This window comes from Ascaphus truei, chromosome 1 (genome assembly GCF_040206685.1).
Source record: "Ascaphus truei isolate aAscTru1 chromosome 1, aAscTru1.hap1, whole genome shotgun sequence".
Classification (NCBI taxonomy): domain Eukaryota; kingdom Metazoa; phylum Chordata; class Amphibia; order Anura; family Ascaphidae; genus Ascaphus; species Ascaphus truei.
The window spans coordinates 245,807,565-245,951,743 of NC_134483.1; positions in this window are offsets into that span (position 1 = coordinate 245,807,565).

Here is a 144,179-nt window from a genome sequence, read left to right on the forward strand (position 1 = left end):
GTGTGTTTTAGTGCAGGGGGTATAGCTGTGTAGTGTTAGAGGGTGCAGGTAAGAAAGTAGTTCATGTGAGTTGAGAAGTGGCGAAGAAAGGTTAGATGGAGATATATGAATAGAGTTGGAAACATGAGGCTGGTAGAAAGAAGTGCATAATTTGAAAACAAGTGAGGTCATAGCAAATATGAATAGTAAAGGCTGCATCACAGCAATAGTTAAGTGCTGAGGTGTGCAGTCTGGGATAGATATTCAATCATTGAACACACACATGGACCAAGTGGTGCAGCACTTTTTTAATTTATCTGATCTTTCTGTATCACAGTGCACTTTTCTTTTAAAATAAAACAGTTTTACTCACGCATAATTATTTTCTTTTTGATTCACAGTTTTATTTAAAGACCAAAGGCACAGCTATGGGGACTTCATTTGCACCCTTATATGCTAACTTATTCATGAGTTTCTGGGAAATTAAACACATTTATAGTTACTGTACACTAATCACTTTCCAGATCATATTATTTATTATAAACGTTATATAAATGATCTAATTTTTATTTGGGAAGGTGATAACACTTCACTACTCACGTTTATTCAGACACTAAATACTAATACTAAATACTAATAATCTTAATTTACATTTCACTAATAAGCACAATATGCACCATATTAATTATTTATTTAGATGTCACCCTGTACATTGACATGGAAGTTCACATTCAAACAGACATATTTAGAAAGGTTCATTCAAGAAACTCTTTTCTAAAAGCTCAAAGCAGTTATTCTAGGTCCCTAATTAAGGGCATTCCAAAAGGGCAGATTATTAGTTTAAAAAGACTATGTTCTGACCGAGAAGCCTTTCATACTGTAACTACTGATTTAACTTAGCAGTTTATTGCTAGATGTTACAACCCACAAGACATTAAAGAAGTATTTTTATATGCTGACACTCTGAGTAGGGAAGATCTTGGACAGCATAAGACTAGATGCAGTAAACCTAGTTCCAAATTTCAGAATACAAAAATCGATGGCATGGTTTGTCCAATGTTTATTACAACTTATAGTAGACAAGCACAGAAAATACGGGCCATCATGGAAAAACATTTGAACACTCTTTCCCTAGACAAAAACATAGGAAACACAATTCAGGGGGGTCCTGGATTTGTCTTTATAAAAGCAAGAACATTGGCATCAAATTTATTGCCAAGCCTTTTTGATTCCAATGGACCAATAATCTACGGGGTATACCAAAAGGTTTTTTTTGCTTGTGGTCGATGCCTAATGTGTCAATATGCCACTTCATGTAAAAAAAATTTCCACTCTAAATTTGATTATCCTATCAAAACCTTCATAAATTGCCATACGAGTTATGTGGTTTACATTTTGAGATGTAGTTGTCAAAGAGGTATGCGGGTCGTACCATTAGGCCGTTAAGATCCAGAATCATTGAACATGTAAGTTTACATGCACACACAACCTACCCCTTCCCTGTCCCGGCTCCGACTAACTAACGTGTCCCAGAGTGCAAAATGTATATAATTCCTGCAGGGGGAATACTACAGCCCTATTGGCTCTGCTGGCTCAGCTAACAGCCCCTGTGGCTGCTGGGAATTGTAGTACCCCATGCAAAGCCTATAAGCAATGGCTGCCGCTCTGCCTGAGCTACTGCGCATGCGCAAGCCTCTCTCCCTACTGGCCTCCATACCTGGCTACTCTGTCCATATGCAGCTTTAAAGATGGTGGGCCCCGCTAGCCAGGTGCACCGCGGAACCTCTGAAACACCTGAGCGCTCTCTGCTCACTGCCCTCACCTGTCTGGCCGCCGGGTTTGCCGCCGACTCCGGCGGCACCCGCGCCAATCCCTGCAGCGGAGGTAAGGAGGGGGGTTTAGGGGGAACCCTGCTACATTTGTAAAGCATGTAAAAATGTACAATTCTGCTTCATACCATCATTTATAAAAAAAGAAAAGGTAAGCATCAGTGCTGCTACGCTCTCCCTCTAGCTGCCCACTGAGACTTGCCGCCCCTAGGCGGCGCCTCACCTACTTACAGGCTAAGGACGGGCCTCTTTCTACTCTTCCTAGGAATACATCTATTATACCTCTTTTATTTCTGTTTGTACTGCTAGTATTTTCTCTAAATCACTGTTTAATACCCTTTTCCATATTCGTAAGATGTTCCTTGTACTGAGGGAATTTATTTGAAATTTTCCATATCAAATTTCCAAACTACAGTTATACAATTTCCACTGAACAAAATTGGTTTACACTGAAAATTATTTATCTGAGAAGGGTTTGAAGATTTAAAAATATTTTTTTTAAGTAATGTTTCTAGGTAAAATTATGTTAACTAATGCATGTCCACATTTCTCATTTTGATTAGCTAAAGAGATACAACATAGATATTTCCCCTTTTCACATAATGTAGGATTATCTAGGTTGTAACTAAGGGGCCTGTTCACTAAACAGTGATAAAATCAGTGCATTTTCACATGACTATGGGGCCTATGTTAGTAGCCTTCATAAAAAAAATTGCAATGCTGTTTAATTCCGCCAGTTTTTTTTTTAGCATTGCTATCACTGTATTTAGAAAGCTTCGTTTTCCAGTGATAGCAAAATTCCCAAAATGGGCGAGTAGCCAGCGATGTAATGATTGCCTCTCTCAAAAGGCCAAATCCAGTGATTTGTTTTAGCTGCAGAGAGAGAGCCGCCTCTCCCTGCACAGATCTCACCCAAAATGAATGTTTTTTAATAAAAAATGTAATACTAGTGTAGATGAGCAGGGAGTCTCTGGAGCAGAACCGTGTTGATTTTAGGTCTGGGAACCCCCGGCTTCCCGAGATGCAGGCCCCGTTATGGGGTGCCGGTATCTCCTATGCATTTTATTCCCATGGTCACGTGACGTGAGACATTAAAATGCATAGGAGATACCAGCACCCCATAACGGGGCCTGTATCTTTGGAACCTGGGGGTCCCCGGACCTGAAATCAAGGCAGTTCAGCTCCAGAGATCCCCTGCTCATCTATACTAGTATTAAAAATGTATATTAAAACAGCATAATTACCTTAGCGGCTAGCCGCTAAGGCAATGAAGGGTTTAAACATCAATAGCCTATTTTTGGGGGCAGAGGGGGTTGATGAAGGGGTAGTACTCCCAGAGTGGGTGGTTAGGCCTGCCTGGAAGGTTGTGAGAGGCACTAATCCCTTCACTACCATAACGGTGGGAACCGCTTTGGTAATAAAGGGGTTAACAAGTCCTGCTACCCCCCCAGTAGGCCTAAACACTCACAGTTGGGGCTACTACCCCCTTCACCCAATACTCTACCCCCAAGAAACAATAATAAACACAACAACCCTAATACCCACCTCCTCTCCCCCCAACAAACCCCCACAACACATACAGTAAATTAATGGGCAAAATAACTATTATCCAGCTAATAGCTCAATTACCCATTATAAAATAAAACATTAGCCAGCCAGCATAAATAAAGTAAATACACCTTTCTACTTACCCCTGCTATTATGAAGGGCATCCTCATCAGCATTTTGCAGGTCCATGTCCTCTGATGCCAGCAAGAATACAAGAAAATATATAATCTAATGGCCCCTAAATCCTTAATCACCTTAGCGGTTAATAACCACTATAGTAATTAAGGGGTTTACCTACCCTCCACCGCTACCCACCCGGGAGGCTTAACCACCACTACACCCATCCTCTACCCATTGATTGGTATAGTGGTATATCATACCCATATAATATGGGCATATGGGTACACCCTCTGATTCAGGGATCACAGGAAGCTCTCAAACAAATCCAGGATCCACAACAGCCACGGCCCTCAGGTAAAGTCCAAAGTCCTTTTCTTCTTTCTTTTCTTCTTTCTTTTCTTCTTCTGTATCTTCATCAGTTAATTGTAATATAATTGGGGGTCTTCATTCTATAAAAAACAAAATGTCACATGGTTATCCCAGCCAATCAGATGGCATGGGAACCATTTCTCACTGAAATGTGACGTCACAGGCCATATAAAAGCCTGTGCAGTCTCATTTGAAGGCATGGAGCTGAAGGGGCAATACCTCCCCCCAATGGATGTGTGATGCCAGTACAGATGTAGATGAAGATGATGAAGATAAAGAAGAAAGAAGACGCCCGATTGCATTACAAGTAACAGATGGAAAAAAAGAAAGAAGAAAAGAAAGAATAAAAGGACATTTCCTCAGGGCTGTGGCTGTTGTGGATCCTTGATTTGTTCGAGAGCTTCCATAGACCACTGGAATCAGAGGGTGAAGACATCTAAAGGTAAGACAAAACATTGAATGTATGTTTTTTGGCAGTTTTTTTTCATTGTATTTTAATTTATTTTGAATTTTTTAATTGCCCATTGATTGTCAATATATTTATGTGTGCCCCTTTAGGGCTATACATACATAAAGTGACAAGCAATGCTTTTTTGGGCAAATGCTTGCTTTTATTTCTTTTAAATGTATTTTTGGTTCTTTGCTTTTAAATATTTATGCTATTTATTTTGTGTTTTGATATTGAGTTATGTTTTTTTTGTGTGTTTTAAATTGTTTATTTCTGTTTTTTTGGTGTTTGCTTTTTAATTGTGGTTTATTTTTGGTCTTTTGATTTTTAATAATGGTGTTTATTTGGAGTTTTCTTTTTTTTTTTTGATTTTTTTTGGGTGTTTTAATTTGTCATTTTGGTGTTTATTTGGTAGTTGCTTTATTGATTTATGGTAATTTTGTTGTGTTTACTTGTTTATTGTTGTTTATTTGGTGATTGTTTTTATTAAATTGGATATTGTTTGTTGTTTATTTTTTAGGTTGACCATTGACTCCCATAGTGTTAAATCATGCCAATATTATATGGACATATATACTACTGTGCCAATTGATTTATTGGCATTTCCAATGTGTTGACTTTTCAATGTAATGTGTTTGATTTTGGGCCTTGTTTTTTTTTTTTTTTAGCTCCCCCATTTATTGCTATAGGGCAAAGTATGCCCATATTATACGGCATGTTTTAACACTGTGTCAATCAATGGGTAGCAGGGGTGGAGGGTGGGGTGGTGCCCCCAAGTAGGGTGACTGGGTAGCGGGGGTGGGTGGGTTAACCCCTTAATTACTATAGTGGTTAAGGTGATTAATGGGTTAGGGGCTATTAGATTGTATTTTTTATTGTATTCTTGCTGTCAACAGAGGACAAGGACATTAATGAGATAGAGGATGGACTTCATTCTGGCATGCTGGCAGGGGTAAGTGCAAGTTTTATTTACGGGATAAACCTGGTGGGGCTGGGGGGGAGGGGGAGATGGAAACTTCTGCTCAGCTGGATGCCATATGGATAATAGATGTAAAGGTAATGGTGCTGTGCTGAGAATTGTAATAATCGTAAACACCCAAGAGAAAGAACTCAGCTAGGTAGCACTCAATAACCTATGATAAGTAATGTGATAATTGTAAAAATGATTCTTTAATGATGATACTTAATTAAAATAAGGTAGTGCACAAGAAGAACAAACTAATATAGAACATAGGACCGTGCCAAATGCCAAAATAGTGGAGTCAAATGGGTGGTGCTAAACGTAGCGTCACCCTAAACTAGGGGAATACCTAAGATATGCAAGTTCACAAATGTCATGATATGTTATATCACTCAATAAAAGTGTGAACACACATTATTTTATCCACATTTAGGATCTTAACTACCAGGTATTAGTTACTGGTTGGGCGTGGATGTAACTCTAAAATGAGATCATTCCCACTGTGGAGTTTTAACTCGTTCTGCTCTTTAATTATTCTTTGACCAAAGTTTGTCAGTAGGCAGAAGTTAAGCGTCACCTTCTTCGTTGAAAGCTTACTAATGCTTTGATTGCAGCCCATTAGCTGTGTTTATAAGCATATGGGAAAGATTTTACTGTACTTGGTGGATACAAATGTTGCAGCTTTGTTATGCTGCTACCATTGAACCAATATATGTGGATACAAGTGTTGCAGTTTGTTTTGCTGCTGTGAAAAGGTGTGAACAGTTTGGGTGCTTGATACTTGATTGCAGTTAACACCTAGGTACGGCTTGGTCAATTTAACATAAACATATTAAAAATCTTGATAAGTATTATCGGATAAAGTGCTGGATATGTGCCCAAACCGAAATGTCTGTTTATGGTAGCCACTGCTCTGGACACTCCCAGCGTGAGATCACCTGAAGGCATTACATTTATCTTTCAGAATGAGGTCTGTAATCTCGGCACATGTTAATCAACAGGTATGGTAAAGTAAATACCTGTATTGGTGTGCTGGCTGCTAGGGCATCTATCCATCAATCCATCTATCAATCTATCAATCTATCTATCTATCTATTGTGACATAGTCCAAAGATGTTAGGCAGCTTTCTGCCCCATTTTAGAGCAGAAAGTGCAGGAATAGCTAAAAATGATCCGTTCCACAGCTTCACATTAACTCAGGCAGCTGGATGGAAAATCCAGACCACAGATTACAATGGCTCTAGTTCTCCCTCACCTGCTCTTCTAATCACATGCACAGGTATTTAGAGCAGAGAGGTTTTGCATTTCACTCTCTCTCCTTGGAGCCTGGGGGCTGGGGGTGTCGCTACTCTCCTGCATCCAGTATCGAGGTTGACGGCCTCTCCACGTATCACAGTACCAGAGGATTTGCCTGGACACCCCAAACAGATAAGATAAACAAATGGTTACTGCTGTTGCTAAAAGACTGTGCTGTATCTTGTGACCCTAAATGAGAGAGCATTGTTTTAAGCTGGGGAACCAGTTTAGTTGGCCAGCAGCTGTTAGAGAGACTGATTTTGATGTGTAGTTAGATCCCTGAAAGGGATAGGATTTTGTTTATATAATTTGGTTTCTTTTTACTTGAAATAACAGTGTGGGAAATACTGTAACAATGAAATGAGTGAACTGCTGAATGAAAGTATCTGAGTACCTCTAACCTACACATGTTAAAGCTGCAGTACCTTACTTGGATGAAAATAAAGCAGGCAGAAGCCTGAGTTAAGCAGCTTAATACTTTGCATGATCCTGTTTTTGTATTAAATAACCCTAGAAGACTGTGTCGGGAAGAACCCAGACAGACGTCAGCACTACAAAAGGGGGCGTTTGTCACATATGGTGGAGAATGCAGGCAGACACTAAAGTCTGTGGGTTTGCAAATAAATGCGGGGGTTTAAAATAGCCGCCCAGCTGAAGTAAAATACAGAGGCTATGAGTGAAGTCTGTTCCACTGTGTATATCAGTTGTGCTTCTAGCATACACAGAGAATGTGCGAAGTGTGGATGCAATAGCACCCTGAACCCAAACAGAAAACCAAAATGTTTTGCTGAAGAAAAAAAAAAAAAAAATTTTTTGCATCTAGCAAGTGCTGTTTGTAAAGCTAATGCCTTTTGCTGAAGTGAGTGAATTTGCAGCTAGCAAGTGCTGTATGTAAGTTGCTGAAGTTTATTTATTTATTTATTTATTTATAAAATATTTTACCAGGAAGTAATACATTGAGAGTTACCTCTCGTTTTCAAGTATGTCCTGGGCACAGAGTAAAACAAATAATACATGGTTACAAATACAGTTACATAAATGAACAAGGTATACATTTATATACAAGACATTGCATGCACAGTTAAAGAAAATATATATTATGAGCGTATGAAACAGTTACAGACCAGATTAAAGTGTGAGACAGCCTTAGATTTGAAAGAACTTAAGCTGGTGGTGGATATGAGAGTCTCTGGTAGGTTGTTCCAGTTTTGGGGTGCACGGAAGGAGAAGGAGGAACGTCCGGATACTTTGTTGAGTCTTGGGACCATGAATAGTCTTTTGGAGTCTGATCTCAGGTGATAGGTACTGCATGTGGTAGGGGTGAGGAGCTTGTTCAGGTAGCTGGGTAGCTTGCCCAGAAAGTATTTGAGGGTGAGACAGGAAAGGTGAACTTTGCGCCTAGACTCTAGTGATGACCAATCTAGTTCTTTGAGCATTTCGCAGTGATGTGTGTTGTAGTTGCATTGGAGAACAAAACGACAAATTGAATTGTAGAGGGTGTCAAGTTTGCTAAGGTGGGTTTGAGGAGCCGAGCCATATACTATGTCTCCATAGTCAATAATTGGCATTAGCATCTGCTGTGCAATACGCTTTCTGACCAGGAGACTTAGGGAGGATTTGTTCCTGTAAAGTACCCCTAGTTTGGCATAGGTCTTGGTTGTCAGGGTATCAATGTGCATCCCGAATGTTAAGTGGGAGTCAAACCATAAGCCCAGGTATTTAAAACTAGTGACAGGTGTTAGGGTGGTTTTAGCGTTGGTTCTAATCAGGAGCTCAGTCACTGGAAGCTTTACAAATGTAGTCTTGGTCCCAAATACCATTGTTACAGTCTTGTCAGTGTTTAAAAACAGTTTGTTTTGGGAAATCCAGTTTTCGAGTCTCAAAAAGTCAGACTGAAGTATGTGTTGAAGGTCAGAGAGGCTATGGCTGTGTGCATACAGGATTGTGTCATCTGCATACATGTGTATTGAGGCTTCCTTACAAGCTGTGGGAAGATCATTAATGAACACTGAGAAGAGTTGGGGCCCCAGAACAGAGCCTTGCGGGACACCACAGGTGATATCCAGGGGGTTGGAGTTAGAGCCTGAGATGGACACATGTTGGGATCTTCCTGATAGGTAGGACTGAAACCAGTTTAAAGCATGTTTCCCTATTCCAGAGCTCTGGAGTTTGTTAAGCAGGATAGCATGATCAACTGTGTCAAAAGCCTTTGCAAAATCTAGGAATACTGCACCAGTGAGTTGTCCCCGTTCCATTCCACACTGGATTTCATTGCAAACTTTTAGCAGGGTAGTTACGGTGGAGTGTTTGGGACGAAACCCAGACTGGAATTGGCTAGGGAAATTTGTCTTGGTGTAGAACTCGCTTAATTGGGAGTGGACACATTTTTCCATAACTTTGGATAGAATTGGGAGAAGTGAGATTGGCCTGTAGTTTGAGACAGTGTTTTTGTCCCCACTTTTGAAGATTGGGACAACTCTGGCAGTTTTCCAGGTCTTAGGGATATGGCCTGCAGACAGGATAGAGTTGACTATGGACGCAATTGGTTTGGCAATGGCTGGGGCACCAAGTCGTAGGAACCTAGATTGTAGTAAGTCGGGTCCACATTGGCTGCTTAGTTTTAGTTTGAGGAGCGCTTGTGTAATCTCCTCTTCAGATACTGGGCTAAATTGAAAATTGTGGGCAGTGTTGGGAGGGGGTGGGACTATAGGGGTACTCCCAGGATGAGATTCAGGTTTGGGGTTTGTGCTGCGTTTCGCTAATAAGTTAGTGGCACACCCCACAAAGTAATCATTGAATGCATTTGCAATGTCAGTGGGGTTTGTCAGAGTAATATCCCCCTTAGTGATATTACTTGGTTGTTGATGGTTAGGAGGCTGGAATATATTGTTGATAACCTTCCAGAAATTAGCTGGGTTTGATGTATTCTGGAGGAGATTGTCAGAGTAATATTGTGCTTTTGCATGCCTTGTTTGCCTTGTGCACACGTTCCGCAGGCATCTGTAGTGATTGAGATCCTTGGTAGTGCCAGTTACTTTGTAGCTTTTCCACAAGGCATCCCTGAACTGGTAGAGTGCTATAAGGTCAGGTGTAACCCATGGAAGGTGGGCCCCCCGTACCCTTATTTTGCGTAGTGGAGCATGGGTATCGCAGAGTTTTAAGAACTCGGATTGGAAATAGTCGAGCGCAGAATCAGGGTCGGGAATTAAATCGATTCTGTGCCATGGGCAGTTGGTAAGGTCATCCAGAAACTGTTGTGGGTTAAAGTTTTTAAATGTTCTAGTGAGGAGAACTTTGGGGCTTGAATGGGGCGGTTTAATTTTCCTTACACAGTACACTATTGCATGGTCACTGAAAATGTCAGGAAGGATGCCAGAGGATTGGATTCTGCTGGGGTTTGAGGAGAGAATCCAGTCTAGCAAGGAATGGTTATGCGACTTCAGGTTTATTCGTGTGGGTTGGGAAATGAGTTGCGATAGGTTAAGTGACTTGAGTTGTATCTGGATTTTGTGGTTTTTAGGGTCAAGCCAATTGAAGTTGAAATCCCCAAGGACTAGCAGCTCACTCTTCTCATTCAGAGAGGAAATGGAGGCAAGAAATTGGGTGATATCAGTCAGGGATTGTAGAAGGGCTTTAGGGGGGCGGTAGATGCCAGCAAGCAAGATGGGCTTAGAAAAGGGGAGGCAGATTTTGCCAACTAGAGTTTCAAAAGAGGGTGGACTTGGTGGGCAATGTAGCAGTGTAAATTGTAAGGTGTCTGCAATATAAAATAACACCCCTCCTCCTCTCTTTGACCTATCTCTCCTAAAAATGGAGTATCCCTGAATGGCGATATTTGCATCAGGGGTTTTAGAGGATAGCCATGTTTCTGTAAGAACGATGGCTTTGGGTTTATGCATAAGGCACCATGCCCTTAGTTCGTCTAGTTTGGGCAGCAGGCTCCGGATGTTTATATGGGCGACAGATAGCCCTTTTTGGAATTTAAAGGTGGAATTCTCAGGGGCATGGGACAGAGCTGAAATGGGAGGACCTGGGTTAGTTTCAATATCACCTGCTAGAGAGAGTAATAGTATGAGAAGAAATTTGGGTAGTTGTTTACAAGTTGTAGATTTGTGGTGTTTTCCATTAGAGTGAGCAGTGGTTGGTGTGCTGGTTTTTAGAGTTCTCCACCAACATTCAGTAGATAGTGCAAGGCTTTTGAGTAGTCCAGGGTGTATGGTGATGTTGGGTGCGGGCCAGGATGGAGGAGTTTGTAGTGGATAGAGGGAGTAACATCTCCATGAGGCCAGGAGAAAGAAAAAAATTAGAAGACATAGCAGGTTCATGATGCCAGAGGTAGGCAGTGTTGCATGGAGCTGTTATGAGCAGAGTGAGTGTGTGCAGACTAAACAGCAGGGGTGAACCTGTACCTTGTCATGTGTTTTGCTGCATTGCAATGCTAGGGTCAAATCAGGGTTTCAGTGTTTTGTGCAGTCAGTTTTGGGAGAGGCTGCAGTGAAAGAAGTTGTAAAGGGGTGGGGGGTTAAAGTATGCAGGTTAACAAGCATGGGATCATAGTGTGATCTGAATAGCTTACCATTTGTAAGTGAGTGAAGTGTGAAGTGAGTGAAATTGCAGCTAGCAATTGTCCCTGCCGGGTTTCTAAAATGGCCGACGTGAAATGTTTGTTGTGTAATGTACGTAACCATACAAAACAGTGTCCCTTCAGGCCATACTATGATCACGACCCTGGAGGAGAGCCGTACCCACAGATGAATTTAGTATGCTGGGCCTGTCGTGAAGTAGGTCACATGGAAGATGTGTGCCCCAAAATTTTCAAAGACAAACAGCTGCAAAAGCAAGCAACGCCCTGTGAGTGCAAGCAAGATGTGGAAGCTGATAACAGTGAGTGTGTGCCCAGGACCACTGATATCTCTGGAGCTAATAAAGCAAAAAGAAAGAAAACTGTTCCTCAAGTCACAGGGGAAGTGACCGAGCCACTTGAACCTGCACTGTCAGGACATGCGTCAGAAAGGCGCCGAGATGAGCAACAGCCCATAGGGCCTGGCGCAATCGTCCCAGGAATGACGACACGCCTAGAGATGACAAAGGCTACTGCTACCATCATAGGCAGAGAGCCAAGCGAATCAAAGAAAACAAGAACTGGCTGGAAACTATGCTATGAGATGTCCCAGAAAGATGTGCAAAACTTTATCACAGAGTTGGGGGTTTCTCGGCAAGAGGCTAGCGCGCTTAAAGCAGAGCTGGAACTCTCACGCCATGAGGTCTACGCTCGCAGCACAGAGCTGTGTACATTGAAGGAAACCTATGAGAATACCCTGAGTAATTTAGAGACTGTAAAAAGAGAGAATGTAAGTCTGACACAGAAAAATTCAGACTTGACTGACCAGATCAGTGAAGGTGATGAGAAACTTCACCAAGCAGAAAAAGTGGAGAAGCAATTGATCCAGGAAAAGTTAGAAATGCAGGAAGCACTGCAGAATACAGAATCAGCGGCGATCCAGGCGACACAATCTGCAGAGCTCCAAAAAATGGAGGCGCTGATGCAAACCCAGAGCAAGCACCAGAAAGAGGTGAAGACCCTGAGGGAGGTCTGGCACGATCAGGTTGGAGAGCTGCAGAAGCAGATGGCTGAGCGCGAGATACAGTGCGCCAAGAGAGAGGAGGTGTCCGTCCGTCAGGTGGTTTGCCTGACACTGCGCTATAAAAGCGAGATGGCCGATATCTACAAGCAGCTGGACCACACGGCAAATGAGGGGGCCCGGCTGCAGCTGGAGCTGGACAAGACCCGGAAGGAGCACCTGCAGCTGCAGGTCAAGAATAGAGAAAATGAAACAGAGTTAAACCTCGCTCTGAAACAGATGACGGACATGGGAGAAGCGGCTAAAGTGGTTCAGTCGGGCTATCAATCCTACCTCCTAACCAAGCAAGCGGTACGTTCCTATACGTGTATCTTCAATGTTGTTGCAATATTACGATTTGCTATAAAGATGAAGTTGGAGAAAGAGATTCCAAGGCTAAAAGAGACACGGTCACAAAAGGAGACCAGGGAAAGTAAACTCAATGCCCTCACTGATGACAAAGAGGAAGGAGAAAGAATTGACTTTGATTGTGCTGCTGTTATTCCAGAAACAGATAGGCACCCTCCTGAGAATATACTCCCTGATCTGGAATTCAAAAATCCAGATCCTCAATTTCATTTACGTTGTCCAGAAGATTATCAAACTAGTGGACACACCCAGGACAACACAGAAGATGTTTTAGCCAAGTGGGTGGCAGTTCCTGAAAACACAAACTTGTTGACAGATCCTGATGCCATGGTTAATATGGACTACGTTTGTACAGAGGCAACTAGGTCTCCAAAACCCAAAGGCCTGGTAATGGCCACAAAAGGGAAATCAAAGATTGAAAAGAAAAAACAACGAAGGTTAACATGGCGCCTGAATAGTTCCATATCTCACCAATCTGGACCACACTGTGGAGCCAAGGAGAATCTGGTCCAAGGGTCTCATCAGAAGCTAAAGAAACAGTCCAGTCATTTGCAGGTTGCAGCGGGCTATGAAATAAAGTCAAAGGATGCAATAGACTGGAAGTCAAAAAAAAAAAAAAAAAAAATGTTTGGGGGAACTGACCGATTTATTTTTTTTATTACACGTGTGGACTATGTCACGGACACTTAACTATGCAAATAAGCATTTTGTCAATATTACAATGTTATATTGGTTCTCTGTGTTGAAAATGTAGCTAAACTACAAATTAATATACAGGGTTGATGGCCCTTAAGATTACAAGGCTGTAGTATAAGAGAAAAAATATTGGTAGCTTACAATATGGAAAAAAAAAAAATGCCCTTTTCGGTTGGTAAATTTATAATGAAGTTCATATTCGTATCATGTGAATACTTAATGTTGTACTGAGGAGTTAGCTCAAGTATTTCAGGTAGGACGCTCACCCCAGTGAGGTCCATGGCCGCTCACCCCAGTAGGTGTGAGCTGGGAGGGGGATATGTGACATAGTCCAAAGATGTTAGGCAGCTTTCTGCCCCATTTTAGAGCAGAAAGTGCAGGAATAGCTAAAAATGATCCGTTCCACAGCTTCACATTAACTCAGGCAGCTGGATGGAAAATCCAGACCACAGATTACCATGGCTCTAGTTCTCCCTCACCTGCTCTTCTAATCACATGCACAGGTATTTAGAGCAGAGAGGTTTTGCATTTCACTCTCTCTCCTTGGAGCCTGGGGGCTGGGGGTGTCGCTACTCTCCTGCATCCAGTATCGAGGTTGACGGCCTCTCCACGTATCACAGTACCAGAGGATTTGCCTGGACACCCCAAACAGATAAGATAAACAAATGGTTACTGCTGTTGCTAAAAGACTGTGCTGTATCTTGTGACCCTAAATGAGAGAGCATTGTTTTAAGCTGGGGAACCAGTTTAGTTGGCCAGCAGCTGTTAGAGAGACTGATTTTGATGTGTAGTTAGATCCCTGAAAGGGATAGGATTTTGTTTATATAATTTGGTTTCTTTTTACTTGAAATAACAGTGTGGGAAATACTGTAACAATGAAATGAGTGAACTGCTGAATGAAAGTATCTGAGTACCTCTAACCTACACATGTTAAAGCTGCAGTACCTTACTTGGATGAAAATAAAGCAGGCAGAAGCCTGAGTTAAGCAGCTTAATACTTTGCATGATCCTGTTTTTGTATTAAATAACCCTAGAAGACTGTGTCGGGAAGAACCCAGACAGACGTCAGCACTACAAAAGGGGGGCGTTTGTCACACTATCTATCTATCTATCTATCTATCTATCTATCTATCTATCTATCTATCTATCTATCTATCTATCTATGAGGTGTTTGTTACCACTAACAACAAATCACAACCTTAATCTTTAAAGTACTAGCGGGAGCTCAGAGTGATACTGCCAGTAGACAAGTCAGCCTCAGCCTCGGTACCACCCATTTAACTGCACTATTTTGGCATTTGGCACGGTCCTATGTTATATATTAGTGTAACGCTCGGCCTGCCCTCAAGCCAGACGAGACCCCAGGACTGAGGTGGAAAGGAGAAATACCACATACCTAACAGTAAACGGGGGCATGGCCGGAGTATGGAAGTAGCGTAGCTGGTCCAGGGAACAAAAATAGAAAGAGTTCAGTACTTGCCAACTCCAGCGTAGAAGGGTAAAGTCCGTAAGCCAATGGTCAAGGTGTAGGGAGAGCAGCGTGGTAGAGTGTCCGTAAGCCTGGGTCGTGGAGCGGAGAGAGCAGCGTAGTAGGGGTCCGAAAGCCGAGTCCAAGGGATATAGAAGACTGCAAGGTAGAGAGTCCAAAGCCAAATCCAAGGGGGTCCAGAGAGCAGCGTGATCGAAGTCCAAAGCCAAAGGTCAAAATCCAGGGAGGTCAGCAGAGAATCCAGGGACAGGAAGAGGGACTGCAACACAAGAGAGCCAAGCAGAAGCAGACAGCACCAAGGTACAGAAGCTATGCAGAGCAATGTGGTAATGGTGAGGGGAGACTAAATAGTGGTCTGGGACCTACACTGGCGACACACTTTATTCGAGCTCGGCTAGTCCCACTAATTCGGGTATACCCGGGTGTATTGAGGTTTGTGACTGTTTTCTGCCCGAGTGCATTGAGGTATTTTCCAGGCAGGGATTGAAGCATTTTATTCCCCCTGGCTGCAATACTGCACAGTATATATATATATTGCATTACAATTCATGAATTTATGCCATCTGGTAGACACGCGAAGCATTGCAGCCTATTAAATCCTAATCATTATCATTTAACAGATCAGCCGCCCGTCAGCCAGGCATGAACCCAGGCTGGGAAGGCAAACGCAACGGGGCTTGTCAGAGGTGAGGAGCGGCGCATTCCAGGTATCTGCCAGGTACATACTGGGTATTTGCTCGAATAAAGTGTGTCGGTGCAGTATCAGGGGAAAGGGAGGAGCGGAGGTGTGGCCCAAGGGAAGCCCTGATAGGGGAGAAGAGCCTGGGGGTGGACCTGGTGGAGCAGGGCCAGGAAAGCGCGCCGATGCGCTTGCCGCACTGGAGGAGGCGGGGTTAGGCTCCTGGCGCCAGAAAAGGGAAGCCTGGGTCCGCGCGCGCCCGTATGGGTGACACGCGCGACCCTGAAGTGCGGGAGCAGCCGCGGGGGAGACACCGAGGACCGGGGAACGCCGCCGGGGACCAGAGGCAGCGGGAAGAAGAGGTAAGGAGGCGCTGGTAGCGGGAGTCCCAGCAGCACGGGTCCTTACAATTAGTTTGTTCTTCTTGTGCACTACATTATTTTAATTAAGTATCATAATTAAAGAATTATTTTTAAATGTATCACATTACTTATCATAGGTTATTGAGTGCTAACTAGATTAGTTATTTCTCTTGGGTGTTTACAAGTTTTATTTACTAGTGTTTCATGCTGTTGGTTGATGTTTTATTTTAAAAGTGCAAATCCACTGTTATCCATATCTGGATAATAGTACTTTTGCCCATTACTGTACTGTATGAGTTGGGGAGGGGGTCTTCTTTTTTTTCTGGCACAGAATTGGTACTGCAGCCCATTGGGGACCCCCAGACTCCCTCAGTACCACCCGAGGATCCCTGTACCCCCTGGGCCCCTGACACGTGGGGACCCCTGTGGGGACCCCGGACACCCACAGGGGCCACCTGGAGACCCCCAACTACAAAGACCCAACAGAAGCCACCCCTTCCGGCACACGTCGGTGATGACCTATTCGGAGGGGCGGCGGGGGGCCTAAGGTATCCGACAAGGGATGCGAAAGCCAGGGGCTTGCAGAGGGGTCGCCAGCAGAGGAGGTGATTTTCAATATCTCTGGATACACACTTCCACCAGCAGAACGCAGTATCCTGAATAAGGGGTTAATCTTTGTGCCGGCGCACACCATAGATCCCTTAGACTGGGAGGTGGATTTATATCATCTCAATAGACGTTTACGCTTGAGGGATTTTTTCTCCAAAGACATTGCTGACACCCGAACAACGACCTAAGGTGATAATTCCACACGGCAGTTTCGTCCAACCAGTACCTTTGTGTAACGATCGGGTGAATCACGTTTCCCAGCGTGTCCCCGTCACTTCTGTTCCCATGACTTCCAATCACCCCTCTTTCCTGCGTTCTCACTCTCTCCCTTCCTTCTCTCGCGGTCGCTCCTCCGCGGCGTGGTTTGCGTGCCCTGACGCGCGTTCGGGTCATGTGCGCGGCTTCTGCACTGCGTGCGCACGTTCCCGGCCACTCGCTACACTCCGCGTTACCAGCATCCCTCGGCGTACGCTTGTCCCCCTAGCCCTTACATTACCTGGCTCCTCCGCCTCTCCTTCCCTTCCGCCTCCGGTGCCAAATGTCCTCCCGGCGGTGCGTCCCTCGCGCCCTGTTACACGAATGGTGCATGCGCATAACACATTTACAGAAGGCGTGCGCACCCGCCCCCGGTATTTGCCACCCCTAAACTCTAGCTCCGCCCCCCCGTGGCTTACAAGCTATTTCCCTTGATTATTTCCCTGTCTCCTCCCCTGTTCTCTCAGACCTATCCCTGCAAATTCTCACTCAGACCTCTGCTCCACCTCTCAGACCTCTGCTCCCTCTCCTTTTTGGATTCCCTTGGTTTGAACTTGTGTACTGCTTTGGATTTGACTACTCTACCTTCTCCTGCCCTTGAACTCTGGCTTACGGACATCACTATGCTGCTTTCTCCAACCCTTGAACTCTGGCTTACGGACATCACTACGCTGCTCTCCAACCCTTGAACTCTGGCACACGGACATTACTCTCCGATCTCTGGCACCCCGGACTCCGCAAGTATACGTTAACCCTTTCTTACCAGGCCTGGCAACGCATTACCACACTCCGGGCATGCCCACACTGCTGTGGGTGCGTGTTATACCCTTACCCACCTCAGTACTGGGGACTGGCCAGGTCTGCGGGCATACAGGCGTTACACTTTGACCCACAGGTCCACAACTCCAACATCGCCACCTTCATCAATCTGGTGGAGGCAGACACCAAGTGACGTGTCAAGAATTACAAACAAAGTTTCTCGAATCTCACACCTGAGGAACAACAGACCCTCAAATCACTATGTGATAATAAAAACATTATCATAAGAGCCACAGATAAGGGAGAAGGCATTGTGGTCATGGACTACGGACAATACCGCACTGAGGTTATGAGACAGCTTGATGTGACTCAACATTACATGTTGTTGAATGGAGATCCCTCACGCGGCTATAAGAGAGAGATTGATTCAGTGATACAACTGGGAATAGACAATAGATGGATTACAGAGGATACGGGGAAATTTCTTCAACAACAATTTCCAATTACCCCGGTCCTTTATATACTACCCAAGGTGCATAAATCACTCACCTTGCCACCTGGAAGACCTATTATCTCGGCCAGGGACTCACTGTGTCACCCCCTCTCCCAGTATGTTGATTTCTACCTTCTGCCAATGGTCATTAACAGTGGTTGACAAATCACCAAAAAATCTACTCGCCACACAAAAAAATCTACATGCCACCTAGTACCAAACGTGTGCTCATTGGGCCAATATTTACTCGCCCGGGGGTTAAATCCACTCGCCCGGGGCGAGCAAATTTATAGGTTTGTCGAACACTGGTCATTAAGATGTTCAGCTACATCAAGGACACCACAGATTTTATTAATAAATTGTTGGCAGTGAGGGTGGACCATGATGTTTTGCTCGTAACAATGGATGTTTCAAGCCTGTATATGAATATTGCCCATACAGAGGGGATGGAGGCCATTGCAGATCATTTAAAGAATTGTGATGACTATACTGGACCACCTGTGGAATTCCTCCTCCTTCTGATAGACATTGTGTTACACAAACACTTCTTCAAGTTTGAAACAAAATTCTATCTCCAACTAATGGGCACAGCGATGGGGTCCAATATAGCCCCATCGTATGCAAACCTCTACATGGACCAATATGAGCAAACACACATTCTTGGTGATTCACCCCATACTACTCATTATTAAATATATGAGATACATTGATGACATCTTTATGTTGTGGGGTGGCACAGAGGCGGTACTTTTCCAGTTCTTGGACTAATTTAATAAAATCCCCTCGAATATTCGTTTCACCATGACCCACTCAGCCAGTGAAGTGGTCTTTTTGGACACTATAGTCTACAGAGAGGCAGACAGACTATTGACCAAGATTCATCAGAAGTTAACGGACAAAAACAATCTGCTTCTGGCCAATAACCACCACCCCTCATCACTGATGAAGGGGTTACCATATTCCCAGTTTATGAGGGTACGGAGGGTGACCAGCAATGTTGAAGATTGCGAGACAGCACTGCTCAACATGGCGCGTAGATTCCAGGGCCGCGGCTATGCGAAAGGAGAGATCATCCCCGCGCTTAAGAAGGCCAGACTGATTCCTCGTGAGCAGTTGCTCACATCTACTATTAAATCACAGGATACAGAAAGGTTTCCTGTTGCTAGTACTTATACTGTAGCACAGCCTCGGGACTGATCAAATCAAGCGTGCAAAGACACTGGCATATATTCGCCAATGACAAAAAGATTGGTGCGCAAGTCAACAAACCCCCATTGTTCTGTTATAGATGAGGACGCAATATTGGTGATTTCCTCTTGCAGTCAGACCCTATGACGAAATACGCTAATAGTACCACTTGGCTTACCAGGACCCCAGGAGTCTACAAATGTCACGGGTGCACTAATTGCCAGCATATGATCTTGGGCAAACATTATGCGCACCCACACAGTGGCAAGGCTATCAAGATAAAGGACTTCATGAATTGTGAGAGTCGCTTTGTGGTTTATTTTATTCGCTGCCCTTGTGGTATATACTACGTGGGCAAGACCACTCGGATGTTGAAGGTGTGGATCTGTCTCCATAGATCGGCCATCAGAAAGGCATTATCGGAAGTGGGTGACAGTGATGACCAAAAACTACAACCGGTTGCAAGACATTTTAAGAAATTCAAACACAACCTTGCGACAATGAGATGCATGCCCATCATGCAAGCTCATGTGTCACCACGGGGTGGAGATAGGGGAAGACTCTTATTACAGCTGGAAGCAAGACTAATTTTTGAGCTCAATACAATGGCCCCAAAGGGTCTCAATGAGGATTTCAAGCTTGGGTGCTTTCTTTAATAACAGTGTGTTACTTATTTGGGCGGGCTGAGTGCCCTCGGCTGTATGTGTTTCTTTCCCCATTCCCTACTTCCCTCCTTCCTCATTCCTTCCCTACTTGACTTATCCTTCCCTCCCCCTCTATGTTCTCGCATTTCCTTCCCTCCCTCTCTTCCTCCTGTTATGAATGTGTCTTTCACTGTCAGTGTTTTACCATGTGTACATAGCTTTTTGTTGCCATCTCCTTCCCTTGGTTTTGATTAACTCAGGGTCCTTGTAACCATTTTGTAGATCTAGTGGCCTGATGATCATATAGTGTTGTAATAATGTTCTTTTTTTAATGCCTGCAGCGATAAGGAATTCTGCTCTGCTTTTATTTCTCCTTATCCTTTTTTTTCACGTTTGTTTCTCACTTTCTGTCATTTCATACATAGTACTCATGGAGATCCCCCTGATGTCCAGTTATTACTGCACCTTATTTCTATATAAGTGTTCCCACTGATGTGCAGTCATATACTATACCCACCATCATGATTGCCAGGTTGTGAGGGATCGATCGCGTATCTCCCCACTGTGTGAGATGCCGCGCAGCATACTTAAGTGGTGATGGGGCCGCGCATGTGCGTATCGCTAAGCCGTTGAGTCCTCTTCGATGGACCACGGTGTCACGGTCTCCAGCAGCACGGCACCATGGTTACGGAGGACGCTTTCTTCCCTCGCAGTGGCGGCCTGATGGTACTGCATTCACAACTCAGTGGTGAAATCTGCATACACAACTCTGATCCTTGTGGATCATGTGGCTGTGTTGATGACAGGCATAGTGCGACATCAGCGACTTTGGGTCTGATCATGGGACTTGATGCACGGGCAATCAGCTACTCTGGTTGAGTCATTTTGGTGGGGATATGGGGGTATTTAAGGGATCCACTGGCCATTAGTCGCAAGCACCACCCTGAGGAAGGTCCCACAGGGACCGAAACATTGTTCATATTTGTGCTATGTTTATTTTTGAATACAAGTTTTCTTACTTACCTTTGAGTGCTGTCTTGTGTCTGCTCCTTCTGGAGTGGATTCTCATTCTCTCTCTCTCTCATTCTCTCTCTCTCTCTCTCTCTCTCATTCTCTCTCTTCCATGGTGAAACATACCCAGCTTCATAATTGCAAAGCCAATACAACCAGCTTCACACTGATGAGACCCAAATGTTTGAAATAGCTGTCTGTGTGTAGGTTTTCTGGCTATGCATTTTAACCCAGGCTGTGCTGAAAAGCTCTTTAATGCAGCGCGCGCACACTCACTGACTTTTCTGTCCTCCTGCGGGAGGAGCTCCCGCCCCCAGCTCAGGCCGCGCGCACCTCCCTGCGCGGTGCACATGCCTGATGCGTGTGCACCGCTCACAAGCCACGCGTCAAGCTCATCAGCTGTGGCACATTCCCTAACCTATCCCTGCCTCCATTCCTTCTTTGGCTGAGCATAGCTTTGTGTGACCTGCGTTACCCACGGTCGTGCCTGCTTTAGTGCTTTTTATTCTGTCTCTTCTAGTGAACTCCTGTGTACCGAACCGGCTTGACTGTGGACCCGCTCTGGATTTCGATTTTTGGCTTGCCCTCTGACCTCCCAAACTCTCCAACCCTCCACCTCGGCTTACGGATTCCTACCTACCTCCCGGCTCCAAACCCAAGGCTCTCGGCACGACTATTCTACTGGAACTTCCCAATTATCCGGTGAGTATCTGAACTTTTACCATTTCTCCCGTGCAGTTCCGGACACCTACTATCCACCTTCCAGGCGTGTCCCCGCAGCTGTGGGTGCAAGTATTACCCTTTTCACCTCAGTTCCGGGGTCCCTCCTTGTCCGTGGTGAGCGCAGCGTGACACCTAGAATCCCTTGCTGCAGTGGAAGCACTATATGATAGGTGATAATGGGGAAAAGCAGGGTTGCAGACCTGTCTAAGGCATGTGAATGTGCACACAAGTGATTATATATATATATATATTATATTTATTATGACTAAGGCACTGATGAGATAACATATTTAGAACTATAGAACTACATATCTTAGGTCCCTGACTGGTGGGAATAGTTTGGGCTAGAATATAAGAGGAAAGTTCTAATTGTTGTGGTTCGGAATAACCAGGAGGGCAAGCTAGATGACACGAGACCCTGACCACAAAAGGACAGGACACAGGTTATAGGAGTGCTGGGAACTTGTTCAGAAAAATGACCCAGTGCTGTCACAAGAGCAAGAGGGAACACCCCCCTGATCCTTACCTCTAAACAGGTCATCCTTTTGACACCTTTATTGACTGATACCTCCTCACACACAGTGGAAATTAGGCACGTCTAATGATTGAAACAGGAGAAATGTGTTCTGATTTTGATAAGCAGCCCCACCCGACAGCTTTTCCTAGGCCCATGACTGAAGTCTGCACCTACAGTATGCTCATGTGTGGATCTGAGGGATTGAGTGTGCTGTCGTTGGCTATACTTGTGGAGCCTGACTGAGGTACAGTTGAAAGTGGCCTCACCAGCGACCTGAAAGTCTTCAGTGCATTGGAGGGGGACTCCACGGTCAGCCTGCCTGCTTCCTCTGCTAGACCCTGAACAGCTGTCCCAGCTCTCAAGCCCCTGACTCTTAAGTGTTATTGTTATGTACAGAATGATTCTGATGAGTGTCTCCAAGGATTGATTCTGCTGTGATTCTGATGTATTATGATTGATTCTAATGTAGGATGATTGTTTCTGAGGAATGATTCTGATGTATGAGTGGTTCTGATTTATGATGCATAATGAGAAAAAGTGATTTTGATGTCTGATTCTGATGACTGACTCCAATGTATGATGAAGGATTTGTCATACACAAAGAATATTCAAATGATTGAAATTAGCATATATACCAGATATCTCAGGTCGGTTCCATTTTAGTGCACAGGTAATTCTCCACATACTGTATTGTGTCAAGGTGTGTTTGGGAAGACATACAAGTAACTTGGGACTCTCTCTCCCTTTTCTCTCGCCCCACTAACATTTTTTTTGCCTTGATTTAATGAAGATTAGAGTATCTGAGATGATGTTTCCAACTTTTAAGAATGTGTCTTAAATTGGTATGTCCTTAGCCAAGGTGTGTTGGCTTCTGATGTAAAAAAACAATTATAAATACGTGCAAATTGAACTTTACAGGGGGCAACAAAATAATTATATGCACAATCTGGATCAAATACAGGCCAAAAATGATTAGTATAACTGCAATACTACACAAAACAAAATTGCTTGCGGTCATTCCTTCTGAAATTACTGTATTTGATGTTGCTAATGCACAGTTGCTTTTGTAAGATACTTTTTAAATCTATTTTCTACAATTTAAACATGTTTTATTTTATTTAATGATCAATTAATTTATAACATTAAGCAATTTTTTTCTAAAACGGCAAATTTCACGAATGTCAAGGGAGCAATTGATTTCACCTTGTAGAATTCAATCTCAAGCACAGGAGCAATTGTTTCAAGATAGAAAAAAATATAATAATTCCATAAATGTGGAATGCTAATTATATATGTAACGGGTATTCCCCCACCCAATCGCAAATAGGGTCTCCTTCTTTCTTTTCTTCTTTCTTTTCTTCTTCTGTATCTTCATCAGTTAATTGTAATATAATTGGGGGTCTTCATTCTATAAAAAACAAAATGTCACATGGTTATCCCAGATAGCATGGGAACCATTTCTCACTGAAATGTGACGTCACAGGCCATATAAAAGCCTGTGCAGTCTCATTTGAAGGCATGGAGCTGAAGGGGCAATACCTCCCCCCAATGGATGTGTGATGCCAGTACAGATGTAGATGAAGATGATGAAGATAAAGAAGAAAGAAGACCCCCGATTGCATTACAAGTAACAGATGGAAAAAAAGATGGAAAAAAAGAAAGAAGAAAAGAAAGAATAAAAGGACATTTCCTCAGGGCTGTGGCTGTTGTGGATCCTTGATTTGTTCGAGAGCTTCCATAGACCACTGGAATCAGATGGTGAAGACATCTAAAGGTAAGACAAAACATTGAATGTATGTTTTTTGGCAGTTTTTTTTCATTGTATTTTAATTTATTTTGAATTTTTTAATTGCCCATTGATTGTCAATATATTTATGTGTGCCCCTTTAGGGCTATACATACATAAAGTGACAAGCAATGCTTTTTTGGGCAAATGCTTGCTTTTATTTCTTTTAAATGTATTTTTGGTTCTTTGCTTTTAAATATTTATGCTATTTATTTTGTGTTTTGATATTGAGTTATGTTTTTTTTGTGTGTTTTAAATTGTTTATTTCTGTTTTTTTGGTGTTTGCTTTTTAATTGTGGTTTATTTTTGGTCTTTTGATTTTTAATAATGGTGTTTATTTGGAGTTTTCTTTTTTTTTTTTGATTTTTTTTGGGTGTTTTAATTTGTCATTTTGGTGTTTATTTGGTAGTTGCTTTATTGATTTATGGTAATTTTGTTGTGTTTACTTGTTTATTGTTGTTTATTTGGTGATTGTTTTTATTAAATTGGATATTGTTGGTTGTTTATTTTTTAGGTTGACCATTGACTCCCATAGTGTTAAATCATGCCAATATTATATGGACATATATACTACTGTGCCAATTGATTTATTGGCATTTCCAATGTGTTGACTTTTCAATGTAATGTGTTTGATTTTGGGCCTTGTTTTTTTTTTTTTTTAGCTCCCCCATTTATTGCTATAGGGCAAAGTATGCCCATATTATACGGCATGTTTTAACACTGTGTCAATCAATGGGTAGCAGGGGTGGAGGGTGGGGTGGTGCCCCCAAGTAGGGTGACTGGGTAGCGGGGGTGGGTGGGTTAACCCCTTAATTACTATAGTGGTTAAGGTGATTAATGGGTTAGGGGCTATTAGATTGTATTTTTTATTGTATTCTTGCTGTCAACAGAGGACAAGGACATTAATGAGATAGAGGACGGACTTCATTCTGGCATGCTGGCAGGGTTAAGTGCAAGTTTTATTTACGGGATAAACCTGGTGGGGCTGGGGGGGGAGGGGGAGATGGAAACTTCTGCTCAGCTGGATGCCATATGGATAATAGATGTAAAGGTAATGGTGCTGTGCTGAGAATTGTAATAATCGTAAACACCCAAGAGAAAGAACTCAGCTAGGTAGCACTCAATAACCTATGATAAGTAATGTGATAATTGTAAAAATGATTCTTTAATGATGATACTTAATTAAAATAAGGTAGTGCACAAGAAGAACAAACTAATATAGAACATAGGACCGTGCCAAATGCCAAAATAGTGGAGTCAAATGGGTGGTGCTAAACGTAGCGTCACCCTAAACTAGGGGAATACCTAAGATATGCAAGTTCACAAATGTCATGATATGTTATATCACTCAATAAAAGTGTGAACACACATTATTTTATCCACATTTAGGATCTTAACTACCAGGTATTAGTTACTGGTTGGGCGTGGATGTAACTCTAAAATGAGATCATTCCCACTGTGAAGTTTTAACTCGTTCTGCTCTTTAATTATTCTTTGACCAAAGTTTGTCAGTAGGCAGAAGTTAAGCGTCACCTTCTTCGTTGAAAGCTTACTAATGCTTTGATTGCAGCCCATTAGCTGTGTTTATAAGCATATGGGAAAGATTTTACTGTACTTGGTGGATACAAATGTTGCAGCTTTGTTATGCTGCTACCATTGAACCAATATATGTGGATACAAGTGTTGCAGTTTGTTTTGCTGCTGTGAAAAGGTGTGAACAGTTTGGGTGCTTGATACTTGATTGCAGTTAACACCTAGGTACGGCTTGGTCAATTTAACATAAACATATTAAAAATCTTGATAAGTATTATCGGATAAAGTGCTGGATATGTGCCCAAACCGAAATGTCTGTTTATGGTAGCCACTGCTCTGGACACTCCCAGCATGAGATCACCTGAAGGCATTAAATTTATCTTTCAGAATGAGGTCTGTAATCTCGGCACATGTTAATCAACAGGTATGGTAAAGTAAATACCTGTATTGGTGTGCTGGCTGCTAGGGCATCTATCCATCAATCCATCTATCAATCAATCTATCTATCTATCTATCTATCTATCTATCTATCTATGAGGTGTTTGTTACCACTAACAACAAATCACAACCTTAATCTTTAAAGTACTAGCGGGAGCTCAGAGTGATACTGCCAGTAGACAAGTCAGCCTCAGCCTCGGTACCACCCATTTAACTGCACTATTTTGGCATTTGGCACGGGACTATGTTATATATTAGTGTAACGCTCGGCCTGCCCTCAAGCCAGACGAGACCCCAGGACTGAGGTGGAAAGGAGAAATACCACATACCTAACAGTAAACGGGGGCATGGCCGGAGTATGGAAGTAGCGTAGCTGGTCCAGGGAACAAAAATAGAAAGAGTTCAGTACTTGCCAACTCCAGCGTAGAAGGGTAAAGTCCGTAAGCCAATGGTCAAGGTGTAGGGAGAGCAGCGTGGTAGAGTGTCCGTAAGCCTGGGTCGTGGAGCGGAGAGAGCAGCGTAGTAGGGGTCCGAAAGCCGAGTCCAAGGGATATAGAAGACTGCAAGGTAGAGAGTCCAAAGCCAAATCCAAGGGGGTCCAGAGAGCAGCGTGATCGAAGTCCAAAGCCAAAGGTCAAAATCCAGGGAGGTCAGCAGAGAATCCAGGGACAGGAAGAGGGACTGCAACACAAGAGAGCCAAGCAGAAGCAGACAGCACCAAGGTACAGAAGCTATGCAGAGCAATGTGGTAATGGTGAGGGGAGACTAAATAGTGGTCTGGGACCTACACTGGCGACACACTTTATTCGAGCTCGGCTAGTCCCACTAATTCGGGTATACCCGGGTGTATTGAGGTTTGTGACTGTTTTCTGCCCGAGTGCATTGAGGTATTTTCCAGGCAGGGATTGAAGCATTTTATTCCCCCTGGCTGCAATACTGCACAGTATATATATATATTGCATTACAATTCATGAATTTATGCCATCTGGTAGACACGCGAAGCATTGCAGCCTATTAAATCCTAATCATTATCATTTAACAGATCAGCCGCCCGTCAGCCAGGCATGAACCCAGGCTGGGAAGGCAAACGCAACGGGGCTTGTCAGAGGTGAGGAGCGGCGCATTCCAGGTATCTGCCAGGTACATACTGGGTATTTGCTCGAATAAAGTGTGTCGGTGCAGTATCAGGGGAAAGGGAGGAGCGGAGGTGTGGCCCAAGGGAAGCCCTGATAGGGGAGAAGAGCCTGGGGGTGGACCTGGTGGAGCAGGGCCAGGAAAGCGCGCCGATGCGCTTGCCGCACTGGAGGAGGCGGGGTTAGGCTCCTGGCGCCAGAAAAGGGAAGCCTGGGTCCGCGCGCGCCCGTATGGGTGACACGCGCGACCCTGAAGTGCGGGAGCAGCCGCGGGGGAGACACCGAGGACCGGGGAACGCCGCCGGGGACCAGAGGCAGCGGGAAGAAGAGGTAAGGAGGCGCTGGTAGCGGGAGTCCCAGCAGCACGGGTCCTTACAATTAGTTTGTTCTTCTTGTGCACTACATTATTTTAATTAAGTATCATAATTAAAGAATTATTTTTAAATGTATCACATTACTTATCATAGGTTATTGAGTGCTAACTAGATTAGTTATTTCTCTTGGGTGTTTACAAGTTTTATTTACTAGTGTTTCATGCTGTTGGTTGATGTTTTATTTTAAAAGTGCAAATCCACTGTTATCCATATCTGGATAATAGTACTTTTGCCCATTACTGTACTGTATGAGTTGGGGAGGGGGTCTTCTTTTTTTTCTGGCACAGAATTGGTACTGCAGCCCATTGGGGACCCCCAGACTCCCTCAGTACCACCCGAGGATCCCTGTACCCCCTGGGCCCCTGACACGTGGGGACCCCTGTGGGGACCCCGGACACCCACAGGGGCCACCTGGAGACCCCCAACTACAAAGACCCAACAGAAGCCACCCCTTCCGGCACACGTCGGTGATGACCTATTCGGAGGGGCGGCGGGGGGCCTAAGGTATCCGACAAGGGATGCGAAAGCCAGGGGCTTGCAGAGGGGTCGCCAGCAGAGGAGGTGATTTTCAATATCTCTGGATACACACTTCCACCAGCAGAACGCAGTATCCTGAATAAGGGGTTAATCTTTGTGCCGGCGCACACCATAGATCCCTTAGACTGGGAGGTGGATTTATATCATCTCAATAGACGTTTACGCTTGAGGGATTTTTTCTCCAAAGACATTGCTGACACCCGAACAACGACCTAAGGTGATAATTCCACACGGCAGTTTCGTCCAACCAGTACCTTTGTGTAACGATCGGGTGAATCACGTTTCCCAGCGTGTCCCCGTCACTTCTGTTCCCATGACTTCCAATCACCCCTCTTTCCTGCGTTCTCACTCTCTCCCTTCCTTCTCTCGCGGTCGCTCCTCCGCGGCGTGGTTTGCGTGCCCTGACGCGCGTTCGGGTCATGTGCGCGGCTTCTGCACTGCGTGCGCACGTTCCCGGCCACTCGCTACACTCCGCGTTACCAGCATCCCTCGGCGTACGCTTGTCCCCCTAGCCCTTACATTACCTGGCTCCTCCGCCTCTCCTTCCCTTCCGCCTCCGGTGCCAAATGTCCTCCCGGCGGTGCGTCCCTCGCGCCCTGTTACACGAATGGTGCATGCGCATAACACATTTACAGAAGGCGTGCGCACCCGCCCCCGGTATTTGCCACCCCTAAACTCTAGCTCCGCCCCCCGTGGCTTACAAGCTATTTCCCTTGATTATTTCCCTGTCTCCTCCCCTGTTCTCTCAGACCTATCCCTGCAAATTCTCACTCAGACCTCTGCTCCACCTCTCAGACCTCTGCTCCCTCTCCTTTTTGGATTCCCTTGGTTTGAACTTGTGTACTGCTTTGGATTTGACTACTCTACCTTCTCCTGCCCTTGAACTCTGGCTTACGGACATCACTATGCTGCTTTCTCCAACCCTTGAACTCTGGCTTACGGACATCACTACGCTGCTCTCCAACCCTTGAACTCTGGCACACGGACATTACTCTCCGATCTCTGGCACCCCGGACTCCGCAAGTATACGTTAACCCTTTCTTACCAGGCCTGGCAACGCATTACCACACTCCGGGCATGCCCACACTGCTGTGGGTGCGTGTTATACCCTTACCCACCTCAGTACTGGGGACTGGCCAGGTCTGCGGGCATACAGGCGTTACACTTTGACCCACAGGTCCACAACTCCAACATCGCCACCTTCATCAATCTGGTGGAGGCAGACACCAAGTGACGTGTCAAGAATTACAAACAAAGTTTCTCGAATCTCACACCTGAGGAACAACAGACCCTCAAATCACTACGTGATAATAAAAACATTATCATAAGAGCCGCAGATAAGGGAGAAGGCATTGTGGTCATGGACTACGGACAATACCGCACTGAGGTTATGAGACAGCTTGATGTGACTCAACATTACATGTTGTTGAATGGAGATCCCTCACGCGGCTATAAGAGAGAGATTGATTCAGTGATACAACTGGGAATAGACAATAGATGGATTACAGAGGATACGGGGAAATTTCTTCAACAACAATTTCCAATTACCCCGGTCCTTTATATACTACCCAAGGTGCATAAATCACTCACCTTGCCACCTGGAAGACCTATTATCTCGGCCAGGGACTCACTGTGTCACCCCCTCTCCCAGTATGTTGATTTCTACCTTCTGCCAATGGTCATTAACAGTGGTTGACAAATCACCAAAAAATCTACTCGCCACACAAAAAAATCTACATGCCACCTAGTACCAAACGTGTGCTGATTGGGCCAATATTTACTCACCCGGGGGTTAAATCCACTCGCCCGGGGCGAGCAAATTTATAGGTTTGTCGAACACTGGTCATTAAGATGTTCAGCTACATCAAGGACACCACAGATTTTATTAATAAATTGTTGGCAGTGAGGGTGGACCATGATGTTTTGCTCGTAACAATGGATGTTTCAAGCCTGTATATGAATATTGCCCATACAGAGGGGATGGAGGCCATTGCAGATCATTTAAAGAATTGTGATGACTATACTGGACCACCTGTGGAATTCCTCCTCCTTCTGATAGACATTGTGTTACACAAACACTTCTTCAAGTTTGAAACAAAATTCTATCTCCAACTAATGGGCACAGCGATGGGGTCCAATATAGCCCCATCGTATGCAAACCTCTACATGGACCAATATGAGCAAACACACATTCTTGGTGATTCACCCCATACTACTCATTATTAAATATATGAGATACATTGATGACATCTTTATGTTGTGGGGTGGCACAGAGGCGGTACTTTTCCAGTTCTTGGACTAATTTAATAAAATCCCCTCGAATATTCGTTTCACCATGACCCACTCAGCCAGTGAAGTGGTCTTTTTGGACACTATAGTCTACAGAGAGGCAGACAGACTATTGACCAAGATTCATCAGAAGTTAACGGACAAAAACAATCTGCTTCTGGCCAATAACCACCACCCCTCATCACTGATGAAGGGGTTACCATATTCCCAGTTTATGAGGGTACGGAGGGTGACCAGCAATGTTGAAGATTGCGAGACAGCACTGCTCAACATGGCGCGTAGATTCCAGGGCCGCGGCTATGCGAAAGGAGAGATCATCCCCGCGCTTAAGAAGGCCAGACTGATTCCTCGTGAGCAGTTGCTCACATCTACTATTAAATCACAGGATACAGAAAGGTTTCCTGTTGCTAGTACTTATACTGTAGCACAGCCTCGGGACTGATCAAATCAAGCGTGCAAAGACACTGGCATATATTCGCCAATGACAAAAAGATTGGTGCGCAAGTCAACAAACCCCCATTGTTCTGTTATAGATGAGGACGCAATATTGGTGATTTCCTCTTGCAGTCAGACCCTATGACGAAATACGCTAATAGTACCACTTGGCTTACCAGGACCCCAGGAGTCTACAAATGTCACGGGTGCACTAATTGCCAGCATATGATCTTGGGCAAACATTATGCGCACCCACACAGTGGCAAGGCTATCAAGATAAAGGACTTCATGAATTGTGAGAGTCGCTTTGTGGTTTATTTTATTCGCTGCCCTTGTGGTATATACTACGTGGGCAAGACCACTCGGATGTTGAAGGTGTGGATCTGTCTCCATAGATCGGCCATCAGAAAGGCATTATCGGAAGTGGGTGACAGTGATGACCAAAAACTACAACCGGTTGCAAGACATTTTAAGAAATTCAAACACAACCTTGCGACAATGAGATGCATGCCCATCATGCAAGCTCATGTGTCACCACGGGGTGGAGATAGGGGAAGACTCTTATTACAGCTGGAAGCAAGACTAATTTTTGAGCTCAATACAATGGCCCCAAAGGGTCTCAATGAGGATTTCAAGCTTGGGTGCTTTCTTTAATAACAGTGTGTTACTTATTTGGGCGGGCTGAGTGCCCTCGGCTGTATGTGTTTCTTTCCCCATTCCCTACTTCCCTCCTTCCTCATTCCTTCCCTACTTGACTTATCCTTCCCTCCCCCTCTATGTTCTCGCATTTCCTTCCCTCCCTCTCTTCCTCCTGTTATGAATGTGTCTTTCACTGTCAGTGTTTTACCATGTGTACATAGCTTTTTGTTGCCATCTCCTTCCCTTGGTTTTGATTAACTCAGGGTCCTTGTAACCATTTTGTAGATCTAGTGGCCTGATGATCATATAGTGTTGTAATAATGTTCTTTTTTTAATGCCTGCAGCGATAAGGAATTCTGCTCTGCTTTTATTTCTCCTTATCCTTTTTTTTCACGTTTGTTTCTCACTTTCTGTCATTTCATACATAGTACTCATGGAGATCCCCCTGATGTCCAGTTATTACTGCACCTTATTTCTATATAAGTGTTCCCACTGATGTGCAGTCATATACTATACCCACCATCATGATTGCCAGGTTGTGAGGGATCGATCGCGTATCTCCCCACTGTGTGAGATGCCGCGCAGCATACTTAAGTGGTGATGGGGCCGCGCATGTGCGTATCGCTAAGCCGTTGAGTCCTCTTCGATGGACCACGGTGTCACGGTCTCCAGCAGCACGGCACCATGGTTACGGAGGACGCTTTCTTCCCTCGCAGTGGCGGCCTGATGGTACTGCATTCACAACTCAGTGGTGAAATCTGCATACACAACTCTGATCCTTGTGGATCATGTGGCTGTGTTGATGACAGGCATAGTGCGACATCAGCGACTTTGGGTCAGATCATGGGACTTGATGCACGGGCAATCAGCTACTCTGGTTGAGTCATTTTGGTGGGGATATGGGGGTATTTAAGGGATCCACTGGCCATTAGTCGCAAGCACCACCCTGAGGAAGGTCCCACAGGGACCGAAACATTGTTCATATTTGTGCTATGTTTATTTTTGAATACAAGTTTTCTTACTTACCTTTGAGTGCTGTCTTGTGTCTGCTCCTTCTGGAGTGGATTCTCATTCTCTCTCTCTCTCATTCTCTCTCTCTCTCTCTCTCTCTCTCATTCTCTCTCTTCCATGGTGAAACATACCCAGCTTCATAATTGCAAAGCCAATACAACCAGCTTCACACTGATGAGACCCAAATGTTTGAAATAGCTGTCTGTGTGTAGGTTTTCTGGCTATGCATTTTAACCCAGGCTGTGCTGAAAAGCTCTTTAATGCAGCGCGCGCACACTCACTGACTTTTCTGTCCTCCTGCGGGAGGAGCTCCCGCCCCCAGCTCAGGCCGCGCGCACCTCCCTGCGCGGTGCACATGCCTGATGCGTGTGCACCGCTCACAAGCCACGCGTCAAGCTCATCAGCTGTGGCACATTCCCTAACCTATCCCTGCCTCCATTCCTTCTTTGGCTGAGCATAGCTTTGTGTGACCTGCGTTACCCACGGTCGTGCCTGCTTTAGTGCTTTTTATTCTGTCTCTTCTAGTGAACTCCTGTGTACCGAACCGGCTTGACTGTGGACCCGCTCTGGATTTCGATTTTTGGCTTGCCCTCTGACCTCCCAAACTCTCCAACCCTCCACCTCGGCTTACGGATTCCTACCTACCTCCCGGCTCCAAACCCAAGGCTCTCGGCACGACTATTCTACTGGAACTTCCCAATTATCCGGTGAGTATCTGAACTTTTACCATTTCTCCCGTGCAGTTCCGGACACCTACTATCCACCTTCCAGGCGTGTCCCCGCAGCTGTGGGTGCAAGTATTACCCTTTTCACCTCAGTTCCGGGGTCCCTCCTTGTCCGTGGTGAGCGCAGCGTGACACCTAGAATCCCTTGCTGCAGTGGAAGCACTATATGATAGGTGATAATGGGGAAAAGCAGGGTTGCAGACCTGTCTAAGGCATGTGAATGTGCACACAAGTGATTATATATATATATATATTATATTTATTATGACTAAGGCACTGATGAGATAACATATTTAGAACTATAGAACTACATATCTTAGGTCCCTGACTGGTGGGAATAGTTTGGGCTAGAATATAAGAGGAAAGTTCTAATTGTTGTGGTTCGGAATAACCAGGAGGGCAAGCTAGATGACACGAGACCCTGACCACAAAAGGACAGGACACAGGTTATAGGAGTGCTGGGAACTTGTTGAGAAAAATGACCCAGTGCTGTCACAAGAGCAAGAGGGAACACCCCCCTGATCCTTACCTCTAAACAGGTCATCCTTTTGACACCTTTATTGACTGATACCTCCTCACACACAGTGGAAATTAGGCACGTCTAATGATTGAAACAGGAGAAATGTGTTCTGATTTTGATAAGCAGCCCCACCCGACAGCTTTTCCTAGGCCCATGACTGAAGTCTGCACCTACAGTATGCTCATGTGTGGATCTGAGGGATTGAGTGTGCTGTCGTTGGCTATACTTGTGGAGCCTGACTGAGGTACAGTTGAAAGTGGCCTCACCAGCGACCTGAAAGTCTTCAGTGCATTGGAGGGGGACTCCACGGCCAGCCTGCCTGCTTCCTCTGCTAGACCCTGAACAGCTGTCCCAGCTCTCAAGCCCCTGACTCTTAAGTGTTATTGTTATGTACAGAATGATTCTGATGAGTGTCTCCAAGGATTGATTCTGCTGTGATTCTGATGTATTATGATTGATTCTAATGTAGGATGATTGTTTCTGAGGAATGATTCTGATGTATGAGTGGTTCTGATTTATGATGCATAATGAGAAAAAGTGATTTTGATGTCTGATTCTGATGACTGACTCCAATGTATGATGAAGGATTTGTCATACACAAAGAATATTCAAATGATTGAAATTAGCATATATACCAGATATCTCAGGTCGGTTCCATTTTAGTGCACAGGTAATTCTCCACATACTGTATTGTGTCAAGGTGTGTTTGGGAAGACATACAAGTAACTTGGGACTCTCTCTCCCTTTTCTCTCGCCCCACTAACATTTTTTTTGCCTTGATTTAATGAAGATTAGAGTATCTGAGATGATGTTTCCAACTTTTAAGAATGTGTCTTAAATTGGTATGTCCTTAGCCAAGGTGTGTTGGCTTCTGATGTAAAACAACAATTATAAATATGTGCAAATTGAACTTTACAGGGGGCAACAAAATAATAATTATATGCACAATCTGGATCAAATACAGGCCAAAAATGATTAGTATAACTGCAATACTACACAAAACAAAATTGCTTGCGGTCATTCCTTCTGAAATTACTGTATTTGATGTTGCTAATGCACAGTTGCTTTTGTAAGATACTTTTTAAATCTATTTTCTACAATTTAAACATGTTTTATTTTATTTAATGATCAATTAATTTATAACATTAAGCAATTTTTTTCTAAAACGGCAAATTTCACGAATGTCAAGGGAGCAATTGATTTCACCTTGTAGAATTCAATCTCAAGCACAGGAGCAATTGTTTCAAGATAGAAAAAAATATAATAATTCCATAAATGTGGAATGCTAATTATATATGTAACGGGTATTCCCCCACCCAATCGCAAATAGGGTCTCCTAGGGGAAATGCTACTCTGGTTACAAGGCATAATAGTGTGGCGCACCTGCTGGCTTACATGACTCCTGAGTCTCCCGCTTGATGGTATTATGGGGAAGGTCAGGACAGGCTTCTGGAGACATACCCAGTACGTACTTACGGTGACAGTGCCTCCATCTATTGCAGGCCCAAGGATATGGGGTGGAATCCCTGGAATAGAACGTCTCACTCAGGGATGAGAGATTCCAGTCTCACAACCGCTTCTTTATAATCAGGAACACTTTATTTCCTCTGCAGCATACACAGTCACAGCAGTACTTCTCAGGATAACCCTGGCCTTTCACTCCCAGTCAGGGCCCTGGAAGCAGGCCCAGCTCTTCCACTACCCCCTATTAGAGTAGTGGGAATAGTCTAACAGCCTCTCCCAGAGGGAGGGCCTCAAGCCTGCCAGGTCCCTGATGGCTCGGTTAGGTAAGACTCAGCTCATCTCAGGGTAGGAGCAACTGACTCAATACAGGAAATGCAGATCATTAAGACAGATACAACAAGAGCCCGCTCCTGTCCCATATTGGACACAGGCCTGACTGCACTGCTTTCTCTGCCTCACTGATCTGCAGTGAGTGGGGAGAACCTATCTTAACTCCTGGCAAACCTGCCCTTACCAGGGATTATTGCACAGAAGGAGGACAGAATAATAGCCCCAAACCTACCAGGGCTATACTCTCCCTCTGGTGGAATCCAATGGTCCCCACTTGGACCTAAATTTGTGGGTCCATCCTGCATGTGAACAACCTATACAAAACAAAATAACATGACGTATTATTCACCATAATACAGTGTTATTACATTTGCAGTTATACACCCTCCTTAGATGGTGACACAAAAGAACTAAGACTACTCCCAACGTGGAGAATCCGCTACTAACAGTAATGCCTGGGGTCAGGTTCCTTTACTACCCTACCCTCAGGATATGTATTCACTTATACTAGCTATACCCTCTTAGGGTGACCTGCGCACAGCATGGTCCACTGGGTTTGAAGCAGAAGTACCATAACACTCTGGGTGGCATACTAGACACCTACAATCATCCCATAATTTAGACATGGGTGCTAATGGTCAGAGAGGATCATGCCCATACACTTTCTTAAGGCATCTCCTGTAGATGTAAGGCTCCCTTTCTTCATTATACCAATTCTCATCTGATACTTCAGGATCCCAGTCCTCAAGGGAGCTATTAGTATCCCAATTTCCTCGTCTGATCTTTCCTCATCAGAACTATATCCCCTGTCCTCATCAGTGGAACCCATTTCAAACTCAATTCCCCCCTCTACTGAGTGGTGAAAATAAAATGATGACTTTTGGTGATTTCTGACAACTCTGTCAGACACTGGAGGCACATAGGTTTTTCCCGAGCAACAGGCACAATATGAACAACATCATTACCCAAATCCCCAGAGTCCTGAACCAAACCCACCCAGTCCTTGTAATCAGTGAATGGCATGGGGACCCCCTGTTCACCCAGTGGCCCGTGGTGACTGTATCTGGAATCCGAACAAGATGGGACAGGGACAGGGGCAATGGCAAGGGTAATGGGGCCAGAGACTGGGGCATAGGAAGCAACAGTGTCCGGGGCAAAGTCCTTGGCTTCAGCTAGGCCACGGCTTACCGCAGGGGACATGGGCTGCTTGGACGCAGCCACGACAGGCCAGCGTTTCCCTTGGTCTACCACCCTGTAAATGTAGTGATCCTTTTCTCGCCTGGAGAGGGCGCTACTCACCGGAGCGGTCACAGCACAGTCCCAGTCCGCTCCGGAGGTCGCTTTGTAAGTGACGTCATCCTCTCGCGAGGTCGTGTCATCTTGTGTCAGGTCCCGCACAGGAAGTACGTCATCCGCAGGACAGGGTACCGGGAGCTCGACGCTGTCCTTCATGCGGAAGTAGGCGCTGGGATGAGCCTCGTCTCCGGACTCCTCCGACACACTGGGAGTCCCCACGGCCGTGGGACTGCTATGCAGCTCCGGCCGCACCAGCGCCTGCTGTCGGGAGACATCTGGGCTCACCCGCTCCACATCACAGGTAAGTGGCTCTTTTCTTGCAGCACCGCTGTAGGGGTCCGCCGGTAGGCGCATAACCCCCGCTGAACTGCTATCATGCTCGTCGTCCGATGAGGCAGGTAGGGACATCTCCGCAGGGGAATGACATTGGGGCCCCTTGCAGTCACTGTCGGCAATCGGCATGAAGCGGTCCCGCTTCTGCGCCACCAGCGATAGCGATCCCCATCCTCCCTGGGCAGTCACTATCTCTTCCTTGGGTTCCACCATCATGAGTTCCGCCTCTGGAACCGGGGTGCACGGACACCCTGGAACGTTTGTTGGGGCGCACGGGCCCTCCGCATGGGTTGCATCGACATGGCCCACATCGCATAGCAGAACCACTAGGTCATCAGGCTTTGCTGACACCAGAGGACCGGCTCTGGCCTCGTCAGGTTCGATCACCTCACCCGGTAGCATTTGGGTTGCGGTCTCTGGAACCGGTTCGGGCCTTGTCTCAGTCGTTGGGGCTTGGTACACCCCAATGGTAGGCATTAGCGGGCTAGACACAAGATGGCTTGCCCCATTCACAAAGAAAATAGCCCCCCAAACAAGGTCGTCTCCCAGGCATACACAGTCAGGGCCCAAACACCGCAAGCTGGTGATCCCATCAGTGAGTACATCCAGGAAATCTTCTGGCAGCAAGTAATAGGCATATCGTCTGCTCTTACTTTATGTATACACGGGCACAAAAGAAAGGGGTAGCTCACTCCTCTGGCCCGCCATGTTCCATCAGTCTGAGGTTGCGGCAGCTCGCATCCAGCTCCTCCTTCAGTTTGGGTAAAGCTCTGGGATTGTCTCTCATTGTGCCCCCTCCCTCTGGTGGAGATTAGAGGAGGGGCACTCGGTAGTAAGGCGTGACTCTGGCTTTCACTGTGACCCCTCCCTCTGGTGGAGATTAGAGGAGGGTCACTGGGTGTTACCTCATGATGTGGACTCTTCGCTGAGCCAGTCACAGGGCAGGGGGCCGCGGCTCCTGCTATCGCGCCACTTCCTGCACATAGGCGGGGCTCTAGTTTTCGCACCAGACCCGGCCAAATCTCTGCAAATACTCTGCTCACAGTCTTTTTGCACGCAGCACGTGCACCATCCAGACTCGGCGGGAACCACCATTTTAGCTTCTTTGCTTCTTCGCATATAGCAGCCGCCATCTTAGGTGAACCCACAATTTTCACTGTAGCACAACCCTCACTGTTTGGCAGGGAACTCGCTCTCTTGTGAACACTGCAATACATGTAGCCTCTGGCAAGTGGTAAACTCGGCATACCCCAGGCTAGGCTAGGCTAGGCTCTTTCTTTGTATACTGCACACGATGACAGTCCATACACGTGCTCTGCGGTTCATAGTCTGGCTACTGGCTAGTAGTACTCTGGGCTCTTCCCTGTGCAGTAGTCGTGTCTGCCCCTCTTGGCTGCCAGTATCGTGGATCCTATCCAGGGGTCCCTCTTAACAGCGTTAACCAGACCACCCCCTAGGCATCCTCAGGTTTGACTAGAACAGCAATAGCCTTGTCTCCAGACCTATTCACCCTTTAGGGCAGTCTAGGGCGTGCTTTGCGAGGTTTTTCGTTCTCCTGACTACCCCTAGACTTCCCCCTTTCTGCAGCACTTGTTCTGCATGCCTACTTTCAATCTTTTTGTTTTGCGTCGCTGAAAGCCTGTCCTGATTATCTCAGCAGTGAATCCAATTGTAACGGTATTCCCACACCCAATCGCAAATAGGGTCTCCTAGGGGAAATGCTACTCTGGTTACAAGGCATAATAGTGTGGCGCACCTGCTGGCTTACAGGACTCCTGAGTCTCCCGCTTGATGGTATTATGGGGAAGGTCAGGACAGGCTTCTGGGGACATACTCAGTACGTACTCACGGTGACAGTGCCTCCATCTATTGCAGAGGGAGGGCCTCAAGCCTGCCAGGTCCCTGACAGCTCGGTTAGGTAAGACTCAGCTTCTCTCAGGGTAGGAGCAACTGACTCAATACAGGAAATGCAGATCATTAAGACAGATATAACAAGAGCCCGCCCCTGTCCCTTATTGGACACAGGCCTGACTGCACTGCTTTCTCTGCCTCACTGATCTGCAGTGAGTGGGGAGAACCCATCTTAACTCCTGGCAAACCTGCCCTTACAGGTATTATTGCACAGAAGGAGGACAGAATAATAGCCCCAAACCTACCAGGGCTATATATACATATCATAACAAGTGTTATTGCCCCATTAACAAGATCAATACAACTTCTTTCATTTAAAATATTTATGTTTATATGGCAATTAAGAGAAAAAACAAGATCTAATGCATTGGCTCATACAGTAGGTAAATACTGCAGCATATTACTTCAATAATATGAAAAATAATACAGTAACCTCTCTTTTCACATACTACTTTATAAAATTGCAATATTATCTTTACATTAAATGCTTTTAACCCTTTTTTTTACATTTATTAAGAGATTTTTTTTGCAGAACATACAAAAACATTTCTAACAGATCACTACCTTGGAACAAAAGATTAAAAGGAAAGGGTGTGTGGCTGGGCAGAGCAAAGAAGACGCATACCAACCCAGCGCCGTCCTGGGATATACTGTATGTATGTCTTTATTTACATAGCACCCACAGCTGTACTTAGTGCTTTGCAAGAGACAATACAGTACAAGGAATACAACAAGGGTAGAATAAGTGCCACAAACAAGATCAGACAATAGGAAAAGCAATCCCTGCCCCTGAGAGTTTACAATCTAAGAGGTATGATGGGAGATTTGCAGAGACAGCAGGTGAGGGAATAAGTGCTGTAGATGGCAGTGCTTTGCCACAGTGGTAGGAATGACTGTGAGTGCGGACGAAGCAATGAGTCTAGGCTATTGAAATTATTAATTTAAGAGGTGAGTGTTAAGGTTTGTCTTAAAGGTGGGCAGAGAAGGTGATTGGCGTATACTGAGTGTGAGGGAGTTCCACAGTTAAGGAGTAGTGAGGAAAAAATGATTAAGGTGAGAGAGAGGATTAGGGGTGATAGGGATGGAAAGGAGACAGTTTTGGGTAGAACGCAGGTGACAAGCAAGGGGCATAGAGAGAGATCAAAGCTGATACTGTATGTAAGGAGGAGCAGATCAGTGGAGAGTCTTGATGGTAAAGAAGAGAACTTTGGGGGTGACCCGAAACATGATTGGAAGCCATGAGAGGGATTTAGGGAGGAGGTGAGCAGAGACTATTTTGAGAGAAAGTTAAATTATTCTAGCAGCAGGATTTTGGATAGATTGCAAAGGAGAAAGTTGAGGCAGGGAGATCTGTTAACAGTATGTTACATAATCCAGATGGGATAGGAAAGAGCATGCATTAAAGCTGTACTGTAACTTGACACAGGAAAGGATGGATCTTGGCAATTTTACACAGGAAGAAGCAACATGTTTTAGCTGTGCCATGAAATTGGATGGAGAAGGAGAGGGAAGAATCAAATGTCACTACTAAATAAAGTGCTTTGATGATAGGATAAATGGTAGAGCAGTTTACGGTGATGGAAAAGGAAGATATTGGGCCATTCATGAGTATATAGCCAGAAGGTAATCAGAGACTTGGGACTGGATTGCAGGTGTGAGGGTAGGGGTGGATAGATATATCTGCTTATCATCTGCATAGAGATGATACCTAAGGCCAAAAGAGTTGATGAGGTCACAAAGTGATTGTGTGTAGAGTGAGAAAAGGAGCCCTGAGGTACACCAACAGAAGACAAAGACATGTTAGCAACAAAGACCAAAAATGTGCAATAAGAACAAGGATAGAGCTTTGTTGCGGATACAAACAGAGTTGAGAATATGAAGGTGAAGATGGAGATCGACAGTATCGAAGACAGCAGAGAGATCGAGCAGGATTAGTAAGGAAAAATGGACATCGGATTAGGCTTCATGTAGATCATTGGCAACTTTAGTGAGCCCAGCCACAGTCTGAGTATAAAGGAAGATGTTCATATGGGAGAGCATGAGATGTTATCGAATTTTGGAGACAAAAGACAGGAGGGATACAGGGTGGTAGTGTAACGTTGCTGTCTGCAAGACAGGATATAAACCCGCAGGGCAGAGGTAGGGAGTAGTACACCGACCTTGGCCTGGGATCTGAGGCCTGGCATGCAGGCATAGTCATGTCCAATTCTGGGGTCAGCACAGGTGGCAGGCAGGAATAGTCAAGTCCAATTCCGGGGTCAAGCACAAGTAGGTAATCATAGAGGCAAAGACAAAGCTCAAGAAGAACAAGGTACAGAGTACTTTGCACGAGCACTGACAGGGAGCAACTGCCTGCTATTTAAAGGCCAGAAGCAGCTGCTGGCAATGAGGGCCAGAGAGTGGCTGACTTCCTGTCAGGAAGTGAGGAGCAGGAATTGCCAGGAAGCAAGATGGCGACAGTAGCTTCAGTGAGGGTGAGTGGTCACTTCCTGTCAGAAGCCATCTTAGGTATCTGGACAGATCCCTTATAGTATGCCTCCTTCATGGTCGAACTTTAGGAAGACCATATCCTGGTTTATCTGGATGTCCACAGTGGGGGAGGACGGGGTGTGTCTGGACGAGAACTTGGGGAATGTTGAGTGTACTCTGGGGAATTGGGGCTGGCTGGGATGTATCTTGGGCAGGTCAGGGGAAAATTGTGCGAGCTTGGACTGTAACTGGGACTGGTGGGTCTGTGGATGGGGGTGTCAGGAAGTTACTGGGACTGGTCGGGCTATAACTAGGACTGGGGGGCTGTGACAGGGGGAGGTCAGGGACTAACTGGGACTGGTCGGACTGCAACTGGGACTGGTGGGGTTTTAACTGGGACTGGTGGAGTGGGTTCGGAGTAACTGGGACTGGTTGGGCTGTAAGTAGGACTGGTGGAGTTGTGGCTGGGAGAGGTCGGGGAGTAACTGGGACTTGTCATGCTGTAACTGGGACTGGTGGGGCTGTGGCTGGGGGACATCAGAGAGGAGGATGAGGGAGAGGTGGACAACTTGGCCTGGGCTTTCTGGATACGTTGGAGCATGGTAATGGCAGACACGATCTTAGATGAAGGAAAGATGGGAACCTTATTCGTAGCATCTATGTTGTTCATGGACAACTGGCAGGATAGGGCATCAGCCTTCACCTTCTTGGATCATGGGCGATAGGAGACCCCGACAGGATGGAAGGCATTTCCCATCGCAGGCAGACCCCCAAGTTAGTATCTGTCCTGAGGTCCAGTCATTCCGGGGGGTTATGAATGCGTAACCAAGGAAGCCCCAGAATGACATCGAGGGTTGGGGAATGGATAACATCCAGCTGAAGAACCTCGTGGTGCAAACTACCGATCGTGACTTTGAGCTGAGTCGTCTCTTGCGAAACGAATCCAGATCCCAACGGTCTACTATCAATAGAGGAGATACCCAAGGGCATGTCCTTTATCTGGAGAGGAATATTGACTCGCTGAGCGAAGGCTTTATCCACGAACATGCCAGTGGCTCCAGAATCCACGAAGGCCTTGGTTGTAACCAAATGATTCTGCCAAGATAAACAGACGGGGATCATCAGGCGACTAGAAGATGGGGATATGGTGCATCTTTCTAACTGGGGGAATATTCAATATATCAATATGATAATTAGTCCCACTTGGATCTTTAACAACCAGGTTCATTGTGACTTTTTTTTGGTTTCTTGTCCATATATATTATTCACAGCCCTATGCCTTTAATTCTTCAGCACACTAACTTGAATCTTATATGAATATTTTGTGTTTTGATAATCTATTTACACATGTATATATATGTTTCCGGTTAAGAGGCTTTCCAAGGCGGTCCCACACTTATCTCCTCAACCGGCAGCATACCAATCAACCCACCGGCATTGTACTATTGAAAGATACCTTTATGTGTACATCAATTTTATTCCTTCTGTAAGGGGGCATTTTCTCCCTCATTATATATTAAATTCTTGCCATTGGTAATGCACTAGGGCTGTGCGCTGTGTTTTTATTTTTTCACAATGTATAAATATGGTTATATAATTTAAGAATGCATATATCCAATCCAATGTACAGTATTACCCAATATAATGTATGAGATGCTCCAGTTTATGATGGATAGGGATCTGAAGTTATGAATATACTGTATGGTTAACATTTCAAAATGTCATCAAAATATACTTTTAAGATGATTTTTTAAATTTGGGATTGTGTACAACAACCAGAAAATATAACACTGGGAATTTCCACAATACAGGCATACCCCGGTTTAAGGACACTCACTTTAAGTACACTCGCGAGTAAGTACATTTAGCTCAATAGGCAAAAAGCAGCTCACGCATGCGCCTGTCTGCACGTCCTGAACAGCAATACTGTCTCCCTACCTGTACCGAAGCTGTGCGCAAGCGGGGAGACTATACAGTCTGTTACAAATGCGCTATTTACATCAGTTATGCATGTATATGACGATTGCAGTACAGTATATGCATCGATAAGTGGGAAAAAGGTAGTGCTTCACTTTAAGTACTTTTTCGCTTTACATACATGCTCCGGTCCCATTACCTATGTTAATGCGGGGTATGCCTGTATGAACTTTTAACCAACAATTTTGGAATCGATTGTTCATATTAGACCATTATTACCACTCTATAGTAATAACTGTTTGACACTTTTAGTCAATATGTAATCTGATCTAGATGTAAATGATTTATGAATTGTATTTGAGACCTACAGTATGGATGTTGAATTGCTGAAATTACAATGAATTTTAATGAATAATGGTAAATTGATATAAATATTATCCTTGCTATATGTGTGTGTGTGTAGCGCACTTTTCCCAACCCTATGGGAGATATGGCGGCTACTGTGTGTGTGGTGCGTTACCTGTGGCTCAAAGGAGGCCTAAACCTCTGGTGTTGGGAGCCTGGGGTATACTTGATCCGACTGGTGACAGCGCCTCCACCTGCAAGGGATCCCAACTTGGTGGGATGAGACCCTTACAGGAACAATAATAATAATAATACACACACTCGAGCATATACTAACAATCTTTACTCGACACACGATAACCGTACCCTGTACCACACCAATACCCTGATGTCCCTTTCCCAATGTCAAGGCCCACCCAAACGTAGGAGATAGCGTTATCCCGTGAAATGTTGGTGCACTTACTGTAGTTGGGTACCTGCCTGGGAGCTCCAGCACCCGGATGATGCAGATTAACGAAGAGGATCTGTCTGATCCAACATTTCCATCCGCGATGGCGTCCGCCTCCAGGTGGGGTGAATTCCAGCGTGGATAATATCACCATAGTCTGTTGCAATGGAGGTGGTCTGGTCCCAGACAACAGGCCGCAATCACCGAGCGGCATCTTCACTGTGTCCCTGACACTAGACAGTAATGTGGGGAAGCATCCATGCCTAAGGGGCCTTCCCTGAAGTAACCACAAGCTACTGTGAGTCGGGGCCTAGCTGGGGGGAATGTACTAGGACTAGTCTCAGAGCCACTGGCTCTGAGACACCACCTACCTGGTCCAGCTCCCTCTTCCCACTGCGGGATCCCCTGAGTGCACCAAATGTATCTTTCTTGTTGCAGGGGATTGCTGCAGCCCGATTGGCTGCTGTGGGCATTGTGTCCATACTCCCAGAGCCTCATGGGAGTTTTAGTTCCCCTGTGGAGCCTTTGGTGTAATGGTCGCGCTGTATGGGTGTACTGCACATGCGCGAGGAGTCACAAGATGGCCGCCGCTACTCTGAATACCTTCTGCGCATGCGTGAGCTGTTACTGCTCATGCGTGTCATTTCTAAAATGGCAGCACCCTTACCGGCGTCCCACCGAGGCACTCCGCCGACCGTGTCGCCCCTCCACCTCACTGCAACTCCAGGCACTGGCCGGGCGCACCCGCGCACCTTTCCCAGCCAAGGTAAGAAGGGGGCACACGGGGACTCAAAAGGGGACTTGGCTATACACACACACACACACACACACACACACACACACACACACACACACACACACACACACACACACACACACACACACACACACACACACACACACACACACACACACACACACACACAAAGAAGGGTCAAAACAAAGGAGCACTCAAAGAATATGTAATGAAAAAAATAAAAAAATGGACTTTATTAGCAATGCAAGAATAAAACACAAAAGACAAACTCCAACACATACCCATATAAAATTAACTGCTGTAAAATAAAACTTATAATAACTAAACACAAATAAACCCCAAACCTGGAAAGAGCAAATAATAAGAGTTCTAACAGAGCATAACAAAACCAGGGGAAAGAAAATTCCCCTAGTAGTGTGAGAAAGATCAGCCGATCATGAAATAAATAAGAACTCAAAATAATTAATGGAAATACCAGAACACAGAATAACTCATCAAAAACCTGCAAATAAAGCAGCTGAGAAAAAGCACTCTAAATGCTGCATGAAATAACACATAAACATAACAGGCACAGAAAAAGTACTAGCTGGGGATAATGAGTGTAGCAAACAGCAAAATACCTAAATGGCTAAGGAAATAATAATAAATAATGTAAACAGAGCCACAGAGGTAAATGAAAAAGACCCTGTGAGATGCTGAGATTGGTAAAAAAATGACTAATGCTTATGGTGCACTACAAACATGTAGTAGGCAGGGTAGGGAGGAAGTCCATGTATAGCACAATGTGCAGTCAGAACAGACCCCCAACATTCCAAGCAGTAATAGGGTAAACAGTGGTCAGGATCGGACACCCCAGCAACAGTAAACACTACAAGCACGTAGTGAGCAAGGCAGTAAGGGAGTCCAGCAATACAGACCAACGTCAGACGTCCCAGCATCAGTGATATAATAAGTGAAGACGTACAGTCCACACGATGCACACAGGTCAGGGGTAGTGAGGGTATGTCGCAGCTCCGCTCCGACGGCCATTTCGCCGTGAGGCTTCTTCCGGGAGCGTGGGACTTGAACATCCATGCACGCTCTTTAAAGGGCTCCAGATTCGCGCCAAAAATGAACTCGCGGCCAGCAACCAATCAGAAAATTCTGAAAATGAAGACGCGTCATCTGTTGCTATGCTGATGCGAGAAGAACTCAAAGGCACTGAAACTTAAAGAGACAAACATGAATATACATAAAATAAAGGAAATGTGAATATTAAAACATAAGTACTAAGCAAAAAGCTAGAGAATAGAAGATATGGATAGTAATATAGAATATTAATAAAACAAAAAAAGTAATTCAGTGAATATTAAGATCTCAAAAATAATCTAAAAATAAAAAAACAGGTAGACAAAAAAAAAAAATTAAAAACCAGAAACAAAAATAAAGAAAAATAAGAAACTGAGAAATTAGAGAAACATAGCAAAACTGAGATAATCATTATGTCCTGCTGGGATCATAGTACCCAACTGTACTATCCATCTACATTCTTTCCTAAGGAGAAGTTGTTCTATGTTACCACCTCGGATGCCTATATTGATTCTATCAATGGCAAAGGCCACCAGGGATGAAGGGTCTGAGCTATGCATATCACGGAAGTGTCGTGCCACACTAGTAATTTTTTTAAAAGATGCCAGATCTTTAATTGCATTTTTAATATTCCGTGTATGCTCAAGAACCCTTACACGAAATTCCCTGGTGGTCATACCAATGTAAATCAGGCCGCAGGGACAGCTGAGATGATAAATGACGTTCTTGGACTTACAATTAAGAAAGTGAAAGATTTTTAATTCTCGAGTACCTCTGGAATTGTGAAAAACACTATTCTGCTTCATATATCTGCATGTGGAGCAGTGTCCACATTTAAAGTACCCCTTTAAATTGGCTTGATTAAGAAACGTAGCTACCGGTGGAATGGTATAATGGCTTCTGACTAACAAGTTTTTGAGGTTAGGTGCCCTTCTACTCGTAAGGTTAACTCTATCACCCAGAACAGTACGGAGATCCTGATCTGCCAAAAGGATACCCCAATGTTTTTGGAGAATACTTTTTAGGCTATTCCATTTGTTATTATAGGTTCCAATGAACCGAATTGTTTTAGGAGGTGTTATTTTTGGTTTGGGTTGTAATAGATGTTGTCTATCCAATTTACAGACGGTCGGTCCAAAGGGCAGCTGGAGGAAGACTTGGAGCTTCATGAGGCCAGGATGGCCCCACCAGAGGGGCCTGGCCCCATAGCTGCTGTGGCAGCGGATGCTACTCAGCCCGGAATGCAGGAGGTCCCTCCAGCTCCGGGGCTGCAAGGACATGGGAAGGTGGCCACCTGAATACTGGTGGCTTGGTGCCAGGGAGTGCGGAAGGGGTAGTCGCTGCGGCTGCCAGACTTACCGTCCCTGGGCTCACTGCACTCCTTACAGTATGAGGATAGGGGGTTAGCACTGCAAAGCGTGTACAGCTGCTGGCAACAGTGCTTGGAAGAGCACCCCACTCTCACCAAACAGGGGTTTCCCCGGGCGGACCACCACAGCTTCAGCAAGATCGTGGATGGCACAGATGGCATTGATGCATTTCTCAATGACTTTGAGACGCAGTGTTCCCGGTTCCAAATTCCAAGAAGGGACTGGGTGGTCATACTGCGACCACTGTTATCTGGCAAAGCAAAACAGACTGTGCAGGGTATTCCACGCGTGGATGCTGATGACTACGTTCATGTGAAGAGTAGATTGCTAACCCAGTATGTCTTGGCCCCAGAAGCATACAGGGGCAAATTCCGGATGGGGGAGGTACTCCCCGGGGAGTCCTTTGCTTACTATGCCAGCCGTATGGCCTTACACGGGACTCAGTGGGTGGAGGGGAATAGGGTTACAAAATTCCATACCCTACTGGACTTGATGTTTCAAGAGCAGCTCCTGCAGCGGCTCCCCTCAGCCGTGAGGGCAAGAGTCTTTTACCACAAACCTAAGACCTATAAGGAGGCTGCGAGGATTGCTGATGAGTATGTGGTCAGCAGGCCTGCAATGGATGAAGCAGCAGCTCCCAAAGGAGTGGCCCGCACAGCCAACGGAGCTAAAACTATCCCTCAGTGGACACCCAAACCTGCAGCAGCAGTCAACACACCCAAGGCTGCAGAGTTTAAACATGAGTAGCGGTGTTTTTCCTGTAACAAGGTCGGACATCTCAGACCAGACTGTCTGGACTGGGACCTGTACAAGGGACCCCATCAGGGGCAACGATCACCAGCTGTGAGGCCGGTCGCCCGCGTGCGACTGGCACACACCGAGGAACCAAGCACAGCCCTGGAGCCATCCCACAGAGGGACGTCCACAGGAGAATCTGCACTTGCCACCTCGGGACCAGCAGTGGAGATGGGGGGACATCAGGTTGCACCAGTCGGGATGCAGCCCAACGATGTCTGGCGGAAGGTGACCATCGGGGACCGGCAGGCAGATGGCTTGCTGTACTCCGGTGCCACCGTGACCCTGGTTTGCCCTGATATGGTTCGGCCAGAGGACTTGCTCCCGGGCACCGGGATGCAAGTGACCATGCCAGATGGAGGACCGTGGTAACTCCAGATTGCCCGGGTCTTTTTGGATTGGGGTGCCGGACGTGGCATGAGGGAGGTGGGGGTGTTGCCTGGGTTAGACGCAGAGGTCCTACTTGAAAATGACCTGAGGCATGTAACCTGCATTTTTACAACTGAGCTGGCCCTTGTTGTAGCGATCACCAGGAGCCAGTCAGCAAGGATCACAGCAGAACCAGCCCCTGTCCCCCTGCATTAGGGACCTACGGTTCCAGCAGTCTCTGCGGAGACCAGACAGGTAAGCAAGACTAAGTTAGATTCTGATCCGGACTTACTGTTCCTGTCCCCTGTCCCTCTGACTTAGGTATGACCGGGGGGTGGCCAGAGTTAGGTACCCAGTTTCGGGATGCGGTGCGATCTGACCCCAGCTTAGAGGGCATGAGACTTCGGGCGTCCTAGTCTAAGCCAAGTGAAGGGGCTGATTACTTCTTGTGGCACAGCAGGCTACTGTATAGAGAGCAAGGGGTTAAAGGGCTAAATGAGATATGGACAGGGAAGAGACAGCTAGTGGTACCCCAGGAGTATAGGCAGCCGTTGTTGCAGGTTGCCCACTCCATTCCACTAGCGGGGCATCAGCGGGTCGCTCGGACGAGAGCCCGGCTGTTGCAGCGTTACTAATGGCCGGGGGCATCCAGTGCAGTGGCAGAATTTTGCCAGTCCTGTGATGCCTGCCAGCGGGTAGGTTTAAATGGGTGACCGTGTGAAGGCACCCCTGCTGTCAGTCTATTCAAGTTCCACCCTGATACACAGCTGTAAACATTTGCTATTAATCATGCTGCAACCAATTAGAACATCATGGAGGGTATTTAAGAGCTTTCATACCACTCATTAAACACTTCTGAAGAAACCTTTTGAGGTGAAAGGCGTAGAGTGTCCATGTGGCGGTAGATGTTGCACACCGCGCTGTCTGCTGCCTGAGAAAATCGCTTGCCGCTTGAACATCCGGGAGTTCACCACCCGGAAGCACGGAGATGCGAGACGCCGACGGAGCTGAACAGCAGGGGGGAGAGAGTACTCCAGGTTCCAACTATCGGTGTAGATCATTGCATCAAACTGCTTTTATAATTCTAGTACCATGTGAGTGCATTTCATAATTTTACTTACCATTATAAAGTGTCATTGTAAGAGATGTGTGCAGAGGTAAGCAATGGAGACCGTTTTTAAGTTGAAATTAAAATAAGCCTTTATTGCGCCTGTCCCTTTTAATACAGCAAAAACATATGAAAACAACAAACGCCTTTCCCTTTTTTTTTTTTTTTCAACTTTATGTTTTATTCAGTGTTCACACATACAGCAGTTATAAAACATAGTATAATATGGGTCAACTTATTTGCTGTATGTACTGCCACTTCAATTCACAAATAAACACACTGCACAAAGACACAGGGGGGGAAGACACATTAGGGGATAGAGGGGGGATGGGGAAGGGGGGAACCCCTCTGCCACAGCTACTGGATCTGCCGTGAGCCGCTGCTTTTCCAGACCTCTCAAACTCCTCGTGCGCCCTTGCTAACCACTTGATCTGGGGCCGCAGTTGTCCCTATCAGTCATGCCCGTCCTTGTGTTGCGATTACTGCCATTCGTTGAAGGAGAACTCACCTTTCACTATCACAGCCAAATGGTGGCATTGCTCACCCCCGTGATGTCTGTTTGCGCCAGCCACAGAAACCAGACTTTTTGAAAATTTGAGCCAGTGTCATTGACCAAACTTGTCAATTTCTCCATCTGGCAGACGAACCAAATTCTGTTCCGAATCTTATCTATCGATGGAGTCGTGTTTTGTTTCCACAATGCCGCTGTCTCACACCTCATTGCTGTCGCAAAATGGGCGACTAGTTTATTTCCTGCTCTCAACAGGCCCTCCAGTGGTTTATTTAATAGAAATAACCAGGGATCCAAAGGAATTTCCCCAGAATCCTCTTTAGCCAATTCTGTATTTGTTCCCAGATCTGGCACAATCGAGGGCAAGACCACAGCATGTACAACAAGTCCCCAGGCTCTCCACATTGTCTAAGGCACAAGGGGGAGTAACCTGGTACAAATTTAGATAGCCTAACCGGGGTGAGGTACCACCTCATTAGAACTTTATATGAGTTTTCCTTCAATGTTGTGCAGATCGAGGTTCTTGCTACTGCTTCAAAGATTTCTAACCAGTCCTCGTCCTCTAATGTTTATCCCAGATCCCTCTCCCATTGTGTCATGTAGTCAAGTCTCTGTCTGCTGCCCTCTCAAGGATCAATCACTTCCTTATACAATCTAGAGATAAGTACCCTTGGTGCATGCCCACGTGCACAGAGCGTTTCAAAATTCGTTACTTTAGAACTGTTCGTGTGTTTGGTATAAAATGCCCGGATCTGGAGGTATCTAAAGAATTCTGTGTTCGGAATGCCTTTATCTGACTGAATCTGCGTAAATGTCTTAATCGTTATTCTGCCCTCCAGATCCTTCAACCTCCCGTACCCACTCTGTTTCCAGAGTAAAAAGTGTCCCTCGTCCATCCCTGGAGCAAAATCAGGGTTTCCAAATAGTGGGGTCATTAGTGAGCTCCTCGTGGTCAGAGCGCATTTAAATTTGGTGGCTTCCCAGACTGCAAATGAGTTGATCATTGAGGACAGCGGTCTCAAGATCTGCTTTAATCTAAGTTTTGGGTACCAAATCAGATTCTGAATTTCTAGTGGGGCACATATATATCTCTCAAGCTCCACCCACCTACGTAGTTTCGGATCTGTGTGCCAGTGAATAATTTGGGTCAATTGTGCCGCTCTATAGTATGAGAACAAGCAAGGTACCGCTAGTCCGCCTGCAGTTTTGGGCCTCACTAATGTTTTTGCTGGTATCCTAGCTTTTTTGTTTTTCCAAATAAATTTAAAGATCTGGGCCTGCATGTCCCTAAAGTCTGCCTTCTCTAAAGGTATGGGGAGTGTCTGAAAAAGATATAGTAGTCTGGGGAGAAGGTTCATCTTTACGCTATAAATTCTTCCAATCCAGGAGATACCATACGTCGCCCACTCCATCAGCTCCTTTCTCAAAGATTGCAAGAGTTTAGGGTAGTTTGCCTTATATAACAACTTAACCTCCTTTGTGAGATTAACTCCTAGGTATTTAATCGTTTTGGGTTGCCAATTCAGATTGAAGTTTATTTCTATTAGTTTTTCTGTGTCTTTTGGAAGATTTAGGTTTAGAGCTTCCGATTTTGCTTGGTTTATTTTAAACCCTGAGATCGTATTAAACTTTTCCAGGAGGTCAAAGAGGTTGGGTAGAGAGACCAGGGGCCTAGACAGTGTCAGTATAACATCATCCGCATATAATGCGGTCTTGTACTCCTGAGAGCGAATTTGAATTCCTGTAATTTCTTTATTACTCCGGATGTGAGCTGCTAGTGGTTCTATGCATAGGGCGAACAACAAGGGCGAGAGTGGGCAGCCCTGTCTTGTACCACTTTTAATTTTCAGTGCGCCTGACGGGAACCCCTGATGGATTACCCGCGCTGTCGGATTAGTGTACAGCGCTTTGATTGCCCAAGATACCGTGTCCCCCATTCCAAACGCTGCAAGCGTGGCATCCAGGTAGGGCCAGTCAATTCTATCAAAGGCTTTTCGGCATCTAGGCTTAATATGATGCCCGGGATCTTATTGGCATTAATATAGTCAATGGTATCTACTATTCTTCTAGTATTATTGGCCGCTTGCCTACCTGTGATAAAACCAACTTGATCCAGGTGAATCAGCCTAGGAAGAATTGTACTCAATCTATTGGCTATTAATTTGGAATCAATTTTAATATCTGAGTTAATTAATGAGATCGGCCTGTAGCTTGGACAATTGGTGGGATCTTTGCCCTGTTTATGAATCACTGAGATGGACGCCTGCAGCATCATGTCCGAAAAGGACCCCCCTGCTAGGATAGGGTTAAATATCCTTAATAAATGCGGGGACAGAATCCCTATATATTTTTTATAATATAGATTCGAAAAACCGTCTGGGCCCAGAGCTTTTGCAGGTTTCAGATTTGTAACTACATCCAGCAGTTCCTCCGCTGTGAACTCCTTTCCTAAAACTCTCGCTCCAATCTTGTTATCTTCGGCAAACCCGAGTCCGCTAAATTTTTTTCTAATGCTTTACTCGTTTTGTCGTTATGCCTCACCTTCTGCCAGTCGTATAATCTTTCATAATATGCTCTAAACTTCTCAACTATGTGTTTGGGATTAGCAATCAAGTCTCCCGTTCTAGTTTTAATCGAGTGGATTGTGTAATTTTGTTGTTTGTTGCGAATTTTCCCAGCTAGCATGGTATCTGGCTTGTTCGATTTTTCGAAAAATTTCCTCTTTGTCGAACTCAGTGTCTTCTCAGCCTGGGAAGTAAGGAGTAGGTTAAGTGCTATCCTTGCATCCTTCAACTCCTTTAATGTCTCCTCTCTACCAGTTCGGGTATGCAGTATAGAGAGTTCGTTGAGCTTCTCTCGCAACTGGTTGGTTTTAGCCTCCCTTGCTTTTTTCCTGCCTGCTGCTATGTTGATCAGAGCCCCTCTCATTGTGGCCTTTTGAGCCTCCCAAAGAGTAACATGGGACTCCACACTGCCTGTGTTTGCCTTGAAAAATTGTGCTATCTCCGCCTTAATTTTTTGTGCTACCTCTGGGGTCTTAAGTAAGGATTCGTTGAGTTTCCAATTTGCTCCTGGGCTGCCCAGTTTAATTTGGGAGCACCTCAGCTCAATTGGTGCATGATCTGACCATGAAATATCACGGATTCCTGTGTAGGAGATCTGTGGGGCCAGTCTATTGGATACAAAGAAGTAATCGATCCTACTGTAGCTGTCGTGTGGGTGTGAGTAGAATGTGTAACCTCGTTCTTCAGGGTGTAGTTCCCTCCATACTGTATATCCACCAATAAATTTTCTCTAAGTCCCTGGCGAAGTGCTGTCACCCCCGTAGACCTGTCTCTATGTCCCTGTTGAGTTCTATCCAGGTTCGGGCCAAACCTTTTATTAAAGTCCCCCACCAGCACTATGTTTCCGTCCGCCACCCTATTAAACAGTTCAAAGAATGAACGGAAGAACTGTGGATCATTTTCACAAGGGGCGTAGACTGATTCAAGGGTCAACTTGCTGCTATAGACCTGCCCTGTCAAGATAAGAAATCTTCCCTCCGCATCCCTTTTGATTTTATCTACTTGGAATGGGAAGCTGTTGTGGAACATTATCGCTACCCCTTTTCTTTTTTCCTGAGCGGACGCTAGGTAGAACTGGCGGAAGTGGCTATCCATGAACCTAGGGTTATTTCTGACGCTAAAATTAGTTTCCTGTATAAACAACACATCTATTTTTTTCTCTTATATCCTCCTTTTCTGTGGACTATTGAAGCCCTTAACCTTCTGTGACACCCAATTTACAGCCTTGGTATGGTTTGTGTATGCTTGCTTACCCTACGCTGTTTTCTTTTGAGGAGTATCCACAAGGTCTGCAGCCGGCACATCTCCTCTCAGTTTTCCTCGAACCAATCCAGGGGGCTACATGTATGGAGGGGCAGGGCAGAAGGGAAGGGGACACTCACAGAGACAGACAGGAGAGACACGACAACATAAAGTACAACAAACAAATCAAACAACAATTGTGTGGAGCTCTCTTCAATCCGCCCGGATCTGAGCTCCTGTGCCCGGGGACACCATGCCCGTTCCCGAGACCCTCTTTGCAAGGACCACAGGCACCGACTCCCCCAGAGTTCCACATTCCCCGGGACTTCCCCCCTTGACACCGATGATCTAGGTCCCATGGGGCCATGGCACATGCCTACTGCCAGGGCTCCCGCCCCGCTCCCTGCGCTCCCACCCATTATCGTTTCTAAAACTAAAATCACAATTTTTATCTATATAACAATGTAATAACACCCAACTATCCCAATTACCCCAACCGTGTCTCTATATATCTTATTCTCTCCTATAACCTATTCCAACTACCTATTTATCATCAATAAGCACCAAGTACGCCCCACCTTCAGATCCTATGAACTCTCCTCAACACTGCTGTTCCAGATGCTTGCAGCCCCCTTTCCCTCATCTAATCTGCTCCTCCACTCCTCACCCCTCCCCCTTGCTATCTCTCCCCAGTCGCCTCCCGCTGCTCCCCATTCCGACCCCGCCCGCACACAGTTGGCCCGTTCTCACCTCCCTCTCTGTCCAGCGAGATCATCTCTGTTTGTGGTGTGCAGCCGCAGCCTCTTCTCTCTCCCCCCAATCCTTCCCTACAGGGCTCTCGGCAGAGGAGTTCGCGTACCCCTGCCTCGAGCCTGCTCCCCCCCTCCTCCCTCCTCTCTTCCCTCCTTGGTTGCCAGCTGGGTGTGACTTCCACATACGTCATCGCTATGCATCCATCCACCGGCTGTGACGTCACTTCCGCCCACTGCCGTCCTGGGTAAGTCACGCTGCCTCTCTCCTCCTCTCCTCGCCCGACTCCTCCTCCACTACCTCCTCCTCCGACGGAGCTCGGCCACATAATGTTCGCACTCTTTTGCTCACCGCCATGTTTGCCCGCGAAGCTTTCCCAAGTCTGCACCAGCCATCATCAGATTATCCCTTGGGGCGCCATCTTTCCTCCATATTTGCAGCAACTTGGCGGGGCACTAATTCTCCATTTTTGGACATGCAGGGCCTGCTGCAGTGCTCACAGGTAGTTAGTTTGCCTTATCCAACACCTTGAAACCGAGGAAACTTGACAACTTTATAATTTGCTTATTTATTTTGATAACGAGATAACCAAAGCACAGTTCTTTAAACTTTCCCCCCCAAAGGACTCTCCTGCAGGTGCTGCGAGGGCACCAGGAGTCCCCTAAAGGGGTAACAGCATGTGGCAGACGTGCGACCCATCTGGCCTCATGATTTGTTTTTATCTTTTCTATTCTCTGACATGATAATTTGGAGTGTGCTGTACAGTGATTCACTGACCAAAATGCTGTGAGCACTAGCTTCACTATGCTGTGAATCATTCTCCTCCATTACCACACTATCAGCTGCACTATTATATCCACTGGATGGTAATACACCATTAACTATTATCCTTAAGTGCCCTGTGGTTTACATGTTTAAGCAGGACTGCTGAATCTCTACTATACAATCACTCACTGAGTAGGTTACATTTATATATTTACCTGGTCTCATAGGTGCCTCAGAGGGGTTTATACCCTGACTATTAGCATCCTCTGTCTTGTAATCTCAACTACAATAAGTTGCTTGAGACTATTCCAACGCACATTCATTGACACGGATGCTTGGTACTGTTAATTTAATTTATTTTTATTCACAATACACGGCGTTTTGGTAACATATGTTTTATGTAAATCTATTCAAAGTTAAATTTTAGATTATGTAGGAGTGCAGTCCTACAGGTGGGTCTATTTTGCTTGTAGAGGTCGCAGCTCTCACAAGCAGCTCTGTAGACTTTTTCTTCCCTTGGGTAAGTTTTACAATATTAGCAGTGCTGTGCATGCATTCACTCTCATCGTCTGAATAAGGCCTGAAGGGACACTGATCTGTGTGGTGGGATTCTTTACACCAGGAACACATTTTCTTCCCCATTTTTGCAGAGTCTGTATTTGACTTCAGCTTTTGTTAAAGCCCCTTTTTCAACAACCATATTACACATTATTGTGATAGGCAAGTAAGGTTTACCTGCTTCAGCAGTCTCCCTCTCTTCTCTTGGGATTGGGGAAAAGAGTCCATCTGTGGTTTTATGGCTTTCTTCAGTGCAGTGTAGATTTCCTGCCTGGATGTGTATCCCTTTAATTCTGGTCTCTGCTGTAGGTAAATCTTTGTTTTTGTTGCTCAGGCTGTTTGTAAAACTGCATGCAGGCAAAAAGCAAAAAAATTTCACAGGCAGTCTCCGGGGCCCCTTTTAACTTCAAGGGCCAACCCTCATCCCAACTTCTGACACCATATGTAAGAGATGTGTGCAGAGGTAAGCAATGGAGACCGTTTTTAAGGTGAAATTAAAAAAAGGCTATATTGCGCCTGTCCCTTTTAATACAGCAAAAACATATGAAAACAACAAACGCCTATCCCTTTTTAAGGGCTAACTTACTTCCCCAGTCCCTTACTCCAGGGATGGAGGGATAATCCCATTACCACCCTATTCTCCAAAGTCTCAAGAGATACCTTAAAGCATGTGGCCCTTCATGTCAGTCTCTGGTAAGTTCCTGGGTCCCCTGTGTCCAGGAATATAGGTTTTTGGGTGTCTTGATCTCAGCAGAGCCTTTCTGCTCAAGACCTCTTTCCTCTTGTCAGCACCCTTGTGTGCTGAGGAAAATCTCCATCCTGTTTATGGGAACAGGCTTTTTCTAACAAACCTCTAATCAGCCAGGTGAAGTTGGTTAACTGCTGGATCCAATTAACCAACACACTGCTGGATTAGTGGCATATTCTGAACAGGGATAAGTTCACTGTTACAGTCGTATCAGTCTGCACTATGTTCGGTCCTTTATTTACTCTATGAAGGTTCCATTCGTGTGTCTTCCCTGATCACTCGGTCCTGAGGTTATCGGTTGGAAATCTTTTAAAAAGAAACCTTTATGTGTATTGAAATTATTTGAAAATTGTGAGTGCCATCCATTTGGGGATTGAGAAGATTTAACATCACAATATCAGATACTGTATATGTTTTCTCTTTCATTATTGCGCTCCCCTTCAACATAGAAATCATAGAATACCCCTGAACCTGTTACCGGTAATAGGGGAACCCTTCCACTTGTAGTGTTGTAAAAATGGGTATTTGTTTTGTAAATGTTTTTGTAATGTATGTTGTTTTGTTATTGGAAGGTTAATTGCATCTAATGATGCAAAATGCGTAGAGGTATTGAGGTCATCACATATTTTCACATCATAGTTACATAGTTACATAGTAGATGAGGTTGAAAAAAGACTTCCGTCCATCACGTTCAACCTATGCTATATTTAGACAACAGATACTTTATACTATATCTATACTTATTGATCCAGAGGAAGGCAAACAAAAAACCCCATTTAGGGGAAAAATTAATTCCTTCCTGACTCCAAGAATTGGCAATCGGATTATTCCCTGGATAACATCCTTCCCATGTATACTTATTTGGTATATCCCTGTATACCTTTCCCTTCTAAAAAGATGTCCAACCTTTTTTTGAACAAATCTATTGTATCTGCCATCACAGTCTCTATGGGTTCCATAATGTCTTTTCTTAGGATTGGTGCCCAAAATTGTACTCTATATTCAAGGTGTGGTCTTACTAATGCTTTGTAAAGGGGCATAATTATGTTTTCTTCCCTTCCATCCATTGCCCGTTTGATGCAAGATAAGATCTTGTTTGCCTTTGCAGCTACTGCATGACATTGGGCACTATTGCAAAGCCTGCTGTTTACAAGCACTCCTAAATCATTCTCCTTCAAAGATTCCCCCAATATAGCTCCATTTAATTTGTAAGTCGCCTTTTTCTTCTTGCATCCCAAATGCATAACCTTACATTTATCTGTATTAAACCTCTTTTGCCATTTACCTGCCCACGTTTCCAGTCTCTCCAAGTCCTTCTGAAGAGAAATTACATCCTGCTCTGATTCTATTACCTTACACAATTTGGTATCATCAGCAAAGATGGAGACTTTGCTCTCGATCCCAACCTCAAGGTCATTAATAAACAAGTTAAAAAGCAGGGGTCCCAGTACCGATCCTTGAGGTACTCCACTCGCGACTTTAGCCCAACCTGAAAAAGTTCCATTTATGACAACCCTCTGTTGTCTGTCCTTTTAACCAGTTTTCAATCCAGGTGCATATATTATTACTGAGTCCAATTTTCTTTATTTTGTACACCAACCTCTTGTGTGAAACCGTATCAAAAGCCTTTGCAAAATCTAAGTAGACCACATCAACTGCATTACCCTGGTCTAAATTCCTACTTACCTCCTCAAAGAAACAAATAAGGTTAGTTTGGCAAGATCTATCCTTCATAAATCCATGCTGACTATTACTAATAATTTTGTTTTCCATTAGGTATTCCTGAATATTATCCCGTATTAAACCTTCAAGTAGTTTCCCTACTATTGAAGTCAGGCTTACAGGTCTGTAATTCCCCGGGTGTGATCTAGCTCCCTTTTTAAATATAGGCACCACATCTGCTTTACGCCAATCTTGTGGCACTGAGCCTGTGGAAATGGAGTCCTTGAATATTAAATATAATGGTTTTGCTATTACTGAGCTTAACTCCTTGAGAACTCTTGGATGTATGCCATCGGGGCCAGGTGCCTTATTTATTTTAATTTTTTCAAGTCGCTTATGAACTTCTTCCTCAGTTTACCAATTGGTCATTAATATGGAGGTTGTGGCTTCCTCCTGTGGCGCTACTATTGAACTTGATTCTTCCCTGGTAAACACAGAGGCAAATAATTTGTTTAATACCTCTGCTTTTTCCTTATCTCCAATAATCTGCCTACCCATCTCACACTGAAAGGGTCCTATATTTTCTTTTCTCATTTTTTTGTTATTAAGGTACTTAAAGAACTTTTTAGGGTTGACCGTACTTTCTATTGCAATCCTTTTTTCATTATCCATTTTTGCTAATTTAATTGCCCTTTTTCAATTTTTGTTACATTCCTTATAATTCTGATACGATGTCTCTGTCCCTTCTGACTTAAAGAATCTAAACGCCTTCCTCTTCTTGTCCATTTCCTCCCCTACCTGTTTATTTAGCCACATTGGTTTTGACTTATTTCTTTTATACTTATTACCCAAGGGTATACACTGATAAGTGTGCTTTTCTAACAATGTTTTAAAGACTGCCCATTTATCTTCTACATTTTTCCCTGCAAAAACATCATCCCATTGTATTACTACTAGATTAGACCTCAGTTGATTAAAATCTGCCTTTCTAATGTTTAAAGTCTTTGTTGAACCCAAGTAATCTGTTTTTTGATAATTTATTTCAAATGAGACCATGTTATGATCACTGCTACCCAAATGTTCCAGGACTTGAATATTTGTTATTACTTCTACATTGTTTGATATGACCAAATCCAGAACTGCCCCTCTCCTGGTTGGTTCCTCAATAATTTGGGTCATATAATTATCTTTAAGCACCCCCAAAAACCTGTTTCCATTTTTTGTAACGCTAATCTCATTGCCCCAGTCTATGTCTGGATAATTAAAATCCCCCATTATGCAAACATGACCCAGTTTTGATGCCTTCTCCATTTGCAAATGTATTTTAGCTTCCTCAATCTCACAGATATTTGGTGGTTTATAGCATATTCCCACAAACATTTTCTTTATACTTTTACCTCCACTGCTAATTTCTATCCACAAGGTCTCTACATTTTCATCATTCATTCATAGACATCAGCCCTTATAATAGGTTTTAGATCTGGTTTAACATATAGACATACTCCACCTACCCTTCTATTTGTTCGATCCTTCTGAAAAAGAGAATACCCCTTTAAATTAACTGTCCAGTCATGAGTTTCATCCCACCATGTTTCAGTAATGCCTACAGTATGATATCATACTGCTCCCTTGTAGCTATTAATTCAAGCTCCCCCATTTTATCTGTCAGGCTTCTTGCATTAGCAAGCATGCATTTAAGTTTTTTTTCAGCCTGTACTATTATCTTATCTGCTCCTTCCTTTCTGCTCCCACTTGGTTTAGTCTTTAGAAGTTTTCTAGTATTATCTCTATTTACCGGCATTGCAGCTGTATTGTATCTCCTCCGCAGAAACTGGTACTGGCGCTGGGGCTTTTGTCCTTTGGGTGATTTTTCATTTACACCCATAGGGTGAGGGCTCCAGATGCACCATCATGTCCCTGATGTGGGGAGGATATTCTTATGAGATGTTATTATTCATGGAAGATTTTAACTTGTTCATATTGTATTTAAAGTACCAATATTTCTTTTTGATTGTGTCCAAAAATTCTAAACAAGACAAAGTGGTGGATCAGGAATGAGAGGTTTCTCAGTTGAAAGATATCAAAAAGCAAACAATGAAAAGCATTATCCCAATTGTAGAAGCTAAGCTGAACCCCGTACAAAAGTCCTTAGAAAATATCTAAATTCACACAAGAAAAAAATTAAAGAGCTAGAACAAAGAACAAGCAATTCGGAAGATATGCTTACACAAATGCAGAATAATATTCAAAAGTTAGAAGAAGCTAAACAAACACTCAAAGATAAAACAGTTGATCAAGAAAAGAGACGTAGCCCTTGATATATCAACCTTTGTTAAGCCCAAAATGCGGTGTTATCCGCATTGCATCGCTATAAATAACATTTTTTTTACCACGACAGGCATAAAAATGACTAAATACAACAGTTTTAGACATGTTGATGACATACATACATAAGTCACGTTATTTATCAGAACCACGGTAACGCCAATAAATATCGCATTTTTATATCACCTACTGCAGCCTGGCATTAGCCCTATCTTACCTGTGTATATAATGTCAGAAAAGTCATTGTGAAAATGTTTCAAGGTTATATAAAAGGATTACATAGAGAGAAAATATACTGAAAATATGGTTGAAACTAAAACTTGTGATTGGGTAGATAACTTTGTCCCACTCACATTATACTAGATGTATTCAAGCTTAAAAACAATATATATCAAAACCTCTTTAGAATTTGATGTGTCTTCAATTGTTGCTGGAACTCTGTCAAAATGTGAGGGATAATGGAGATACCCTAACAGATTGAATTACATTTTGGTGCATGTTCAGCTGACCACTCCAAGGGGTTTTCGTCTTTATATTCATCAACTAATTGTGACGTCACGATTAGGGAGTTTAAAAATGCATAATAATCACAAGTAATACAAAAAATACACAAAATTATCCAAGAAATCCGAGATACAAATATCATAATAAAAAACGCAAAGAGGACTGACTAAAATTATACTCCAAAAAAAAAAATATATAAAAGTGGACTGAATGTTTTACAAATTAATGTTTATACAGTATCAGTGAAAATAAACATACCAGTACAGGGAAAATCATTTCCCAAATACAACAGCACAGTTTCAAAACTAGTGCAACCTAATAATGTAGCCCTCCAAAAGAATGAACAATTGGAAATCAGACACCCTAAATGAAAGAAATATAAATGTGAAAATATACAAATATAAATAAATATAAACATCAAAATAGGAAAGGAAAAAAAATAATTTATGGAACTATGTTTGTAGAAATATAATTATTTTATGTTGAAAAAATGTTCATTCAGATGGGAATCAGATAGGAAATTGAAATTACACAATAAACACGACTCAACAAATAAAACTCATTATAAAACAAATAATACCCAATGAGAACGGTGAAAATAGAATAACAGATATGTATTAATGCACAAAATGATAATAGAAACATTCCAGAAAAGAAGATATGAATGCCTAAGAAGGCACATCAAGGAAAGTGTGCATTTAAAGAAACATTGTACTGTATGCCACTACATAAAAATACAGTGTGATGACCCTCCAAAGGAGTGTAAAAAGAAAAGTAAAAAATGTAGACCTAAAATGATAAAATAGAAACATCTCTATTTAAAAATGTGCACAAAAACAACTACAATTTAGATTAATAACATTTAGATTAATAAATTAAAAATGTAGTAGTCTGTGTAAACACAATAAAAAATCCAGAAATAATTCACAGAGATTAAGAGATGAACCCTAACAATGCAAGAAACACCACTCAGAAAATCCATATGGGATAAAAAAAAAACATAGAAAGCCAAGAATCAAAAGACCTAGCACTTAAATTGAAATAGCATTTAGATCGATGTCTATGTTCAGTCCAGAAGGCTGGAGGGTATGGAGTTTACAAACCCAGTAAAATTCCCTCTGCGGTAATCTTGATTCTATTATCTCCTATCTGGCCGGATTGGACTGGATATGATCGATGCCTAAATAAACTAAACCCTCAGGGTTGGATTTGTGATGCTTTTTAAAATGAAGTGGCATACTATTAGATTCCATACCTTTACCGGATGTTCTGAATATGTTCCAATATCCTCATTTTTAGTGGCTGTATTATACATCCCACACAGTGTAGACCACATGGACAAATTTAAAGATATGCAACAGTCACTTTTGTAATTTATAAAACTGGGAACTTTTCTTCATTAGTTTCTTCAACAAACCTCTGTGTTTTTGTAACAAAGTGCTCACCACAAACAAGGCGTGACTGCAAGGCCGAGGTGGGGATTTGATATAACACAAACCCACAGCCGCGTGGGCACATCTGGAGTGTAGATTGGTCGAGGTAGCCGGGTCGGGGTAGGAAAGGTCTGGATTGTCAGTAATACATGCCGAGGTCGGTGTTGGAGACTAGCGGATCGTAGGAGGTACTTAGACGTGGTCTGGGTTGGAGAGAGCGGATCGTCGTGGTACTTTGCCGAGGTCAGTATAGGAGAGGTGCGGATGGTCGTACGTCATCGAGGTCAGGAACAAGGAACAAGGAGCAGGACAAGACTGTGGAGGCAAGACAGCAGGAAGGTTTATGCTCAGTCAATTTGGGCTAAAGTCATGAGTGGAGTACCTCAGGGATCGGTACTGGGACCTTGCTTTTTAACTTGTTTATTAATGACCTTGAGGTTGGGATCGAGAGCAAAGTCTCCATCTTTGCTGATAATACTAATTGTGTAAGGTAATAGAATCAGAGCAGGATGTAATTTCTCTTCAGAAGGACTTGGAGAGACTGGAAACGTGGGCAGGTAAATGGCAGATGAGGTTTAATACAGATAAATGTAAGGTTATGCATTTGGGATACAAGAATAAAAAGGCGACTTACAAATTAAATGGAGATATATTGGGGGAATCCTTGATGGAGAAGGATTTAGGAGTGCTTGTAGACAGCAGGTTTAGCAATAGTGCCCAATGTCATGCAGTAGCTGCAAAGGCAAACAAGATCTTATCGTGCATCAAACGGGCAATGGATGGAAGGGAAATAAACATAATTATGCCCCTTTACAAAGCATTAGTAAGACCACACCTTGAATATGGAGTACAATTTTGGGCACCAATCCTAAGAAAAGACATTATGGAATTAGAGAGAGTGCAGAGAAGAGCCACCAAATTAATAAAGGGGATGGACATTCTAACTTACGAGGAGAGGCTAGCTAAATTAGATTTATTTACATTAGAAAAGAGGCGTCTAAGAGGGGATATGATAACTATATACAAATATATTCAGGGACAATACAAGGAGCTTTCAAAAGAACTATTCATCCCACGGGCAGTACAAAGGACTCGGGGCCATCCCTTAAGGTTGGAGGAAAGGAAATTTCACCAGCAACAAAGGAAAGGGTTCTTTACAGTAAGGGCAGTTAAAATGTGGAATTCATTACCCATAGAGACTGTGATGGCAGATACAATAGATTTGTTCAAAAAAAGGTTGGACATCTTTTTAGAAGGGAAAGGTATACAGGGATATACCAAATAAGTATACATGGGAAGGATGTTGATCCAGGGATTAATCCGATTGCCAATTATTGGAGTCAGGAAGTAATTAATTTTTCCCCTTAATGAGGTTTTTTGTTTGCCTTCCTCTGGATCAATAAGTATAGATATAGGATAAAGTATCTGTTGTCTAAATTTAGCATAGGTTGAACTTGATGGACGGAAGTCTTTTTTCAACCTCATCTACTATGTAACTATGTAACTATGTAATTTGCCATTGTGGCAGCTGAGCATATAAAGGGAGATTGCCCAATGACGTTGGAGCATACTCAGGAGTATGCCTGGCTGTGGTTGGCTGGAGAGATTTAGCACAAGTGTATACTCAGGCAGAGGAATCAGCAACAAGTGTAGTATAGGCAGAGGAGCAAGGAAGGTTGTGCGCATGTGTGCGAGTGCCGTGCATAGCGGGTGCGCACTGTGTGATGGTGGCGTCACTGTGCAAGCATAGCCTGGAGGCGGTGATGACATTTAGTGTAGAGTGTGCTCCACGCGCACCCCTAGATGAAATGCTGGTATTCGCCGGCAGGCGAGACGTGCTGCAGGAGGCAGGAGAAGGGGAACACCCGGTCGCGGGTTGGGGTAAGCGAGTTCTTCTGTAGGGAGGAGCGTGGTATTATATACAGTTTCTCAAAAATATTAGGCAATCATTTTCCTTGCTGCATACTGCCTAAGGGCATTTTAAATATATTATCTCTGAAAAGTCATATTGGAAGGTTTATTGGCTCATCTGCTTTACATAGCAGTTATAGGGCCCCTACCAATTTTCCTATTAGTACAGGTATAATACACCCCAGTGTCAGTTTTGACATCACCCTTTATTGAAGAGTAGGTGAATGTATAAGGCTGACAGAAAGAAATATGTGTAAGTTTTATTATATTCATACCAGGGAATTTGTGCATCCACATCTTACCTCTGCAGTAAGGTAACTATGATACTGGCTTTGGCCACATTTTAATTGCACTTCTCACATATGCTTATGCTTTATTTAACCCCATCAGGGCTTTCACACATTTTTTCACCAATCCATGGGACTATTATCACATATATTCAGTGTAGGTACCTGCATACGGGTTGCCTTGTCGTGGCATCAAGGCTTATAAAATCTTTAGCCAAAGGGTTCAACAAAATTATCCTTTTTCATGAGATTATTATTTTATTTTAGCCTAATTGGTAGGAGCGCAGGAATTGTTCTTACTGATGCAACAAGCCTGCATATTTTCTAAATTAGGGAACAGCAGTCAAAGGACTATATATATATCAAGATACCTTTCCATGTTTTCATGTGCACAGTGCGGCAATGTGCAGACGGTTCCTCTTTTACGCATCCATATATGGGCAATAGGTATCAGATAAGGGACTATACCACATGTAACACTGACTTTGTGGTGTATTTACTCAAGTGTCCCTGCGGGTTGGCTTATGAAGGCGAAACAATTCGCAAAGCTAAAGAATGGATGTCAGCACAAATCTACCACTAGATGTAAAGTGCTGGACCAACCCGTGTCCTCACACTACGTACAAGCGGGGCACAATGTGAGTCTATTGCGGTTTCAGATCATAGAAGTGGTGGCCAAACCATGACATGTTGGAAACAGAGTACGTGCTCTCAGGAAAAGGGAGGCCTTCTGGATTCGGGAATTGGGCATGCTACATCCACAGGGTTTGAACAGGGAGTATGATCTCGCTAATATAGCGTGACCTGTCCTCTGTCACGTCCCGGTGTATATCTTTGTGCACGACATACGGGGTCGAGGGATGGGTGCTATAATTCACCCATCACTCAAACCAGTTTGTTGTCGTCACAATTTAGATCCTTAGGCACCAACTTCAGAGGCCTCCCACTGATACAGAATAGCACGTTAACATATTCTACCACTATGACTGTCACGTTAGACATACCACAGCTTGTTTCCCTTCGGAAGTTGTGGACGGTTGGTGTGGGGCCACCTCTGATAGTCCATAAAGCCTAGTAGTATGTGGATGTTATTATTGAAGATTCCCTCTTTAACATTGGATCCAGCCTGGTTATGGTTGACTGATGGTGCACTTTGTATCTGTACCTGTATATTATTTTATGACATCACAGACCTCTGACTCTTTTTGTTCAATCGTGGGTCCTCTATACCTTTATACCTTTATACTTCCATACACATCCAAATTTTGGGTATTTGGAATATTTCAGATCTGGGTCTCTATCCGGCTTTTTAATATTGTTTTTATTCTTAGACACATGGGTTCTTACTGTTTTGGCTCATTTGGATGTCAATTTGCATCTCAGCTGACCAGACAGGCGATATGGACACATGGGGATATTAACTTATTTTATATTGTATATTCTCTGTTTTTTCAGACAATGTATTGTCGGGCGTCACAGCAAAGTATATCACGGGGGCTCGACACTTGGACCTTCACTATGTTGCTGTCTGACCATCTATATGCTGGGCATGATTTATGTTAGTCATCATTAGGTTATATACAGCAAGGATATATCCTGTACTAATAGATTATAGTATACACAATAATGCTTTATGAGGTATTTGGATTTAGTTGGTTTGGTTCAGCATACTATTTTCATGGTATTACAGCCATAGATATTAATACATAGTGGTCCCTGGTGTTATACACTGTCGCGGCCGAGTTTATTCGAGCATTTGCCCGGTCTCGGCCGCGACAGTAACCTGGCGCGCGCCGGGATGTCCCGGGCGTGCGCCGAAGCCTCGGAGGAGAGGCCCGCCGATTGGGGCTTCCGCCTCTCCTCTCCGGGTCCGCCGGGTCCCCCGCAACCCCCTGCCGCCGTCCCCCACATCGCGGGACACCAGGGCTCCCTCGGGGAGCCCTGGACGCGTGTGCAGGGGGCGCAGGCACCCAATGACGCGTGACCGCGCATCGGTGACGCGCGGCACGCCGAGGGGATGCCACTAGCAAGCCGGGAAATCTCCCGGCTTGCGGAACTGGCCGCACTCTAATAAAGTGTGCCGCCAGTGTACATGGATTGTCCTTGTATAGATAAAATACATAGCTTTCCCTTATGTGTCCATTTAATATTCATGCCATCCTCTTAGAGATTGAGGCTATAGGGGATGAGGAAGGCTAGGATCGGCTTCAGTCCGATCCCGTTTTGTGCGCATCCGCACATGTGACTGTGTGCTTGAGTTTTTTAGCATTGGAATAAGAATCGCATCTGAAGGGAACAGTGGATTAAGTGAGAGCAGATCGGGTAAGGAAGAGTAGCCGGCTCTATATGCAGTACGGCAATGTCCCCCACAGGTCCTCTTGGGGTAAATAGACGTTGAATAGCCAGCACTTGTTTCGATCCAGCCCTATGATAGTGCGCATGTGCATGGGCTTAATAGATACAGCCCTGTTGTTCCTTTAGCTATCTAACTCATATCACACAGTTTAGATGTCCTCTTTGCCCCTCACACACATTTATTGCACCTAGGGCTGAGCATTGTGTGTTCCTCCTCTATTTTAGAATGTTAAGTTACAAGTGTGGTTTTGGGTTTGCATGCAAGGTTTTTTTTCCCCAATATGAGCCACTGTAGGAACCTGGGGGGGGGGACTTTTGGTGCCAAAATGCTGATTGACAGCCCTATAAATGTTCACATTGTATGTCAGATTATGTGGGGGAGCTTGAGAAAAGACCGTAAGGTCCGAAACGTTGCTTCTTTTTTCTGTGATTACCCCCTGATGCCTGTGTTACTTTATTAAATTGTATTTTTTGAATTTGTGAGTGCTCCAGATTCTTTGATATTGGGAATTTATCTATTTTTTGTTGCTGGATGGTGATCCTGGCCGCACTGTGAGCACCACGACTGATCAGATAAGTTTTTTTTCCTTTTCCTTTTTCCCTTTGAGTGCCCTGAGCATTCTTGTTATTGTTATTTATATATATATATATTTTAGATCAATATATACTGCCCCTTTATCCTTCACTTTTATTACTACTTAATGGATACATTTTAGCAGGGCGGAATGCTTTTGTAAACCAGTGTCAACCTTGGAATAAAAAAGACTGCAAAGAATGGATAGAAAGCAATGCACAATGAGAAAAATATAATTATACGAGGGGTCATTAGCATTAAATACTCCACACAGAAAAAAAGAAGCTTCATTTTGTTACAGTGTCACTGATTATAATGCCAGAAATGTAAGCAAATATTTAAAAATCCCAACTGGGACTTGCTATGATGCAGTAATGTCACCAGGGTCTGCCTTGATCTAGGCTATGACTATGTAATGGACCCTGAATTCTTGCAGGTTAAAAAGATAGAGAGCTCATTTTCATATTACAAAAAACTACTAATTATGACAACATACAAGAAACACCAGGACAGTACATTTGAATTCAGTCATGTGAATATGCTTCCAGCAGAAACAGGTCTATTAGACCTGTCTATAGACAAGTTATTAACACAATTAAGACCATTACAAATCTAATAAAATAAAACGAAACAAAGGAACTCATTTTAAAAAGTATGCTTCACTGGGAAATACAATATTAAGTAGAAAATTACTTAATAACTTAATAATGTTACTTAACATTATGTTTGGCAGTGCATTCATGTTGAAATGCAATACCAATAAAATATGTAGAAATATGCGTAGGTGTATATCACATGTACTGTAGTATACATGTATTACTATATGAATGCATTGCAGATATAGATTCATATTTACTAAGTGCTGCTATTCCATAAGACATCTTGAATAGCACCCTGTATCTCGGCACGAGAATGGAATACTGCTCTGGAAGTTGCCTTATGGCAGAGCCCTGCTTAATAAATCTGCCCAATATTGATTTTTTTGATCTCTGATTCCGTCATTAAGTTATTTAATCATTTATTTATGTTTGGATGAAGCATATCACTATTCCTTTGTGTTAATTTTTTAATGTTTTTTTTGGCTGAGTAATAATGCAGGTGCCATTTTTATTATTATTATAATTATTTTTATTGTTTATTTGTAAAGCGCCGACATATTATGCTGCATGGTACATATTATGCAGCATGGTACAGAGAGACATAAATGACATAATCAGCGTTATATACCAGATAAGGACAAACAGGCACCAACAGATACAAAAGGTAATGAGGGCCCTGCACGTGAAAGCTTACATACAGTGACAAGCAATGCATTTTTTTGGGCAAATGATTGTTTTGATTTCTTTTAAAAGTATTTTTGTTGTTTGATTTTAAATATTTCTGCTATTTATTTTGAATTATGGGATTTTATGTTGTGTTTTCAATTGTTTGTTTCTGTAATTTTTTGGTGTTTGCTTTGTAATTATGTTTTATTTTTGGTCTTTAGCTTTTTAATAATGGTGTTTATTTTGAGTTTTCTTCTATTTCCTGTTTGTGTTTTTTTGGTGTTTGGATTTTAAATGCTGGTGCTTATATCTCTTGACTATTCATATCTGGATAATAGTCATTTTGGAGAACAGAAACCTAGATTGGGCACTCAATACATCTGGTGGGTGATGAGTGAATGAATTAAAACAAACTTTAATAGACCACTTCAAATATAGGGGAGTAAAACGAATTTTAAACGTATAGATCCTAAATGTGAACTTGAATTACCAGTTCCTGGATCACAAATATATTGATTGTCAATACACTCAAATTAGTGTTATGCAATCAAAACAAGTGGCTACAATAGACCACTTGTGAGAGTAAACAAAGGTAGAGAACTCTACTGCAGTATGTGTATCAGTACATAAACCCTGAGGTCACAGTAGGACAACGATTACAAATACAAATGCGAATCCTAGCCAGGTCTGCCAGATGCCACAAAACTATGCTAATGGCACACAGACACAAATAACTGGGTAGGTGTATACCATAGGAAATAAGGCAAATGATGGTATAGATCTGCGTTGCTATGTGATTAAATTTACCAACACAGGGTATATGGATATAGTTCAGTCCACCTAGATATTTATAAAATCTCAAGTTAAGGGGACCTTAGTATATGGGTGATAGGTATAGTCCCCAAACGAGGAGAAAAAAATCTCTGTTTACCGGTGCTCCTGTAGACCATCCAGTCATAGAAGCCACTTATAATTGTTCCACACGCCGCAAACGTCGGCTGATAATGCCGCCAGCTCACTCGCAGCTGACTCGCAAGTCAGCATCTGAGTCATGCGCGTGCCGTATGGCATACGGGCACGCGCTTGACTCAGATGCTGACATGCGAGTCAGCTGGCGGCATTATCCCCCAGCGTTTGCGGCGTGTGGAACAATTATAAGTGGCTTCTATGGCTGGATGGTCTACAGGAGCACCGGTAAACAGAGGTTTTGTTCTCCTCGTGCCTTCACTATATGAGTAGGGTGCACATTAGTGTACCTATACCATTTCAATATACTACTCTACCCTCCCACTAGCACTGACCTTTAATTGACCAGCCTTGATTAACAGAGCTGGTGTTTGGTCAGTGCTGTTTTACCCTATCCTAATTATCTATCACGAGATTTGTATTGTGTGAGCCTCTTTGCATTGGCACATACATAGGGTTATTTATGGTGAGAGGTGAAAGCCTATTAAAGACACAGAATTTAGTGCAACACAGCTAATGATAATTCATGTGAACATAGACTCACATAGACTTACAAAACAACACAAACAAGACTAACAAAACACACAAAAGCAAAGCTGGAATTAAAAAGTTAGTTTAATACAACTACAAAATATAAAATGTGTGGACGAAAAACTCAGGATATGCCGATCCGGTAGAGTAAAACTGAAGCGCTACTCACAGGACGGCTGACGGGTAAAGGCAGTGAGCGCCAAACAGGCAGATGAGTTCTGTCCTCCTCGAGCTGGAAATGAAGTCCACCGGCGTGTTCCTCCGTGTTCCGTGCTTCTTGGAACCGGAAGTGACGTCACCGGCGTATTCCTCCATGTCCCGTACTCCTTGAAACTGGTGGTGACGTCACTTATGTATCGTCACAGGTAGGCGGGACTTTCGGCGGGATTTTCAAGCGGAGAACTTCCTCTTTCTTCTCCAAAGCACTCAGCACTCAGCCTTCTCTCCTTAGATCGTCCAAACAATATAAGAAAAACCCTACGCGTTTTGTGCGCTTGCACACACTTCCTCAGGGGGTATGAGTCATGTCAGTGGTGCCTGGTATTTATCCTTATGCCGATGTTATGATTGGCCTGTCAATTAAGACATTCTTAAAGCGATACCTACTTGGCACATAGTGAAAAACACTGACATTTGAATAGCTTTGCATGGAAACAAAAACAAGAAACAACAAATACCTTACAAAATAACAAAACATAATAAAACAACAATAAAAACATGACACATTCATTATGATTTCAATGGCAAATGCTGGCATGTATATTGATGCAAAGACAATTTATATAAAATCCAACTGAGGAAATTACAAAACGGCTCCTAAGTCAAAGTCTATATTAAGGCCTCTCGAAGAGAGTGTCTGTAACTCATAGATCCAGTATGCCTCACGCACACTGGATCTCTGTAACCTATTCCCACCTCTTATGCTGGCTTGGATGGTCTCAATGGCCTGACATACTAATCCATTAGGATTTTTATTATGATGTGTGAGGAAATGATGGGACACACTGTGAGTGACCAGTCCCTTCTTTATATTGTATATATGCTCATATTTTCTCCTTTGGAACGTTCTACCTGTTCTTCCAACATACTGTAAGCCACAAGGGCATCGGAGTAAATATATGACATATACCGTATGGCAATTAATAAATGACTTAATGGGGTAAATTCTTTGAGTGACATTTGATCTAAACGTCTTTGCATTACAACTATATGAGCATGCCAGACATTTAACACATTTAAAAAAACCTTTATCCATCTTATCACTTTTTTGCTTAGAATAATTGAGTGGGCAGCTTGGAGCCAATATGGATTTTAAATTTGTGGCCTTAGTAAATATAATGGTTGGTTTTGGGGGAAGAATTTCAGCTAGGGCACTATCCCTCAGGAGAATTGGCCAATATTTATTGATAATACGCCTAATTTTTGGTGCTATCTCATTATACTGTGTAATGAATGGCACCTTCAGGTGGAATTTATTTTTCGAATCTTTTTTCTTATATTTAAGTAGATCATCTCTTTCCAAACTAGTTACTTGTTCTATTGCTTCATCTAGAAAGTTCTCAGGGTAATTTCTATTAATGAACTTCTGCTTAAGTTCCTCGGCCTGAGAAGCAAAAGTCCCAATATCAGAACAATTGCGTCTCAGGCAGAGGAACTGGCCCCTTGGAATATTTTTTTATCCATAATGGATTGTGTGAGATATCAGCTCTTAGGTAGGTATTGGCCTGCACCGGCTTAAAGAATGTTTTAGTGTGTAGCGTGTTGTTTGTGATATAAATATTTAAATCTAAAAAATCAATGTGATCAGTGCTTGATTTAAAAGTAAACTTAAGATTTCTATAGTTGTGATTTAAATAGGTAAAGAAAGTCTCTAACGTTGTTTCACCACCAGACCAGATGAATATCACGTAATCAATGTAACGTTTCCAGAGCACCAGGTTTGCCCCAAGGGGACAGTTGTTCCAGATAATATCCTCTTCCCAACTGTCCATGAATAAATTAGCATAGCTTGGGGCAAACCTGGGCCCATGGCGGTTCCGCACACCTGATTATAAGATTGGAAATTAAACGTAAAATAATTATGTGTCAAAATGTAACGAATACTATCAACCAAAAATTGTTTCTTGGCTGATGTCAGTTGGGTTGCTGACTCCAATTTTTGAGACACTGCCCTGCAGCCCAACTCATGGTCAATAATAGTGAATAATAGTAATAGTAATAATCCTGAAATAATAGGTCTTATAAAGCTGACTTGGAGGTTTTGCTTAGCACAGGCTTGGAGAATGAGGCAATCACTCAAGAAGAAGCAGAGTTTCTGCTTATTCCATTCCCACGCACTCCTTTATTTTATTTTATACCCAAAATACACAAACACATCACAGCACCACCGGGTAGACCTATTATTTCAGGAATTTCATCTTAATCATCTAATTTATCACATTTTATTGATTATCATTTACAGCCATTTGTAGTATGTAGTAAGTCCTATTTGAGAGACACGACCCATACCCTCCAAATCCTGCGGGAGGTGAGGTGGCAGCCCGATTTTATATTAGTAACAGTAGATGTAACATCATTATATACGGTCATTGACCATGAGTACCTTGACCATGATTGACTCACCTGTTGCTCGTGGCAATCATAGCCATGTACTGCAAGGGACTCCCCTCCGTCCCATCGTCGCACGCATGCACAGACAGACGAGGCACTACCAACAACCTCCCATACTGATCAGCATGCACACGCATGTCCACACAGCACAACCAAGTGGCAGTCTGATAAATAAGAAAAGAAGCACAGGAGCGCACCAAGGTAAGGAAAAATTGTAAATGTAATAAACAATAAGGCAATAAAATAACTTACATGTAAGTAAGAATAAATGAGTATCCAGGTCAGCAAAATGTTCAACAGATCGGCATCATCATCAGTCAGACAGGGGGGCAATTTCAGTTACGTTTATGTGGAGAAACCGCGCTCTATGGTGTAAACTGGTCCCCAAAGATGAAATAAGCCTGATGAAGTATATTTACTATACGAAACACGTGGCGAGTGAACTGTGCAACTAGCTTCCCTATTCCATCTTTGGGGGCCAGTTTACACCGTTGTGTACCCTTCCTGTCATGATTTTCCATCATAACCGGCATCCACAGACGCCTACAGGGGGCTTTCCTTCCACACATGTGCATTAGCTTTGGATACCACGCCACTACCTGCATACATGTGGAGGCGATTCCTGCAGCAAGTGCCATAGAGTGAGTCCCAGCGCGCGGGTTCTCCACATAAACGGAACTGAAATTGTTTATGCCTTATTGTTTATTACATTTATAACTTTTCCTTACCTTGGTGCGCTCCTGTGCTTCTTTTCTTGGTCATTCTGTTCGCCGGCGGGGTCTTCCACCGGAGTTCATTTTTTGGAGTGAGGGGATACACTTCAAGCCATAGGAGCAGCAAGAGGAGGGAGAAGAATTAATTTCTGCAATACTAGGAAGCAAGAGCGCGGACTGAACTTTCTTTGACTGGCCAGTCTGATGAATATTCATGCCACGAGCAACAGGTGAGTGTGGGCTCCCTGGGGCTGTGGGTTGTTTTGGCTATGCGGCGGGGGCTCTCCCTGCGACTGGATCTTGCAGCGCGTGTGTTAGGGCGGCGATGCCCATTGGTTTATGATAATTAGTAACATCACTAGTTTTGGCGCCAAAACAGCAGTCAGCTGTATTTAAATGTTCTGTGTATCATGTGTGACACTTCTTGATAAAGTGCATAACTTGCACAAAACGCGTAGAAGGGTTGCAACCCTCTATTTTATGGCTTCCCATTAAAGAGAATATTTTTGCCAGACCTGCTTCTCTCTCTTCTCTTGCTGTGCGCTGCACACACTGCATTGTTTTATTCCAGTGATTAAGCCAATGAGTTTTCATCCCTCTGTAGGCAGCCTGTATGAGGTCAGTTGAGGAGCATTTGCGCAAATAACTATATGTTTCGATTCTTCCATGGATAAGAACTCTATAGTAATTCACAATTGTTACAATACTTCTCTTCTTTTATTCAAAGTCTATTCTGATCTGAGAAAGTTCTAACTGGAAACATAGGGACTTGCCTCTTTCCTGCTCCAAGGCGCCCTCTGCTTCTTCCACTGCCAACTGCAGCCTTGGCTTTTCTTGCTCAAATAGATTCTTCATTTTTTCTAGCTCGTGAATCTTCTCATTCCTTTTTGGTCTCTGATCCAATAAATAAGCTTTTATTTTATGGGAACGCATCCTTGAATTTTTCTTTTGGCATTTCCAGTTTTGATTTGGTGCTCCGTTTTTCTTTCTCTCCTACTCCATTCCTTTCATTAACCTGGTCAGCCAAATCTGAAACTTTCTCTTTCAGACATGTATTCTCTTTTTTTACAGTCTCTAACTGAATCATGGTCTTGCCATCAGGATCCTTCAAGTTACACACCTCTGTTCTGAGAGCACGGACCTCATGGCATGAGAGTTCCAGCTCTTTGATGAGATTGTGAACCTCTTTCTGAGAGATCTCATAGTACTGCTTGCAGTCAGCAATCAATTAGTCAGACGTTCTCTGCTTCTCATCCATGGTGGCAACAGCAATATTTCCCTTCTCCAGAGTAGTCGTCACGTCGTCCAACTCGCCCTACACGAGGTGCTTTGTCTTCTCCATAGACACACACATAGTCATCGCTGTGGTCAGACATTTCTATAGCTCAGCCATGGATTCTTGCTCTTCATGTAATTGGTCACGGTGGAGACAACAGTCATGCCTGCCAGTGTGCAGTACATTTTCAGCGTGGCTCAAGAAATCCTCACTCTTTGGTTACTGGTTGGGAGGATTGCCCGTCGGCCCCGCCCCGTGATGCACTCTATGACGGGATGGGTGCTGTGTGCCACACTACCAACCAAAATCATTACCTTAGTGCCAGTATCCCCGCAATGTCAAGGCCTCCGGTCACATGATACAACAATGGGGAAAGGGGAAGGGGTGGAAACCCTCACATCAGCCTCTAATCAAAAAGAATCGACAACGGTGCAATAAGGGTAAGGAGCAGAATTGTAACAAGTAAACAAAAGACACCCTGTGGGCAGCACTCGTTGTATGCAAATATGAAATGGTGATAGACTTAAAATTAAAATACTTTAATAATCTTATTTAAAATAAGTGTCAAAATCGTTGAAAAAATGGACAACTGACTGTGGTAACACAACACAAAAAACAGACAAAAATATACAATACTATAACTGAGGTCCAGGGGGGAGGTGGAGTACCCACCTAACTGCTAATTGGCAGAGATAAACAATCAGAGACTGAATAGTCAACCCCCTAGTTCAGCAATGACAAGGTTAAAAAGCCTGTAAAATGGATACAGGTGACGGAGAACTAACCATGCAAAAGTATATACCAATGTGCTATACACAATGGGTGACAATAAAGTGAAAACTCACTGATGGTAGTTTGATAGCCTACAATGTAAAGAAGACTCTGATTGTGAGAGGTACCCTAAATAAAGGGTTAAAGCAAGCCTAGCTATGGATAAATATAGTTAATAGGCAATGTGTTATTAAATAGTATGCACAAGAGCTCACAAAGTGTGGTGCTTAGCTCTGGAGCACGGATCTAGTCCGTATCCAGTTATAGCCCCCTAGTACAAATGTGCCACTTTAACATGCTTGGTGATACCTCACAAAGTACAGTGGTCAGTCAGTAACTATCATTAGCTAAGTGCACAAGAGCTTACAAAATGTAATTTTCAGCTCTGGGGCACGGATCTAGTCCATATCCAGTTATGGCCCCCTAGTTCAAATGTGCCACTATAGCAGATGAATTATCGGACTGTGAAAACATAGTGAGTAAACACATATGAATGAGGCGAGGGGAGAGGGAATATATGCAATGCAACAGTAGTCAGCAGCAATTACACTTGCATGCTCAGGGTAAGGTAAGGTAATTAAATATGTACCGCATCTCTGTTAGTTTGGCTCAGCCCTCGTCAGAGCTAATGCCGCGGAGTAGCGCTGACATATGCAGTTTACCTGCTCAAAATCCTGCAGCCAAGAGATACCTTATCGCGTATCAGGTGTCTATTGTATACAGACACAGTTTCCCTTCGCACGCATGTCGGCACTAAGCAGTGCCTCTCACCCTCTGCTCGGCATGGAGACGTCAGCACGTGATGACGTCAGTTCTGTAGCTGCCTCCCACCTGGACCTCAGTTATAGTATTGTATATTTTTGTCTGTTTTTTGTGTTGTGTTACCACAGTCAGTTGTCCATTTTTTCAACGATTTTGACACTTATTTTAAATAAGATTATTAAAGTATTTTAATTTTAAGTCTATCACCATTTCATATTTGCATACAACGAGTGCTGCCCACAGGGTGTCTTTTGTTTACTTGTTACAACTCCGGTCACATGACGCAGAGGATTTAAACATTGTGGGGATACCGGCACCCAATACTGTATCTTGTGAAGCAAGGCTGAAATCAACTTGGTTCATTTTTTTTAACATTGCGGGGATACCGGCACCCATACCGGAACCTGTACCTTGGGAAGCAGGGGTTCCCCCAGGCTGAAATCAATGCGGTTCAGCTCAGGAGACCCCCTGCTTATGCACACTATGAATTAAAATAAAATTTAAGCAGCTTCATTACCTTAACGGCTAATCGCTAGGGCAATGAAGGGGTTAAGGCAGAGTACCAGGTTTATTGGGGGCAGAGGCAGTGAGTGAAGGGGGTAATAGCCCCAGGGTGGGTTGTTATGCATCTCGGGTGGGTAGTGGGGGGTTAACCCCATTATTACCTTAGCGGTAGTAACCCCTCCCACTACCCACCGAGGCCCGACCACCCACCCTGTGGCAACTACCCCTTCACTCAATTCCTCTACCCACAATAAACATTATAATACCTACTACCTACTTTACCAATACACAATCCACCCCCTGTACCCCCAACAACCCCCCTAACACATACATTACAGTAATGGGCAAAAATACTATTATCCAGATATGGATAATAGCTAATTTGTCCATTTAAAATAAAACAATACCCAGCCAGCATAAAGTAAATAAACCTTGCACTTACCCATTCCAGGATGGAGGCTGTCCTCATCCTCATCATCGTCCTTGTCCTTCGTTATCAGCAACAGCAACAGTAAAGTACAATACAAAAATAGAAACTAATGGCCCCTAACTCCTTAATCACCTTAGCGGTTAGTAACCACTATATTAAAAAAGGGGTTTACCCACCATCGCCCAATACCCACCCACGGGGCCTAAATACCCTCCCCAGGCAAATACCCCCACCCTCCACAAATTGATTGGCACAGTGTTAAAGCTTGTCCATATAATATGGGCATGTTTAATACTATAGCAATAAATGGTCAAGCTAAAAAAAATCAGGCCCAAAATAAAATACAGTATTACATAGACCCCCCCCAAAACAAACCAATTGATTGGCACAGTGGCATACACATACCCTATGGGCATGACCTGCCACTATGTCAGGCAATATGCAACCTGCCAATCTCCAAACAAGCCTAAAATTAAAAACACAAATGTAATTTAAATCCAAAAAATTACAAACAAAAAAAATTGATTGGCACAGTGGCACACCCATGCCCTGTGGGCATGAGTTGCCACTAAGCAAGGCAATATGCAACTTGCAAAAAAAATAATACAGTACATGCATCAAATAAAAATCACCTTGCAATGCCATAAAACAAAAAAGCCCCAAAAAAATTGATTGGCACAGTGGCACACCAATGCCCAGTGGGCATGAATTGCCACTATGCCTGGCAATATGCAACCTGCAAAAAATAAATATAGTACATGCATCAAATAAAAACCACATTGCATTGCCATAAAACAAACAAAGCCAATAAACCAATTGATTGGCACAGTAGGCATGGTCTGTCACTCTGACAATTGGCAATCTGCAAAAAAATAAATACATGCGTCAAATCAAAAAGACATTACTGTACATTTGAATTAATAAAAATGCAAATACCTAAAAGATAAAGCCTGCACATAAAAACACAAGCACCAAATAAAAGACATTTACATTGGAATACAAAAGTTACAATATGCCAATGCAAATGTAACATTGGAGTGTTACAGTTACAGTACAGTATGCCAATGCAAATGCCAACCTAAAAAAAAATATAACATTAAATAAAATACAATCCATCTTTTATTTACTTTTTGATGTCTTCATTCACTGAATTCGACTCCAACAGCAACACCAGTACCAGTAGCAGCTACTCCTGTCCACAACGTAATGCTCCTCAACATCCACGGTCCACAGGTAAAATCTTTAATTATTTTCTTATTTCCTTTCTTCATCTGTAATTTGTAATCCATTTTGGGTTCTTCTTTAGCTTCATCTGTACTTGTACTGTCAATTCAATTGGGAGGAGATGTTGCTCTTTCAGCTTCTTGTCTGATTGGCTGGGATAACCATGTGACAGTTTTTTCCCCTTTGGATGTGATGTCATCAAAAGGGTGTGAAGCCAGCCAATCAGAAAAGCTCAGCTTCCTTTCCCTTTGAGATGATGTCACCAAAACCAGAATGGCTGCCTTCATATGGTACTTGAACCAATAGGATTGGGGGTCATCCTATTGGTTGTAGTAAACCATGTGATGCCAGCCATTTTTTTTAAAGAGGATGTAACATCACCAAAGGATGATGTCACATTCTTTAAAAAACTGTAAGTTGTCACCTGGTTTACTAGAACCAAAAGTATTGGGGGTATTCCTATTGGTTCCAGTAAACCATGTGACAACTTCCAGATTTTTTAAACTCTGGACCTGAAATCAATGCCATTTAGCTCCGGAGACCCCCTGCTACAATACTGTAATATTCAAATTAAATTAAACCCCCGCGATCGCCTGTTAGAGGCATGCAGGTAGAGTGACTGATTCAGCCTTCTCTAACAGGACCACCAGCTAAGCTGGTTATCAGCCCAAAAACATGTACTAATATAGGTAAACAACATATACAGTCTTTAGGCACAGTAATATAATGTTTATCTCTTATCTTTTTCTGTTGGGGCTCCAGGTAATTCCCTCTAGACCCTGCGAGAGCTCAGAGAACCCCTCTGTAGTTCCAATATCCTGGACAGGACATCCCTGCTTCAGCACAGTCTCGTGTCCTTCCTGGGATTTAAAACCAAGGCAGTCCCAGCAGGCTCCGTGACCACCGTCCAGCAAGCCTAAGGGACTGGGATAGCCAGCTTCACCTAGATGGGGAGAACTTTCACTCTCTTCCCCTCTTCTCTGGGGAAAAGCAATGTCACTGTGTGCAGGTCACTTTCTGACTTTAAAAACTCTTGTTCCTTCAGTAATTCGGCTAATTGTCTCCAGCTGCAGTAAGCTCATACAGAGGTGTTTAACCTCCAGCACGCTGGTATCTAGGCACTGCCAGATTTGTAGTATCCAGACACAATGATTATATCACAATATATACAAGGCTCGACAAATGCACTCGCCCACTCACCTGGGGTGAGTGCATTTTGCCCGCTTTAGAGTCTTACTGGCAGCGGGGAGCGGCGGGTGGTGCGCGTTTCCTGGCATTCTCCTACATCAATCCCGCAAACCCGTGTCTCCCCCTGCAACTTGTGGGAACATGGCTGTGCGGGTGACAAATGACACCGCGTTGCCATGACAATGCGACGCTACGTCGTGAAACAAATCTTATTTTCTTCATCTTTTCTGCTTTCATCTTCATCTGTATATGTAGATGTATTCTTTCAGCAGCCCTCAAATTTGGCCTCTGCAGCAACTTCATGTCTTTTGTGAGAGCCCTAGCCTTTTATTGGTGGCCAGTGCTGTCGCAAAAGACTCGTGATAGCAACACGTGATTGCTGCCCTATATAAGGCTGGGCCCTCTCAGAGGGCCGGATGTCACTGAAGAGGCCACATCCGGTGGCTGAAGATAGAAGAGGATAAAGAAGGAGACAGAGACAGAGACACAGACAGAGACATTTTCATCTTTAGGTGCTGCTAAAAACTATATACACCATGACTAGTTGACCACTTGGGCTACTAAGGGTGAAATATGTACTGTAATGTTATTAAAGTCATATTTTATGACCTATTTCAGTTTTTTTTTTTTTAGCTTATCTTCCCCATGTATAGTATATAATGGGTAATATATTGGCCATTATATACCTAGGCAATACAGAGCTAACGCCAGCCTGGAGTAGGTGATAAAGAAAGTTAATCACGTTTGGATTAATATCAGAACGTAATAATAAAACATGCTGTTTTAAGCCTATTTTTTTGTTACCAGACTTGATATTATTAATGATATATGACCGCAGAAAGATGTAATAAATATATAGATCATATAGCGACTCTGTTGCCCATTCTTTTACAGCGTAATGGGTAGGCAAAAGGAAGGTAGTAAGGTACTGTACTATGGTAAGTACAGGTACAGTACAGTAAGTATGATACAGGTAAGTATTGCACTCAAAATAACCATTTTAGTGTATGTCACCCCTTTTTCTCCACTTTCTAACCTACAGTAGTAAATGTATAGAGTTACAGTATATACTGTACAGTATACTGTAGTTATACTGTACAGTATATATTTTGACAGTAGTTACTGTATAGTCAAATATAGTGATACAGTATACGCATTGCCTTACAGTAAATGCACTTTAATGCACTCATTTTTTCTTTTCAGAGCTACTGAACTAAAAAAGAAAGGGGGAAGGGGGGCATGTGTAAAAGTATTGTACTGTGTGTATATTGTAGCAACAGTCTTTAATTTACACAACTCCCCCTCTCTCAATGACAAAAGAACTAAGAACTACAGAATGCAATGCAGCCATTACGAAGAAGATAAAGATTGTAAATTTGTATTATTCATGATTATTTGTATTTTTCATTCTTCCATGATTATCCAGATAATTTACAGATGTTTACAGTATATTTGAGTGTGTATGAGGGATATACAGTATCTTGTGGGATGTCATGGGTGTGTGTTTGAGATATTTACTGTACACAGTCAAAATTAAAATGATTGATTTTAAGAATGTAAATCTTGATTAAATATTAAAAACATGCATACAAGACGTTATTTGTCATACTGTAGAGGACAATTTTTTCTCTCTCAAATTGCTAGGAAAAAGGTACCGTTAAAAACACTAATGCATTTCATCAGTAAAAGTGCAATTACAGTACATACTGTATAGTAAAGAAAACAAAAATACTTACTCAGTAGTAACTGTGGTGTCCACTTGACACTTTTGGCCTTATCATGGGCATGATAGCTGACAGTGCTTTTTGCTAAAACGAGGCCCGAAGCAACTAACCAGCGCTGGATCTGTAAAATTCAGTGTCCTTTTTGGTACATATCCCGTATTCTCATGCTGAGATCCTTTGAAATCTTTTTCTTCGGCATCACTGCGTTTAGAAAAATATACAAGCACAAGAATGTATATTCGATGTTTAGTCGATGTGTATTCAATGTGCATTGAATAACAAAATGGATGGTGTATTTATACTTTAATGTGTCTCAACCTCACTCGACAGGTTTAGTACACAGTACGCCCACTTTTAACACCTGCACATCGTGTCCATAACTGCGAAAATTTTCAAATAGGGACACAGTGTATAAAAGGTGACACAAATTGCATAGCCTCTATCTGATCTGATCTATATCTGAACTTTCCCTTGTCCATTGTACTGCATTGTGCATTATTCCATCTGCTTCCCTATATCAACCCCGATTCTACGGATACAGGAACCTGCTTGGTTCTGCCGTGCCGACCACAAGAAAGCGAAAGGCGGAAGCTGTTTCTAAGCCAAAGCCAAATTGAAAGGCAAAGGAGAATAAAGAAAACGTTCTGAAGACTCCAAAGGCTAAGAAACCTGGGCCTTATTATGTCAAGAAGAAATTCGCTGGTGTGCACACAAAGCAAAACATTTGAAAGCCACCCATCCATGACAGTGCTCTCCTGGGAAACCCCAGGTCACCTGCTCCTGCACCCATCCATGTCGCTGCTCTCCTGGGAACCCCAGTTCACCTGCTCCTGCGCCCATCTGCACAGATATCAAGAGCACTCCTCGCACAAGATCCAGCTCGTTTGCCCGCTGTCACGTTTGTGCTCGCCACATACCTGGGTTGGACCGTGTGGCTGAGGTGGGGTTGTAAAAGCACCGACCTTAGACCACGCAGGCTGATCCGGATTGCGCAGTTCATAGTGGTACGTAGCAGGGTCGGGACTGGAGAAGGTAGCATCATCAGTGGACGAGCCAGGGTTAGGACTGGAGAGATCAGGGTAAACATTATTCAAGCAGGAGTTCGGCAACAGGTAGTCAGGAGTTCCCCGCTTCAGCATTTTGCGCGTGCGGCGACCATGGCCCATGGTACTGGTCTCAGGAAGGGATAGGCAGACTGGACTGGGCACACCACCAGTGCTTCAGCGCAAGGGTCCAGAGCGAGCCTGTGCAAGGAGAGAGAGAGCTACAGACCTCAGAACTTGTAGACTGGCCACTACTAAGAGAAGGGACAGCAAGCCTCAGGAAACCGGGAGCTGAAGTAAACACTGGAGAGACCTCCGCTTCAGCACAGGAACCAGGACACGGCCACTGCTATGGAGAATGAGCAGCGAGCCTCAGGTACTGGTAGATAGGCCCTTGCTGTGGTAGGATAGCAGGCTCAGGAAACAGGGAGCTGGAGTCAACACAGGAGAGACCTACGCTTCAGCACAGAAGACAGGAACAGGCCGCTGCGTGCGACTAGCAGCCGACCTCAGGAAACAGGGATCTGAAGTTAACATGAAGAGTACTCCGCTTCAGCACAGGAAACAGGAACAGAACTCTGCGTGAACTAGGGAATAGTACTAGAGAGATTAGTACACAACAGAGCAAAGCCTAGGGCTTGTGGCAGAACACTTGTGACAACCAGGAAGGGTTATGCTTGGCAGGGAAGCATTGTGGGATAGGTGTCTTTAAAGGTCAGCGAACCAATAGCAGAAGGGGCGTGTGGCAGCATTGCTTTAATGAGTGCACAGAGGGTGGAGCTGCAGCAAAGGTCAGGAGCAGTATTCCAGGGCTGCATAAGTCTGTAAGGCAAGGCAAACCGCAAACTAAGGAGCGGATCCGTTACAGTACCCCCCCCCCCTTCACGTGAGACCTCCAGGCGAATAAGACCACTCATAGAGTTGGGGAACCTGGAGTTGTTCCTGAACTGTCTGGGATTGGGAGTAGAGTTATGGTCCAGAGACTCGTGGGCACTCCTTTGCCCACCCCCCAGTGAGAACTGTGGCCAGACAGGGCCATCCATGGGCTTCGGGGACATTGAGTTGTTCCTAAAGTTTTTTAGGTGGAAAGGGGATCCGTAAATGAGCAGCTCCTTGGTGAGTACTGTTCTAGGATATGAGAGTGGTGGTAGAGACAACATTGGTACATGGATCGCCAAGCGAAATGGCTTGGGAATCCAGGGCTGTGAAGAACCAGGGGTTTCCGGAGCAGAAATGGCAGAAGAATCCCCACTGGGAGCCCAGTCTTTAGTAATGGGAACAGAGTTCAGGATAAGCGGCATCGATGGTTGACCAAAAATACCAGGGCGACCTTCGGGACAGACAAAGTCTAGGCTGACCAATGCATGTAGAAATTTGAGAGGGTCTTCTCCTCCAAAGGTCTCCCAGGTACTGGTCGGCGAGGGTATAGGGTGGGTGGGACCATTTCCAGGTATTGGTATGGAAGGTGACAAGGCAAGCAGTAAACCAGGCGTTGAAACCAAAATCTTGGGATACGTACAGAGTATTTCCAACACAGAGGAAATAACAGGGGCAACAGAAGGTTCTGAGGGGAAAAAACATGGTTTAGTAGAGGCAGAGAAGCAATCAGCAGTGGAGCTCCCAAATACTGGGGAACCCTCAGTGGGAGATAGTATTGTCTGGGGAGTAGGAATAGGCTTTGGGGCTTTAATATCAGGAACTTGAGAATAAGGCAGAGCAAGGGTAGCGGCGGGAGGGAAGCTAACAACAGAAGCTGAAGTCTGTACTTCAGTGACATGGACCTGAGAGACTACAAAAGCAGCAGCGAGTAGAGGAATCGATTCTGGAGCTGGAGGCTCGGAATCCATAACAGAAACATCTAGCAAAGCAGGGGTACTGATAGGAGAACTAGCATCTGGAGCTAGTGCTTGAGAGTCAGTGATGGATAATGGGGGAGTAAAGATGGGAGTAAGAGAGACAACTAGTGGCAAGTTGGAACCATGGAAACTCTTTATAGCAGAAACCTTAGGAGCACAAGGAGTCTTATCCAAAAGTGCAAGGACCCTAACAACAGGGGTGCTTGTCATGACAAAAACATGAATAGGCGTGTTTACTAGTGCAAAAATTCTGATAAGAGGACTCCTAGCCAGTGGTGAGGGTGTCTGGATTTGACTAGTGAGAAAATCAGATATAGTGATAAGTGACTTAGAATCAATCACTGAGGTTGTAAGTTCGCTGGACATGTGTGAAAAAATACCCTTTAAGACAGGAGTTTTAATTTTTACCCCGAGTAACCCAACAGTTGCTGGGGCATATTTAGACGCAGTGCTGAGGGACTGAGGTTTAGCAAGGGCAGGAAAACTAAATAGCTCAGATTTAAACACCAGGACTAGTAATAGAGGCAGGGTAGTCTCAGCCTGTACTAAGGGAGTATCAACAGATATGCTGATCCCTGGAGGGTTTGCATGGGCAGAGAAATCAGGGGAACCAAAAGCAAGGACGACCTCTATAGGGGGAGATTCTGAATCCGAAGGGAAGTTTTTACCTCTCAGAGTATCGGAACCGACAACGCAAATTTCAGAGAGAGGGAAAACTGTGTGCAGGCTTCTAGCTAGCACATATGAAAAAGCGTCAGTTTTGAGTGAAGGCAGTGTGTCAGTAAACATTCCTGAGAACACAACATGAACCCCAGGAGGGGCATAATGACCACTGTACGCTTTTACCCCTACACTTGGAGAAGAGGAGAACACCAAAAGTACAAGGGGGTAATCATAACTGTACTGGTCTCTGAAGTGGGTATTTGGTAAGGAGTGTCTGGCAAACCAGAAATGACTGCAGATTCCACAATGTGGGCACTATGCGCTGAAGCAGGGATCACCGCTCTCTGGGTGACAGGCTGGTTCAGCGAAATACCCGGGAGGAGGAACTCTGCGACCAAGCTTAGGGAAAAACCTGGTCCCTGAATACATTTAACTGGAACCAGAACTTTAGCCGTAGTCTCCGGAGGCAAGGCAGCGGAAACTTGAGCTGAAGCAGGGGATTTATAGAAAAGAATTTCTAAGGACTCCGCAAGGTTAGGGGAATCCTTCAATGCAAGCTCTGCTGTCGGACTGGGGAATCCATTCTCTGAGGCTAAAACGAAGGCATTAACTTGGAGGCAGCAAGAATTTACAGGGGTTAATGCAGATAGTACCTGAGAGTAGAACAAAGAGAGTTTCCCCTCTGTAATAGGGGAGACAAGGGATTTCTCCTCTGGAGCTAGGGACGTGACCCTGGCTGGGAGAGAACAGGGAATTACCAAAGGGGACTCAAAGAGCTGCCCCACGGGGTTTAATACAGGAATGACCCTGGGAATAGAACTTAGAAATTCAAGCTTAGAATGTGGAGGTAGAAGGGATTCTTTCTCTGACGGGAAGAGCGCACAGGACTGCCTAGCAGGGGTTAAAGCAGAAAAAACTTCAAGGGCTGGAATGAGAGATTCAGAGTTAGAAAGAGAGAGTAAGGAAAGCTTACACTGTGAGAGAGACCCACAGACCTGGGAAATACAGGGATTTACAGTGGAAAACTCATATGCCTGACTAGCAGGGGTTAAGACAGGACTAAGCTCAAGTACAGAAATTAGATATTCAAAGCTTGAAATAGAGGGGAAAATGGATTCTTTCTCGGATACTAGAGCCTTAGTGTTGGCTAGAGAAACATACGTAGACTCCAGGGGAAACTCACAGGGCTGATCGGCAGGGGTTAACGTAGACATCTCAATGGGGTCAGAGTAACCGGGCGTACAATCTGGGCTAGGGACCGTGGCAGCCTCTGTGTTAGGGGACAGTAATAGTGGGACAGGTTGGTCATTTCCTGGAGAGGAAGATACGTCCCCAGGTTTAGCGACAGGACTGGCAGTACAGGGGGACTGCCACGCGGCAGCGTAGCTGGTGAGGAGAGGGTCCTGTTCCTTTATGCAAATGTCCAAGGTCACGGAAAGTATACAGAGTGTGTTTTGTGTATGAGCCAACATGAAGAGAGGGTCCTTTCGTGCTACGAGAATGTCCAGTGATAAGACCAGGGCATAGAGTGCATCCTGGGCGTAGGCCAGTCCCATAGGGTTCACATTATCCCAGGTTAAAGGGGAACCAGGGGAGCAAACACAACTGGCCAGTAACTGTTTTAATTGCTGGAGGCGGAAAGCCTTCATAATAAGGTCATTACGGCATCGGTGTTGCAAAGGGGTTAAATCTTCTAACATAAACGGATCTTCCATCCGAGGTAGTATTTCGCATAGATACTGGGACTGGTCTGCAGGCCCGGACAGGATTTCAGACAAAAACTTGCCAAACCTCACCACAGGGCGGTCCGAGTTTGTGGGGCCGAGCATACTGTCACGGTTGTGCTCGCCACAAACCTGGGTCGGACCGTGTGGCTGAGGTGGGGTTGTAAAAGCACCGATCTTAGACCGCGCAGGCTGATCCGGATTGCGCAGTTCATAGTGGTACGTAGCAGGGTCGGGACTGGAGAAGGCAGCATCGTCAGTGGACGAGCCAGGGTCAGGACTGGAGAGATCAGGGTAAACGTTATTCAAGCACGAGTTTGGCAACAGGTAGTCAGGAGTTCCCCGCTTCAGCTTAGGAGCGTGAGTGCGGGAGTGGGTTTTGCGCGTGCGGCGACCATGGCCCATGGTACTGGTCTCAGGAAGGGATAGGCAGACCGGAGTGGGAACACTGCCAGGCAGCACTGGTAAACCAGTAGCTCAAAAAAGGATTGGTGTATATAGCGCTAAAAAATGTGAACACAAAATAATAATACAATGTGATACAAATAAAAATAAAAATAAAATCAGCAAGGCTGCCAGGAATAACTAACCCAAACACAGTTAGTGAAACATGAGAAAAAAAAAAAAAAAAACCAGACCGGCGCCTTAGAGTCCAAATAGTGGGATAAATAACAGTCCAATGGGTGGTTTAGGATATCCAAAAGTTGACAATCAAGTCCAGTGGACAGCAGATTCCTTAGCAGCAAACAATGTGTGATATGCAGGGAAGACAAAAGAACAAGATCATAGTGTACCAAAATATGGTTAGAACATGTGACACATAGACAAACAGACACATACAACAATAAACAAGTAGGTGACTAATAACAATTGATTTTAATGAACACAATAAAATTCAGCAACTGATAGCAAGCAGATTCCGGATCCGGTTGTGTAAAACCGGAATCCTACTTACAGCCAGTCCTCAGGATATGCGCAGATATAGGGATTAAAGATGATCCGGCGATGGCTGATGCTGGATGCGTGTCTGTAGGTTCAGGCAACTTGCCTTCCGCTCCACGAGGCGCCCTCAGCTCGCGGCCGGAACTGCGTCACAGACCGGATACACGTCACAGGGGGCGGGACACCGCTCCGAATCTCCCAACCTCGCCGGGTCTCGCTGATAGTAGTAATCCAAAAATGCTGCTATTCCAGGGACTGCTGTAGCGATCTACTCATATGTCAGTTGAAAGCTGATAATTGATACTCAAAGGCCCAACGCGTTTCGTGCGCATGCACACTTCTTCAGGGGTAGTGAGCACAGTCCATGACCTCTTAAAATACAGACAGGACGCACACCATTGGCTGGTGGAAATGTCACTCAAACTCAATCAATGCCAGCCATGGTAAATTGCAAATACCTGTCAATCATGTTCTGTGTTTAAAGGCAGCCTAACTTACAAAGACAACATGAATACAAATAAAACCAAACAAACATCTATAAAATATATAGTATTACAAAAAGTATTACTGGTCATACCTATTACAATTTACTTGTCAAACCATGATTAATAAACTATTACACAATAAATGGTGTCAGGAATCACATATTGATGTGACAATTTGCACGCAAAGGGTGTTTAACAATTAAAGATGCAGTAGTTAACTTAATTACCCAACATGTTTAAAATATATAAATAATTATAAAATGATTTTATAAAATCCCTTGATTAAAATATTACTTTAAATAACATGATTAAAAAGTTTAAAAATAATTTATTTAAGATTACAAACCTCATTTAAGAAAGACACCTAAATCAAAATCAATGTTGAGACCATTGGGTGAGAGTGTTTTTAATTAATAGATCCAGTAGGCCTCACGCCTACTGATCTGTTTTAATTGATTATCTCCCCTCCAATTATTTTGTACTGTTTCTATGGCTTGACACTTTAAACCCATTGGATTCTTATTATGATGGGTACTAAAGTGATGTGAAACACTGTGTGTATTTAATCCTCTTTTAATATTGTAGATGTGTTCATATACTCTCCTCTTGTAACATCTTCCAGTTCTACCCACTTATTGCAGGCCACACGGGCACTGCAATAGGTAGATTACAAAGGAAGAATCACAGTTGATGGATGTTTTAATAGTATATATTTTCTCTGTGACATTGGATTTAAAGACTTCAGTGCTATTACTAAACCTACAAGCAGTACATTTTGTGCATTTAAAGAAGCCCTTTTTTTTGCTACCTGTTTTTGATTCTGAATTGTCCAAAGGACAACCAGGAGCTAGACGCATCTTAATATTCGGCGCTTTTGTAAAAATAATTTTTGGTTTGTCCGGGAGACATTTAGATAGCGTATTGTCACATAAGAGTATGGGCCAGTGTTTATTAAAAATCTGACGAATTTTTGGCGCCATCTCATTATACTGGGTTATAAAAGAGATGCCATTGTTTTGTTCTAATGTATTTTTATTTTTATCTTTTTATTCCAGCAGAGTCGCCCTCTCAATTTTCTCAACCTGAAGGGATGCAGCCTCCAATACATGTTCAGGATAATCTCTATCACGAAATGTATCTTTCAGCTCATCCGCCTGGAGAGCAAAGTCCCCAGGATTGGAACAATTGCGCTTCAGGCGGGTGAGCTGACCCTTAGGAATATTGCGGATCCAACCAGGGTTGTGCTGGCTGTCCGCCCTAAGATAATTATTCGCCTGAACAGGCTTAAAGAAAGTTTTCGTTTCTATTTGGTTCTTATCAATATATATTTGGAGGTCTAAAAACTCTATACACTCCTTGTGGTGGTTGAAAGTAAATCTCAAATCCCTATCGTTAGAATTTAAATATATAAAAAACGATTCGAGCTGTACCTGGCTGCCTGACCAGACAAATATAACGTCATCTATGAAACGGCGCCAGAGCACGAGGTGAGCCCCGAATGGACAGTTGTTCCAAATGTAATCTTCTTCCCAACTGTCCATGAAGAGATTAGCATAACTCGGGGCAAACCTCGTGCCCATCGCCGTTCCACAGATCTGTAAATAAAACTGTGAATTAAATTGAAAGTGATTGTGAGTTAAAATAAATTTAATACTATTAACAAGAAATGATTTTAGTGCTGGTGGTGTTGTGTTATCCGATTCTAACTTGCGTGCAATCGCCTGACATCCTTTTACATGGTTAATGGTGGTATATAATGATGTCACGTCTGCTGTTACCCATGTATACTCGGGTTTCCATTCCAGATCACGCAGTAACTGGAGGACATGTGTGGTGTCACGCAAGTAGGATCGGTTTTGGTGAACTAAAGGTTGAAGGTGGTGATCTATAAAAAGGGATAAATTAGAAGTGAGTGAACCTATGCCTGAAATAATGGGCCTACCAGGGGGATTCGTAATGCTCTTATGTATTTTAGGGATGAAATAAAAAATGGGGGTACGCGAAAATTGTATATTTAAGAACTCTAATTCCTGTTGTGTTATGGCTCCTTCGTCCAAGCCTTTATCTAGCATTTTATTAAGATCAGCTTCAAATTGGATTAGAGGGTTGCTGGCAAGGGGGAGGTATGTGGCTGTATCTCCAAGCAATCTCATAGATTCCTGGATATAATAAGTAGTATCCATCACCACTATACCTCCCCCTTTGTCAGCAGGTTTTATAACTATGTTTTTGTTATCTTCCAGTTGTTGCAGAGCTAATTTTTCATTGATGTTAAGATTATCTTTATGTATTTTATATGCCCTACTGGACTCCTCTAATTCTCTGGTTACTATCTCTACAAAGGAGTTCACCAGATGGCCCTGTGCAAATTTGGGATAGAATGTTGACTTTACTTTAAAATTCGTACGTGATTTGGTTGGCTCAACATTGAGAGGTGTCTGTTCAGACTGACGGGTAACTGCATCTTTTATAAAATATTTTTTAAGTGCTAATTTGCGTGCGAACTTGTGCACATCAATATGGAGGTTAAAACTGTTAGGGCCACATATTGGCGCAAAAGTCAGGCCCTTCCCTAACACTTTCTTTTCCACTGGTGTCAAAGTATGCCGACTTATGTTAAAAATGTTGTGGTAGGTGTTACTGACCCTTAACCTATTTCTATTAGCACCTGCTCTTCTTCCTCTGGTGCGTTTTTTCTTTTTTTGTAATTCATGGGAGGTTGAAGTTCTACACCGGGTTTCTTTATTTCTACCTGGGGAAAGATATGCTCCCTTTCCTTTCTCCACTCTAAAAAAGAGAAGTTGGTCTTAGTTGTTTGTGTAGGTAAAGGAGTGTAGGACACACTGTCAGGTTCACTCTCTGACTCGATTTCAGATAGAACATGGTATCTATTAGTAGTCAAATTGACCTCATGCTTGGATGCTATCTGTGCGTCATACACTTCCTTAGCTCTTTGTTGTTTAAGATATTGAATGGTATCATGCTGAGGTAATACCCTCTGTGGTTGGGGAATGGGAATCGGAATGGGTATAAGGGGAAGAGTAAGTGGTTTTTTGGACCTATTAGAAATATTACCGGGAGTAGGATTTCCCTTTTCTGTCCTGCTCCGTTTGGTCACTGCAGATAGATTACTACTCTTCTGATCTTGTTTTTTAATTTGTTCATCTTTACTTTTTTTATTCCAGGTTCTCTGTTTACCCGTATCATAGTCGTTCTTGTCCCTAAAGAACTTACTCTGCTTGGTGCCCACTGAAGAAGTGCGCATGCGCACGAAACGCGTTGGGCCTTTGAGTATCAATTATCAGCTTTCAACTGACATATGAGCAGATCGCTACAGCAGTCCCTGGAATAGCAGCATTTTTGGATTACTACTATCAGCGAGACCCGGCGAGGTTGGGAGATTCGGAGCGGTGTCCCGCCCCCTGTGACGTGTATCCGGTCTGTGACGCAGTTCCGGCCGCGAGCTGAGGGCGCCTCGTGGAGCGGAAGGCAAGTTGCCTGAGCCTACAGACACGCATCCAGCATCAGCCATCGCCGGATCATCTTTAATCCCTATATCTGCGCATATCCTGAGGACTGGCTGTAAGTAGGATTCCGGTTTTACACAACCGGATCCGGAATCTGCTTGCTATCAGTTGCTGAATTTTATTGTGTTCATTAAAATCAATTGTTATTAGTCAGCCTACTTGTTTACTGTTGTATGTGTCTGTTTGTCTATGTGTCACATGTTCTAACCATATTTTGGTACACTATGATCTTGTTCTTTTGTCTTCCCTGCATATCACACATTGTTTGCTGCTAAGGAATCTGCTGTCCACTGGACTTGATTGTCAACTTTTGGATATCCTAAACCACCCATTGGACTGGTAAACCAGTGCTTCAGCGCAAGAGTCCAGAGCGAGCCTGTGCAAGGAGAGAGAGAGCTACAGACTTCAGAACTCGTAGACTGGCCACTGCTAAGAGAAGGGACAGCAAGCCTCAGGAAACCGGGAGCTGAAGTAAACACTGCTCCGCTTCAGCACAGGACCAGGACACGGCCACTGCTATGGAGAATGAGCAGCGAGCCCCAGGTACCGGTAGATAGGCCCTTGCTGTGGTAGGATAGCAGGCTTAGGAAACAGGGAGCTGGAGTCAACACAGGAGAGACCTCCACTTCAGCACAGAAGACAGGAACAGGCCGCTGCGTGCGACTAGCAGCCGACCTCAGGAAACAGGGATCTGAAGTTAACATGAAGAGTACTCTGCTTCAGCACAGGAAACAGGAACAGAACTCTGCGTGAACTAGGGAATAGAACTAGAACGATTAGTACACAACAGAGCAAAGCCTAGGGCTTGTGGCAGAACACTTGTGACAACCAGGAAGGGTTATGCTTGGCAGGGAAGCATTGTGGGGAAAGGTGTCTTTAAAAGTCAGTGAACCAATAGCAGAAGGGGCGTGTGGCAGCACTGCTTTAATGAGTGCTCACAGGGTGGAGCTGCAGCAAAGGTCAGGAGCAGTATTCCAGGGCTGCATAAGTCTGTAAGGCAAGGCAAACCGCAAACTAAGGAGCGTTACACCCGCATGCTGAATGGTTTAAGTTGTGTCGAAATCCCTGACAACTCTACGGTGCAAAAGATTGATCTTCTTTTGGAGACCATGTTGAATATGGATAGGCGTGTGGAGAAGATGGCAATTGCAGTGTGTATGCAGCGCACAGCAAAGAATAATGAGGAGCAGGTCTGGCAAAAAATATTTCTTTAATGTGAGGCCATAAAATAGAGGGTTGCAACCCTTCTACACGTTTCGTGCGATACGTGCACTTTATCAAGAATTGTGGAGAAGATGGAGAGGAACATCGCGGGGATCTATTTTTTGGTTGGAGTCCCTTCCCCTGTATCTGTATGTGCGACGCAGGAGCAGGATTTGGCTCCCCCCACGCTCACCCCCTCCATCTGCAGAATACGTGTACCTGTGTGCCCTTGAAGAGGATGAGATGAAAACCTCGGTAAGGCCACGACAAGAGATGACAACCCCGATAAGGTAACGACAAGAGATGAAAACCCCGATAATGCCACAACAGGATGAAAGCATCCTCCCAGACCACCTACCCTCACCCGCTGCCTGAAGCACACCCGTTCCCAGGATTTTAACGCTCCCAGACATCATCTTGAGCGACCTGCCCCTGCAAGTCCAGCAGAAATACAAGATTGGAAGTTGTGGTGTAGCCCAGAAATATGCCCTGTCCATCTTTAAACACCACATCAGTTTTGAGATGTACAGCGGGTGGACCCACAACATGAATTATGAAGGGAATGAAATCAAGAAGGCTCTGCTGGAAAATGTAAGGAAAACCATTTTGGAGGAAGTGCAGCATTATTTTCTTGTTAACGATCATGTTATGAGAACCGTGAGAGACACCATCAATGGCCTTTTGAGGCATATAAGGGCTCATCCCTGGAAGTCAAGCCCGATTGGGAACGACTTTGCTGTTTTATTGTACTGTGCTGTACTGTAGTTCAAAAGTTAGAGAAAAATGTTTTTACTCAAAAGAAAAAGGATTGTTTCAATGATTCGTGTTTTTTATGCTTGGTATGCCTGTATAATCATTTATTTCTACTTCTGTTTTGCATGTGCATGTCTGGAGGTGAGCAAAGATAAAGTGCAGGAAATCGCCCCTCCCTCCCCCCCAATACTGGCAGGTAAGACACTGTGCTTCTGTATACAGTAGTCCAATATAGTGATATACGCAATGCCTTACAGTAAATGCACTAATTTTTTCTTTTCTTTTCAGAGCTGGCTGCTGCACTAAATAAGGTAGGGGGGGTGTGTTAAAGTATTGTACTGTGTGCATATTGTAGCAATAGTCTTTTATTTACACGACGCCCCCCTCTCTCAATGACAAAAGAACTAAGAACTACAGAATGCAATGCAGCTGTTACAAAGAAGATAAAGATTGTAAATTTGTATTATACATGATTATTTGTATTTTTCATTCTTTCATGATTATCCAGATAAAATTAAAAAAATTCTTCTTTAAATTCACAAGAATCATTGAAACACCCCCACCCCCAAAGAAAACATGGTTCACATATGGTTTCTTCAAAAAGGGATATCTCATTTTTTTAACCTTTTTTTAACTTTAAATTCCAATGAGACATACACGCATGCGCCTAAATGTGATGAGACGCATATGTGTTTCAACAAGGTTCCAATGAGACATACACGCATGCGCACAAATGTGATGACACGCATATGCGTTTCAATAAGGTTCCAATGAGAAATTCACCCATGCGCCTAAATGTGATGACACGCATATGCGTTGCAACAAGGTTTCAATGAGACATACACGCATGCTCATAAAAAAAGCAGTATGAAAACAAGAGAAAGCCTAGCAAAAGTTTAAAGTATTGAAAAATAAATAATACATATACTGTAGAATAAAAGATATAAGAAACCCCAAAAATAAAAATATATAAGAGTTAAACATGCAAGTGTATTGTAATTGTACTGCAAAATGCAACTTCAAACCGTAGTGACTATTACAGTACAATGTAAAAAGTATTGAATATGAAAACAGCAGCACACTGTTTAAAGTTTTCTATAAAGCTCACAATTATTCTATTCTAATCAATAAAAATTGCACTGTCACTAAATTGTTGCCTACAGTACTTGGATTTTTAAATCAGATTCACAATGCGCAAGCAACGTTTCAAAAAAAGCGATATTACAGTTTACTGTAGGTCCATCGAAATCCCTCCTTTTGCCTTTTTCCACTTGATGCCAAAGTTTCTTTTCTGGGGAAAAATATAATGATGCTATTATTTCCGGTATTGCGCATGCGTCAAGTCGAGTCATTGGGAATTAAAGCAGCAGTTCAAACAACTTCTGATAGGCTCTGGCTCTTGAGCCTCGCCCTCTCCCTAGCTGTCCACCAATTGTATCTATTGTAGTAACTGCTCAGTCAATCATATTGTTGGACTACATTTTCAATAATTGTGCAAGAATTAAATAACCATGGGCAAAGCGATTGATTACAGGAGAATGGACCGATCTGCAGCTTACTGTAACTAATCACTTGTCTGTTTGCATAATACAGTATTGTTTAAAAAATGTTTTTTTTTAAAATACAACAGCTTGAACTGCAGCTTTAAACGTAATACTGTACTGGATAGTGTAATACAGTATACTGTAGTACATTATATTTAACTTCATTATAGGCTTTGCCAAACGGGTGGTGATGAGCCACTGTCACTCCTGTAGTCTTCATTATAGTTGACAGGTGACAATGGGCCTGCAACACCTATAGTTGACAGCTGATGAAGCTGAAAATCTTTTTGGTACATGCAAGCATGCTGGAATTTTTGCAGGTATTCAGGCGGGGACAGATAGCAAGGATTGTCGTTCACCAGGTTTTCACTGACGGTCAGACCATTATTGTAAACCGGTGCAGGCACCGGCGCTGTTAAATTGCTGGATTGAGATTGACAAATTTTATGTGAATTCAACCCGGACTTTCTCCTTTTGAAGTTTCCATGATCAAATACACTGGAAAAATCTGGTACCACACACCAATACCCTCTTCTATCTCTGGGTGCAGGGTCAATACGAAAAAAAACGGATCGCTACTGAACTTTTTTCTTATTGCACGCTTCCACAAATGAGCGTCAGGAGAACATTTTTAAAAATCATAGTTCAAAATGAAATATTCATAAATTCCGTCAACAGTCGCCATGTTATCTGGTGCAGCATTAATTGCAGAACAAATTAAAAATGCATAACTACAGTCAGGTCTTTTATAAGTCTGCGGTGTGCACATTATGTAGGTACAGTATGTCCACTGCAAGTGCAGCCAGTAATTGTGCAGGAATAAGAATGTAGAAAAAAGCACACAGAATTACACAGCATTGACCTTTACAGGTTTTTTTTTTAAATTATGAAACGCCTACATTTGATAACGTCTTCAAGTTCCAAGGTCAATTCACAATGGGCCTCTGTAGTAGACATGGTTTTTATCTGGTTTTGTAAACACCTGCAAGTCGACACAGTAGCACAAGTACTGTACACATTACAATTCATTACAATTCATGAATTTCTGCCACCTGGCGGATACGCGAAGAATTGCATCCAAAGAAATCCAAAACCATTAAATTAAACAGACCAACCACGGATGCCAGGCGGCGTGAATGCGGCATGAACGCAGGAATACAAAATGAATACTGCGTGGAATACAGCAGACCCAACGACAACGGCTCCATGATTTCTTCGAATAACAGATTCTACAACTGTATGTACAGTAGAGACTGCGACTATTCTAACACAAACCAGTGGCAACCGCCAAAAAGACCCAGGTACACCCAGGTACATATTGAATACATGCCCTAAATTTGCCTTAAACTAGCCCCAGCATTTCTGCATTGATTAATGGCCCATCAGATTAACAGCGGGGGTCCCTGGCAGTCCCATTCAAACTGAATGGGACTGCCAGGGACCCCTGCTGTGTTAATCCTATGGGTCATTAGTCAATGCAGAAATGCCTTAAACTTGCCTTAAACAAGTCCAGCACATACCCAGCACATACCCAGAATGTAACCGGGCTAGTTTAAGGCAAGCTTTAGAATAGTCGTGGTCTCGTCTGTAGATGTATAGTGTATGTATATTGGCCTTTTCAGGCCAGACCTGTAAAACAAATTAAATTATGTTAGTAAAAGATGTTTCTCTTAACTAATATTTTTAGATCGAGTGAGAGTGATTTTGTATCCCAGGGAAACAAGTTAAAACTTATCTTTTATTGGAAAAATCTCAAATAGAATCAGCTTCATAATGTTAAATCCTAGTTAAGCAGTTGCTGTAATGGATCACGGTTGTACCACTTAATGGGTGGTTACACGTTACACCCTTGGTGTTAATTGTGTGGCGATTGCTTTCACCTCAAAACTAGTTGGTAACAGGCATTTGAAAGGATATGATGCTGTTATGTTACATAAATATACGTGGTAAAACCTTCGAAGAAGCCACCAGGTGGCGAAATACATGTTTTTTTTTTTTTTTTGCGTCAGACGTCATCACTGATGCTGCATCTCTGCAGGGTCTGAGTACAGGAGTTTATTCAGCAAAAGTGATCTGAAGCTCTTGGGTGCCTTCTGATTTAGCTGTGTCACCCCAGGCACGCACCAAAATATATCGGGCATCACCTTACTTCTGCCCTCCTCTTATGAATCCTGCAATTAGTAGTGGATGCATGCTGGGGTATTAAAACGGAGTATTCATGCATCTTCACTGGCTATGCAAGATTTCACAAAGGGTTAGGCAGATTGTTCACTCCTCAGAGGGCTAAGCACTTTCTGTTATTCTGACATCTATCAGCAAAAGGTGGTGCTTGAATATATTTATTTATTTCTGATCAGTCCTTGCAGTATGTTTTAATAACTATAGACAGCATTACTGCAGTTGCTGTCTTTTATTTTTAGTACACTTTAAGGGTTCTATAATCATGTGTATTATGTGTATTGTTAAATTTCCATGTACATTTATGTAAGATAACGGCATCATATTCCAAGTGCCTAGTTTAGAGATGAAAGCGATCTCCACACAATTAACATCAAGGGTGTAACTTGTAACCACCCATTAATTGATATAACAGTGATCCATTACAGCAACTGATTAACTAGATTTTAACATCATCAAGCTGATTCTATTTTCACTTTTTCTAATAAAAGATAAGTTTAAACTTGCTTTAAACAGTTGTAGCGAACTATTCCTCCTCCCCATACAGGAAATTATAAAATTTATAGACACAACATTTTTGGACACCGATTTGCAAGTTACAGAAGGCAGCGGGTTTGCCTAAGGCCTCGGACATGGTCAAAAAATCCGTGCTGAGCCGCGCTGAGGGGAAACATTATCCCTATCAGCGCGGCTTTAGACGGCGCTTCCGCAGGCGTGCGGAGGCGTGTGGAATTTCAGCCGACAGATAAAATTAAGTTTTCCCTTTGAGGGAAGCGCAGGGCCGGTCACTTGACTACCAAAAGCCAATAAATAAACTAATAAAATAACCAGTTCTTTTATTGCTGAAGTCGCCACAAAAAACTTTTATTTACAAATACAGTACAATACAATGGTGAAACATTTCAAGTTAACAGCAATTCAAAACCTCAACACACTAATACACCCAGCTCCTCCTGTCAGTAACGCAGCTTAGGCCCCAGTGTGACTACAGTATGTGTAATACTAATACACCCAGCTCCTCCCGTCAGTAACGCAGCTCAGGCCCCAGAGTGACTATGTATAATACTAATACACCCAGCTCCTCCCGTCAGTAACGCAGCTCAGGCCCCAGCGTGACTATGTGTAATACTAATACACCTACGTAGAATTGACCAGAATCACTGCGGATATCGGAAAATAATACAATTTTATTAATTCTACGTAGAATTAATAAAATTGTATTATTTTCCGATATCCGCAGTGATTCTGGTCAACCTGACAGATTTGTAGTAATACAGTATACTGCAAGACCATGTGTTGTCTACCCTTTAGTACAGTATACAGTACTGTATGAATGACAATAGAGTGCTGTATATAAGGGGAATCCTTCTGATCAACTCTCTTTGATCAACACTGATAAATATCATATTTATACCCCTTTAGCACCTGTCGTTCCATCCTATGCACCCATTTACTGTACAATGGTGATTGCGGTCGTATTCACGTACTTTATGTGAGATAAATTAACCAGTTCTTTTATTGCTGAAGTCGCCACAAAAAACTTTTATTTACAAATACAGAACAATACAATGGTGAAACATTTCAAGTTAACAGCAATTCAAAACCTCAACACACAATAATACATACTGTACAGTAGTGTATGATTATTTATTTATAATACAGTATACATCTCTGTACTGTATATGCAGTATACAGTATACTGTACTATATTTGGGCCTTGTCTTTGGGGGTTTATTCATGCAATTATTAGGGTGACCTGCCGTTGGAAATACTGACACAGTACAATCATACAGCTACACCACCCACCCCCTCCCTTAGAGTTTTTAATCCCTCCCTGGCCAAGCATCAATCGTCTGGCTAATCCAATCCAAGCCATTGTTTTGTTAATCTGGCCCTGGGCTGGCTACGGTAACAAGATTCAGCAGGAGGCCAGCCAGAGTACTGTATCATCCCACCATCCACCTTCCTTAGAGGGAGGCCTGCCTGCTTTGGAAAAATCCCCTCTCGAATTTGAAATGTAAATCTGATGTGCATCCGTTTGCTTACAGTAACTGTTCTGTTCAGAACAGCCACTGCTTCTAAATTACTGAAAATATACAGGATAAATATACAGTAATGTGAAATAATCCGTTCTGTGGGTCTGAGAGGGTTGAAAGTCACCAGGTCCTCATACAGTACAGTACATTCTCGAATACCTTTAGAATAAAAATACAGTATATATAAATATACAGTATAAATATTGCACAGTATAATATTAAATAACCCATCCTGTTCTTTTTCCCTTCATACTGTAACAGTATCCTCATTGTGTCTGCGGTACAGTAGTTCATTGAGAGAGGAGAGGTTTTGTGAACATCATTACTGCTGTTTATATACTGTACATTTGACTGCACAAGCAGATTTGATGGAACACAAGGCCCCCCCTCCCCCTTGGGCACCCTTTTTCCTGGAACGACAAGAAAACAAAAACTTTGTTCAGTTACTGTACTGTACTGTATGTGCGTACTGTATTATGGTAGAACTACTGTACAGTAGGTGGCTGGTGCAGCTTTCTCTGGAAAGAAAAAAATGGAGCAGTTAGTAGGCAGTTACTGTAGTACTGTCAAACTAGTCTACTGTACTGTATACTGGAACTACTGTATACTCTGACTATTGGGAAAGAAAAAATCTGTGCCATACTTACCTGTATCATAGTGTACCTACTGTACAATACTACAGCACTGTACTACTTTCCAGTGGCAATATGGTCTATATATTTATTGCATCGTTCCACGGTGAGTACATCGTTCCAAAAACTCATTATGGCTTTATACAACTCGTCCTTCTTGGAGGGTTTCGCCACTTTACGGATGTGGTCCTTCAGCTGATGCCAGACCATTTCGATCGGATTGAAGTCTGGCGATCTGTGATTGGAAAGAAAGGACAATTAGTTTAAGAGATACAGTACACAGTAAAAACAGTGGGGAACATAAATGGGACACTGTCTACTGCACTTACTCCGCTGGCGTCTTCACCCAGTTGATGCCGCGCTCAAGGATATGCGCCGTCGACGCGGTGTGCTTCGGATCATTGTCCTGGTAAAAGCGATGACCATTGGGAAAGTCTTGTGTGATGTATCGCACTATCACGGGCACAATGTTGTCTTGGAAGAAATCTTTATTCATGATTCCTATAGCAAGAAAAGAAAAGTGCTCAATAGTACAGTACAGTGCATACGGTAAGGCAACACTAGTCAAGTACAGTGCATTAGGCGGCATTATATTTGAGAAATTGTACCTTCAAAGACGACAATGCATCCCGGTCCACGCCTAGAGATGGCACCCCACACATGCAGCTTCACAGGGTGTTTTGGCCGTGGCTTCAAAGTTATGCGGCCTTTTTTGTGGAACGCAAATCTTGCAAATCTCTCCAGCGACACAGTAGACTCATCAGTGAAGATGCAATCCTGGAAAGTCTCACCGCTCTCGATCCATGCCTGGGCCTGGACCACTCTTTTGATTTTGTTTGCGTCCCGTATCATGGGGTACGCTCTGTAATGACAATGAATAAAAAATGTTAGCGTCACAGTGCAGTACAGTTTGCAAAACAACACTTTTACTTTACAGTACAGTACCTCCTGTACTGTCCACTACTAACCTCACACGTCCATATTTCCATCCAATTCTGCGTCTAATCTTCTTTATGCTGCTCTCGGATACAGTCAGATTGTGGTTTTCCAGAAGAGTGTTTTTAACCCTTAATGCGCTCCTCTCATCATTCTCCTCACTTATTCTGTCCACCAGAAGAGTAGTCTCCCTACAATGCAAAGAAATTATATTGTGTTATTAATATGCAGCAATATAAAATGTATACTGTATACTGTACATGTAATGTTGTAATATACAGTAAATATAAATATGCAAAAAATGTATACTGCTGTACTATAAATATAAATAGACAAAATATACAGTATACAGTACTGTTGTAATATAAATATACTATATAAATATACTGTTGTTATATCATAATAAATACACATCATATACTGTATATTCCGTTGTAAGATGAATTGCAATATACCAAAAGTGTATACTGCTGCACAAAAAATATAAATTGACCACACATACAGTACACTATATACTGTTGTAATATAATAAATATACTATATAAATACGGTATACTGTTGTTATATCATAATAAATACACATCATATACTGTATATTCCGTTGTAAGATGAATTGCAATATACCAAAAGTGTATACTGCTGCACAAAAAATATAAATTGACCACACATACACTATATACTGTTGTAATATAATAAATATACTATATAAATACGGTATACTGTTGTTATATCATAATAAATACACATCATATACTGTATATTCCGTTGTCAGATGAATTGCAATATACCAAAAGTGTATACTGCTGCACAAAAAATATAAATTGACCACACATACAGTACACTACAGTATATACTGTTGTAATATAATAAATATACTATATAAATACGGTATACTGTAGATGTACACTACAGTTTTCTATATTTTTTTTGGTTAAGTTTTATAAATACAGTATACTTACGCATTTGTTATCCTTGGTGCCTTTTTGCGGTCTCTGTTTTTTCCTTGTGCATGATAGCACACGGTGCTTGATGGCACAACGAGGCCAGAAGCAGTTAACCAGCGCTGGATATCTGCAATTCGTTTTCCGCTCGTGTACATCTCCTTCATTCTCATGCTGAGATCCTTTGAAATCTTCTTAACAGGCATTGCTGCGAGTACTGTAGAAAGAAATACAAACACAAGAATGTGTATTCGATGTTTAGTCGATGTGTATTCAATGTGCAGTGAATCCACAAAATGGATGGTGTATTTATATGTTAATGACTCACATTACAGACCACCCACTTTGAACACCTGTACCTGGCCGCCATGCATAAAAGGTTGTACACGTTGCATAGCCCACCACTTGCTGATCTTTATCTGAGCCATTGTCCAGATACTGCATTGTGCCTCCCGCTTACATGGAGCAGCCCCGGTTCTATGGACGAAAGAACCATCTCACCTCTGCTGTGCCTGCCACACTGAAAAAGAGAAAGGCAGTTACCGTTTCCAAGCCAAAGGAAAAGCGACAGGCTAAGGCCAACAAAGAAAACCTTCTGCTGACCCCAAAGGCTAAGGCTTTTAAAACACGTCAGCCTTATTATGTGAAGAAGAAATACGGTACTGTGCTCGGTACGCAAGACGAATGGCAGCCAACTCACCGAATCCGCAGACCACTTGCTCCCATAAGCTTCGACGACTCTGCTGTAGCTGTCCCGGAAATCTTCAGCCCGGCTTCTCCACCCCCATCTTCTCCGGTTCCATCTGAAGATGCTGCTGCCTCTGAAATCCACGGGTCACTGTCTCCTTTGCTCTTGGACGACTCTGCTTCTCTCCCGGAAATCCAGCGGTCACCTTCTCCATCCCTCTTCGACGACGCAGCAGCTTCTCCTGTACCGGGCATCCCCAGGTCACCTCTTCCACTCTCTATCGATGCTGCTTCTCTCCAGAGAACACCCATCTCATCCTCCGTTGCACCCATCCCCCCAGATCTCCAGATGCCATGCACAAGCAGCTCGTTAGACCGGATCCTGAATGGGCTAAGTGTGGATCTCCCCGGGCATTCTAGTGTGCTGGCAAAGCTAGATCTGCTTCTGGAGTCGGTGCTACATATGGAGCAACGGATGCTACAAATGGAGCAACGGCTGGATCAACGGATGCTACATATGGAGCAACGGATGGATCAACGGATGGACAAGATAGAGGCAGACATAGCGGGCATACATTATTTGCTCGGTGTTAATGCCCCTGTTTCCCGGACGCTGGAGCAGGGGGGTGACATGGATGTGATGCATGGTACCTTCGACCCCCTTCCATCACCAAGCACACCCCCTCCACCAGAAGATGCAGTGTACTATGCTATTGAGGAGGACATGACAACCCCGTCAAGACCACGCCAGGAGACAACCCGGCGACCACTACCGGAGGAAAGCTTCCTCCCAGACACCCTACCATTGCCCATCGCCTCAAGTACACCCGCTCCCAAAAGACCTCCTACAACCGCTCGCATACAAACAGAGCCCGACATCTCCCTGTGCGATCTGCCACCGGCGCTGAGGGAGAAGTATAGGGTGAGGAGTGCTGGTATACCACACAAGTATGCCTTGATCATATTTAAACACCATGTTCCCTACACATTGTACTGCGAGTGGGTGTTCAAAGTGAACTATGATGGGAATCGCCAAAAAAAGGCCCTTCCTTCTAATTTAAGGAAAAAGATTGTGGAAGAAATGCAGCGCTATTACCCTGTTACAGATCCTGTAATGAGAGGCGTTAGAGACTGCATTAATGGCGTTTTGCGCCATGCAAGGAATCGGCCATGGATGGAAAATGGGGAGGACTTTCAGTGAGACCATACTGTAATATTGTGCTGTACTGTACAGTACATGTTTTACCCTATAGTACCTGCTGTACTTAAACAAAGGATACTGTATGTTGTTGTGTGTTGCACGGTTTTTGTACTGTATTTGTAAATAAAAGTTTTTGGTGGCGACTTCAGCAATAAAAGAACTGCTTAATTTATCTCACACTCAGTACTACAAACTGCTTTTTGCTGCCAGACTGCAAACCCGCAAGACCAGCAACATTGTAACAAAAGAGCAATGAGCGCGCAATTGGCGTGGGAACTTCTGTTCTAAGGCCCCTAGAAATAATATTCTTTATTTTATTTATAAACTCACATTTATAAACCCCGTCACCCACCCCCGCTACACACAATAAAAAATAATCACACACAGCATCCCCGCAATAAATAAATAAATACAAATAAATACAAATAAATACATTTGAAATACATTTTTATTTATAGTGTAGATGTGCAGGGGGTCTCGGGAGCTGAACCGCACTGGTTTCAGGTCGGGGGACTTCCTGCCCCCCGAGGTACAGGCCCCTTTAGGGGGTGCCGGTATCCCTCTGCGTTAAAAGCCCCGATCACGTGACCGCGGCCTGTTAAACCAAGCAGAGCAGAGGGATACCGGCACCCCCTAAAGGGGCCTGTATCTCGGGGGGCACGGGGTCCCCAGACCTAAAACCAACGCGATTCAGCTCCGGAGACCCCCTGCACATCTACACTATCAATAAAAATGTATTTCAAATAATTTTTATTGTGCCGATGTTTGCGCAGAGAGAGAGCAGCGGATCTCTCTCTGCTGCAAACACATCACGCCCCCGCCGCCCATACAGTAGTATCATTTATGTATATGCAGACAGTATACAGTACTGTATGTGTACAGTACTGTATGTTAGGGCTTATAGGGGTTGTTGTTATACAGTATATATATATATACAGTATATATACTGCATTACAATTCATTATAGGGGACGGCTTCACAGAGAACAGCTCGCAAGCGCCACCATGTGTATTTTCACGGCATTGCAGTATTTCAGCAAGCCGGAATAAAAAGCTTAAATCCCTGCCGGAAAAGAACGCAATGCACTCTGGCAGAAAACTATCAGAAACCTGAATACACCCGAGTATACCCGAATTCGCGGGACTAGCCGTGCTCGAATAAAGTGTGTCGCCAGTGTAAGCACCACATCTGCTATATTCCAAGCTGTGGTACTGAGCCTGTGGAAATCGAATCCTAGGATATTAAATGTAATGGTTTGACTATTACTGAACTTAGCTCCTTAAGGCTTGTAATATAGTGTGAGCTGGTGCGTGTGCACGTGGCGCGGGTGTTTCATTTGTAGAGGGTAACCGTTGATGTGTGCGGCCAGGGTGCGTGGCTATGACATCACAGTGCTAGGTGTGATTGTTCATAGCGTCATGTGGCGCGGCGACAGCGCGAAAATACAATTCTCTTGTACTTTCTCTGGTCTGCCGCGCCACCGCTCACGGCCGTGCGCGCGTGTCTCGACTATATCAACGTTAGCATCCCATATACAATTGTAATTGCCGCGCGCACAGTTGCGCAACAGCGCGCTCTATAATACAGGCCTAAGAACTATTGGATGCATGCCATCAGAGCCAGATGCTTTATTTACTTTAATTTTTATCAAGCTGCTAATGTACTTCTTCCTCAGTTAACAAGCTGTTTGTTAATATAGAGGTTGTAGCTTCCTCCTGTGCCACTGTTTTTGCAATTGATTCCTCTCTGGTAAATACAGAGGCAAAGAACTTGTTTAATACATTTTACTTTTTCCTTATCTCCAATCATTTGTCTGCCCATCTCACAGTGAATGGTTCTGTGTTGGGGTTTACAGACCCATCACTAACAAACAAGCAGTACAAAGGTTTGTCAGGCATGCTGCTTGACTGTTGGAAACTCCCCTTTTCAAAAGACAGACAGCTAATTAAGGCTGAGGGCTAGCACCTGTAGCCAATCTCAGGAGCTATATAGACAGACTTCTGAGAACACAGGGAGGCTCATTCTGGATTGGGAGAGATATCCCCAGAAGCAAGGAGGAGAAGCATGGATAGAAAGAGAATGTGTGAGGATGATTTATAGGGGTGTGATTTAGTGCAGGGGATATAGCTATGTAGTGTCAGAGGGCGCAGGTAAGAAAGGATTTCATGTGAACTGAGAAGTGGTGAAGGAAGGAGAGATTGAGCTATATGAATGGAGTTAGAGACATGCTGAGGCTGGTGGAAGGAAGTGCATAATTTGAAAAGAAGTGAGGCCACAGGAAATATAAATACTGTAGTAAAGGCGGCATCACAGCAATAGCACAGTGCTGAGATGTGCAGTCTGGGATAGATAATACTCCTTTCCAGTGTAGTTCAATCAGGGCCAGTAGGTGTTGTCTACTTGTTCACTTCTTTTGAACTTCCTTTTAAATGTAAACAGTTTTCTTGCTACTTACAATGCGTTACTTGGACATGCAGGCTGCAGACAGCTTAGGGCTGCAATGCCTGTGGTTATATGGACCTGAGATGTAACCTGACAGTTAAGTTCAGCCTGCTTACTTAGCACACGTGAGGCCATTCAAACAGATGGTTTTTCTACACAGGGTGTTCCCTGCCTAGGTGTGAAAGCTTTATTTAATTAGGAGGTGAATGAGACCGGCTTCAAATATGGGATTTACCTAGGATTGTTTCAGTTGCATATTCTAAAATACACACAGCAAAGGGGTGAATGAGACAGCAAAGGGGTGAATGAGACAGGATTCAAATATGCGATTTACAATGCGCTACTTGGACATACTGTACAGGCTGCAACATGCCTGGCAAACCTTTGTTTGTTAGTGATGAGTCTGTAAACCCCATCACAGGGTCCTATATTTTCTTTGCTAATCTTTTTGTTATTAGGGTACTTAAAGAACTTTTTTAGAGTTTATCTTATGTTCTATTGCAATCCTTTTCCATTTTTGCTAATTTGGTTGCCTTTTGTTACATTCCTAATAATTCTGATACTGTCCCTTCTGACTTTAAGGGGCCTATTCTATAAGCCTTCATAAAAAAATATCGCTGAGGACTTTATGCCGCCAGTTTTTGGAGCGTTGCTATCATGGTATTCAGAAAGCCTCGATTACCTGTGATAGCAAAATTCCCAAAACGGCAGAATAGCCGGTGACGTGATGATCACCTCTCTCAAAAGAACTTACCTGGCGTTTTTTTCCAGCTGTATGGAGAGCTGCACAGAGAGTGCCGCTTCTCCCTGCGCATATCTCGCCAGCTATTGCAAGATTTTAATATAAATGTTAATACCTGTGTAGATGAGCAGGGCATCTCCAGAGCAGAACCGTGTTTATTTGTGGTCCGGGGACCCTGTGCCTCCCGAGATACAGGCCCCGTTATGGGGTGCCGGTATCTCCTATGCATTTAAATGTCTCGCGTCCCGTCACCGTGGGAATAAAATGCATAGGAGATACCGGCACCCCATAACGGGGCCTGTATCTTGGGAGGCAGGGGGTCCCCGACCTCAAATCAATACAGGTCTGCTCCAGAGACTCCCTGCTCACCTACACTAGTATTAAAATGTATATTTAACAGCTTATTGGCTAGCCGCTAAGGCAATGAAGGGGTTAAACCTCAATAGCCTGTTTCTTGGGGCAGAGGGGATGGATGAGGGAGGTAGTAGACCCAGGGTGGTTGGTTAGGCCGGCCTGGAAAGTTGCTGGAGGAGTTAACCCTTTCACTACCATAAGGTAGGAAACACTATGGTATTGAATGGGGTTAGCCTGTCCTGCTACCCCCCTCAAGGCCAAAACATCCATCCTTGGGACTTCTACCTCCTTCATCCAATCTCTCTACGCCAAGAAACAAAAATAACTATAACAACCCTACTACCCATACCCACCCCCTCTACCCTCAACAACCCGCCCACAACACATACAGTACAGTAATGGACAAAATTACTATTATAAAAAATAAATCCTGGTTTTATGGGGGGGGGGGGGGTGGCACAGGGGATGGGTTGTGTATGATTGTTTAGTTAATATTGTAATGGTTTATTAGGGGGCCTAGGAGGTGGGTAGTGGGGCTGTTGAGTATTTTTTTGTATTGTGGGTAGAGGGGGTGGATGAAGGAGGTAGTAGCCCCAAGGATGGGTGTTTAGGCCTACTGAGTGGTAGAGGGAGGGGTTAACCCCTTCATTACCTTAGCAGTAATTAACCGCTAAGGTAATGAAGGGGTTAAGTCCACCCGCAAGGCCTAAACATCCACCAAGGGCAAAATACCACCTTCACCCACTACACTACCCACAATAAGCCTGGCACGGGTGTTTAACCCCTTCATTGTCTTAGTGGTTAGCCGCTAAGTTAATGAAGTGGGCTGTAAATGTATTTTTCAGGCATCTGATTCATGCTGGGGGTCTCCAGTGCTGGTATTAATGGATATCAGCTCTGGAGACCCCGGCATCAATCCGATGCAGGAGAAAGGCCTGAATTTTTCTAAGTCCCGTCTCACCGCTCATTGCTGCTTCTCCCCATTTTCGTGCCAATTTTTTCTGGTGGGACGATTGGGAGAGAAAATCGCAATTCTAGAGCAGTAATCAGCTGCGATAAGCTGGTCAGGGCTACTAGAATACAGCGAGTTGGAAAAACTGTAGATGAGCGGCGAAAAATGGCTTATCGCCGAGTGGTCTGCGTTTTTTTTTTTTCAGGCCAAAAAAAACCCAGCGATTTTTTGCTCTTATCGGGGCTAAACTCAATCGCAGTAGGCAGTTTTGGCGAGAAGCTAGCGATTAGTGGCTTATCGCTGCTTAGTGCATGAGGCCCTTAATAAGGTGTAACATTTCACATCTCCCAATTGTTCCATGGCCTCTGCTTTGTAATGTGCAAAATTCTGCAGAACCAGAGCTCCCCCTTGCACCGGTACAAAATTGCAAGTATCTTGCCCCTTTTTGATTTCTGTTTTGTGTGCAGCACTGTTATATCTTTTGTATTATATCTCTGCCTTAGTGCTGGCACCCACCAGATTAACCATATGGTTTTTATTATTGTTGCAGATTGCTATAGCTTTTTTTTCTGCACCTGCTATTACTTGATTTATATTTCACAAGACGGCATTTCTGTCCTCTTGTTACCCCTACTATTACACTGGTTCAGGTGATAACACCGTAAATATCTTATGGAAGGGTTGGCTAATATTTCTATTGGTTTTGTAAATAAAGCTGAAACCAAGACATTTAACGAGGAAGAAATACACTTACTACTCTTTAAATCCACGCCAGAGGAGGCTTTTGGCCCTGATAGGCCTGCTAATTACATTAGGGACTTGGAAAGATTAAAGCGTAAAGAGATAGAGCTTTTTTTCTCACGGGAATACCCTTACAGAATATTACAAGCAGAAACTGATCCCTAGGGGATTTAGAATAAAATAAATAATAAAATAAAAAACCGTCCCACCATTGGCATTGATAATACAGAGTTCTGTGAAAACTGGTGCAAGATTCACAACAAAGTCTCTCTTGATCTTATAGTGCTAGTGATTGAAGAGGTAGGCACAAAGCTATCTAAAGTAAGGCACAATATCCTTAAATTGGAAATCACAATTGAACATACTCACCAGAGTGAGAACTATTAATTTGCTTGATGAACTAAAAAAATAAGATGAAAAAGTTTAAAGAAGATTTAATACACTTCAAAAAACTTAAGTTTAAGAAGGTCATTACTGATTACAAAGATAATACTGTATAACTCTGAACAAGACAGGAGAAGCGCACGAGATTTAAATCAAAAGGTAGAGGTCATCCTAAAGGGGGAGAAACGAATAACATTGACTCCAAAGCAAGTTCATCTGCTGACGGCGCCTCTTCACAGACACCAGGGACATCAAAGTCTTTTTTAGAGAAAAGAAATCAGTTCAGTTTAAAGGCCAAAGAGAGAAGACCAGGAGAGGGAGGCACCGTCCCAAGGACACCTCCGGTGACAAGATCACATTGTGACGATCGAAAGGGGGTGGCCCGGTATTAAAGGGGTTGCACCCCATTTGGCCATCCCCTGACCTCACCAGGGAGACAAGGGGTTAACTGGGCTGTGGTCCAGAAATGTGATTTAACCCTTGTTATAATATGAAAATGTATATCCCCCTGTTCCCATGTTTTATTGTTATATCAGTGTCTGTGTCACACACACTAGGATCCCTCCGGGTGTACAAGGGTTAATAGTTCTTTAATGATTATAGCCCTTTGTGTAATTTTCCCGCCTTTTCAGGCACCATTTTGCAGGGTCCCATAGGCCGCCATTAGGGCTCAATGCATTCTAATGGCGAATCTTGCTGTTGTGGTCCTGTTTCCTGTGAAGACCAGCAGATGGCATCCGAGAGGTGGAGCGGCGGTTTCCCATTATAAGTCAATGGGCCCATTGACTTCAATGGAGATTCCTCGAAGGAGCTTTCCAGGAACGAGTTACTGCCGTCCAAACCGCAAAGCAGATACTTTTTCAATAAGAGAGCTTTGATCACTTAGCAGTCAAGTTCAACGACAAGTGGCGTGGGAATAAACAGTTCTAGAGCACCTAGAAATAAAATTATTTTTGCCCCTAGTTCCTAGGCCTCCCCCCACTCGACCACAACCGGGTCCCCGAATCCTGGACCCCCGATAAGGGTCGCACCGAGAAGAGCGGGTCGCGCCATAGATTCCAATGGCGGCGGCAGAAACAGCTCAAGAAAACAGCTAAGTGTAAAAAGCTGAAATTTAGGAATCCATAGCTCTGGTTCCGGAGGGACCAGAGGGCCAGGGTTTGGGGTACCTGTAGTCACTGCTCCAGCATCACTGCAAAACCATCATTGACCCTCTTGGACCAACCCGACGGAGTATGGACCCCCTTGAAATTTCGGGACTTTTCCCATAGACTCCAATGGCGGCCAATCTCCATTGACCGGCTATGGCGGAAAACCCCCATTGACTTCAACGGCGGCATAGCCCCGTTGAAAGTCTATGGCGGCGGATTCCCATAGCCGCCAACAGTGGCGGTTTGCCATTGAAAGTCTATAGCGGTGAAGCCCATTGTTTTCAATGGGGATTTAGTGAAAAACCGTGATTTAATTTACAGCTGAGTTTATTGTATTAAAATAGGAAATGGTTTAAAGTGTATTTGTGTAACTCCGGTTCCGAAGGTCGTAGCAAGTCGCAAATTGGACCATAGGGTGTCCTAGTTCCGGCATTGAGAACTGGGAAGTTTGGACCCGCTGGACCCAACGGAACCGGATATTTTAATATGTTTGTGTTTTATCTTTAATACTGTGTCCCAAGGTATGGACAAGAACCAGAGGAAATTCCCTTGGCCATAAGGCAGCAGATGGTCAGGGAAAGCGTCCCAATGTCTAGAATTTAAGTGCTGTTCAAAGGAGTTTATCACCTACACTGTTTACAGGAGGGCGGAGATGACTCAAACCAGAGCAGGCTATAAGTGTCCCATTTCACACCTTACAACAAAGGGTATCCTGCCAGCAATTCCGTTTAGTAGACTGGCTGGCATTCCTGATGCCAATGTGGGGCTGCAGAAATGAGACCCCAGAGTCCAACTGAGCATGTGCCAACTAGCTGGGGGGCAGGTATCAAAATGTGTTCCCATGTTAGTGAGTGGCTACAGGTAATTGAAAACCAATCACCTGTACTTAATGTTAAGGATAGGGTTACAAAAGGTATATAATCTGTGGTCAACCCTTTGTCCTGTTCTTCTATACCATCTTGATTGCTGAGAGAAATGCTATGCAATGTCTGCATGCAAGGTCTTTTCATGGCTTTTCGTGTCTTGGGATGATGAAGAATGTTGTATGAACTGCCAGTCCAGATGTGACTGTTTCATCATTTCCATCTTTAAGTAAGTGTCTATATTTTGCCTGTTATTTGTATATTTTGTGTGTTCACCTTTATCAAGGAATAAATTATATTTTATCATATCTAAGTCTCGTACCAGTTCAACCCAGTTATATATTATATATTGGAAAAACAGAAATAAACTGTGCGCTACTATCTATCTCCTTATAATTGAATACAGTGCAGTGACTAAACCATATATAAATAAAGTAAACCACAATACCACAGTGAATAAGTGATTAAATAATTAAATTATAACATAACCGTGTGGTTGATAAGGGCGTCTGCTGCTATAAACATTAGGAGTGGCTCAGCACCCCACACACTCTAAGAAATGGAAACAAAAAGAAAACAGCGCACAACGCCAAATAGTGAAGTAAGTAATAGAATGTATTACAATGTTAAAGGGGTAATAAATCTGCGTACATCAGATAAAAATAACATGTGCATTTAGTGCATAACACACTGGTTACCACTCTGTAGCTGTAAAACAGGATGGTCTGGCACTCAGCTGTCTCTGCAGGAGCCTCTATGATGGTTCTGGGGCATGGGATCCTTCATGCACTCCTCACACAGCAGGACGCTGCTCACAAGGGGATTCCTTTCAAGCAGCCTGGTAATACTGCAGATTCAGACACTTAGTGGGACCGCTTCTCAACTGGCGATATACTGTACTGCCTCCAGGGGAATTCCCCTACAGTCCCCCGTCTCTCCTGTGTAGATTTGCTGCTTTTCCCAGCTGCTATGATCTTAGGGCTGTCCAGAGCTGTTGGAATTGCTCTGCAAACACTTCCGCAACTGCAGGGGCTTACACAGCGTGCCACGATGCCGCTCCGTCACGTGGTTTAGCGGAGTGACGTCACAGTTCTCGTGGCAATGGAGGAATCAATAGGGAGGAAGAAGGAGAGTCCCTTACAGTCTCTTACCGGCGCAGAGATCGCTCAGTTAGCACGGTGGCAGCCAATATAAGCTGATAGTGATACAAATCCAAAGGATGAATAAGGCAAAATTATGGCATTAATACATCCAACATGTTTCGTAGATCTAACTACTTCTTCAGGGAATAATTTGGCCATTACCCAGAGGTCTTAAATACCTCTCAGAGATGTCTCATTGGTCAAACAATTAGAGTTAGACCAATCATCTGAGCTATGGTCAAAGTATTAGGGAAGATTTATTTCTACTTTTAAAACAACAACTTTATTAACAAATGAACAATCACATATATAAAAAAAACACTAGCATATAATCAAAACCTAACATGAACATAAAACCATGCTGGAATAAAAAGAAACACATTATTAGTATATTAAAAGATTAAAATAGAAATCATAAATATATTTTATATTGCTTAAGGAATTTATGATGTCTATTTTAATCTTTCAATATACTAATAATGTGTTTCTTTTTATTCCAGCATGGTTTTATGTTCATGTTAGGTTTTGATTATATGCTAGTGTTTTTTTTATATATGTGATTGTTCATTTGTTAATAAAGTTGTTGTTTTAAAAGTAGAAATAAATCTTCCCTAATACTTTGACCATAGCTCAGATGATTGGTCTAACTCTAATTGTTTGACCAATGAGACATCTCTGAGAGGTATTTAAGACCTCTGGGTAATGGCCAAATTATTCCCTGAAGAAGTAGTTAGATCTACGAAACATGTTGGATGTATTAATGCCATAATTTTGCCTATATTCATCCTTTGGATTTGTATCACTATCAGCTTATATTGGCTGCCACCGTGCTAACTGAGCGATCTCTGCGCCGGTAAGAGACTGTAAGGGACTCTCCTTCTTCCTCCCTATTGATTCCTCCATTGCCACGAGAACTGTGACGTCACTCCGCTATACCACGTGACGGAGCGGCATCGTGGCACGCTGTGTAAGCCCCTGCAGTTGCGGAAGTGTTTGCAGAGCAATTCCAACAGCTCTGGACTGCCCGAAGATCATAGCAGCTGGGAAAAGCAGCAAATCTACACAGGAGAGATGGGGGACTGTAGGGGAATTCCCCTGGAGGCAGTATATCACCGGTTGAGGAGCGGTCCCACTAAGTGTCTGAATCTGCAGTATTACCAGGCTGCTTGAAAGGAATCCCCTTGTGAGCAGCGTCCTGCTGTGTGAGGAGTGCATGAAGGATCCCATGCCCCAGAACCATCATAGAGGCTCCTGCAGAGACAGCTGAGTGCCAGACCGTCCTGTTTTACAGCTACAGAGTGGTAACCAGTGTGTTATGCACTAAATGCACATGTTATTTTTATCTGATGTACGCAGATTTATTACCCCTTTAACATTGTAATACATTCTATTACTTACTTCACTATTTGGCTTTGTGCGCTGTTTTCTTTTTGTTTCCATATATTATATATATATTTTGGTTTAAATTGCAGCCTGTCATAAGTCACCGTGACACACATCAATAAACAGTTCTCAAAATACTGTAATAACCTTTCTGATCATTCTATTTCATATATGGAGCTGAAAGTTCTTTCCATGGGTCCCTCCGTTGTACCCACTACTGTCCCCAGGAGATTTGACATAGAGGTAGAGTTTTTCAAATTTGAAAGAAAGCTAAACTTGAAATCTTTCTTCAACAGGGCAGAGGGTGTGCAGATTCAGCAACAAGAACATGTTCAGGTTCCTGCAGTAGACGTTACGGTATGTAAGCTCAAATCCAAATTCACACCACCCACGAAAAATCCTTCCGTTCAGGTTTTTATGAATTTGGTTAAATCTGACGTCAATAATTATTTCAAATACAAACATAAAACTTACTTTAACCTTACTCTTGAGGAGAATTTTTTTTTGAAAAAGCTAGCAGAGAATCCTAATATCATTATTAAAAGAGCAGATAAAGGGGGAGCTCTGGTTCTGCAGAATTATACACATTACAAAGCAGAGGCCATGAAACAATTGGGAGATGTGAACTGTTACACCTTATTAAGTTGGGATCTGACTGTCCCTTACCAGCAAGAGGTTAATAAGATCCTTACATTAGGGCTTGGTAACTCCTGGATTACAGAGACAGAACTGAATTTCCTTAATCCCAGACGTCCGGTTCTTTATGTATTGCCTAAAGTCCACAAGAGTTTGCACAATCCACCCGGTAGGCCCATTATTTCTGCAACATGCTCTGTTAATCAGCTCCTAGTGGTCTTTGTGGATCAATTTTTGCAACCCATAGTGGTCAAGGCCCATTCATATGTCAGAGACATATTTGACTTTCTTGATGAAATCAGATCCCTATCACTTCACAATAAGAAGCCCCTTCTGGTGACCATGGACATCACCAGCCGCTAAACGATTATCCCTCATGATGAGGGTATGGATGTGGTTAAGGCATTTCTGGAAAAGGAGCACACAACAATGCCTCCTTTTGAATATGTAATGCTGCTGTTACTTTTTATCCTGCATAAAAAAAAATTTACGTTTGAGAACAACTTTTACGTACAGACCATGTGTACGGCCATGGGTAGTAATGTTGCCCCAGCTTACGCAAACTTATATATGTCCAGTTTTGAGAACCAGTACCATTTATAATACCGTGTACTACAAAAAGATGATCTTCTACTGTTGTTACATCGATGACCTGTTCTTCATCTGGAATGGCACGGATGAAGAGCTGGTCGCCTTTTTTACTTTCTTGGAGTCACTTCCCACACCGGTACGATTCACAAAGAGTTGGAGCAATACTCAAATTGCATTTCTGGATGTGCTTGTCTCTTTTGACGGACAACATCTGCACACTGTTCTGTGCCTTAAGCCCACGGATAGGAATTACACATTACAATTAAACTGTAAGCTCCTCGGGGCAGGGACTCCTCTTCCTTAATGTTACTTTGATGTCTAAAGCACTTATTCCCATGATCTGTTATTTATATTATCTGTTATTTATTTGATTACCACATGTATTACTACTGTGAAGCGCTATGTACATTAATGGCGCTATATAAATAAAGACATACAATACAATACAATTACATGCATCACGTTTTCACCCAGACCCTCTAATGAAAATGCAACCCTATTAACAAAAAATAAGAGCGACTAGGATAGTCGACAGACCTGATTAAACTTGAAGAGACATTGAGTGATATCAGGCAAAGATTTATAAAATGTGGTCATAGGTGCTCTACGGTAGAGGAAGCCTTCAAAAGAGAATCTAGCACATTACAAGAAAATAAACTTCCAGAGAGGATTAATTTTGTTACTAAATACATGACAGCTAGCGAGTTCATCAAAAATAGTATCCATAGACCCTGGAGAGTGCTCCAGATGGAGGAATTATTGGTTACCATTTGTAAGGACATGCCCAGATTTGCATATGAAAGGGGACAAAATCTAAAGGACCTCCTCATTTCTGCGGATAACAAAAGACATTATACTATCTCACATTTTCTCAGTAACCTGAGCCCTGGGTGCTATAAGTGCTATGGTTGCACAGACTGCAACAACCTTAAAACCGGCGATGTATTCTATCACCCCAGAAATGGCCAAAAGTACATGATAAAAAGAAGAATCACATGTACTTCCATTAACATTGTATATACTATAAAATGCCATTGCAGGCTAGTTTATGTGGGAAAGACTAACAGGATGCTGAAGACTAGGTTCATTGAACATAGGAGTAAAATTGGGGGCAAAAAAGAGGAAACCGCTCTTATAAAACACTGCACTGAATGTAAGCATAATATAGCCTCTCCCAAGTTAATGGGAATAGATCAAACACCCTTCCAGGTTCTGAAAAGGATATAGCTTTATTTAAAAAAGAAGCGTACTGGATGTTCACAATGGACACGGTTTTCCCTAGAGGCTTTAATGATTTTTTTGTCCCTGAATTGTTTTTTGGACACTAGATAATTTGATATTGTATAGATTAATTATGCTCTTTTTGCAGAACTGCTGACCTCTATCTTACCTTTCTTCTCCTTTTTTTCTACCCCTATTAATGAGAAGGTTGGTCATTTACAGAACTACCCTTCCATTTTAACTTTTTTATTGTATATATTCACCTAGGGGTTTAATAGCACTCTAGTTGACTCCACACTGATTTTCTTTATCTCTCCTTTATGTGACCATCCGCATCATATGACCCCCAAACCAGCACAAACCATGGCACAATGATCCCCAGAGAGGAGACAGGAGGAAGCGCTCTTAGATGCAAAATTCTGCGCAAGCGCAGACGGATTTCACATTGCATAATGGATGAGGGACTAACTTCGGACCGACACGTCCACTGATGACGTTGGTTATGATGCACGTGTGCGTGAGCTCAGGACCAGGCACGGAGATGTGTGGATACCAGCGGAACCAGGCCCTGCATCGACAGGGATGCGCATCTCCATGCCTACGATGACATCATTAATGATGACGAACACTCACGGGATTTTGGAGCCAATCAGGACACACGGAAGACGCGTCACAACGCGATGACGTCACCAAGACCGGAATGGACACAAGCACTGTTTGGAATACGGAAGGAGAGAGGAGTTCCAGTGGATTCACGTATGTGATCAGGGGGTGATTGTTTGCTTTAATTTGTGGAACTATACTGTATATATTCGACACTTTTTACATTGTATGCTAGTCACTTGAGAGAGACCTCAGAGAAGGTCGAAACATTGTGGACGCAATAAATCTTTTGAAAATCTGTAGTGCCTTGGATCATCTCTCTTATCTCTATGCTCAGGATTGCTTTAGACAGGTTTTCCCTAAACCAGGAGCACCGGTACAAAATTGCAAGTATCTTGCCCCTTTTTGATTTCTATTTGGTGTGCAGCACTGTTATAATACAAAAGATATATCTCTAGTGAGACGTACCAGTCGGCGTCGTCATGTCCCGGGTAGTTAGATACCGCAGCCATGTGTTTCACTCCCCCTGGTGGAATCTCTGTCAACCCTTCCTCGAGATTGAAGAATTGGCCAAATTCTTCTTGGGCAGAGATCCTGTAGCACTCCTCTTTGAATACTTGGTGATCTGTAGGGAGGATAGGGGTTATTCGCTGGCCTCTTGCCATCGATAGTGTAGTCTTCGCTACTCAAGCCCCACAATTTCATCTTCTCCCCCAACTGCATAGGCAGGTGTTTCAGATGCAGGTCGTAAAATGGCCAGTAGATTGTCACTTGCAACCCAGTATCCAGCAATGCAGAGGAGTATATACCCTCCACTAGCACACTTATTATGGCCGCGGGTCCTACTCGACTGTAGGCATATGTTTGGGGTTCTTCTCTGGGGCTATGCACAGGGGCGCTATCCGAGGATGTGGATGGCTATTCTTCCATCTGAACGGTAAACGCCATGGCTCCGGGGGCGAGGGGTTGTCGACTTATGACAGTCCTGAGCGAAATGACCTCTGTGACAATTAAAACAGCGGTTTCTTCGGTTTGCATCAAAGCCAGAATTAGGAGCTGATTTCCTAAGCATCGAAGGTCTGTCGTGACTGACTCTGGGAAGTATGGTCCCCAGACTTCTCCTTCGCGCTAGACTTTTTTTGATGTAGTCACGTTACTCTCCCCTTTGGAGGATTCACGGGATGTCCTGGGGATCTGAAACTGCAAAATGACCTCTTGTATTTGATCCATAAGGTCCTCAGCGTTAGGAAAATTCTCTGCAGAGAGTGTACAGCAGACCCTAGCCACTAGAGGATGGGTGAGCGGGGCTCCCCGCAGGACCTGCTTGATCTGATAATCATCTAACTTGGCCACACGGATGACCTTCTTGGTGATCAGGGTCCGCAGCTGCAGCCGTTGAACAATACCTCCCCCTCCTTTTTGCTTGAGAGCATGGAACTGGACCAGCAATGCAATGGGGTCATCCTTTTTGCCATAGGTTTTGGTTGACCTGAATCATATCTTGGGCCTTGGTCTCTACGTGGCACTCGCGATACAATCGCACTATGGCGGTGGCCGGGGGCCACAGACACTCCAGGATTCATTCTCTCTTGATAGCGTCCGTGCACGTCAATTCTGGCAGTACTTTCACCGCACCGCACTCCATTCTTCAAACGCCTCTTCTCCCAGCGATGTGGGCCGCACGCCAGAGAAGGCTTTTAGCTTGTGATAGTGTTGCGGTGGGGACATCAGACTTAACTTCTCAGTCAGCTGCTGTAGGACTCCAGCGACTAGCTGAGCTCCATCTGCACTGCGGGAACTGCGGTGGCTCTGATCAGACCGTCGGCTGCCAGTGTTGTTTCGACTAGGGCTTTCTAGGAGAAGTACATATGTGAGCACCTGACACTACTCCAGGCTAGGGATGACACTAGGTGTCTCCATTTTTATGCTTAGTTTGGGGTATGAGGGGACATCCATGGGGTGGGGCTTCAGGTAGCTGTAGAAACTGGAACATTGTCCTCTGGTATGTCACAGCGGCAGTAGACTAGAACCGTACTCCACAGGAGGGTTGTATCCCATTTTATATCTTAAAGGTAGCTGTTAGCAAACCCCGGAATCTTTCTCACTGCGGCGTGCAGGTCAGGCAAGGGCAGCGAGCTGGCTAATGGTGACCATGTGGTGGGAGATGCTTGGTGTAGTAGGGCCCACTCATGGACACTCTGGCGGGACGATAGGGACATATTCCCTTCTTTGATCTGACTTTCTTTCATTTAGATCAGGCACCCCAGGTCTGATTCTCAGCAGTGCCTCCAAATGTAGCCCCTTTCCCTATGCCAAAGGGAAACTACGCAGTGACAACACATGCTGCTGTGCCTGTTGGCTTACAGAAGGCGTAAACCTCCGCTTATGGGAGCCTGGGGTGATCTCTCTCTCTTCGGTGCAGTGTCTCCACCTATGGGAGATCCCAGCAGCATGGCATGATTCCACATGGAAACCAATAAACACTATACACTGGGTATAATATAACTTATTTACTAACAGTATTATAAGCAGCACACCCACAATACGATATCCCCACACACAATGCTCAACACAATATTCACCACCCTGGTAGGGTTCCCCCAAAGAACTGAGGGTGCCCTGGACACCTGACTCAATGTCCACATGAGCAGGACCACCCAAATGTGTGGTAGCACTACCCCCTTGTGTTGTCATGGTGCACCGTGGGTACCTTCCTGGCTATGACCAGGGTATGGTGGAGATCCGGAATTAGCAGGGCTGCAACGTGATCCCACGATGCGGGGTCTGCTAAATCCCTCTCGCCTTACAGGTGGTGGTCCGCCACACTGGGGAGCTACATCTGGAGTCTCCTGTAAAGTCTATAGGGCCTGGTCCCAGACCGCAGGGCACCACGTGACCACACAGATACCCAACAAGCTCTGAGAAACCATCCTGTCACCGGTTGCAAGAAATACACTATGTGGGTAACGGGAAGCGTCCCTACCTAGGGTCTTACCTGCAATACTGAGCTACTTTTACTAGCTGGGGCCTACGGGGAAATACTGGCCTAATCAAGGGAAGCACTGCTCCCTGGACTCAACCGTTGCTCCGTTGTCTCCCTCAGCAGCACTGGCGTGCTCCTCCGTTCACACCAAAATAAACTCATGCCTCCTTTATCTACTAGGAGCCCTATTTGCTCTCACTGCCCATGTGGTAGGCCTCCCCAAAGCACCATGGGACATGTAGTTCCGGGATCTCCTATGCTGAGCCACCTAAGATCGCCACCGCAACTCTGCCCCCACTGCACATGCGCATCCGCGTCTTCTGCACATGCGCGAGCACTAAGATGTCGACACCCGCTCGCCAGGTATGCTGCGGAGCTCCAGCGCTCCGATCGACTAGCCCGCAGCCTCCCCCGCCCGCAACGGAGGTAAGAGGGGGGCTTGGCTACATCAGCATTTGAAGCTAGAGGATATACTGAAATCAACAGAATCACACAAAGATAGGTTTACGTTTTTCATTTAGTTGCTTTCTATTATAGCAGTCCTTCCAACATCAACAGCATCATGGGGTTTCAGCATCATGAATTTAATTAAATCCAAAAACAGATCCACGCTACAGACTTCAAGTTTAGATAATCTCATGACAATATCAATTATGGACCAACAATTGATTTGTTCCAACCAGAATATGCCCTAAAATAACTGGTATTTTTCAAGCAAAATGCGTCATGTGAAGGACCATGCAAGTAGCAAAAATTAATTTACGTTATGACTGTACAAAAATAATTCCACTTATTTCATTTTCCAGAAAAATCAAATACTTCTGACGAATGTTTTTGAGCAGACAAAGTTAGTTTATTCTTACTATTGTTACGTAAACATTGGAAGGGTGTTGATCCAGGGAGACATTCCGATTACCCATTCTTGGAGTCAGGAAAGAATTAATTTTTCCCCTTAAGAGATGACATTGGATAATGTGTCACAAGGGTTTTTTGTTTGCCTACCTCTGGATCAATACACCCTAAGTAGGATATAGGATAAACTATGTTGACTAAATTTGTCATTGGTTAAACTTGATGTGCGCATGTCTTTTTCCAACCTACAATGTACTGTAAAAAGGACTAATTATAGAAAAGTATAAATGTAATACAATAACAGTTTTTTTTATGTTATTAATTCTTATTAGGAATTTATTCAATTTCTTTTTTAAAAAGTGGGGCTGGGGGCGGGGCTAGGTGGCATATAGATTTTTCTGTGATTTGTTAAGCCCTGTCATGACATGCAAATGAGCACACAGTGCCACCTTTTGCTTCAAAAACCATTAACATGGTTACCTATAGGCTTAAGATTGCTGCATGGTCACAGCCAGGGTTAAGATGCATAGCCAGTAAACCCACCCACAGACAGCTGTTTCGACCTTAATTGGTCTCATCAGTGTGGGGTTGGTTACACTGGCTATGCAAACATGAAGCAGGATAGGTTTTACCATACTTAGTTAAGTCATGGTGGGTAAAAAAAGTGACAAAAACCCTCTTGGGAACAATGTTAATGGTTTTGAAGCTAAAGGTGGCATGTCATTTCCCAGAATCCCTTGCTGCAGTGGAAGTGCTGTGTGCTGGGTGATAATGGGGAAAGGTGGGGTTGCAGACCTGCTAAGACATGCAAATGAGCATTCAGTAATATTTCCATTTGCTTTGCTATGGAGGGTTTTTGTCACTTTTTTTACCCACCATGACGTGTGTGTGTGTGTGTGTGTTCTCACAAAAGGCAGACATCGCAATCAACACTATGAAATGAATAACATCTATAGCCAAATACTGTAAGTACCTGTAAAAAAATTCCCAGGTTTGGTGGTGCTAAGGGAAATAATATTAATCACACAAAGAAAACAGAACCCCCAAAAAGCACTCCGATATTAATAATGATAAAGCAAACATGTAATAGAAAATATAAAAAATAATGTTTAATTAGAAAACATCTACATAGGACACATACACACTTTTAAAAAATAATGGAACCAACTCACACACTACTCCTACACCTCCTGCATTAAATAAGGACAAAATATACAGATACAAAACAAAGAACAATGTGAATCAGGCACAATTTAGCTCAAGAACTTTTTGGGAACAAAAGTGCCCAATTAGCTCAAGACCGGCTAGTCATCTAAACATACTGAAAATAGCAATGAACCTGAACAATGATCATATGTATCATAAATTAACTATACCACTGCATGTACTATAAACCATGGAAAAAACATAGACTGTCAACACAAATACTAAACACAACACTACATGAGAAATGTAAGTTAGCCTGTAGGCTGCATATAGTTCTAGCATGCTAATAATCAGGACTGTCTCATTGGTATCCAACTACCACATTGTAACAGACGTGCTCGCCACAAACCGGGACCGGACCGCGGGGCTGAGGTGGGGATGTAAATACCCCAAACTTAGGCCACGAAGCTGAGTCCAGAGTGCGGATTCCGTAGTCAGACGTAGCCGGGTCAGGGTTGGAGAAAGCAGGGCAATCAATAGATAAGCTGAGGTCAGGGTTGGAGACGGCAGGGTAATCGATATCCGGGCTGGGGTTTAGCAACAGGAAGGCTGGTGCGAAGCGCTTAAGTGTAGCAGCTGCAGAGTGGGAATGGCCTCTGCGCGAGGAGCAGGAGCGACCCATGATGAAGGCCTCTGCAAGGGTAGAATGCAGGTCTACCTAGGAACACCAAAGGTTAGCACTGGGGATCCAGTGCTTCAGCACAGGAGGCAGGCCTCTATAAGGGGAGTATGCAGCAGGCCCCAGGAACCAAAAAGCAGGCCTCTGCGAGGAGAGAATGCAACAGGCCCTAGGAACCAGGGAGCAGGCCTCTGCAAGGAGAGAATGCAGCAGGCCACAAGAACACTGAAGCTTGCACTGGAATCCAGCGCTTCAGCACAGGAACAGATTGACTAAGGCAAGGTAGCTTGTGGCAAACACAGTTACATCCAAGTCCAACTTGGTTTATGCTCAGCAATGAGGGAAAGTGAGAGCCCAGTATAAGAAGGGCAGGGAGCCAATCAAAGGACAGGGATGTGAGGGCATTCCTCCAATGACGGAGCACAGAAACAGCTGCAGTGATTACAAGCACAGGAGATACTGATTACAGAAACAAGGGGGAGTTGTCTAGAAACAGCATACAGTTGTTCTGTAAGGAATAGGTTTCAGCCAAACCCAGGAGCGGATTCCTTACACACATCAAGGGTAACAACACTGATGCTATAATATATTGCAATGCAATCCATTGCAGTACCCTATGGTATGAAAGTATCCAAACTCTAGGTTGCGTATTGCAGCTTTGTTACATAGTGCCGGCCTGTTGTAAATGATAAAAACCTTATTTGGCCGAGGCAATCTAATATTGCATCCAATTAGACATATGAATGAGTAATTTTGCATATATAATAATTTGCATATCAAACGACAAAAATGTCACTGACATAACGCTGTAGTAAGAAATTACCTAGTTACACTCTACTGCCTTACCAATGACTGTGCAGCTTTAGTGAACTGCAGTAAATGACATTACGCAATTGAATCAATCTCGTCTTTATTTAATTTAGCCTTAAGCATATCTACCCTGTGCTGTATGAAAAAAGAACAGACCAACAACATTCCACATGTTCGGTAACCACAGTATGCAGATAATGTATTACAATACATTTGATATTCATTACTTATCCCACAGACTTGTGTCCATGAATGGTCTGTATCTCAGCCTTAAAGATGTCACCAGTAGAAAGGAGCCAGAAGACTAATAAAGAAATTAATTTCCCTTCTGGTATTCTTAATTAAAGTAAAAAAATATCCACCTCATGAGTAGAAGATGTGGACAGTATATCATTTTATTTTACATCTTTTATTTTATTTTATACCTCATAGTTTTGTGTAGTTTGTGTAGTTTGTCTTTGTAATAGGAAAGAGGAAAATGACTATTGTGTTGAATGTGTGAGTTTCTAAACAGGTATCAAATAGAAGACAGAGTTAAAACCTGTTTTTCAAATTCTCTTGCTTGAGGAAATCTGAATTGATTCCAACTGTGACCTCTTTCTTTAAATGCTACTTTTCTCTTCAGACCAGAGCACTACTGTAGGTACCAAAAAAAATAGAAATGAGGTTGCGTAACCCATAAAAAGATTATTTATTGGTCATGGAAAAACAGGGCAATGGAGAGCCCTACCAACATTTCACGCTTCACAGAGCGCTTTCTCAAGGTATACATATCACAACTTTATTACACACACATATATATATATATATATATATATATATATATATATATATATATATATATATATATATATATATATATATATATATATATATACATGTAGAGGTATCAGTACCGTGTTAGCCGAGATTCAATAATAAAAAAAATAAAAAAATAAATAGATGATACCGTTCTGTGGCTAACGAAATACTTTTATTTGTGCGAGCTTTCGAGATACACTGATCTCTTCTTCCAGCGATGTTACAATGAATGAAGCAAAAGGTAAACTTAAAAACAGTGTCTCTTGGAATGTTATCTGTGCTGTTCCTTCCCCCGGTGTGGATGTGTTTTATGGCTAGAGGTGTTAAATGGTTACTGAAAGCAAGTGAAGAAAGAGTGTGTATGTGTATCAGTGTGAATAAAAATGAATGGAGAGCCCACAGTATATACAGTGCATTACACAAGGTGTGTGTGGAGTGGGACTGGATATAAATGGTGTGGGTGGGTGTGGAAATGTGAGAGTTAGTAGCACAACTAAAAGTGTGTGTGGATACTTAGTGGTCCCTATTGGTGTATAGGGATGGAAAAACAAGGAGTATTAGTATGTGTGAGAGACAGCTGTGTGTGCATACATAAAGCACAGTATGTACAGACATGGCCTTTAGCGCTTATGGGACGAGAGTTCACTACTGTCAGTAATGACTCATAAAATTTCGTTCTCTGTTTAGGCCACTGCATTTGTATATATATAAATGTAACCATGCTGTAAAATGGCTGCAGTCATCTCTCCTGCTGACAGTAAGGCCTGGTAAGTTATGGGCATGCCAGCAGTTATCATGGAGGTTTGCCCTCACACCCTGGTGAGGTGTCATATGTCCCATAGGAAGTGACAACATGCTGTGTGTCCACGGTTAGTGACATCAGAGATGTGCCTGTTCCTAGGTGATATAAGACACAGCACTGTCTAAAGTTAGTGCAGTTCCTGTTGTTGTGCTGCCTCTGTTCAGTAAGAGGCACATGGAGGTCTGCAACATTGTTGCAGTAGTCTGATGCAGAGCTGTGAGTCTGGCAGCACAAGGAGACAGAGAAAAGCAGTTGGAGTGTTATGTAAGAGCTATGAGACAAGGAGCAAGTCTGAGTGCAGGCTTGGGAGGAGACAGCTTATAAGACTGTGACCAGGGACCTGGCACAGGGACTATCTCCCTAAAGGGGAGATAGGGAACCCACCAATTAAGGGAAGAGATACCTTTCAAAGGGAAGTGCGGTGAACATGGGAGGCTGAATACACCCCATTGTGGAGGGCAGCTGGCCCACCGTGCTAATAAAAATGATCCTGATTAAAGACACTCTCGTGTGCAAGGGTGGAGTTATTGCACAGAGAGAAGCACCACAGAGGAGTTCCTCATCAGAATCATCCCCAAGCAGACGCCGGGATCCTGATGAGGTTGAGGCGCTGCACTGGATATAGGTAGGACTCAGCACACTACCTCAGCTGCCTGTCTGGGTTAGCAAATCCCCACACACCATCATGCGGGAGACTCAGGAGTCCTGTTGCCAACAGGTGCACCACCAGACATCACACTGTAATGGGAACTGGTTAGACCACAGGGGTCAATATGAGATTGGGTGGGTCAGGCCAGTCCAGAAAATCCGTTATATATATATATCTTATACTATATTAGTGAAAGCACTGTATGCCTGTCTGGATGTCCGGTGTACCTAGGGGAAATCTCATTGGTCCCTTGGGCCGCCCGCCCCCGCACACCTCTCATTGGCCTGAGGCGGAGTGACGGGCCACACACACACACACACACACACACACACACACACACACACACACACACACACACACACACACACACACACACACACACACACACACACTAGGTAGGGGGGGGTGTTACATACATTAGCTTGGGGCGCGCCCCCTTGGGGGGGCGCACGATTATGTAGGGGGGCGTGAGCAGCTTGCAGGGAAACCTGGGGGCGCTCTGTGCTGCTGCTTCTATGTCTATGTCTTGCAGAGGGGGCGGGGCCAGAAGATCCATGCTGCTGCTTCTATGTCTGTGTCTTGCAGAGGGGGCGGTGCCAAAAGCTCCGTGCTGCTGCTTCTATGTCTGTGTCTTGCAGAGGGGGCGGTGCCAAAAACTCCGTGCTGCTGCTTCTATGTCTGTGTCTTGCAGAGGGGGCGGTGCCAAAAGCTCCGTGCTGCTGCTTCTATGTCTGTGTCTTGCAGAGGGGGCGGGGCCCAGAAGCTCCATGCTGCTGCTTTTATGTCTGTCTTGCAGAGGGGGCGGGGCTTCTCTCTGCACACAGACAAGCCCTCCTTCTCTTCCTGTCAGCTTCCTGTTTTCAGCAGCATGGGGGGTTGGGGGATCGGAGCATGTCACCCCCCCAGGTGAAATTGTGGACTGATTAAGTGTGTGTGTGTGTGTGTGTGTGTGTGTGTGTTGGTGGTGGTAGTGGTGATGGGGGGGGGGGAGAGTGATTGAGTGTGTGTGTGGGGGGATTGAGTGTGTGTGTGTGTGGGGGGTGGGGGGTATTCAGTGTGTGTGTGTGTGTGTGTGTATGGGGGGGTGGGGGGGATTGAGTGTGTGTGTGTGTGTGTGTGTGTGTGTGTGTGTGTGTGTGTGTGTGTGTAGTGTGTGTAGTGTGTGTGTGTGTGTGGGGGGGGATTGTGTGTGGGGGGGGGATTGAGTATGGGGATTGTGTGATTGTGTGTGTGGTGGGGGATTGTGTGTGTGTGTGGGGGGATTGTGTGTGTGTGTGTGTGGGGGGGGGATTGTGTGTGTGTGTGTGTGGGGGATTGTGTGTGTGTGGGGGGGGTATTGTGTGTGTGGGGGGGATTGAGTCCCCCCCTCCCTGCCCTTTGCCCCCCCCTGCCCTTTGCCCCCACCTCCCTGCCCTTTGCCCCCACCTCCCTGCCCTTGCCCCCCCCTCCCTGCCCTTTGCCCCCCCCTCCCTGCACTTTGCCCCCCCCTCCCTGCCCTTTGCCCCCCCTCCCTGCCCTTTGCCCCCCCCTCCATGCCCATTGCCCCCCTCTCTGCCCTTTGCCCCCCCTCTCTGCCCTTTGCCCCCCCCTCCCTGCCCTTTGCCCCCCCCTCCCTGCCCTTTCCCCCCTGCCCTTTGCCCCCCCTCCCTGCCCTTTGCCCCCCCTCCCTGCCCTTTGCCCCCCCCTCCCTGACCTTTGCCCCCCTCCCTAACCTTTGCCCCCCCCCCTCCCTGCCCTTTGCCCCCCCCTCCCTGCCCTTTGCCCCCCCCTCCCTGCCCTTTGCCCCCCCCTCCCTGTCCTTTGTGCCCCCCTCCCTGCCCTTTGCCCCCCCTCCCTTCCCTTTGCCCCCCTGCCCTTTGCCCCCCCTCCCTGCCCTTTGCCCCCCCCTCCCTGCCCTTTGACCCCCCTCCCTGCCCTTTGCCCCCCCTCCCTGCCCTTTGCCCCCCCTCCCTGCCCTTTGCCCCCCCCCTTCCACTCCATGCCCCCTGCCCTTCCACGCCGGGGCAACGCCGGGTATATCAGCTAGTATATATATATATATATATATATATATATATATATATATATATATATATATATATATATATATATATATATATATATTGTGACAAACGGCTTACTCCGGGGCTCCGTCGTTTGTCCGGGACTGTTTAGAACACGGTCTTTTAGGGTAGGTTAAATGATGAGGCGTCACGTACTGTTCCTTTAAACAGGCTATATGCCTGGTTTATTCAGTCCCAGGCACTGAGACTGCCACAGTGCATACAACAGAAAACAGATCAAAAACAAAAGCTGCTCACCTGAGCGATAACTTAACTTAGATATCCCTGACTCAGGGTTGGAAGTGGCTTTTCCACTTCCAACAACAAAACACGGTACTTTTGCAGTCTTACACAAATGAACAGAAAGATTGAACCTGTTTGGGGAAGAGGCTTCTCCCCTCTGTAGTTCAGCAGCCTTCCAGCCTCCTGGCTCTTGTGGGGAGACCAGAGCAAACAGGAAATCAGTCTTTCATACCTGATTCCTAATTAGCATGACAGGTGACAGAAATCAGGCAGCAGACAAACTCTGGTCTGGATCTCTCATCCCTCAGTTCCAGCGCTTGCCAAACTGTGGGATGGAGTGTATGTATTATAAGGCTGCACTCCCAGGCCAAACAGGATAGAAACTGTCTAGTATCCTGGGAGCCCTATATACGGAATTTATTACCATCCCCTGGTTTCTGTCACATATCCTCCCCCCCAGCTCAGACCTCGAGGGATGAGCGACCATGGATATTAGGGAGTGCATCCTTGACAACCCGTCAGCATTGCCATGTTTGTGCCCTGACCTGTGTTCCACAGAAAATTTAAAGGGTTGTAGGCTTAGGAACCACCTGGTCACTCTAGCATTCTTTTCCCTGTTTTGACACATCCAGGTAAGGGGTGCATGATCTGTGACCAACCGGAATTTTCTCCCCAACAGGTAGTATTTGAGCGTCTCTACAGCCCACTTTATTGCGAGACACTCTTTCTCTACTATGGAGTAATTTTTCTCCTGGGGATTTAGTTTCCTACTTAAATAAAGGATGGGGTGCTCCTCACCTTGAGACTCCTGGGAGAGTACCGCCCCCAGCCCTACCTCAGATGCGTCGGTTTGGACTACGAACTCTTTGGAGAAGTCAGGTGTGACCAACACTGGTTGGGCACAGAGAGCTTCTTTCAGGCTTCTAAAGGCCTGTTCGGTTTCGGGGGACCACTTTACCATTAGCGGTCCTCTTGTTTTTGTGAGGTCAGTTAGTGGGGTTGCCTTAGTTGCAAAATTGGGAATAAACCTTCTATAGTACCCAATTAACCCCAAAAAGGTCCTTACTTGTTTTTTTGTAACTGGCCTTGGCCAATTTTGTATCGCCTCCACTTTGAGTGTTTGGGGTTTGAGTAAACCTCTGCCAATAGAATATCCCAGATACTTGGCCTCCTCCAGACCAATAGTGCATTTAGCGGGGTTAGCAGTTAGTCCAGCAGACCGGACTGCGTCAAGCACAGCTTGGACCTTTGGAAGGTGGGATTGCCAATCTTCACTATGGATTACCACATCATCCAGGTAGGCGGCAGCATACCGAGCATGTGGTTTTAAAATTTTATCCATCATTCTTTGGAATGTGGCGGGAGCTCCATGTAAGCCAAAAGGCAACACCTTATACTGAAAGAGGCCGTCTGGGGTTGAGAAGGCTGTCTTTTCTTTTGCCCTTTCTGTGAGGGGAACCTGCCAGTACCCTTTTGTTAGGTCTAGGGTTGTGAGATATCGGGCTTTGCCCAGTCTCTCTACAAGTTCATCTACCCTGGGCATAGGATAAGTATCAAATTTTGACACCGCGTTTAGTTTCCGGTAGTCATTACAAAACCTTGTTGTACCATCTGGCTTTGGGACTAAGACTATAGGGCTGTTCCACCCACTTTGGGATTCCTCAATTACACCTAGTTTTAGCATTTTTTTAACCTCTAAACTTATAGCCTTTCTTTTGGCCTCTGGGATTCGGTACGGTTTAAGGTTAACTCGGACCCCCGGTTCAGAGACTAGGTCATGTTCAATTACGCTAGTTCTACCTGGCCGTATAGAGAAGATTTCTTTGTTTCTTCTCACTAAATTCTGAACCTCTCGTTTCTGATGAACAGACAGGGTTTCAGCTATGCTAACCTCTGGGTCAGTTTCTTGATTCTCTGACGGACCTGGGGGTACTAGGGTTAACAAGACTTCTCTATCTTTCCAGGGCTTGAGTAGGTTTATATGGTAAATTTGCTCAGGTTTCCTCCTACCTGGCTGTCTTACCTTATAATTTACTTCTCCCACTCTTTCCAAGACCTCATATGGCCCATGCCATTTAGCAAGGAATTTACTCTCCACGGTGGGAACCAGAACTAGTACCCTATCACCTGGAAAAAAAATTCTGACCCTAGCACCCTTATTATACGTATTCCTCTGTGCTTCTTGAGCTTTCTCCATGTGTTCCCTCACTATGGGTAGGACTGCAGCAATGCGGTCCTGCATCTGGGCAACATGCTCTATTACACTTCTGTAAGGGGTAACCTCGTGTTCCCAAGTCTCTTTGGCTATATCCAGTAAGCCCCTTGGGTGTCGGCCATACAATAGTTCAAACGGGGAGAAGCCTGTGGATGATTGGGGAACTTCCCTAATGGCAAATAACAGGTACGGTAACAAACAATCCCAGTTTTTCCCATCTTTATCAACCGCCCGCCGTAACATGCTCTTTAAGGTTTTATTGAACCTTTCCACTAAACCATCTGTTTGTGGATGATAGACTGAGGTTCTGAGATGCTTGATTTTTAGGAGTTTACATAGCTCTTTTGTTACTTGGGACATAAATGGTGTTCCCTGGTCAGATAGAAACTGTCTAGTATCCTGGGAGCCCTATATACGGAATTTATTACCATCCCCTGGTTTCTGTCACAATATATATATATATATATATACAGTGCTTGACAAATCACCCAAAAATCTACTCGCCGAACCAAAAAATCTACTCGCCACCTAGTCCCGCCCCAACTCCGCCTCTAGTCCCACCCCCAACCCCGCCTCTAATCCCTCCCCCAGACCCGCATTTAAAAAAACCATAAATGAAATAAATTGAATAAATTCCTAGTAAGAACATTCGTTTTTGACATAAGTTTATTTATTGTATTACATTATACTACAATTAGTCCTTGTGTGTGTGTGTATAAATTTCGAATCTAGAAAAAAAAGCCAGATGTGAAGGACTAGTTTCCTGCACCCCTTAACTAGTGCCTGGATGCCCCCGCTTTACAATATTTAAAGCAGCAATCCCGCCTGGGATCTTACCTGATCCGCAGACCCTCAATGTCCAGGTACCTCATTCCCGCAATGTTATACATTGGAGGGGAGGTGTTCCCTACCTGTCTTCTGGGTTACGGGGAATTCCGATGTCTTCTGTGTGAAGCTCGAGAGTTAGATCTGGAAGAAAGCAGTATAGGTTATTTCGGTGTTGTATAGGGCAGTTAAGATATACAGGGTAAATAAAATATCCAGATTGTGAGAGAGGGTGAGACAGAGAGAGGGTGAGACAGAGAGAGGGTGAGACAGAGAGAGGGTGAGACAGAGAGAGGGTGAGACAGAGAGAGGGTGAGACAGAGAGAGGGTGAGACAGAGAGAGGGTGAGAGAGAGGGTGAGAGAGACGGAGAGAGAGGGTGAGAGAGACGGAGAGAGAGGGTGAGAGAGACGGAGAGAGAGGGTGAGAGAGGGTGTGAGAGAGAGTGTGAGACGGAGAGAGAGTGTGAGACGGAGAGAGAGTGTGAGACGGAGAGAGAGTGTGAGACGGAGAGAGTGTGTGAGACGGAGAGTGTGTGTGAGACGGAGAGAGTGTGAGAGACGGAGAGAGGGTGAGAGAGGGTGAGAGATGGAGGGAGGGTGAGAGACGGAGAGAGGGTGAGAGACGGAGAGAGGGTGAGAGACGGAGAGAGGGTGTGAGACGGAGAGAGGGTGAGAGACAGAGAGAGGGTGAGAGACAGAGAGAGGGTGACTGTGGGGGGATGGGTTGACTGGGTGGGGTGATTGGGGGTGTGGGGTGACTCGGTGGGGTGATTGGGGGGGTGGGGTGACTGACTGGTTGATTGGGTGGGGTGACGGGGTGTCTGACTGGGTGGGGATTACTGACTGTCTGACTGGGTGGGGTGACTGGGTGACTTGGCGACTGGGCAGGCGGTGGGATGACTGACATTTTACTGACTGGGTGGGGGGGTATGACTGACTGGGTGGGGGGGGTATGACTGACTGGGTGTGGGGGGGTATTACTGACTTTATGACTGACTGGGTGGGGGGTAACTTACTGACTGAGTGGATGGGTGACTGAGTGGGTGACTGAGTGGGTGGGTGACTGACTGGGTGGGTGGGTAGGTGACTGACTGGGTGGGTGACTGACTGGGTGGGTGGTGGGTGACTGACTGGGTGAGTGGGTAGGTAACTGACTGGGTGGGTGGTGGGTAGGTGACTGACTGGGTGGGTGGAGGGTGGGTGACTGACTGGGTGGGTGGTGGGTGGGTGACTGACTGGGTGGGTGAATGGGTGGGTGGTTAGGTGACTGACTGACTGGGTGGGTGGGTAGGTGACTGACTGACTTTGGTAGGTGACTGACTGGGTGGGTAGGTGACTGACTGACTGGGTGGGGGGGATGACTGGGTGGGTGGGTAGGTGACTGACTGACTGACTGGGTGGGTGGGTAGGTAGGTCGGTAGGTGACTAACTGACTGGGTGGGGTAGGTAACTGACTTTGGTAGGTGACTGACTGGGTGGGTAGGTGACTGACTGACTGACTGGGTGACTGACTGGGTAGGTAGGTGACTGACTAGGTGTGCGACTGACTGCCTGGGAGCATTTAGCCCCCCCCCCAGCCTGTCTCTCTCTTCTCCCCCCCCCCAGTCTCTCTCTCAGTCCTCTCCCCACTCCAGCCTGTCTCTCTCTCTGCTCTCTCCCCAGTCCAGCCTGTCTCCCCCTTGCATCTCTATTCACCCCCCCTCCCCCAACTCCGTTCACCCCCCCTTACCTCCGTTCACCCCCCCCTCTTACCTCCGTCCACCCCCCCCCCTTACCTCCGTTCACCCCCCCCCTTACCTCCGTTCACTCCACCCTTGCATCACCGTTCACCTCTCCTGCACATCGCCCGCCCCGCGCGGCCATAACGGGAGGCCGCAGCAAGAGTGGAGCGAGGCGCCTGCTGCAGGGGGGAATAGATCTGGGACCCGGCAGCCCGACATGGCGCTGGTGGCACCGGGTTCGGTCCACCGCAGCCTCCCGGTCCGGCAGAGGGTGGTGTGCATCCCCTCCCCCCCGGTACCTGCTCGGGCCCGGCCCACTGCAGCTTCCCGGTCCGGCAGAGGGTGGTGTGCGTCCCCTCCCCCCCGGTACCTGCTCGGGCCCGGCCCACTGCAGCTTCCCGGTCCGGCAGAGGGTGGTGTGCGTCCCCTCCCCCCCGGTACCTGCTCAGGCCCGGCCCCGGCCCACTGCAGCCTCCCGGTCCATCAGAGGGTGGTGTGCGTCCCCTCCCCCCCCGGTACCTGCTCGGGCCCGGCCCGGGCCCACTGCAGCCTCCCGGTCCGGCAGAGGGTGGTGTGCGTCCTCTTCCCCCCGGTACCTGCTCGGGCCCGGCCCACTGCAGCCTCCCGGTCCGGCAGAGGGTGGTGTGCGTCCCCTCCCCCCCCCCCCGGTACCTGCTCGGGCCCGGCCCACTGCAGCCTCCCGGTCCGGCAGAGGGTGGTGTGCGTCCCCTGTGCGTCCCCTCCCCCCCCCGGTACCTGCTCGGGCCCGGCCCACTGCAGCCTCCCGGAATAGCCACCGCAGCTCTGCAGGGGATGGTGTAAGTGTGCGTCCCCCCTTCCCCCGGTACCTGATCGGGCCCGGCACACCGCAGCCTCCCATGATATAGCAGCCCCAGCTCTCACACACACACACACACACACCACACACACCACACACACCACACACACCACACACACCACACACACACACTACAAGAAACGGAGCCGGGAGTCCCACTCACCAGAGGTATGTGGGTATCTGGGCTTGCGGGCGACATCGAGGTCTGCGGGTGACATCTGGGGGCATTGGGGGGAAATTTAGTATGTGGGGACATCCGCATGGGAAACGTGGCCGGACGGGGACGCGCTGGATCCAGCAGTCAACTTTGCTTGCGCGCGCGCGCTGTGGACGGAAGTGAGAGCCCCTGGCAGCAAGCGGGGATCATGGGCAGGGGAGGGGGGAGAGAGAGGCTGACCCAGAGCTGCCAGCCGGTCCTCTTCCTCACGTCAGACCAATCAGGGAGAGGAATTTTTTATTTATTTAAAAAAAAAATTTTTGAAAATTTTGGCGCGAGCAGGGGAATTAATAGAGCCGCAGCACGGATCGCCAGCGGCCTAAATCCACTCGCAACGGGCGAGTTGTTATCATTATTTGTCGAGCACTGTATATATATATATATATATATATATATATATAACACAAACTGACATAACCAGCCAATACTCACAGCTACATGCGATCCACCCACTTTGATTGCTAATGGTCTTCTGATGTGTATATACCTAATCAGTATATTCAGACACAGAGACAAAAGTGACTTACTCCGCCCCCAACTACCAATCCGGAGACATGCGTGGTCTAGCAACCCCCAGTAGTACGCGCTTGCGCAGTAACCAACTGAGGGAGAGTCCTCAATGTCAATGGAGGCCGTGGGGCGTGGGGAGAGCGCGTCATCAAATGGCCCTGACTGTATACCTCACTGGGGCTCTAAGTGCGCTCGCAACTGCGCTCTGCAAGACACTAGTCCCTCCCCGCAGTGGGAGCAGACACAGTGAGCTCCGGACCATCGGCGGAGTGCGCTTGCGCAATACCAACCGTCGTGTCAAGGCTCACAGAATACCCCAAGTGCGGGGTTGGAGAATGAAAAGCCAGAGCACAGAATTATGCGCAGCACAGAGGGTGAACACATAGTATGCTGTGAAATACAAACACATAACATTATTAAAATCAATAAACTTAAAATATATATTAACAAAGAAAACATATTTGTAGAACCCCCCTGTCTTAATCTCTTCTAAATGATGTTAATCAACCAGAAGGGGTAAATAAAAACTATCACTTGACATATGTATAGTCAAATTAACATCCTGATTTGTTTAGGGAGCTGATGATGGTGAGTAAATAGAGTGGATATAGAATGGCAAGCAAAGAACATGAAATTGAGTGGAGAAACCTAATATAATGTGATGATAAGATGTAATTTGTCTATAAAGGTTCCCCCATACATATATGCCCATGGTTGCTTAGCACATATATCCACTATATAACCTTAGCTAGTACATTTTGATACAGCGTTTAGTTTACGGTAGTCATTGCAAAACCTTGTTGTACCGTCGGGTTTTGGGACGAAAACTATAGGGCTGTTCCACCCACTTTGGGATTCCTCAATTACACCTAGTTTTAGCATTTTTTTTAACCTCTAAACTTATAGCCTCTCTTTTGGCCTCTGGGATTCGGTACGGTTTAAGGTTAACTCGGACCCCCGGTTCAGAGACTAGGTCATGTTCAATTACGCTAGTTCTACCTGGCTGTGTAGAGAAGACTTCTTTGTTTCTTCTCACTAGGTTCTGGACCTCTCATTTCTGATGAATGGACAGGGTTTCAGCTATGCTAACCTCTGGGTCAATATCTTGATTCTCTGACAGACCTGGGGGTACTAGGGTTAATAAGACCTCTCTATCTTTCCAGGGCTTAAGTAGGTTTACATGGTAAATTTGCTCAGGTTTCCTCCTACCTGTCTGTCTCACCTTGTAATTTACTTCTCCCACTCTTTCCAGGACCTCATATGGCCCATGCCACTTAGCAAGGAATTTACTCTCTACGGTGGGAACCAGAACTTGCACCCTATCGCCTGGATAAAAAATTCTGACCCTAGCACCCTTATACGTATTTCTCTGTGCCTCAAGCTTTTTCCATGTGTTCCCTCACTATAGGTAGGACCGCAGCTATGCGGTCCTGCATCTGGGCAACATGTTTTATTACACTTCTGTATAGTGTAACCTTGTGTTCCCAAGTCTCTTTCGCTTGGGTGTCGGCCATACAATAGTTCAAACGGGGAGAAGCCTGTGGATGATTGGGGAACCCCCCTAATGGCAAATAACAGGTATGGTAACAAACAATCCCAGTTTTTCCCATCCTTATCGATTACCCGGCGTAACATGCTTTTTAAGGTTTTATTGAATCGTTCCACTAAACCATCTGTTAGTGGATGATAGACTGAGGTTCTGAGATGCTTGATTTTTAGGAGTTTACATAACTCTTTTGTTACTTGGGACATAAATGGTGTTCCCTGGTCAGTTAAGATCTCTTTAGGAATTCCGACCCGGGTAAACAGGACTATTAACTCTTTTGTATATTTTTAGCAGAGGTGCTACATAGGGGAATTGCCTCCGGATATCGGGTGGCATAATCTAATATTACCAATATACAGTATGCTGATGTCCCCTAGCAGACTTTATTAGGGGTCCTACTAGATCCATAGCAATCCGGTCAAATGGTACATCTATTATGGGAAGGGGTACCAATGGGCTATGATACGCTTTGAACGGGGCGGTGATCTGACATTCTGGGCATGAGGAGCAATAATTTGTAATTTCTGCCAGAACCCCAGGCCAATAGAAGCTTCGGAGAACCTTTTCTTTTGTCTTTTCCACCCCTAGGTGTCCCCCCAATGGGTGACTATGTGCGAGGTGTAATACTACATTACGAAATGTCCGTGGCACCAATAATTGTTTAGTTATAATAGATTTCCTCCTATCAACCCGATATACTAGGTCATTTTCTTCCTCGAAGTAGGGGTAGGCATGTGACCTATCTGGTTGGCCAGGAGTACTATTCTGGTCCCGTATATTCCCCCTTGCTTCCGCTAATGTGGGGTCTTCCCACTGGGCCTTCTTAAAACTCCCAGGACTGACCTCTAGGTCAGCGTAGGTCTTACCCTGTTCTGGGGTGGTAAGCGCCTGTTCAACATCTTTATTTGGGGTATTCCCTACCAATGTGGCCATGGGAAAGGGAATTTTACAGCACTCTACCTCTTTCCCCTTTTTATTTGGGCCCTCGTCAACCTCCATTTCTGAAAAAGGGAAAGGATTTGTTTCTTCTGTTACTTCTTTATGGCGCTATTCTGAGAGGAGGACCACATTTTTAGAAAATGGGGAAAGTCGGTCCCTATTAACAAATCATGTGCCAGTTTGGGTACTATACCCACTTTGAAATCTAAAGAACCAAACTCTGTTTCAATAAGAACATCAACAGTGGAATACTCGTGATTATCCCCATGTATACAACAAATTGCCACTCTTTGTGAACTGTTTACCTGTTTTTTTTTCAATGGGCAACAAGTATTCGGACACTAGTGTAACCATACTCCCAGAGTCAAGTAGTGTCTGAACCCTCTTACCATTTACCTTTACAAATGCCCACAGATGGTTATTCAAGGGATCTTCTGGGCTAGGGCCCATACATTGAGACCACAACGAATAAGGTTCAATGCTGTTGCATTGCATTGGTTCAGTATTTAGTGGGCAGACTTTCGCGGTGTGGCCCCTCTCATAACAATTTACACATTTAGGTACATAGTCTGTGTCCCACTTAGAGCCCTTTTTCGGCTCTCCATGTTGGCTGTTGCCCTTAGTATGCGAGCCACTGTTGCTGGTGTTAAATGACGAGGCGTAACGTGCTGTTCCTTTAAACAGGCTACTGCCTGGTTTATTCAGTCCCAGGCACTGAGACTGCCAAAGTGAATACAAAAGAAAACACAAGCAAAACAAAACCCTGCTCATCTGAGCAATAACTTAACTAAGGTTCACCCTGACTGGGGTTGGAGCGGCTTGCCCGCTTCCAACAAACAAAAATAAGAATCTTTACAATTTGAGAAAAGGAACAGAATGAGTTAACCTGTTTGGAGAGAGGCTTTTCCCCTCTCTGCTTCCAGCAGCATTCCTGCCTCCAGTATCTTGGGGAGAGGGAAGAGGAACCAGGAAATCAGCCTTAAATACCTGATTTCTATCTAGCAGGACAGGTGACAGAAATCAGGCAGCAGACAAACTCTGGTCTGGATCCCTCATCCCTCAGTTCCAGCAACTGTCAAACTGTGGGATGGAGTGCATATATTCTGAGGCTGCACTTTCTAGCCTAAACAGGATAGAAGCTGTCCAGTATCCTGGGAGCCCTATATATGGAATTTATTACCATCCCCTGGTTTCTGTCACAATACCTTGAGAAAGCGCTCTGTGAAGCGTGAAACGTTAGTAGGGCTCTCCATTGCCCTGTTTTTCCATGACCAATAAATAATCTTTTTATGGAATATTTCTACTTTTTTGATACCTACAGTAGTGCTCTTCCAGTTTTTCTCCTTCTCTACTTTTCTCTTCACCAGCTTTGAACTCCTTGCATGCACCTCTGACAGGAAGGGGAAAAACATAATTTTGCACTCAAGGTTTGCTTATTAATGTGCTTTCCGTGTGGTTTCATAACACTAATGTTGATTTTACTATTATATCCAGGTGATTGATTTGTCAGACTGCTTCCTCTTCCCCTTTCCTTACTCCTTTTATCTCTTATCTCTTCTCCCTCCATGCTAGTGGTCAACATCCATCCCTCATGTCAGTCACATGACAAACAACTAAAGTGGGCTACCTCTAATGAATAACTACTTACCAGTTCCAACTCTACTTGCTAATATTTGTGCCATCCCAAACATCCTGCAACTCAACTATCTACTGTAACATCAGTGTCAGCCAACCTATGCTTCAGTCTTCATTCAGGTTTTTCCTAACTTGTTTACAAAATCCTGTTTTGTGAATTTCATTTGATATTCTGCATGCACATGACACACACTCATTGACTTATTCACTGCTTGGTTATATTGAAGCTTATAAAGCTTCAAGTATTCAATTCAATCAGTATCTTGGCACTATACCTAAAGGACTTTAGGTCAATGCACTCCAGGTGAATTGGAGTTTACAGCAGTTTGTACTTTCTATATACAGCCTTCCATTTATCAGGAAGAGGATGTCCATATTTCTAAAAAAACAAACAAACACATTTACCAAATGTTACTATATTTGTCTTCATAGATCTACACGTGATAACTCACTTGTTATACATCTACTTGCACTAGTTGATAAAAGGAAGCACAAAATACCTTAAATCCATTTTTATAAGCTCCAGGCCAAGATAAAGCACTTGTATATAAAAGCCTAAATTATTTTACAAATGTATTTCATTGATACACATTCACATTAATAAATTAGGGAGACATGCCGGTGCTGAAAAAGGATCCCACCTGAGAGATATGCCAGTAGCTAGATTAGCTACATGTGTGAGCAGTGAGCGGCTCAAAAGTAGGATGTGATAATGCCACTTTTCTCTTGTGCTTTCCTTATTAAAAATATAAGAACAAAAAAAGGGGTGCAGAAAGAGAGATAACAAAAACTCAATTAGTATAGCAAAATATAGTTTATATGTCTAAATGGAACATATAACACTCACATTTAAAGAGGTGGATCAAAATGATTCGATCATCCGCATATTCACAGAGGGTCAGGCTGTGATAGCAAGAAGCCTCACGATCTCAAAGTCCCCAAATGTTAAAGGGAATAGTCCAGCTACGACGATGGTAATCAGCAGCCAGATCTAGCTTTCAGTCGGTGGTATGCTTGGATGGCAGCTTCCGGATGTCCGTCATCACGGGCATCACGTTGCTGCTTATGACCTCACCACACATACGCAGCAACGTGACGTCCGTGATGACAGACATCCGGAAGTTGCCATCCAAGCATACCACGAGGACGCCGATTGAAAGCTGGATCTGGCTGTTGATTACAATCTTTGGGATCGCGGGGCTTCTGGCTATCGGAGCCTGACCCTCTGTGAATATGCGGATGATTGGATCATTTTGATCCACCTCTTTTAATGTGGGTGTTATATGTTGCATTTAGACATATAAATTATATTTTGTTATACTTTTTGTTTTTATGTGTCTGGATTTGCCCTGCTGATCACGGGAGATTGGGAGCAGCAAGGAGGATAACTCTAATTTAGAAGAGATAAGGAACTAAGGGACAGCGCGCACTGTATTTCTTTAATAAATTATTAAAAATATGTTAACATCGCTGGTATCTATCTTTATCACCTCTCTCCTCTCATCCCCTCTCTCTCTTTCTAACCCACTCCCCCTCATCCTATCTCTCTCTCTCTTTTTCTTTGCAGAGACATACCTGCTGCAACCGGCTTCCCTACTCTTCAACAGGACACAGTAATGCTGACCAGGGTCACACGGAAGCATCTGAAAATCTACATGCCCACTCCCTATCAACGAGCTGCCCCCGGACTTAATCACCTGTCCCCCTTTGGCACCATTTGCACACGTGGGTTCAGAGGTTGACAGTCTCTGCCTCCTCCTCCTCTCCCCTGCTCCCTTCCTCCACTCTTTGCTTACATCCCCGGTGCCCTCTTTTCTCCAAAGCTCCTTACTACCTCCCCCACTGGAAACACTCTATCGACCCCCGCAAGTAGGCGCATGAAGGTATGCCTGTCCTAACATCTTCCTGCTCACAGAATGGCCTCCCATCACTGGCTCACCCCATCCCCCACTCTCTAACCCTACCCCCACAGCCATAGGCCCCAAATGAGGTCTCCACCTGCCCCCTTATCAACTGCCTATCTCAGCCCTGCGCCACATCTTGCCTTGCAGAGGCAAGCCCACCAGCCACCACTATCAGCACCACCAACTTCCACTCCCCCCCAAAAACGCCGGTCCAGAGGTTAATCCGACAAACTCCCCCCTCCTCGCGGCTTAGCTGCGTGCTCTAATTGTGGGGGCCTCCTAGGGGATGTTATTAGAGGTGTCTTTGGAGGTGCTTCTCTGCCTGACTATTGTGGTTTGTCTGCAACTCTGCAGAGCATGGCAGCACCTTGCAGGCTGTGTGTTTAACATCCCTGTTTTATAGCATGTCACATGATGTTAAATCATTTCAACATCTCAGACACCACTAAAATGTATCATCCTTTATATACTGTAGCTTCAAGATTGCACCTTCGGTTCAAGTTGGTGTTACACTTCAAAACAGATATAGACAATCCGTAGAAAAGTGCACATCATAAACACTAATATGATGTGATTGTCTTTTTTTCTTTAGTGTAGCTGATGGAATAATTACAATCTAAAAATATATGCTAGCACAGAGAGAGAAGCAAAAATAGGTGAAAGCATTACTGCATTATATTATACCAGAAGACATACATAGGCTGCAGTAAGTGAAAATGCAGTATTATCGTAAAAACAAAGTGAGTTATTTTTATAGTGCAATATATCAATGTTGCACCACCAAAAATGTCGCACTTTTTATCAGACGTGTAAAAATATCGGATCCGTTAAGAAATAGTCATAATATCGCATTCTTTAGGTATTATCGCACATACATCAAGTTCCGATATTTATCGGAACGGAATTAATGCTAGAAATAACGTGTTTTTTATCACCTAGTTCAAGCAGGTCTTAGTCCTACTGTATCTTTGCTATGTATGTAAGGCCAATAAATTGGCCATTATATACATAGCCAATATAAGCAAAACCAATCTCAAATAGATGATAAAATATTAGTTTTAAGACATTACAGTACATAATAACACCTTAGTAGCCATGAGGTGAACTAGTAATGTCTTTCCATGACTAGCTGACCGTATAGGGTTACCTATCCCCATTGGCATGCTTTACAAAATATAAATATAAAATACTTATGTCCTTAGATTCAGACCGGAGCCTATCGCGCTGCGGTGTGACGTTACCGGCTGATCGCGTGACTCTTGGGTCTGCGTGAGTTGCTCCGGTGATTCCTCTGGCAGTGTGTGGTCCCGGCTCTCCCCTGTGGCACCCCTCATACACCTGAAAGTCTGCGTGTGTGGCAGCAGTGGCCGTCCCGGCAGCGTGGATCTTTGGAGGCTGTACTACTACCATCCATTGCCTAGGCTCCGGTCTGAATCTAAGGACAGCTGTGCTACGGGCTTATATCTTTCAGCCTTGCTGTAAGTAGGATTTCAATTTTACTCCTACCAGATGACATAGCTTTAATAGCGTCTCTAAGCCAACATACATGTGTTTGTTGTTTAATTCATATATTTTAATTCACTTGCATTAAATTTGTAATTATTTCCTTGCCAATCTTTTCAGTGTTTTTTTGTCTATTGTTTTGTTATTTAGTTGCACTATGATCTTTTTCTTTTGTCTTTTCTGTTTTTGTCTTATTTGTTTGTTTGTCCTTCCATGAGACTTCATTGAAGATACCCCCCAGGATTTATCTCCATTTATATCGGACTTTACATTTGGTCAGGTTTTATTATTTCCTTTTGGAGGCACCGGTATTTTGTTTTTATTGTCTGTATTGGTTTGTGTTAACCTTTTTGCCTAGGCAGCCCCCATTTTAAGTTTAAAGTGTATTATTATTATGTTTGTAACATTTGTGTCACTATTTCTATATTTATAGCATTAGCGCTGTTTTCACTGCTCTTCCCTTTTATATGCTTTACAAAATGCTACGGTAATTAATGGGTTAACCCCGTGTGTGTCCTCATCTATCTGTGTGAAAGAAATGCTGTTTGATTTTTAGTGCTGTTTTGATTAAGTGTGAAGTTTGAACCAGAAGAGAAGTATACTAGAGTATACTAGCAGGGGTGGCTGGACTTGGCAAGTGTACAGTTGGTTAATTTATTTTTAAATTGTGTGGGAATTGAAAGCCTGTAACCATTTTTCCTTTCTCTCCTGCCTGATTGAGCCTGTAGTGGGTGTGCTGTAGTTGATTGCTTACAAACGCACATGATTGGTGTTCGTGTCTTTCCTTACAACAGGTTTGTAATGAATCCTGAGCTTTCGTGTCCTGGTCTGTGTGATTTAATTATTGTTTGATCTAAGTGCTGTTTTTATTGTGTGGAGGTAGAACTAGATATATTTTAAAACCTTTTCGCCCAGCCAATCAGTAAGTGCAGCATCTGGTTACCAAGCCAGGACCAAAATCACTATATTAGAAATTTAGTGCAATAATTGGGTACTTTGGATCCCTTGGAGTGTATCTACTGCTGCGACACACTTTATTCGAGCAAATAACCAGTTTGTACCTGGCAGATACCTGGAATGCGCCGCTCCTCACCTCTGACAAGCCGCGATGCGTTTGCCTTCCCAGCCACGGTTCATGCCTGGCTGACGGGCGGCTGATCTGTTAAATGATAATGATCAGGATTTAAAAGGCTGCAATGCTTCGCGTGTCCACCAGATGGAATAAATTCATGAATTGTAATGCAGTATATATATACAGTACTGTATATACACAGTATATATATATATATATATATATATATATATATATATATATATATATATATATATATATATATATATACTGTATAACAACAACCCCTATAACCCCTAACATACAGTACTGTACACATACAGTACTGTATATGCACTTACATAAATGATACTATGGGCCGGCGGGGGCGAGATGTGTTTGCAGCAGAGAGAGATCCGCTGCTCTCTCTCTGCGCAAACATCGGCACATTAAAAATTATTTTAAATACATTTTTATTTATAGTGTAGATGTGCAGGGGGTCTCGGGAGCTGATCCGCACTGGTTTCAGGTCCGGGGACCCCCTGCTTCCCGAGATACAGACCCCTTTATGAGGTGCCGGTATCTCTCTGCGTTTCAAGGTCCCGATCACGTGATCGCGGCCTGTAAACCAAGCAGAGCAGAGGGATACCAGCACCCCCTAAAGGGGCCTGTATCTCGGGGAGCAGGGGGTCCCCGGACCTAAAACCACAGCGGTTCTGCTCCGGAGACCCTCTGCACATGTACAGTATAAATAAAACACATACAATATACAGTATAAATAAACACTCGTTCTTTACCTTAGCGGCTATGCGCTATGGTAAAGAAGCATCATTTCTGTATTTTAATAATATTGTACAGTGAGCAGGGGGTTCCCTGAGCCAGAAATTAATGCACAGGAACCCCCCCTGCTCCTGCACAATATTATTAAAAATACAGAAATGCTGCTTCATTACCATAGTGGATAGCCGCTAAGGCAATGAAGGGGTTAACTCACCGTGCCCGCTTAATTGTGGGTAGCGGGGGTGGGTGAGGGGGGTATTTGGCCCTTGGTGTGAGTTTAGGGCTTGCGGGGGGGTTGCGGGTGCATTTAACCCCTTCACGGCAGTAGCAGTTAATACCGTTACGGTCATGAAGGGGTTAAGCCCTCCTGCTACCCCCCCGCAAGCCCTAAACAGCCACCGTTGGGGATAATA